General features: G+C 32.0%; 11 protein-coding genes across 23 annotated transcripts; 5 read left to right on the top strand and 6 right to left on the bottom strand.

The window, feature by feature from the left end:
• The first annotated feature begins 2,770 nt into the window (after positions 1–2,770).
• LOC117932932 lies at positions 2,771–10,526 on the top strand. 3 transcript variants are annotated; one of them, XM_034854255.1, is made up of 9 exons: positions 2,771–2,893; positions 4,941–5,013; positions 5,746–5,898; positions 6,006–6,111; positions 7,083–7,265; positions 7,467–7,623; positions 8,688–9,001; positions 9,243–9,326; positions 10,292–10,526. In XM_034854255.1, the coding sequence occupies exons 2-9, from the start codon at positions 4,999–5,001 to the stop codon at positions 10,357–10,359; spliced, it is 1,080 nt and encodes a 359-aa protein (XP_034710146.1). In that variant the 5' UTR covers positions 2,771–2,893; positions 4,941–4,998; the 3' UTR covers positions 10,360–10,526. The 3 variants fall into 3 exon arrangements, with proteins under 3 accessions (XP_034710146.1, XP_034710145.1, XP_034710147.1); XM_034854254.1 differs by having other exon boundaries at positions 4,861–5,013; XM_034854256.1 differs by having other exon boundaries at positions 2,772–2,893; positions 4,861–5,013; positions 8,703–9,001.
• Positions 10,527–16,693: 6,167 nt separating this feature from the next.
• LOC117933973 (probable protein phosphatase 2C 76) lies at positions 16,694–24,969 on the bottom strand. Its single transcript, XM_034855559.1, has 9 exons — positions 24,453–24,969; positions 23,665–23,942; positions 22,849–22,976; positions 22,092–22,190; positions 21,653–21,811; positions 20,558–20,644; positions 19,271–19,362; positions 17,797–17,871; positions 16,694–17,236 (listed from the first exon to the last, which is right to left on the bottom strand). Exons 2-9 carry the CDS (start codon positions 23,913–23,915, stop codon positions 17,072–17,074), a joined length of 1,056 nt encoding a protein of 351 aa, XP_034711450.1. The 5' UTR covers positions 23,916–23,942; positions 24,453–24,969; the 3' UTR covers positions 16,694–17,071.
• Positions 24,970–42,803: 17,834 nt separating this feature from the next.
• LOC117933551 (cyclic nucleotide-gated ion channel 1) lies at positions 42,804–52,895 on the top strand. 3 transcript variants are annotated; one of them, XM_034854970.1, is made up of 8 exons: positions 42,804–42,972; positions 44,814–44,935; positions 45,560–46,121; positions 46,861–47,073; positions 48,006–48,283; positions 50,084–50,195; positions 50,813–51,049; positions 51,910–52,895. In XM_034854970.1, the coding sequence occupies exons 2-8, from the start codon at positions 44,907–44,909 to the stop codon at positions 52,606–52,608; spliced, it is 2,130 nt and encodes a 709-aa protein (XP_034710861.1). In that variant the 5' UTR covers positions 42,804–42,972; positions 44,814–44,906; the 3' UTR covers positions 52,609–52,895. The 3 variants fall into 3 exon arrangements, with proteins under 3 accessions (XP_034710861.1, XP_034710859.1, XP_034710860.1); XM_034854968.1 differs by having other exon boundaries at positions 44,800–44,935; XM_034854969.1 differs by lacking the exon at positions 42,804–42,972 and adding an exon at positions 43,025–43,128 and having other exon boundaries at positions 44,800–44,935.
• Positions 52,896–63,505: 10,610 nt separating this feature from the next.
• LOC117934211 (pentatricopeptide repeat-containing protein At1g28690, mitochondrial-like) lies at positions 63,506–70,467 on the top strand. Of its 2 annotated transcripts, XM_034855860.1 has the most exons (4): positions 63,506–66,150; positions 66,184–66,675; positions 67,933–68,126; positions 70,182–70,467. In XM_034855860.1, the coding sequence occupies exon 1, from the start codon at positions 63,563–63,565 to the stop codon at positions 65,750–65,752; it is 2,190 nt and encodes a 729-aa protein (XP_034711751.1). In that variant the 5' UTR covers positions 63,506–63,562; the 3' UTR covers positions 65,753–66,150; positions 66,184–66,675; positions 67,933–68,126; positions 70,182–70,467. The 2 variants fall into 2 exon arrangements, with proteins under 2 accessions (XP_034711751.1, XP_034711750.1); XM_034855859.1 differs by having other exon boundaries at positions 63,506–66,675.
• Positions 67,007–69,103, bottom strand: LOC117934216 (bidirectional sugar transporter SWEET3). Its single transcript, XM_034855871.1, has 7 exons — positions 68,876–69,103; positions 68,732–68,768; positions 68,400–68,622; positions 67,990–68,151; positions 67,599–67,718; positions 67,292–67,480; positions 67,007–67,141 (listed from the first exon to the last, which is right to left on the bottom strand). The coding sequence occupies exons 1-6, from the start codon at positions 68,910–68,912 to the stop codon at positions 67,310–67,312; spliced, it is 750 nt and encodes a 249-aa protein (XP_034711762.1). The 5' UTR covers positions 68,913–69,103; the 3' UTR covers positions 67,007–67,141; positions 67,292–67,309.
• A 15,740-nt stretch (positions 70,468–86,207) lies between the features above and the next one.
• Positions 86,208–89,319, top strand: LOC117934218 (transcription factor TRY). Its single transcript, XM_034855872.1, has 3 exons — positions 86,208–86,370; positions 86,503–86,590; positions 89,003–89,319. The coding sequence occupies exons 1-3, from the start codon at positions 86,316–86,318 to the stop codon at positions 89,124–89,126; spliced, it is 267 nt and encodes an 88-aa protein (XP_034711763.1). The 5' UTR covers positions 86,208–86,315; the 3' UTR covers positions 89,127–89,319.
• A 462-nt stretch (positions 89,320–89,781) lies between these two features.
• On the bottom strand, positions 89,782–93,325 carry LOC117934213 (RNA polymerase sigma factor sigE, chloroplastic/mitochondrial). Its single transcript, XM_034855868.1, has 6 exons — positions 93,164–93,325; positions 91,679–92,445; positions 91,417–91,563; positions 90,948–91,184; positions 90,383–90,646; positions 89,782–90,220 (listed from the first exon to the last, which is right to left on the bottom strand). Exons 2-6 carry the CDS (start codon positions 92,381–92,383, stop codon positions 90,023–90,025), a joined length of 1,551 nt encoding a protein of 516 aa, XP_034711759.1. The 5' UTR covers positions 92,384–92,445; positions 93,164–93,325; the 3' UTR covers positions 89,782–90,022.
• A 6,841-nt stretch (positions 93,326–100,166) lies between these two features.
• Positions 100,167–102,956, top strand: LOC117934214 (probable WRKY transcription factor 53). Its single transcript, XM_034855869.1, has 3 exons — positions 100,167–100,897; positions 101,016–101,144; positions 102,010–102,956. The coding sequence occupies exons 1-3, from the start codon at positions 100,566–100,568 to the stop codon at positions 102,641–102,643; spliced, it is 1,095 nt and encodes a 364-aa protein (XP_034711760.1). The 5' UTR covers positions 100,167–100,565; the 3' UTR covers positions 102,644–102,956.
• Positions 102,957–105,609: 2,653 nt separating this feature from the next.
• LOC117934215 (transcription factor SPEECHLESS) lies at positions 105,610–108,015 on the bottom strand. The gene is made up of 3 exons (XM_034855870.1): positions 107,145–108,015; positions 106,411–106,941; positions 105,610–105,933 (listed from the first exon to the last, which is right to left on the bottom strand). The coding sequence occupies exons 1-3, from the start codon at positions 107,562–107,564 to the stop codon at positions 105,868–105,870; spliced, it is 1,017 nt and encodes a 338-aa protein (XP_034711761.1). The 5' UTR covers positions 107,565–108,015; the 3' UTR covers positions 105,610–105,867.
• Positions 108,016–116,597: 8,582 nt separating this feature from the next.
• LOC117934212 (dihydrofolate synthetase) lies at positions 116,598–124,205 on the bottom strand. 6 transcript variants are annotated; one of them, XM_034855861.1, is made up of 11 exons: positions 123,941–124,203; positions 122,210–122,558; positions 121,542–121,639; positions 121,242–121,392; positions 120,512–120,574; positions 120,109–120,312; positions 119,275–119,466; positions 119,007–119,106; positions 118,414–118,545; positions 117,750–117,881; positions 116,598–117,268 (listed from the first exon to the last, which is right to left on the bottom strand). In XM_034855861.1, exons 2-11 carry the CDS (start codon positions 122,435–122,437, stop codon positions 116,916–116,918), a joined length of 1,653 nt encoding a protein of 550 aa, XP_034711752.1. In that variant the 5' UTR covers positions 122,438–122,558; positions 123,941–124,203; the 3' UTR covers positions 116,598–116,915. The 6 variants fall into 6 exon arrangements, with proteins under 6 accessions (XP_034711752.1, XP_034711755.1, XP_034711754.1 ...); XM_034855864.1 differs by having other exon boundaries at positions 120,151–120,312; positions 123,941–124,202; XM_034855863.1 differs by lacking the exon at positions 123,941–124,203 and adding an exon at positions 123,458–123,901.
• Positions 124,206–124,534: 329 nt separating this feature from the next.
• On the bottom strand, positions 124,535–132,244 carry LOC117934209 (ABC transporter C family member 10-like). Of its 3 annotated transcripts, XM_034855857.1 has the most exons (14): positions 132,117–132,244; positions 131,755–131,874; positions 131,066–131,144; positions 128,887–130,960; positions 128,330–128,650; positions 128,162–128,248; positions 127,202–127,786; positions 126,948–127,112; positions 126,569–126,863; positions 125,987–126,201; positions 125,607–125,912; positions 125,413–125,476; positions 125,095–125,334; positions 124,535–124,975 (listed from the first exon to the last, which is right to left on the bottom strand). In XM_034855857.1, the coding sequence occupies exons 4-14, from the start codon at positions 130,936–130,938 to the stop codon at positions 124,863–124,865; spliced, it is 4,443 nt and encodes a 1,480-aa protein (XP_034711748.1). In that variant the 5' UTR covers positions 130,939–130,960; positions 131,066–131,144; positions 131,755–131,874; positions 132,117–132,244; the 3' UTR covers positions 124,535–124,862. The 3 variants fall into 3 exon arrangements, with proteins under 3 accessions (XP_034711748.1, XP_034711747.1, XP_034711749.1); XM_034855856.1 differs by lacking the exon at positions 131,066–131,144; XM_034855858.1 differs by lacking the exons at positions 131,066–131,144; positions 131,755–131,874.
• Positions 132,245–143,884: the final 11,640 nt, after the last annotated feature.

Genomic DNA, 143,884 nt, shown 5'->3' with positions numbered 1-143,884 from the left:
AATATGACCCCTACATATGAGCTCATCATCCTCCCTCTTCTTCCTTGCCGCCACCACTTGAGGTGTGTCATTTTCCTTTGGTTCCGGTAACGGTGCCAAGGTAGGATCAAGGATGTAGAAAATCTTGAGTGCTGTGAGAAGGAATCTCACCTTGTCTTGCCACCTAGTGAAGTTGGAACCATCAAAACGATCCAACCTCACAAGGTCTTGGTTCATAATCTTGATAGTCTCTCCTTCCATTGTGGATAGAGTCTTTGATTGTTGACGAAAATTGGATACAATGGAGAAAAGAAACACTCTCACACACTCACTTTGATACAATGAAACTCTCAAAGATACAAAATAAGAACAACAAGAAGAAGAACACAAGAAAGGCTCAAACAAGTTCTTGGAACTTTGTCCAAAGACTCTATTTCCTCCCACCTCTAGAAATCTTTAGGGAACTAATGGAAATAGTCTTGGGATTGATCAAGCCTTTTCACTTTTCTGCATAAGATTTCAAAAGAAGAAAAGTCATATATATAGCACTCTTAGGGTTGAAAAAAGGTTACAAGGATGAGAAAAAACCCATTGTCTTCCTCAATCTCTTCATCTTTGTAACATTCAAAAATTAAATCATATGTTTAATTCACACATTAAACATGATTTAATCTCAAATGTGTAACTCTCTTACACTTAACCTCTTAAGCTTTGTAAAGTTACAAAGATGAGAAGACTCATTGTCTTCCTTAACCTTTCAAGTTTTGTAACATTTCAAAACTTAATCATATGTGTAAATACCTTTTAAGTTTTGTAAAGTTACAAAGATGAGAAGACTCATTGTCTTCCTTAACCTTTCAAGTTTTGTAACATTTCAAAACTTAATCATATGTGTAAATACCTTTTAAGTTTTGTAAAGTTACAAAGATGAGAAGACTCATTGTCTTCCTTAACCTTTCAAGTTTGTAACATTTCAAAACTTAATCATGTGTTTAATTCACACTTTAAAAGTGTAACCCTTTTTACACTTTATTTTCAAAGGTTATTTTTTCAAAAGTGTAACTCTTCTTACACTTTATTTTTTAACCAACAATAATATATTTATATAAATATAACAAAAATTATATAGAAGAGAAGTTTTTTCGAAGAGATTGATGAGGTCAACAACACAAGTAATATGCCTTGTATGAAAGCATATGGAGCTCCCATCACCGGTGATGCGAGTAAAGTTTTAACTTTTTTTATTTGTCCAATTGATTTATGCAAATTTTGATTATTGGTGAAATTTTAATATTTAATTCCTTCTTTTTTTTTCCTACTTTTTCTTAATATTTTATTTCTTTAACATTTTATAAGACTCATACATAATTTTTAAACGATGTTTATTTTTTGACTAACCAAAATATTTAACTTTTTCTATTCAACTTTATATCAATCAACAAAGTGAACTTTATATCAAATAGTTTTAGTTTAATTACGTAGATTGATATCAACAAGTTACATTTAATTGAATATAAATAATATTTTGATTTTTTTATTCAATCAAAAAACAAACAACACCTAAGTGATTTATCATCTACAAAATATAAATCTGCCAATAATTTTTTCAAAGTAATGAAATTGGTTGGATTGAGTTTTCATAATTACTTTATAACTTTAGAAATCATTATTTATTTTAGTTGACATTTGGTAAAACTTAATACCTAATAACTTGATATAATTAAAATTAAATTATATTTAAATTATTAAATTAAAATTAATCAATTAATTTTCACAAAAAAAAAAAATTAAAAGTTTTTCTAAACTATTAAATTGACATATATTTTCATGGAAATTGAATAATAGGATTATGACCATTCCAACTTAATATATTTTTAAAATAATATTTTTAATTAGAAGATAACTACTTTCATTCCATTTAAAATATTAAGGATAAATAAATTTTTAATCTTCTCAGGAGAATATAATAATCTTCATAACATTTAAAATTTTTAAACATTTTAAAACTTTAAAAATAAAACCATTCCATTGTGAAATTCATTTTATTCAAGTTATAAAAAAAAAAACCCGATAATTTATTCTTTATTTGATTTAAAGATCATTTTTTTCTTTTATTTTCAAGTTTATCTTTAAAAATAATAATAATCTATTTTTATAATTATTATATATTTTAATATTTGTAAAATAAAATAAATCTCTCACTCTAAAGGACGACTTTTGTGAAAAAATTGTTTGCTAAATTATATCGCATTCAAATTAATTTTTTTTTTTTTAAATCTTGGGAAAAATTAATTTGGATTGAAATATTTTCTTAGTGAAAATGTTTTTAGGATATGTTTGATTACCAAAAATTTGAAAAAAAATAAATTTAAAATCAATACATTATTCTTATATACTTCTTCTAACATATTTCACTTATGTTTTTTTATTATATAAAAATTAATTAATTTTAAAATATATAAATTTTTACTAAATTTAATTATATTTATTTTTTTTTCTTCATATTTTTCATATTAAAATCAAATACAAAAAAAATCATTTTTTAATATAAATTTTTTCTTTAATATTTTTGGAGAGCTAAACATAGCTTTAATGAAACTATTTTCTTTAAGAATATTTGTAAGAGAATCAACAAATATTTTTCTAAACGCATTATAAGTAATTTTTTAAAACGTCATATTTTTCTTCAATATATATATATAAATGATTTTATCCCACAAACCACGATAATTTTGAAAAATATTAGTATTTTGCAAAATTACATCTTTAAACTGCGGTACGATTAGAAAAAATCCACATTGATTTGAGATTCTCAGGTTCTGTATACATTACTTTCAGCTGCATTAAGCCCAGGCACAGCCCCAGCTTTTGCTCTGAAAACCCTGGAAACACCTTGAAATCATCTCAGTTCACGGTACAAAACCCTAATTTAACGCTCAATTTCTTGAATTTATCATTTGATTTCTTCACATTTATGAGATAATTATCACTTCAATGGAGTCGTAGTGAACCCTAATTTTCCTCCACCTTTGCTTCTTTATGTTTTTTTTTTCTCTATTTGCATTTTTTGTACAGTGCAGAAATAATGAACTTCGAGAGTAACGAGTTTAGCATTCCTGAGTTTTTTTTTTCTTTTTTTTTTTAATAAAAATACTATTTAATTTTCCATTGCTTTCTCGGCAACCAAACAGGACTTGAGTTTTGGCAGAAATGAAGGAAGATGCGATCGGAATGTGTTCTTTGTGAGCTTTTTGGTTCTTTGATCAGTTTGTGTCGTGTCGGTTGTTTGTGGATTGACTTTGTTTGGTTGCCGAGGAAGTGTAGAAGAGAAACGAAACTGAATGAAGCATAAAAATTCATTACATATGAACTGTGAAATCATCAAAGTCCACTGATGGAGCCTGATGCGCTATCATCATAATTAGATTCTCGCATTTCTGAGTTTTTTTTTTTTTTTTTTTTAAATTATGTTTAATTGTCCTCTCCGCAACCAAACGGGACTTGAGATTAGGTAAGGATTGAAGGAAAATGTGGTCGACATGTATATATAACTATGTAACTATAAATCTATAACTATAACTAAATATATGAATATATATAGAGAGAGTTTTTTTGTTTGTTGATCAGTTTGTCATATGTTGTTGGTAAATAAAGCGTGGAGAAGAAAAGAAAGTGAATTAAGCATTCAAAATTCAGTATTTAGAAACTGTGAAATCATCAAATTCCACAGGTGGAGCGTTATGTTTGGAGTTCATATTTCTGAGTTTTCTATTGTGTTGCATTGTTTTCTCTGCAACCATATGGGACAAGAGCTTTGGCTAGGGTGGCAGGAAAATAATGTTAGAATATGTTTTTCTGAGGAAGTCTAGTAAAGAAAGGAAAGTGAATGAGGCATACTAATTCTTTATTTGGGAACTGTGAAAACACCAAACTCTATTGATGGTGCCTAAATGGGAGTTCATCATTTTTAGAGTCTCATATTTCTAAGTTTTCTGTTGTCTTCTTTCATTTTTCTCACCACCCTTACAGAACTTAATTCTGGATACTCCTAGGAGGACGAAAGATAATGCTTATGAGGCTGTCTTTTTTATTTTCTGTTCACTTTGTGCTCTGCTGGTAGTTTGTATTGGCTCTGTTTGGTTGCGGAAAAAAATGTAGGAAAGAAAATAAAGTGAAATTATCAAGCGTGAAAACTCAGTACTTAGATTTTTGGAGTAATTGCAACAAGTTTATAACTTGTGGTGCATATTGTGCAACCAATGGACCTTTCACAGTCAGGTCTCCTCATCTATGCCCCAGCAAAACATATAACCTGGCAAAGACAATTTCAATTTTTGACCTATGAGCTGCTCCCACTAAATGAAACTCTTATGCTATCCCTTCATTTTGCATTTCTTAGGCCTACATTTTACTTATTGATGAACAGAAAACAAGGGAGAAATTATAAAATATTTCCTGTCTGGAGTGATTACTCTTACTGTGAAGGAGAAGGTGCTCAGCATATTTATTTGCTTGGCATTGGAATGAAAATGTTTTGTAAATGTATGGGTCATTGCTCTCCAAATCCATCATTAGATTTGCAATATATGGATGGATATTGAGAATAGTAATATCTTATATGCTTAGTATTTCTCTTGGTAACAAAGAAAAAAAATATACTGTATTTACCTATTAATTATTTGAGAAGGGAGGATTTGTGATTGAGAACTTTTTCTTTAGCATGCTGGTGTTTTCTTGGGGTTCTGATTTTTTTTCCTTAATCCCTAAATTTCACAATGCATTTGTTCCTACTTTGGGGCATCTACTGTCGAACAACATGCTAATCGAACTAGTTATCTTACCTTTGTAATGTATAAATTCTTGATCTGTCTTTTCTTTCAGGTGAGAACTTGCTCATTTTGGGGATTTTGGGTTTAGCTTTAAACAATTTTGGCCCTGCCTTACTCATATTTCCTGAGCAGCTGCAAGGAAGATCCCATAATCAAACAAACAGAAGCAAAAGACATGTATTGAAGTGAAATGAAGAAATTACAGGTGATGACCACCATATTAAATCGTGTCAGACTTTCTTTTATGCATTTCAGCATCCTTGATTTTTTTGGGTCTCACTGAGAAACGAAGTAAACAATCACTGAAAGTTGTAAGCAGTAATGGAACCACTATTGATCCTGAATAAATGGGGTTCTGGTTCTATTCCATATCCATGTTACCATCAAATTGTTTTATGAAAGGTTTCTCTCTGGGAACAAGTTTTGACTGATTTGTGTTGATGAAATCAGAATAAGTTCTATAGCATTCATGGATACAAAACCTGTGCTTATTTGTTACCATGTGAATCCTTAGGCTCTATACTTGGTTCTTGTAACGTTTGAAGGACAAAAATAAAGAGAAAAAAAAAGAAGGGAAAAAAGGGTAAGGAAAAATTATAAAATTATTTGTGTGTTTGGTTGTCTGTGAAAGAGTTGAGGAAAGAAAATTAAATTATTGAGGAATGTATCTTTCCCACCATTTTTTAAAGAGAGTGGTGAGATTTATTTTTTAGTATCTCCCCTTCTTTTTTCCGAGGTTTTTTTTTTTTAAATGATATCCAAATATGAGAAATCATTCTCCCGAACATTTTTCCCCTTCCTTGGTACTTTTGAGGAACCAGACAATAGTCTTAATTTTTGTTTCTTTTCCTTGGATTTATATCTCAAAAACTGCATTTTTTTTTTGGTCATTTGGTTTCATATAACTAAAGGAAGACAACCTTCACATGATTTACAGGGTTCAGCAGTAAAGCAAGCCTCAACACAAATATCACATGAGGCACAAAGTGATCAACAAAATAGCACATCTGAGGGTCCAGTAGTGGATTCAGGTTCAGTATCCAGTTCAAACAACGAGACCAGGAAAGTTTCACATCAAGATATTGAATTTGTAAGATAGTTTGTCTAATGTCTGTGCTTTGTTATATTTTCAAATAGAATTCAACTGAAATACTCCATATTTTTTTATTTTTTCCTAATACTGGGTGGCTACTCTAGGTCCAGAATTTGATAGAACGGTGTCTACAGTTGTACATGAACAGAGATGAGGTTGTAAAAACCCTTTCGACTCGGGCAAGAATAGAGCCTGGATTTACAACCTTGGGTGAGCGTTTTTCTTTCTTTTCTACAATTTCCTTTTGACCATCCAAATGTGGGAATTTTGTTGCTTATCATTAACCCTGAGTTTCATTTATTGTTTCCTTGTAAAGAAGTATTACAGATTGACAAGGGCAAAAAGGAATATGATGTGATAACCCCTAGTGCTACTATGTGCACATATATATGGTGCAAAAGATAATCAGCTTGATATCAGCCACCTTTCAAATTGTGGCATCATAATAAAAGTGTGACCATTGTTTGATTCTCAGATTAAAAAAATGAGTGCCTTTGGCCATTAATTTGACTAAAGATTGAATGGATGGCCTTTTTTTTCCTCAAAAACCAACATATGTGTGTGTGTGTTATGCTTTGAAGGTCTGGATTCATAGGAATGTGGACTGCATTATTGTTGGTGATTTCAGGTTGTTCTTTTTAGCTGCCTTACAGATGTCCTTCTAAATGTGTAAGAAACTTAGTGAATGCCATCATTTTCCACCTCTTCCTGGGAGCTAAAAGCACCTTGAATTTCAGATGAAAGATCATTGACTATAAGTAATGATGATTATTGGTGAATGCATGAATCTTTCATTGGGAGAGTGGGGAAGGGGTGGCTTCACAGTGAAGGTGGAGCAAGGGGGTGGGGGTTGGGCATTGGTTGGGTCTTGGAAAATATTTTTTTTTTAAATGTGGGGAAATCAAGTATTTTTAAGGGAGTAATGGAGACCTTGTAAGTGCACCTAATAGAAATTCATTTTAAGGGTTTATGCTTGCCCACCACCAAGGACCACAAGTGCCAAGTGGTGATCGTTCCAAACTATACTAAGAAAATTCATATAATCGTTCTGGTCAGCTTATTTTCCTCTATCTTTTGCTTAAAAACAGCAACACATTAGAAACTCTTGGAACTCACAACATACTACAACTTATTTTTTCCAATGCTTCTAATATCCGTCTTTATGTTCTTCTTTGACTTAGTATGGCATAAACTGGAAGAAGAAAATGCTGACTTTTTCAAGGCCTACAACATAAGGCTAGAGTTGAAGAGGCAAATTATTGTGTTCAATCAATTACTTGAACATCAGTACTATCTGATGAACCACCCAGTACCTCCAAATGTTCCACTGGCTCCCATACAGAATGGGATTCATCACATGCCTGGTAAGTTCCCCCTGCAAAACTGCTAAAACCAGGAAAAATTCAAAAACACAGGTGGCTTTCATGACCCTTTGATTTATATCTTTACTTTAATTATGAATTGCTCCAGTTTCTTTGAATTTCTAATAAGAGTATCAGTAGTGGTTTTATCGTCAACATATCATTATCATCATCTTAGTTCAATGCCATTTTGTTGTACTGCAGTTAACAATTTGCCTATGGGATACCCTGTTCTGCAGCAGCCTCCTCTTCCAGCTACACATATCAACTCCATGAGCTGCAGTATGTCTTCTTCCCGTGTGGTAAAGGGGATCCCTGCATCAGGAAATTTCCATCCTATTCAAATGAATGCTGCGAATGAGTGAGAAGTTCTCCTAATATCCATTTCTTCTTGGCTCAGTTTCCTTTTTTTTTTCTTTGTTCATATACCCCTTATTTTTTGAACATTTTTTGTCCCCAACTATGCATGCATATGTGACTTTGAATGTTGCATGTACATTTGTGTGACCGGTACCGATTCTTGTTCTTTGCCCAAACATGCTTGCATTGCAAAAAGAGCAATGCAACAAAAAATAGATGTGACTACCCCCTAGGGGTGTCACATGCTATATGCATGAGGGAGAGAACGGGTTATGAGGTGGTCATTTCCAAGAGTAGAGATAGGCAGATGAAAGGGGCAGGGGTTTGGTTGGATGAAATGTCATACAGTTGGATTAGGCGAACCTGGTCCCTTCTTCACTTGATATAATTGTGTTTGCACATGGGACGTTGTAGATGATCTTGAAGCTCCCTTGTCTTTTCAAATGTATTTTTTCTTTTTATTTGACCCTTAATTTACCATTCAAATTTGTGACAACCAGGCTATGTTTGGTTCCTAGAAAGTACTAAGGAAAGAAAAAAAAATATTAAGGAAAATAATATTTTCATGTTCGGTTTTGTCATGGAAAATATGAAAGAAAATTAAATATGATTAAAATTATTTAGAAACTTATAAATTTCCAAATTATTTAATCTTTATATAGAACAATTAAAACAAATAAAATGAATTTGAAGTAGCATATAAAAATATTTTATTAACTTTAAATTTATTTTTTTATTTTCCTTCACTTTTTCTTTTCTTTCATGTTTTGAGAACCAAACATTGCCTAAAATTTTTTCATGAACAGTTGAAAATAATGTCTAAAGCAACTGCCATATTGCACAATGTCTTGTGTTCTAGAAGCGTTTTCACATACCTCCTTTTAGATTGTATTTTTCATATTTGCTGAACTTAGGTATAAATATGGACAATGCAATTTATTGCATAACTGAACAGGACGAACAAAAAATTATTAGGATCATGTTAGAAGTACTCCATGTTTTCTTTCTCTGTTCATTTTTGGATGTTTAGCTGCTAGAAGCTTTCTGATTTTCTCCATTTTGGAGTGTGCTACTTGACAGAACTGCATCTGATCCGGTACCCGGTATTCCTACTGCTGGAGTTAAGTCAGAGGTGGCTTCGAGTCCTCCATCAGTGGCATCCAATGGCCATTTTTCTTTTGCTCCAGAGATATCAGGAATGAGTGTGGATGCATCCACCCTTCACTCAACATTTACATCTGATGTGTCAAGTTCAGAAGGACTGCAACTGGGGCCAGATGGTGGGACTGGAAATCCGAGGGAATCATTCTTGTCATTAGCTCATATTCCATGGAGTTTTAGCCTTACAGATCTAACTGTGGACTTGCCAAACTTGGAAGGTGAAATGCTTCATATCTCTATGTGAATCTATAAATACATTAGTTTCTAACTAATTTTAATTTTATATATATATATATATATATATATATTTTGTATTTTTCATGGTAAACCAAACATAACAAAAACATTTTCCTTAATATTTTTTTCTTTTTGTTTGGTACTTCCCTGAAACCTAACATTACCTTACTCTATCCACCTCTTGAAACTATCCAATCACTGATAGCTTTGTATTGATAACAGATATTGGAGCACTGGGAAACTATTCTGGTTCCCCCTTTCTACAATCAGATATTTTGCTTGATTCTCCTGAACAAAATGATATAGGTAAGCTTTTATGTCTCTTTCTCTGACTATTTAGATAACACTTTTCAGTAGGTGTATTTTTATGATGAATGCATTGCATAATGTAGAAACCTGAATAAGATTTGAATTTAATTATAGGCGGGAATGTATTAAATTAATACTATGACTGGGAGCCTGTTTGGGAACCGTTTTCTAGACTCAAAATACATTAGATCATTTTTATTTCTTTTTTGGCAAAAAGGCAGTATTTTGAGTACTTACTATGAAAAAAATGGTGTCTTAGGATAACATATTTGAATTGTTTTTAATTGCTTTGACCTGTTTTTTAGAAATTGTTTTAAAAAATAATTATACAAATATCGAAAATAATTGAAAATAAAGCACCCTATTTTTAAATAATGTGTGGAAACACAGAAAATATGTTTAATAAGATTCAAGTTTCCAAACAAACCTTTGTTATAAAAGACACAAATAACTGTTCTTAAAAACCGGTTGGGAAAATATTCCTAAACGGGCTAACCAGTGTCTAGGGTGATTTTCCTTAGTTTAATTGCTATCAACTGGGGAGGGTGACTGATTTAACTCAATGCCTCTGGTCTTTATATTCATATTAATACCTCCATATGCAAAGTAGCTACTTAACCTTCAAGCACAATATCGAATCTCCGCAATGTTGTCTGTTACATACTGTTAATGCAGCTAAAGATTTAAATCACAGAACAACATAAGAGTGGACATACTCTTTTTATCAGCTTCCAATAATTTTTTTAATTAAAAAGAAAAAACTGTAGTACTATACTAATTCACTGTCCCTATTTTCCTTTTTTTTTTCTTTGGATCACCGAGGAACCTGCAATACTAAGCCCTTAAGACTCTCCATGAATACCCAAACCTCGGCATTCAACCAGCATCAAGAATCAAACCCTGGACTAATCCTCTTTCACTATTGCCATTCTTGACTAACACCTACTTCTTCCTTGCTGCAGTTGAGGAGTTCTTCGTGGACAACGTCCCTGGTCCAGACTCTCAATCAGATGAAGAGAAAAAACCTTAACAAAGGTGTGGCCTTCCGTACTTATGCACCTTTTGGTTGTTAGGGGTGATAAGAGGCCAGTAAAGGTGTTACCACTGGAATGGTTTTTCAGGATTTTCGCCAAACGTACGATATTTATTAATGTGTTTTAATTTTTTATTTATATTTCATCTCAATCATCTTTTTATCTTTTTGTAGGATGGATTTTTTAGATTACAAATTTTAGGGTTTGATCTGTTTTCTGGTTTAGTTCCCTGGTGGACGGTAATAGGTAGATAAAAATGAAAGATGGTCATTGCTTACCCCAAAAATATTGAAAAATTAAGACACCTAGAGAAAAATGTATAACATCATCGTGTAGTCGACATTAGACTAGAGGTGTTTAAGTTCAAAATAATTCATTGGTAGAAAAAAATAGTAAGAATAGTACTAATCTCAAAATATTTGTCAATCTTTTTGCATCCACGTAAACATCTACATGGATTTTTTTTTTAAGTGTGTAAAACCACTGTTGGTGACTATGGTTTTAAAAGTTTTATAAATATCCTTAAAATCACAATCTATGACTGTGGTTTTACAATTTTCCTTAGAATCATAGTTGGTAACTGTGGTTTCAAAATTATTTTTAGTTCATCCATGTTTTGATTGTATTATGATTGTAATATTATTTTTAAAATATTTTTTTTATCATAATAACCATAAAACCACCCTTATTAATAAGGAGTAACCTAAAATCATAATTGTTAATATTAATTTTTATATGAAAATATAAAATTTTAAATTAATATAAATAATTTATTTAATTATTTTAAAATTAAAAAAAATAATTTTCTTTAATTCATATGTGATAAAATTCATAAAACAAATAAATATTTTATTTATAATAAATATATAACTTTTTATGGGAATGTCTGTATTAAGGATAATTTTAAAGATAATATATATATAATTTTAAAAGTTTAGAAAAAATTTATGAAGGATAATTTGTAAAAGAAAAGTAATTTTAAATTGACAATGGAAAATTGTAAGAAAATTTTAAAATATTCTTAAAAATCACTGTCATAGATTGTGGTTTTACAATTTTTTTTTTTTTTAAAACCACAGTTACTAACTGTGGGGTTTCACAAATATCTTTAAGGGGAACTCATGTAACCATACATCAACTAAAAAAATATGAGATTTTAAAACTTTGCCTTTTTATTTTTAATTTTAGTGTAAATTATGGATGTACCAAAATTTCTTAATGATGTACTAGATTTTCTTAAAATTCTTTTTGGAGTGGGAAAAATTTCTTACAATTTTTCATTGTCAGTTTAAAATTATTTTTATTTACAAATTATCCTTAATAATTTTTTTTTTTACAACTGCTTTAAAATTATATATATATTATCTTTATTTTTTCATATTTTCCTTAAAATTTTGAGAAAATAATTTCGTCTTCATTCCCATAAAAATTTATATATTTATGGTAAATAAAATATTTATTTGTTTTATAAATTTTATCACATATGAATTAAAGAAAATTATGTTTTCATATTATTTTTAAATTCTAAAATAACTAAATAAATTATTTATATTATTTTAAAATTTTATATTTTCATATAAAAATTAATGTCAATGATTATGATTTTAGGTTATTCCTTAATAAAAATGGTTTTATGGTTATTATGGTAAAAAATATTTTAAAAATAATATTAAAATCATAATATCATTAAAACATAGATGGATTAAAAATAATTTTTGAAACTTGTAAAACCATAGTCACCAACGATGGTTCTAAACCACAGTTACAAAATATGGTTTTAAGAATATTTTTGAAACTTTTAAAACCACAATCACCAACGATGGTTTTACACACTTAAAAAAAATCCATGTGAATGCTTACGTGGATAGAAAAGATTAGTTTGACAAATATTTTAAGATGGGTACTATTCTTATCATTTTTTTCTACCAATGGACTATATTGGACTTAAACTCAGACTAGAGGATGATATGTAAATAAAAAATAATTTTAGCTAAATTTTTTGTATTAACTAGTTTGTCTTCGTTGGTTCTTGAAAAATTCGAAGAAAGGCAAATATAGGGAAAAAAATTTAAAAATAAATAAGATTTATAAAAAAATTTCTTTTGTTTTGTTGTTTATAAAAAATAAAAAAAAATTAATCATTAAGTGTATTTTTGGATAGATTTTTTAGTAGAATATCTTGTATAAAAAGTACTCTTTGTACTTGAAAATATATTTTAAAATTTAAAGAAGTAAAAAAATTTTACTTCCACAAATTAAAAAAAAAAATTGTAAAGGATTTTTAAAAACAAAAGGTATTTTTTTAAAGAGTTTTCTAGGAGTTTTTATTTAAAAATAAAATAAAATAGGAAGTGTATCCTTGAAGAATACACTTTTACTAACTTTTCCCATTTCTTTAGGAAATTTTTTTTCGCATTTTCTCATTCATTTTCTTTAAGGGGAAAAGAAAAGAAAAGAAAGGGTAAAAATGATTATGCCTATGAAAACATCAAGGGAAATAAATTCAATTTATAAGTAATAGTGTGTAGAAAATCTTTTACCATTTGTTCAATCAAATGATATTACACATATATATCTTATGAATATATATAGATATATAATTCTAATGTTCAATCAAATATGGATATAAATAAATAAAATATACAATCCTAAATTAAAATGTTACACATATATCTCATGAATTATGAATTTAATTTTTATTATTATTTTTCAATTTTTCATATTAAAATTTTGTAAAACATAAAAAATTGAAAAAAAAATTAAAATTGTAATTCAAAAGAGATAATAATTAAATAAATGTATATAAAATACATGGTAAAATAATACTAATATAAATATTTAATATATACAAATGTTTTTATATATTTAATAGTGCAATATAATGTTTATATTTATAAATTTTAAATTGTTTAATCATTAATACTATTAATGAAAAAAAAAATGAAAAATGCTTATTAAATGATAAATTATTCAAAAAAAGATTCCATATTTCTTTTAATAACAAATATTAAGATGGCCTGTATTTTTTTTTTTTTAAATATTGTGGACCCCGCATTTCGGCTCAATGCGTTTCCCACTCGAATGGCGAGCTCGATTTTTATTTTGGAAAATTGATTTTATTTGATTAAGAAAACTGACTTGGAGTCGCCACTTATTTTTGTTTTTTTTTTAAAGGGTAAACAAAATAAAAAAGAAAAACCATAAGTGTGACTCCTTGTTTTGGAAAAGGTGGTTTGTGAAAAACCGGATCGGGTTCGAGAGTTAGGTTACTTATCGGAAAGGTACGATAAAAACCGTAGCACCCCTCTAAGCCCCTAAAGTCGGGTCTCTACTAATAAAGTGAAGCAATCATGGCAATGGACGAGTAAATCAATGAGTACCCAAAATAAATCATGCACACATGAGAATCAAAATATGCTTAGACAATGACCAGAGTGAAAGTAAGTGCGTACCTGGGCAACGAGCCACCATGCGCTAGCAAGAGAGAGGTTAATGCACAATTAAGGAATAATTTCGAGCATGTCATAGAGCAGAATAAGATCAACCATGCATGACAATTAAATTAATCAATTAATCAATTATAAAGTCATATATGTCGGGCCCCCACCAAAGCCCGTTTATTTTGCATGAATTAATTCCATAAACTCCATTACGGGATTGAATCTATGCTTATTTTAAAACACTTTAAAAAAACAGAAGAATTGTGAAAATTGCTTGCTAGAAAGAAAGATGACAACAAAATTTTACTGGAAATGAGACTCTTGGGTGATCTTAAAAATTCTAAGGATGAAAGATAGGATGCTTTGAAATGATTTAAAAAAAAAAAAAGTTATAAAACGAGGATCCGGACATGTTTGACAGGGGCAGTTGAATCGCCTTCTTCTCCCATCCGGCGTCAAGTGCCGAATGTGAGATATCCAGAGAAGGCGGAACCTCGGCCAGACAGAATTCCGGATGCGAGACATCCGGAGAAGGTGGAACATCGACGGATAGAATTTCGGATGTGAGGCATCCGGAGAAGGTGGAATGTTAGCCGGACAGAATTCCGGATGTGAGACATTCGGAGAAGGGGGAACGTCGGTCGGACAGAATTCCCGGATGTGAGACATCCGAAGAAGATGGAATGGCGGCGGATAGAATTCCGAATGTGAGACATCCGAAGAAGAGGGGGACGTCGGCGGACAAAATTCCGGATGTGAGACATCCGGAAAAAGGGGGGGGGGGACTGTCGGCCGGACAGAATTCTTCCCCGGGTGGAATGTTAATGGGTATGTGAAGGAGTGAAGGATAGCATGCGCCCGCGAGACTCCATGTAAGTGAGTGGGATGGAGAATGAATGAGAGGAAAATGGGTGTGGTGGAGGATGCTTGATTCCTGCAAGCTCGAGTGAGGAAATAGGTATGACGACCTAGAGAGAAAGGTGGATAGACGAACGATGGATATGGTGGATAAGGGAAAAAAAACATGGGGATGAGATGACGACACGCTCGCATGAGAATAAGGATAGGGGTCATGCAGAGTGAAGACATGTGCATGGACATAAACACAATGGGCAGGCCACCAGCAGATGTGCCTCCACGTCTAGCCGACGAATATGCCTGGTAGCATGCAACCTCGGGTGTTTGCCGACTGTGAAAGCTTGGAGAAAACTGAAAAGACCTGTTCTCATCATCACAGAAACCCAGATTCTAGCCACAAGGTTAAGAGCCTTGAAGCTTCACGGAAAGCAGTTGAGACTTTGGAGCCTTGAGTACGCACTCAGGGAGGAAAAAGAAAACAATGAGATAACAGGATAACAACAAAAAGAAGAACATGGAGACTTTAACCAGCATATCGGACCCATTTCATCATTTCATCCATGGGTCCAACATCCAATGAGTTAAGATGGAAAAATACTCGTCAAAATAGGGCATAAAACACAGCAAACTCTTCCAACATTTAATCAGTAATCACCAAAACAGAACAACCCAACAAGCAGAAATGAAAAATCACTGAGAACCAGACCTAGACAGTCTAAAAAAAAGGAAAATATACAAAAGAAACAAATGGTCATACCTGGAAATCTCCCTTCTCAGCTCTGTGTCCTGGACTCTTCCCAGCAACTCCACGCACTTTCGTTCTTAGCTTCCTTACTCCTTTTTTCCCACACTCCTTTTTGCTCCAAAAAAACTCTCAGAAAAACACCTCTCCCTTCCCCCCGAAAAAAAACTCCTCTGTCCTCCACCCTCATGTTGTCCCCTCACCCTTTTTCTCAAAACCTCTTCTCGTTTCCCGGATTTTGCCTTCCCAACGATCTCTGCAGCAACCACCTTTCCTTCTCTCTCATCCGCGCCCCCTAACGGCCTACGGGACCCCCTTTCAGAAAGTTCCTCCACGTGTCAAAGTCCTATTACAGCTTCAAAAAGCGAGGTTGATTCCTTATGGCCACTAAGGATGTGACACGTGGCCCACTGGGGTAGTGACACATGGCTAAAAATGTGATATGCAAAAACAAATAGAGAAAAAGTGACCCATGCCTAAATGGAGTCTACAAATATATATATATATATATATATATATATATATATATATATATATATTATATATATATATATATATATATATATATATATATATATATCTAACATTAAAATATAATATATATATTTTTATTCTTTATGCAAACTAAACATGACACATGCTACAGTGTACGTAATTTAACTCCTACCAATCAAATGTTGCCTCAAAACATGATTTAAGCAAAATTTGATTTGCATGGTAAGATGTGACACATAAGCAGTGACCGATCATTAACCCAAAAAGAGAGAAGAAAAAGGCAACATGGAACAGGGTCTACAGTATAATAACCTTTTGGGTAGTGGCCAATCCTTTTACCACTTTGCTTATCTGGCAAATAGCTTTTACATGGTATATTTAATTAAAATATATAGCATTATTTCTACCTTTTACGACGTGGCCTTAAAAAAGATGGTTCAAGCATCATCATCCATAGCATTATTTCCATTCAAATTTAGATACGCGCTCTACTGTTTCATTGAACATACGTCAAAGCTTCAGATACAGCAAGGGACAGCGACTGGGCCCATAGTGGGCCTAATTTGGACCTGGCATTGATACTCTGCAATTCTGGCACAGAGAAGCTCGGGTCAAACCAGCCCCAGAAGAAGAATTCCGGGACTGTAGCCCATAATACAGACATGATTCAATCTGCAGTTTCCAACAAAGAAAGAAATATCCACATTTTCTCAAAATTTTCTAAAAAAACTATTTCCAAATTTCACTTCCAACAAGTTCTTCAAGGCAACCCATTTTCCGGGAAAATGCAAAACATTAGAAATAACAGCTGCTAGCTCCTCGGTTGTGGAGGCTAAGCATGAATTATTTATTCTATTGGAAACTAGAAAATGCCCGATGAGACCTCTACTGCCAAACAGACAATCAGATATACAGACAAGATGTACTTATAAATAAGAAAAAGAAATGAAAAGAAGGAAAAAAAGAAAAAAAGAAAAAAGACGATCAGAGGTTCATAGTCTCTCCATAATACAAAGAGCAAAACGGAAAAACAAACCAATGAATAAACAAATTACCTCCCTTTGTTCATATACACATTCATCATCCAAAGTCATATGCATGTGCAGGCGCTGCCCACCCTCTTTAATTTACCTAGACTTTTAGAAATCCTACCCCACGCATATTCTAAAGTTTCTAAGCCTGCTCCATGTTAGGTGGATCGGGATCAACCTTCTCATGGTGGAACCTGACCACGATGCAGGTTATGTTGTCGGCACTCCCCCGGGTAAAAGCAGTCTCCGTCAACTTCCGGGCCCCTGCCTCGGGTTCTTCTTCTGTTCGAGCAAGTGCAATGGCATCCTGAAAAGAGTGTGTACAAGATAAAAAGGGTAAGTTGAGTCTAGTACTACCAGAAACCCTAAAATTTATGCTAATGCCAACCATGGTGCAGCATCAACAAACCCCAGTTCCAATGGGATTTTTATTGGTCAACTATTTCCTGGATGAACTCATTGGTATGTATATTTATGTCCTTGGTGGAGAACCACAAGCACGTTTTCAATACAAAAATTTTGGATGAACTGCTAGTTTGACTGCCTGCTTATGTGGTAGGTGGTAATTGGGTAAAAAGAACTTCTGCAATAATGCTTCTAACCACTGTTTTTTCAGATCCGATCACCACCTAGCATGTATGGCATGCATGCAGTAAAGGATACTGTAAAATTAGTAGTACATGTAGCCCCATCCTTTTAATAAGATGTTCAAGCCGTAGATCAATTCAATGTATCAACCGTAGAATTGACAGAGCTCTTTCCTCCTGATGAGTTGAGAAGAATGTGATGATGGCGAGTATGGTGGTGCACATGCGGGGGTGTGTGTGTGTGTGTGAGAGAGAGAGAGAGAGATGGAGAGAAATCAACCTCGTTAGGTACAACGTCCCAGAGTCCATCACTAGCAAGCACAAGCAATTCAAGTTCTTCATCAACCTCTTGATCCTGAAAATCCACAAAAATTTGAAGCAAATATATACTTCATAAGTTGCAATTCGTGAAAAGAATCGGAAAAAAAAAAACATGAAAATAATCTCCACTGCAACCAATGTCATAAGGACTCTTGTTCACATGTTAGATTTGGTCTATGTCCATCTATCACTCATCTAACCACCCTACCTTTGGAAGGGAATCGTTTGGATATGCAGGATCATTTTACTGAATATATTAATAAGATGGTTTTAATAGAAATGAAATTGCTATATATATATACATATATTTCCCATTAAAAAACCTTCTAAGTTTGTCATGCAAATAAGCAAGTTCACAAAAGATAATATTACACAATTAAGAGAACTCCAACGGAAGCCATGAAAGAAGCTCATTCCCATGGTAGAACTACAGTTTCTAGATATATGAACGTGTTCTGGGAAGCTGGCAAACTTTTGGTATAAATAGGATCTTTTCCATTTGGACATTATTTTGATCACATTCAACTCTACCTACATGTATTATAGATCCTTTTATTATGTTGTATTTTGTTGTAGCTTACTTGGAAATAATGGACCACTAAAAAAATTTAATCAGGAGAACACTAGTTTCAACCATTTGAAATAATAGCTTTCACTTGCAGCTTATGCCTAGAATTGTGAACACATCCAATTAACAAAATTTCCATAAAAAATGGGGACAACGTATTTCGGTATTTGAAGCTTAAGACGCATATCCCACACTCATAATCATCTATCATGTCAAAAGTTGCTAAGCTGAAGATTTCAGGAAGTGCAGACCCCCAGAAGCCATGTCAACCCCTTCACAAATATCAATAGCAAACTAATTTAAACAGACTATGAAAGTGACAAATCATTTCTAGATTTTCTTGCAACACTGCCAAATTAAAGCTTTGAGCTCAGTCTTTTAGTAACCCTTCACTACTGAAGGGTACACATGAAGTCGACACCAGCAGTAGGTTACAGATAAGGTGATGTTTAACTCAAACTCCGTAACCTACTGCCAACTGTCGATCCTGTCCAGCTCTGTTTTGTAGACCTTCTCCATATTACTCATGAAACAGCTCTATTATATCCATTTGTTTACTAAAGATATGAGATGCAATCAAACCCAAAGAAAGATGCCAGCTTAGATAATTTTAACAGGTACAATCAATCAATGGAGCAGGATAATTTCCCTTTACAGGATATTTACACATGGAACTAGAAAATCGGTATAATTTTCTGCATTATTTATAATTTGCATCCAGTTTTCCTTAAATTCCATTAGAATTCATAGCTAGGCACCCCAAAAATAAAAGCATAAATATAAATGACTAAAAACACATCCATAGTGAGAAGATGAATTAGCATGGCACCCATCTATATAGCATATACTAAGTTTCAAGAATTACCTGGATCTCGGGTTCTGCCACAACATATTGCTTCAGCATGCGGTTACCAAAAGCACGAGACATTGCTAAGACTCCTCCCACCCTCCAAGTTCCTGAAAGACAAGGAATACTAATGTACTTTCAGCCATTTGGGCTTCATGTTTGCATACTATCCAAATCAACATATAATATGCCAATCACCAAAATATGACCAGGTGCACATAGTATTCAGTGTTCACAATCCAATTCATTGCATCCCTTTGGGTGACTTAACGTTCTTGGGTAGACAATTAAAAAGAAGCCCAAAGATCATACCTCACTGAACCACAGACTAACAAATTGGTGGGGCACAAACACAACGGTTTTCCTTGATTTGTGACAGATCATTACTAACACTAACAACCTTTTATGGGTTTGTGGATCTAGAAGATAAGCTCAGTTGTTCAGGTGAAATCACAGTTCAATGGAGCTATGCACATTCCTTTCTGTCTGTAGGGATTTTACTGACCCAAACCATCATAGCATATCATCCATCTAGGGATGACATTGAGGTGGGTTAACTGGGTAACTGGGTAACCGGGGCATGCCTAATGGGATATGTTGGCAATTTTGTGGATTTCAAACCCTTAATTTCAAGTATAGGCAGTGCAAGATGGCCACATACAGAAATTTAATTTAATTAGCTCAGTCACCCAACAGAGTAAACCTGGCCCTTGGAACAGATAAAATTGGGTTTGAGACAGATTTGAATGGGATCCTCAAACCCAAATCTAGCTTGAGAAAAGACTGCCAAGGTTTATTAGCTAACACCATTCCTAGCTCAGACTCTTGATTATGCTTTTAAAGTTCTTGTGTGCAAATAACAGAGCATGAAATTTATCAGCACCTATCAGCCAGGGCATAAGAATGACAAAGAAAGAGCATTAGAATATGGGTTCTGAAGAGGTTCATAATTCATTTAGACTGTACCCACTTCTAAAATGCCAAAATTTGAGTTAATGAGATGATCCTGGTTACTTGGTACATGAGAAGACTCCAATTTTGAAAACTCACTTTTTTCCACCATCCAAAAGGATGTAATAAGCCAAAATGTCCAATGTAGTACAGAGACATTGAGGTAAGACCCAAACCATTAACAACACCAACCTAAAACCCCCACACCCCAAAGAAAAAACACACAAAAGCCACCACATGAACATTTATGCTAAATTGCAAGCCATAAGGAAATTATCATGGCAGTTGATTATCAGACAACCAACAGTTCTCTGCTATAACAACATCATGGTTATATGCATAATTAAGTTTTACCTGCCCACATCACAACACCTCCAGCATTTTCAATTCTTTTTCGCTCGTCACTTCTATTTGGTTTATGATCCTCAGAAAGAGGGATTGCTGTCCAGCAGGAAAAAGAAACTACTTTTAGGAATTCCAGGCATGATTCAACAATTCTCAATAATATGTGGTAGAACAGATATAAAAATTCAAGTGGACAAGTACCAGAAACATACACCTTTGTTTTTTTTTTTTTTTCTGATCAGACCGGAAACTTAAACATTGACGTCATATAAAATAGCCACCATAAAGAGCAATATATATTGGAACATGCATTTAGTATCAGATAGTACATCTAGGCAGTTTTCTGTTTTAATTAACCAACGCCAAGTTTTCCATATATTTAGGGCAGTGGTAAATAGAACAGTAAATTTGGCCCAAAAGGTTAGTTGAATTGGTTGTACTGAAAACTTTTAAGCTACTGCATTTGCAAAAATAAAAAAAAACCCCTGATACCATTTAACTATAAAATTTTAAAGCCCCAAGCAACAGGAGCTCTTTGCATTCAGCAGAGTGTCTCAGATTTAAATTTCCAAGTTTTTTTTTTTTTTCCAATAGTTTTTTTTTTTTTCATTTTAAGTGCTAAGTAATTGTGCGTTCTCACTGAAATTTTGATTTTTCACCACTGAACATGGTTATTGCCTAGGATCTTATATTCCTGAAATTTTTAGTATATCATGTCTTAAGAATATCTGTGAATTATTTTATGTGAAGTTCATAGGGACACATTAATGCAGCAATGTTGATATTGAATGTCACAACTAATTGTGATTATAAAAAAATATGGAAATGCAGCATTAATGAGCTTTTCATTGGACTAACTTGAAGTCTGCATTGAAATGTAGCACTTATGTCATTTTCTGCACACAGGCCAAGACATATCATGCCATGCATTTCTTGTCCACTGCAGTTTTTGCATAGTTCCTCCATATATGATAAGTTAAATCTAATTACGTTTACAAGCTATCCCAAATGCTAACAAATAATGCAATTGCATGCCATAACAATATCTGGGAACTTCATTCAAAGACTTATAAAACTAAAAGACAACATATGACTTAAGTATACCTTTTCCAGCTTTTGATATCACAGCCCTTGAATCTCCAACATTGGCAACATAGAGATGGTTACCAACAAGCACTGCTGTGGAAGCAGTAGAACCATCATCTCGGTATGTATCTCTTTCAGCATCCAGAAAATTCATGTCAGTTTGTTGATATGTTTCACCTGCAAGTTTATGGAAATTATCATACACGCATAAGCTGATAGGTGGAAAAATGTTCCATGCAGAACCCACTAAATGTAAGAAGAAAATGACACAAATCCCGAGTGTCATTTCATCTGTTTCAGCCTATCCTAAAAAACTTTAGGTGTAATTATATCATACCAACCTATGGAATACTGCACAAAACTGTGACACCAAAAGGATACGCTACAAAAACACAATCCTGATAATGCACAGAAAAAATCATGCATAACAATTGAGAGTTAGAAAACTTAAACTCACTTATAGCCAATTTGGTATTTGTCATGAACTCTGGATGCTTCATCAAATTCTCAAAGAGATGCTCCTTCAAAAACTCCGCAGCACGAGAACCACCATGACCTGTTAGGACATCTCATAATTGTAAACACTTGAATCCTTTTCATTCTTTTCATAAGGAAAGGAAGGAAAAAAGAAGCTTAAAATCATGGATTTAGTGTTTGGGTGGTTATTACAATCTATAACTGAAACATCAGGTCAAACAGACCATGTGGAGAGGGTTAAAACTCAAATCATTTACTGGGTGACACCTCTGAGATCTTAAATCAGATGCGGATCAAACCTATTGATTTTTGTTTTTTGTGAAAGATATTTTCTAAACAAAACTGCATACAGTAGATCACATAGTAATTCTATAAGAATTGCTTGATCTTTTATTTCGGCAGCCTCCTGGTAAAAACCATTGAGTGTAACATGTCACAAAACCCTAGGTTTGCTCCATGCATTGGTATATCATGTGCATGTATAATGATTACCATAAATTAAGAAAAATAGACATAATAGGGCACTCCAATTTTAGCATTTATTTCGACAAGTCAGACACATGTATGCTGAAAACCATTTCAACAACTGGCGCTGTTTAGTAATTCACTTTGTCGTGTTATTGCCGTCTCTGACACTTTCCGGGCCATGTCAAAAACTGAAATAATGTCGGTATCCTTATTATTTAATAGAAAAGATAGCTCAAAAATCAAAGCCCTATCCAAGGCAAGGGACCAACCATCAAATATTCCAAAAAGGCAAACTGTTTGCCCATCAATCTTGGACATTTTAACATCATAGAAATCCTCCATGCTAGCTCTCTTTCCCCTGAAACTTGAATACCCACAGCTCAGTTTTCCGTCTTCACTGTCAATCAGACAAGAAACCAAAGATAAGAGTGATGCTGACCACAGTTCATACTAATACAGGTAGTCACTAGTATCAAACATATACATTCTCAGCAACAAAGAAAATATCAAAATCTCAACAGACTCAGATCATCCAACAGTGTTTATGGAAGATTCCAAAACATAACACACAGCCAACAGAAACTTCACATCCATTTGTAACCCAAAAAAAAGTAGATAATTTTGGAGGGAGGATATGAGGAAAGAGAAAAACATATTTCAATTCACTTTCATATTTTGGAGAGAACTAAAAATATGATATCACACGTTTGTAAATGAGAAGTTATGAACATCCAATTCCAACCAGCCATAATAACAAATTCTACAAAAAGTGAAAAAATCTGAAATTGTTCTATAGATAGTTCCATCCATAACTCACCCTATGATGAATCTACTTTGAAACTTTAACACCAAAACAAATGAAAATATTAGAAAAATCAATAGAATATCAGTTCAAAAGCAGTCATGCTATTGATAATTTAACCTAACACAATGCATGTTCAATCAACTAGCAATTAAAACACATGCTATGAAGGTGAAAAAACAATGAGATAGTTCTATATATTGCTTCATTCATGCATTGACCCTACAATAAAGCTTTCTACCACACAGGCAAATAATCTGAAATTGAAAGAAGCATTTATCACCTTTTCCATCCTCCACTGGCATAGCCACCATCGTCCTCTTTCTCTGGCAACACATTGATAATAGGTTCCCCCTTCGCCATATCAACCATCATCTTTACACTGCTCCTAAACTGTCGATTCCAGGTATACCTCAATCCAATATTTGCATTCAAACTTCTATAGATTGCTCTTAATCGAACGCTTCTCACAGCTGATTGTCCAATGTGGCCAGCTTGAACAATCACATTCCTTATGCAGCCGCTGCATACCATCTATATGGCCTTTATTAACCAAAATAACTGCCAAATAGTATAAAGAAACCACAGAATTAGGTTGAATCGTATTATAATGAGTCATTTTTTTATACATATGCTACCTTCGTTAGCTGAGAAAATGAAGAAAACAAAAGCAAATTTTCAACTTTGAACTTCAGGTTCTTCAACCATCTGCCTTAGTTTAGCTGGGTTCTTTTTTTTCAGCTTTTGAAAACCAAAAACAGAAGACGAGCTGGACGCAGAAAACCCTTTTCACTTTGCTCCTCAGCTCATGCTCTCCCTTGGTGAGCGGCGAAAATGTAGGAAAACCAAGGAAAATTTGAACTCTTGAATCACAGATTCCTCACTTATCTGGCCTGTTTTAACTTGTTTTCCATCTTTTGGAAATCAAAACAATAAAAACTTTAGATTCACAATTTTTTTCCATTTCTCTTCTTCAATTTTCTCAGCTACCAAACCAAAAGCAAAAAAGTAAACAACAGTACAAACTTAAATAAACAAAATATATTAAGCAAAAACGGATCGAAATCATACATTCAAACCACTTGATTAATCAAACGCCGAAAACACATGTTCAAATACGGATCCGGTAAAACCGAATTAGATCCCTATCCAAGAAAAATAGAGAAAAGAAAATTCAAACAGTCACAGATCTCTCCTCAGAATCTTCGAATTTTAGGTCCGAAGGTGATCGGATCGGATCGCAGAATCCGACCTGTGACAACCTTGTTCAGATTCAAACCAGTGGAGGATCCGAATCTGAGATAACAGGAGCGAGAATCAGTAAACTTTCTCTCGCTTTCTTGCTTTCTCTCTCTCTATGAAAAGCGAGAGAAAACACGAAACCCTAACAATGTGAGAGAGCGCATCGAAGAAGAGAGAGATTCTCAAACGCAAGAGACGCCTGGCTCTTGTAGCTTGGCACCGAAGAGAAGGTGCAACGTGGCACCTCCATGCATCCACCTTCAGCCATTATCCTCTACACCCGTTACTTTCTGCCCTTGAAAATCCAACCAACCACCTCATCACACGTGTCCATCCCAAATAATTGCACCAGCGTGGCACTCCATGATTGAACATCGACAAGATCCCCAAGTCGTAATCTGTACTTATCACCTATGTTCGAACACCAAATTTCCGAAAATTACCAATAATAAAATGACACCATCAATATTTAAATAATTGCTATCATCGTGGCGCCATTTGATTGGAGGAATAATAGCGCTCCTGCTGCTGCGTTGTAGTGGATTAGAGTAGTAGACTTGCATTTCTCTTAGCATAGCATCCGAAGCAGACTGATGAAATTTCTTCACTGATAGGTTGATACTTTACCCTGTCATTTAATATTAAATAATAATTTCCATACAGAATCTGAAAGAAAGATACAGATTGTTCTCTGGATTTCGATCACGTGTTGGTTGGTGTAGTCATTTTTTTAATATCAAAGGCAAACGGTAAATCATCATTTGTAAAATGTCAAACGGATTATTATTATTATTATTATCATCAAAATTATGATATGATCACCGTGACAATTCCCATATAGAAAATTAAAAAACATATGACAAGGGCATATAAACATTTAAGCGTATTTATGTAGTGGTAATTTCGGGTCAAAATTTTCACCGTCTCTCTAAATTTATGTATTGGATGATGACAAACATTAATCAACTGTGTTTTAAACTCTTTATCATTTTATTAACAAATAGAGCGAGTATTTAAATGAGAGTAAAATATATTGTTTAAATCATTTAGATCGATTTTTGATCTATCAAACTTAAGGGTAATAGTTTTTATTGTATTCTATTCTTTTTTATTCTTGTCTTAGAGATCAAATTTTGATTATATCTGCATTCCTTCAACTTTTTCCAAATGAATCTTGACTATTTGATAAGTTTTAAAATCCTAATATTTAAGTCTTATTTCCAAACGAAGAAAGACGACTGTGAAAGTTGAAAAACACCATTTTTGAGCTTCTTGTTTTTTTTACGTAATTCGAGAGAGTGTTTGCCTTAAAAGAACATCACATGGATTTGAGCTGAAAATAAATTTTTAAATGATAAATTTTCATTCAAAATTTGTTGATTTATCGTGCTATTCATCATTACTCTCATATTCAACATATTTGTTTCCTTTTGAGTTGATTCAATAAAAGGCATAGATTAAAGTTTAAAGTGGATTTAAAGTATTATTTAGCACAAGAAAATGTGACAACTGACATTTGAAGGTTTTAGGCAAGTTGTATAGGATATGATGAAAGCTTGGATTAGGTAAATCTTTGTACTCAATTAATTTTCTTCATGGTGGATACTTTGATCGTTTGAGACTCGCAAATTTTTATCTATTCAAAGTATCAACCGTTATAAATTTAAAATACTTCTATCATCAGAGTGCAAAATTGACATTAAAAGGCAAAAAATTAGTCTCAATAGTATCACTAAAATTTATTTTTAGTTGTAATAATACATCGCCATTATAATTGTGTTTTTAGTCACAATTACCATTAAAGTCATGTTTTTTTAGTTGAGATTTAATGTTGTGATTGATAAAATATAACTATGTATTTATTAGCAATATTTTGACAACAAATTTATAGTTTTAGTTACATTCGATGTTGCTATTACATTTTGTGAGTGATTCATCGTCACCTTTGAAAGTCCAAAATAAAATAATATTATATTTTATGATTTTTTTTAAAAATTTCTTATACTTGCTTTTCAAGAATATAACTACATACCAATAGTTATAAAAAACATATTTTAATATTCAGCTCATATGATCTACGTAAATATGCTTTTGAACGTCATTATATTGAATTTTTAAGTGATGTTACAATAAATAAATAAATAAATAAAATAAACTATAAAGTTATAAGTAAATTATTGTAAAAATATTATGTATTATATGTATTCAAAATTAAATAAAATTATATTTGAAATTAAAAATTAATTTAATATGCAACAGTATTAAAATGTAAGAAAAAGAGAAAACATAATATACTTGATATTCACTTTTATTCAAACGCCTAATTGTTCTTTCCATGTAATGCTCCAAAGACAATATATGTGTTGCCTTAACATTAAGCCTATATTTTGTTAGCAAAAAGCACTAAGAAAATAAATAAATAAAATAGTTAAGGAAAATCATTTTCTTTTGTTTAATCATTTATAAAAAAATACGAAGAAAAAAAAATCAAATACAGTTCATGCACGCAATAATTAATTGTCTAATGAACTCCAAGCATAAAAACAGAAATATTTAATGTCTAATTCTGTCTAATTTATTGTAGAAATTTAAATATAAAAACACAAATATGAAAATATGAAAATATTGTTTATTGAAAATATACCTTGATTACAGAGAGTTGTTGAATATAAACTTGTTGACAGCAGAGGGATGACTCAGTGTGATGAATACAAAAGACTGGAGGAGGAAAATTACAAGAGAGAATTTTAAAACTCTCAATTTCTCACTATCTCAAGCTATCAAGCTCTCTTGCCAAGCTCTTTCCAAACTCTGCCTGTTGATGAATTTTGCAGCTCTATTTATAGGCGAGGATTCGGACTTGAAAAGAAGTTTTGAGTCTTCAATTTTGAAAATTTTTGAATCCACTTCCACGTGCAGGAGCATGAATGAAGTTCGTAGAAATTTTATTCTTCTTGTCTCATTTCTTTCTTTCTTTTCTTTTCCATCATGTTGCTTTTGAGTCATGGTGAAAGACAAAAAAACACTATTCATTAAAAAAAAAAAAAAAAAACTTTACATATTTGTCACACTTTCAGACTTTACATACTTGACTTTTTTTTTTTTACTGGATAAATACAAATGTACAAAAAATGTTTGATATCTCTCAACTAAGCATTTCTAAGAGATATTTTTCAAAAGTTTGTCGGGGGGCTTCTTTCTCAAGAACATATTTTTTTTTGTACTTATCAACAAGATAAGTAAATTGAGTCTGGAAAAGAAGAGGGACTTCTGGAAAATTAGTTAAAGAAATGATTTTTTGAATGTTGTCTTCGGCAATAAGATTATAGTTAGAAGAACTATAAATCTCAGAATCAAGATTTCTTGAAATCATTATTGACCTTCAATGTCTGATTTGTTTTTTGAGACTGAATTTAGTTTAGGGTCAAGGGCTCTCTATACCAAACAATTGATATTTTCTTTGATTGGCTTTGAGAAGGATGGGGTGTTGAGCAGGGTAAACTCTTCCATCATTCAACCATTTAGGTTGTTTGCTTTCTATAATGAGTTCAACTGATTTGAATTATCTAATGAAGACATTTAAAAACAGATTGCTAATTTTCTTCCAAATCCATCGGTTTGATCAGGATGTGAGAAAATTAGTTGATAAAAAACTCCATAATCCATGAAAAGAGAAGGAGTTAGTTCTATTGACTCATTGTTGAACTTAATGATTATTAGTTTATAGCTGTTTAGGTCAATATTGGCTTTGCAAATACTGTAAGTAAGAGCACACTTACAGTCATACCTTTCTAATGGAATTTCCTTACACAAGGGATCGATCTTTGGACAATCATTGTAAGTGTTGTCATAATGAGAAATCCAAGTAAAGCTCATCCCTTGAATAGTAATTCTAAAAGTGCTACAGTCAGCAAGAAATTACATGATATGCTCTTGCTTTGCTTCCCCTGTAGCTTGATCATTTTCACTGATCATCTGTCTAAGGTTTTGAGGAAGATCCAAAACCTTTTGCTTGAAAAATGAAGATCTAGAAGTTTGAAATTCTTAGCTTTCAACATAAAGTTTTAGAACTTCATTTTGATTTGGAAATTCATTTTGCAAAGATTTTGAAAATGTAGCTTTAGATTTTTTTTGTTTTTTCCCTGCAAATGAAATTTTCAAGATCTGTATCCATTAGGATGCAATGTATATCCGAATTTGAAGTGTTAGAAAAACTTTCTAATTTATCGTTTAGCTGTTTAAAATGAAAAGATAAGACATTTAAAGCTTCCAACTTTTGAATATCACTTTTTGCATTCTAGAGGTTGTTTAAAATGTATTTTTGTGATCTGCTTACTCCTTCTATATCTTTATGAATCCTGAACGACATATTACTTTTAGGAATTATTGGAAGAGTAAATTTCCCAAATGTAATTGATATTGCTCCATCTGTAGAGGAAATTCAAATTTTAGTATCTCTTTTGAAGAATAAAACAAATATCTAATGTTTTTCTCTTTATCATACCAAAATTGAAAATATATTGAGTTTATGAGAAACACATAATTTCGAATAATAAGATTAAAATGAGGTTTTGAATATTTTGAAATCACATTTATTGATTTATATGAGCATGCACAAATATCATCACAATCTTTTTTATTATCTGATTCTTCTTCTAGACTTGATTCTTCACTTGATATTTCTTGTGTTATCAGTATTTGATTATCTTCTTCTGAGTCATAATTTTCACTTGATTCTTCAATTTCTTTATCAATCATTAATCCTATCATTAAATTTTTAAGTTTATCACTTATTTCTAATGAATTGATCTTGTTTTCTAATTGACAATCTCTTGAGTAATGTCCTACCTTTCCACATTTATAACATGTTGGTGTTTTCTTTTTAAAGTTGTTTTTTTTTAAGATTTTGATTTATTAGGAGTAGATTTTACAAACTCTTTTGAAATTTTGACTATGTGTATGGTTTTTTACCTTTTATTTTATTTTGTTTATTTTTTCTTTTTGAAGGGGCAACTATTGTATCATAACCATAATATGAACAAAATTTTCCTAATTCCTTTTTACTGTCTTATTTTTCTTTTTTCATTTGACTCTTTAATTTGAGATCTGTACAAATAGCTAAACCTTCATTATTGACAAAAGTAATTAGTTTTCCATATGTTAATGACTCATAAAGAATTCTACCATTATGAATATTTTTTATTCTTTGTCTAACCTTTTCTACAAATAAAGTGGGTAAACCAGATATAAATTTTTCTTTCTAATAATGACTTCCACAATCATGTCTTGTCATAACTTTGACCAAAAACATATCTCTATACCACTTGAAATCTTGAAGTGTTGGGCATATAAGATTATTAAGGATTTCAGAAGTTCTTTCTTGAAAATAAACTGGATCTCCTATAAAATGTTTTGTTATTGCAAATATTAATGTATTGACAACATCTTCTTCATAAGATTGGATTGATGTTCCTTTTTCTTTGACTATTGTCTTTTTTGCATTTAATATGTATTCTCTGTCATTTTGACTCAAATAATGATCCCACCAATCTTTAAGTAAACCAGTGAATCCTATTACTAAGGCGCCAACAACATGAAAGTCAGAATTACTAGTCTTGATTCTATAAGCATTAGCAGTCATCATCATTTCATGAAGTGAATTAATTATTTGATGTTCACTCATTTCATCTATATTTCATTCATAAAAACTACTACCATCATAACTAGCAGCTAATTGATAATTTCTTTCTTCTAATTGAACATTCGGAAAAGAGGGTTTTGAATAATAATTTTTTCTACTTACACAATTATTAGAAATTGCATTGACTGTTGCAGGGGGTTTTTCTATTGAATCAGGAGACATTTTAAATTGTTCTTCTATTTTATTGATTTTTTTATTTTCCTTTTGTTATAGTTTGAATTTGGTTCTTATTTTAATTAATATCATTAATATTGAGTTTATCTAATCTAATTTGTATTTCTTTTAACATTGTTTCTGTTGGTGTGGCTAATTGTATATTTGATTTTGCAGCATTTATATGAATAATAAAAGGTTGTTCTAAAGATTTGGAAGATGATGATGATGATGATAAAGTTGAGGAGTTTTTTGAAGATTTTGATGTTAATGTTTCTGTTTCTCTTATCTTCCCTCTTGGGGCAGAAGAAAACAAAAATTTAGAAATTTTTGTTGTTTGTTGACTTAAATGTTGAATATAATGATTTGTATAATTTAATTGTTGTTGAATTTGTCTAATATCCTTGTAAATTATGAGACTTTGTTCATCTTTGGTTCTTAGAATTTTGAAGGGTGATGTAGAAATTGAATTATTGTCAAAATTAAATTGATGATTATTTAAGGGTGGTTGTGAACTTAATTTTGAAGTTATTGTTAAAATTCTTTTTTGAACATTTTTTGAGTGTTTTATTGCTAATTGGTGTCCTTCTTTATCTCTTAATGTTATAATTTGTTTTTTTTTTTTTTTTAAGTTTGAAAACCCAATAGAAAAAAGGAATAGTAATTTTCTTTTGATTCATATATTTTTCATATTGTTTTCTTAATTCATTTCTAGTTTGAGGAGAAAATGTTTGAAAATAAGCTCATTTAGTATTATTATAAGGGGCAGAATAATATGATTTTATCCATTATACATTAGGAGTAAAAGAAGTTTTTTTATAATTTTTCTTATGAATGATATTGACTTGATTAGGATACATATCCGAATGAGTAGGTGACACAGGAAGGGATTCTTGTTGCTGATATACAGGAATAGGAATTTTTGGAGTAAAATCAACACCGTTTAGACTATGATTTGAAGTAGAAGGTCTTGCAAACATAAAATCTTGATTAAATGAATATCTAGAAGCTGAACTAAATTCTACTTGAATAGTACCATCTGTATGTTGTATAATTTTTGAAGAAGTTGTTAAAGATTTAATTGGTTTTGGAAGAGTTAAATATTTTAATTCTCATTGACCTCCTTGAGTAATTTCATTCTATTTTAATTTTTTAAGAACAAAAGCTTGAGTATTATTAGGATTATATTGTAATAATAATGTTTCATCTTTGACATATTGACATATAGCTCTAGGATTTAATTGGATTGTCATGACTTTATAATATATCCTATAAATTATTGCTATAGTTTGAGCTTCTTCTACAAAATTCATATTTTTTGTTTTAATGTTTAAAGTTAAACTTGAAAGAATACTTGGGTCATTTATATTCATGGAAAAGTTTGGAAAATAATTAAAATAAACGGGACCATTGGCAAGGTTTGAATCAATCATGCTAAAAATGGAATCAGTAAATCTTGTTGACCTAGTGTCTCTCAAACAAACAAAAACAGGAATATCTAGACCTAAACGAAACAAAGGTTTTATAGCAACTTGAACTAATCCAATATGAATATAATTAAATTTCTTTCTATGATGATTAATAGTGTTTTGACTCAATAATTGAAGACTTTCTAAATTTTGATTAAGAGATATAGTTTTTTCTTCTATTTTAATTGAATAATTTTGACTAATTTCGAAATTTCCTTGTTGATATATTGTATTAATTTTCATGTGAGGAATTGACCAATTATGTAATTGATTTTCTATTTGTGCTATATTTATTTCTTGACTATTAACAATATTTTGTGTAAGTGATGTGTATACAAAATTATCTGATGAAGATGCAGAGTTATCATTAGACCTAAAAGATCTGGAAGAACTAGCTCTACTTAACATCCTTATAATATTGCTCATTATAACATAAAATTATCACAATTTTATCCTTAATCAATTCAGATAATTTCCTAAACAGGGACCACCACAAGCGAATCAACACGGGACTTACGCTCCTTCTACCTTTAAACACCGCTATTACAGGCTGACCAATCTGTTCACAGGAAATTCAACCCGAACTAAGTTATGACTAAATCTGTGATAATTTTGTTGAATACTACCTCTAATGGACATAATATCCCAATATAGTATGTCCAATGAATATGTTATGTCATGCTTAGTTTGTAAAATAAGTGAAAAAAAAATTATTTTCAATATTCAATATTTTTTAAATAAAAATTATATTGCATTCTATTATTGGCTCAAAAAAACATGAAATTTCTTTGAGGTTTGCTAATATTTAGAAGTTGTTTAGCAATTTAAAAATTGGTAAATATTTATTTAATTATTTATAATATTTATAATTAAATTATTTAAAATTCATAAATAAGAATTTTTATATGATATTATTCAATATATATATATATATATATATATATATATATATATATATATATATATATATATATATAAAATAATACACATATTAATATTATTTTATAATTATTTTTTAGTTCTTCTTTTTTAACTACAAATTTAGTTTTTAATCAAAATTTTTTATTTTGAAAAATTAGTAATTAAAAAAAAAACTTATAAAGATGATTTTTTTTTTTTTTTGTTTAAAATTGTAGAAGGAAATAATAATTTTTTTTTTTTATAAAATCATTAAATCTAAAAATATATTTAAAGAAAGTGTTTTTTGCTTGCTTTTGAATGGCTAAACTCCTAAAATGGGAAAAAAATGGCAAAATCTTTTAATGAAATAAAGTTTATTTATTTATTTACTGTTGACATTGGACTTAGCTAGAGCATAACTTGTATATTTCCACTTATGAATGTGATAATATCTTCCTATATTTAAATTGCATAATGATTTTATCCTTAATCTAAATAAAAATTAATTTTTTTAACTTGATAAAAATATGACACTTATTCTTGTTTCAATCTTAGTCAAGATATCTAGAAATAAATTTGAGAGATTAAAAATTAAAATTAAAAAATTTATAACTACAAATTAAATGTAAAATTTATTTAATATATCACTCTATAAGCTTCAAGGAAATGTAAAAAAAAAAAAAATTGTAGATGTAAAAAAAAATCTTATTTCAATTTTTATACTATTGACTTTAAAATTAATTTTTAAAATATTAAAAATTAACTTAATATTTAAAAATAATTGTTCAAAATTTTTAGTGGTGATATTGTATTTTTGTGCCCACAAATAAAAGAATTCCCCTATGTTTACTCTTAGACATATATATATATATATATATATATATATATTATTATTATTATTATAAGATATAAGTGTTGAATGGTGTTCTAAAGTTGTCAATGAGCATGCTTTTAGTGATCTTGGAATCTTGGCTATAAGTCATTCTTACAACTTACAAAGATTGTGACTAAAAATGTGATAAATTGCAAAGAATGTAAATAATGTACCATGTAAATAATTTCAAGTTGCATGGAGTCTAATTCTATTGTACATTTTTTCTTGAGATGATAAGGTCGGTTAGGAATTACCCAGGATGAAATTTATTTAAGGGATATTTTAGGTATATTACACATGTATTAATTTTTATTTTTTTATTATATAAGTTTTATTATGGTATAAATTTGCATTGACAAATGATACTTGCATGCTCTATCTAATTTTTATTTATTTATTTTATATCATAGCTTTCGTAAATAGGGATATGCCCCATAAAGATAACGATGACCGTTCATTAATGATATATAAAGTTTGACTCAATCATGACTGGTTTGGAGAAGTCGACAATGATGTTGCAACCAATATTGTAAAGAGCTCGACTAAGTTATAGTTAGTTGATGATACGATATTAATAAATAAAAAAATTATCATTTGTCTGTCTTAATTTAAATATATTTGAGTCGATTTTTGCATACGTGCCAATAAAATTTATTTGACTTATTGACACTTTGATTAATGTCAATAATTAAAATACCAAATTATTTGCAAGAACTTTATCTTCAACAAATGAAACATAAAGCATATTTCAATAAATATACTCAATATTATGTTTACTTGATATTGAAAATGATAGGAGACAAATGAAATTCACTCATTGATGGGTCTATTTGAACTTTCAAGCATCAATAAGAGCTGAGTCAAAATGGAATTGAGGCATGGTCATACTGCCATACAGTCCTATGAAATGTAAATCATGATTGCTCCCATGACTCTGAATATGGTGGGAAAGTTCAAGCTAGGAATGATTGTATATTTTTTTCTTTGTGGTCAAATTCTCTCTCTCTCTCTTTTATTTTTATTTTAAATTTTTATTTTAATGGGAACTCATACAAAAACAATCTATTTTGACCCAAGTCTTTAGATATTTTATTATAGTTTATTTTAAACTTTTTTAGATAATTTATTTGGGTGTGAGAAAAAAAAAACTTTTATTTGGAATTTATGATTTATTTGGAAATATTTTTTTAAACATTTCTCAGTTATTGAAAATTTTTCGATAATGTTTAAAATAAAAATTTGTTTGAAAATTTCAATGTCTTCAACTTATTTTCTATATTTTTATAATTATTTTTAAAAATAGTCTTATAAAACACGTGAAAACAATTAAAAATAATTCAAAGTAAACAATTTGGTTTCATATTAAATCTAAAAAGTTTATTTTAAAAATAATTGAATATTTTCATGCATTTTTGTTTTCAAACATAAAAAATTATTTTTAAGAACATATGCCAAATATATCCTTAAGATTTAAATGACCTTTTTTTTGTTACAATTTTTAAAAATTATTTCACATTGGACAAAGAAGAAAATTCTCGTTGTTAAAATTGTGATGACCGTTTTAAGCTAAAAATGGATAATATCTATATAATTAGGTGACAGATATATCATCTTATAACTTAAGTAGTATTTATTTTTAAAATGTTTTTATATAATTAGTTATATATATATATATATATATATATATATATATATATATATATATAAAAGTGCTTTTGCCCATGTATAATTGTTTGTTATATAAGAACAAAAGTGTCTTGAAATTGATAAATTATTAGGGTAAACGACAACTTTTTATAACCAAAAAAAAATCTGATTACACTTTTGTCCAATTTGTTACAAGAATATACGATGAGAAAACACCCATAGTATATATATATATATATATAAAATTCAATGTTAAAACAAATGTTAGAGACAAAAAAAAATTATTTTTTTTATGTATTTATATTTTAACTGAAAATTCATATTTTTTTACTTTTGATTTATGATGTCTTGAAAATGAGCAACTAGGTTACATTTGCAAAGTGTTTTCGAAAATAATTTTTTTAAAATTGTTTTTCAATGTTTTATAGAATAAAAATTTATTTAATAATAACTTATTTTAAATGCTTTTAAACATTTAAAAAAAAATAATTTTATTTGTAATGTTATATTTATAATAATTATTTTTTAAAATAACTTTAAAAAAGGAACAAAAATAATTTAAAAATATTTTCAAAAAACAACATATTTTTTGTTTTTAAGAATAAAAAACTGTTTTTTAGTGGTTAAACATGTTTTTTTTTTTTTTTATTTAAAATAAAAAATAATTTTTGTTAATAATTAACAAAAAAACCCTTAAGGCTATTTGACAATTGTTTTTTAGAATAATTTTATATTCTCTATAACAAAAAATTATGAAAATATATTTGATAATAAAAAAATGTTTTCAATTTTTTGTTCTTAATCTATTTTATATTTTTAATAATAAAAAATATAGTATTTTAAAAAAATATTTTTTAGTTATTTTATATAGTTAAACTTATTTTAAATAATAATTATACAAATATATAGAATGATTAAAAATAAAGCATCAGAGATAAAAATTATTTTAAAAATATATTTTAAATTATTAAAAATATGTTTAAAATATTTTAAATTTTTAAATAGGCTTTTATTATACAAAACATAAAATAATAGTATTAAAAAACTGTATTTTATAACCGTTTTCAAAAACAATTACCAAACAAACACTTAATTTTTAGTTTATAAAATACTTCAATACCTTTCTAATTTTTTGAGAGTATTTTAATTTTTTTTAACCAAATATCTAATATATATATATATATATATATATATATATATATATATTTCCAGGACCATCACTTGATGTGTTTTCAAACATTACGACATCTAAATTTAAAAAAATCTTGCCAGACAGATTTCTTTGATTCCTTGATTAGGAGTTTTCCGTGAGTTCACTTTCATAGGTATTGCCATCACTTTTGTCCTTTTCAATGGCAATAATGTATAGGTTAGGATCTTTCTATGCCCAATACGGATATGATACTCTTATTTCTCCTTCTAGACAAAGAAAATTTAAAAAGTCAAAAGGAAGAAATCCAAATAAAAAATATACAAAACAAAAAGAAGAACCCTATTATGAGAAACCTAAACAAAAGAAGAATTCAAATAAAAAATATCAAAAACATCCTTCTAAAAAGAAGAATAAAGATGATGTCAAATGTTTCAAATGTGGCAAGAAATCATAGCTGATTTAGATATAGGAAAATGTTTTAAGAAACAAATGATAAATCTTATCAAATCAGAATCTGATTCATCTAGTCAGTCTAGTGATGGTCAGATCCTCCTCCTTGAAGATAGTTCATCCAGTGATTCAAACAGTTCGTCCTCCCATTCCTCATGCGATTGTGTAGGAAACTGCCTTTGTCAAATACATCAGGTCAATATGATATCTAGTGAAAACAACTTTCTCATATAAATCATAGAAAACATTCCTGATCCAAATCTTCAAAAAGAATAGTTCAAAAAATTCTTAGAAATTCAAAAACAAAGTAGTCAGAATAAATTAGAAAATAATAATGACTACAACCTAAAAATTGTGTTAAACAAATTTTCTAATAAACCAAAGCCTGTAGGAATACAAGATCTCCAGCATGAGATAAGTGAAATCAAACTTCAAATTAATTCAATGCTTAACCAAAATGAAGATTTAGATTCAAGACTAAAAGTCTTAGAAAAAGGAAAAAGTCAAATTGAGGAACCTAAAGAAGAAGAACAATTAGAAGAAGGAGAATCTTCCCAATTGTTTGTAAATGATTAGACAAAAATGGCATATTAAAATAAGAATTTTTATCAAACCCAATTTTTCAAAGAATTTAATAGCATTAGTTGATTCTGGTGCTGATATTAATTGTATTCAGGAAGGATTGATTCCCTCTAAATATTTTGAAAAAACCCTCCACAGAGTTGTTGGAGCTAACAAGCAAGCTCTTGGTGTAAAATTCAAAATTTCAAATATTCATGTTTGTAATAAAAATGTTTGTTACAAAATTTCCCTTCTCCTTGTAAAAGACATGAACAAAGAGATGATTTTAGGAACACATTTCTTGAGTCTTCTCTATCATTTTACACTCGATGAAGAAGGAATTAAAACAGTTTATGAAAACCAAGAAATTTGTTTCTATTTTCTTAACACTCCTGAAATAAAAGAATTAAATTCTGTTGATAAACAGGTAAATTTAATTCAAAAGAAAAAACAACAAATCAAATTTCTAGGAAAAGAAATACATCATAAAAGAATAGAAGAAAATCTTCTAAACAAAGATGTTCAAATTAAGATTGAAAAGATTAAAAAACAAATTGAACAGGATTTATGTTCCACTATCCCAAATGCTTTTTGGAATAGAAAGAAACATAAAGTTTTTTTGCCTTATGTGGAAGGATTTGATGAAAATCAAATTCCTATCAAGGCAATACCTATTCAAATGAATACTCAATTACTTGAGTATTGTAAAAAAGAAATAAAAGATTTATTAGATAAGAGTCTAATTAGAAAGAGTCACTCTCCTTGGAGCTGTGCTGCTTTCTATGTTCAAAAACCTTCGGAAATTGAAAGAGGTGCCCCTAGACTTGTTATTAATTACAAGCCTTTGAATAAGGTTCTCAAATGGATAAGGTATCCAATACCTAACAAAAGAGATCTTATTGGTCGCCTTCATAATGCTTCAATTATCTCAAAATTTGATATGAAGTCTGGATTCTGGCAAATACAACTTCATGAAAAAGACAAATACAAAACTGCATTCACTGTTCCATTTGGGCATTATGAATGGAATGTGATGTCTTTTGGTTTAAAAAATGCTCCTTCAGAATTTCAAAATATAATGAATGACATTTTCAATCCCTATACTAATTTCTCCTTAGTATACATTGATGATGTTCTTATATTTTCAAATTCTTTGGAACAACATTTCAAACACTTAGAAACTTTTCAAAAAATTGTGAAAGAAAATGGTCTTGTTATTTCTGCCCCTAAGATCAAACTGTTCCAAACTAAGATTAGATTTCTAGGATTTGAAATCTATCTAGGTACTATCAAACCTATTCAAAGATCAATTGAGTTTGGAAGTAAATTTCCCGATGAGATTAAGGATAAAACCCAACTTCAAAGGTTCTTAGGAAGTCTAAACTATGTGTCAGATTTTTTCCCCAACCTTAGAACCACAATCAAACCTTTGTTTGCTAGGCTTAAGAAAACCCCAAAGCCTTGGACATAGGAACATACATACATAGTCAAACTGGTCAAAATTCAGGTTAAGAGTCTTCCTTGTTTAGGAATCCTCCACCCTGATGTCTTTCCTATTATAGAGACAGATGCCTCTAACCTAGGATATGGTGGTATATTCAAACAAGATTTTCAAAACAAGATCTCCATTATTCGATTTCATTCTGGGATATGGAGTGGACCTCAAGAAAACTATTCAACCATCAAAAAAGAAATTTTAGCCATTGTTCTATGCATACAAAAATTTCAAGAAGATGTTTTCAACAAGAAATTTATTCTTCGTGTGGATTGCAAAAGTGCAAAAGAAATTCTTCAAAAGGATGTTAAAAATATTGTTTCAAAACAAATATTTGCAAGATGACAAGCTATCTTGTCAGTTTTTGATTTTGAAATCGAATTTTTCAAAGGTGATTCAAATTCTCTCCCTGATTTTCTTTCGCGTGAGTTTTTATAGGAAAAATGAGTAATCAAAAGCCCAAAGCCTCAAAATCGTCAAAATCCTCATATGCAATGCCTCAAGCCCAGTCAGAAAAGCCCCTTTCTCAAAGTCAAAATAGGTTCCAAGTCCTTAGAACTTTTCCTCCTTTACAGCCCAAAGAAACTTTTGCTCAAAAGGCCTCTTCAAGTCAAGCCCAGCCTTATGTTGATAAGGCCCATACCATGAAGGTACAAGTTCTTGAACCCTTTCAAATCACAAACTCTGGGAAACCAGATCTTTCAAAAGTTTTTGCAAAAAACAAATATTTTCTTCAAAATCATCTGGATAAAACTAGAAAGTTTTATGAGTTCATTCTAGTCGACATAGATTTCATAGAGATTTCTCACTTTCAGAATGAGAGTTCTACATATATTTGTTATTCAAAATGCAAAATTTTCAAAGTACTTATTCATAAAATGTGGGGTCAGTCTCCTGATACTCACAAAATGTTTTCAGAAAACTTCAAACCGAAGTCATATGATTATAATGATTATATGGATGCTTGGTACTTTACCTTTTATTTTCGTCCATTTGATTACTCTTGGTTCTTCCATTAGGGGGATGAAATTAAAAGTCAAAATGATTTTCCAAATTGGTTTCAAGAATGGTGGTTATTCTTTGGAGCCACTCAGGACATCCTTTGTCCACAAATCAATGAAGGTTTTAACTACTTTGTTGAACATTACAGTCATCTTCTTCCGACTTCATGTTCCAGAGTATTGTTCTTCCTTTCAAAATTTCAAATCCCATGGATCCTTTGTTGGGACTTTGTTCTCCTACAAATGATTCCTGCTCCTTTTCCTGCTCATTTAGCCAGGAAATTCAAAATCAAATGGTGGTCAAGCTTTACCGCCTCAAATTCTCTGCAAATTCCCGCTATCCGTCAGTGGATTTCAGGGAAAAATGTTTCTTCAAAGCCCTCTAGTTCAAAAGTTCTTACTCTAGTCTCAATGGATGCTTTACTTCAGACATAAAAATTATTTTTAAAATATATTTTAAATTATTAAAAATATATTTAAAATATTTTAAAATTTTAAATAGACTTTTATTATACAAAACATGAAATAATAGTATTCAAAAACTGTATTTTATAACTATTTTCAAAAGCAATTACCAAACAAACACTTAATTTTTAGTTTATAAAATACTTCAATACCTTTCTAATTTTTTGAGAGTATTTTAATTTTTTTTAACCAAATATCTAATTTTTATTAGTAATATATATATATATATATATATATATATATATATATATATATATATATATATATATATATATATATATATATATATATATTTCCAGGACCATCACTTGATGTGTTTTCAAACATTGCAGCAGATTTCTTTGATTCCTTGATTAGGAGTTTTCCGTGAGTTCACTTTCATAGGTATTGCCATCCCTTTTGTCCTTTTCAATTGGCAATAATGTATAGTGGATGAATTCGACTTAGCTTTCAAGAAAACAAAACAATTATTAATATCTTATATATATATATAAAAAGGGGGAAAAACTACTTACAAAAAAGGTCATAAATTTCTACAAACTATTTTATTCCAAAATTAATAAAAAAGTTATTTAATTCGTGTACTATGTTTTTATATTTTAAGGCTATGTTTGATTTCTGAAAAATGTAAGAAAAACAAAAAAAAAAGAGAAAAATTAAAAAGAAAGGAAAAATGAAGAAAAATGAAAAATAGATTTAAAATTAATAAAATATTTTTATGTATTGGTTCAAACTTATTTTAATTCTTAAATACAAATATTAGATAATTTGAAAATATATAAATTTTAATTATTTTTAATTTTTTATAGTACAATTAAGTACGATAAAATTATTTTTTAATATTTTTTTTCTTTTCTTAATATTTTACAAAAAATATATTAAAATTCATATATATTCGTAAGAAGAATTTCAACATAACATGAATTTAAAGAAAAAGAAGACATTTGTATAAAAATAAAAGAGTATATTATTTTTGAAAGCATCAAATTAAGAATATATTTTCAAATTGGCTTCTCAAAAAGCAAAAAGTTATTTTTGAGTTCAATAAGATTTTCTTTAAATTTATTATTTTATGAATTAAAAAATAATTTTGTTATAGAATTAGACGATATTAATTTTAAATTCTCCACAAAACAGACTAAACGACAAACTAAAAAAAGAAAAAAAGAAAAAAAGAAAAAAAAATTTGTTAGAATGTCTTTTTCCACATTGAACAAAGGAGGCTGGTGGTAGTTTCGCTTCGCTTGTTGATTATTACTAATATTTAAATACATGGGTAACCAAATTGATTTAACGTGAGGCCGCTCTTGCTGACCGTACATGTGTCCGCAAGTGGAAGAGCGGATGGATTACGATAAGGCGATAGTCGATTATCAAGTCAACGCCGATGGCGTTTTGACTTCTGCAGTTTTGCCGGCTGTTCGCCGGTTGTATTCGGTTTCTTCCATGACCAATCACAGCCAGCCACGTCATAGATATATAGACTTCTAAATATCTCGTCTTGTCGTAAGGTGTTTTTTTTTTTTTTTTAAATATTCGTTTTAAATTTTAAATTTGAAAATTACATTTTATTTCATTTTTTCAAGATGGGAATAATTTTTAATTATTTTAAAAAACCAAATTATATTTAAAAACTCAAATATCAAAAACTAATATTATTTATTTAGTTAGGATGATTTTTTTTTTTAAATTTTCTCAAATCCTTTTAATTATTATTTAAATTATTTTATAAAAAAAATAATTAAAAACACTTCAAATTTATTATATAAATCAATCCAATTTTAGAATGAATTTTTTAAAAATATTTTTTTATAAAAAAATTATTACTATGTGTTTTTAAAAGTAAAAAAATATATTTATATTCTTTTAGAAATAGAGTTATTTTCAAGCCAAACACATCCTTATCTTTATTTTTAAAAATATATATTTTTTTCTATCAAAAGTCAAATAAATCCTAACGTTTTTAAAAAGTGTGTTAAATATTATCAAGTTATTGTCAATTGTATATTCTTTGTTTGGCTGTCTTATAAAAATGATTTTTAATTATGATATAATTTTTAATTTTTATGTATTAATTTCATAAATTTATATTAAAAATAAAATTATTATTCTTCTTTTTAAATTTGCTTTTCATACTTTTTTTTTCTGTTGACAATTTTACAATTTCAAATTTGCCACTTCAAAATCATCGAATCCCCAAAACGCCCCTGAAGTACCGTAGAGAGCGGACAGAAGGCAACCGCAGAGAACCCGAGGCCCCCACTACCCTCGTCTGTGTTGTCCCTTCTTGACTCCTCTGTACCCAACTCATCTCTCTCTAAACTTTCTCTCTCTACACAAAACGACTCTCAGACCGTGACCACAGCGGAAGTCTCCACGAAGCTTCCCCAAACCCTCATTTCAAATCTCCGAATTCACTTCCAAGAAACTCTCTCTTTCTCTCTCTTCATCAATAACACCTGCCTTGTCTCTCGTCCGCGGTACGCTCTCATCGCTTCTGCAGAAATCGATTAATTTTTGCATATTTCTTTTTATTTATCGTTACTGCTGAATTACTAGTCAATCTCTCGTAATCTCCGTTTGATTATGTGGAAATGACTATTTTGTCGATTTTTAGTTTGTCTTCTTTGTTTCGGGTGAGTTTTTCGTGTTTAATCGATTCATTTTTTGTGCTTTTGGTTATCGGTCCTGGACCGCTGGTTAGCGTTTCGCTATCGCCCGTTGATTTTGTTCAATCAGTGAAGTGATTGCTTTTTTTCGATTTTTAGTTGTATATTTTGGTTTGTGCAAGTTTTGGTTGAAGTTTCTCCTTTTTTTCTTCCCTGGATTTGGGTTTTGGGTCTTTTTTCCATCTTTCATGGGAGTTTTTGTCGGAATTTGCGTTGACTTAAGTTATGAAACGGTAGTCTTTCAGCTTTCGAGAATTTAGGATTTGCAGTTTCTTTTTCCGCTCTCATTTTTGGTTCAAATTATTGATCTTTTATAGTCTGTGTACCTTTTTTTTTCTGCTCTCTCTCTCTCTCTCTCAATTTTAACTTTTTCATTTTCTAAAAAAAATCGAACTTTGTAAATTGTTGTGTGAGACTTGGAGATTGGTTCTATACTGCAATTCATCTCTAGTTGTAAGGGGTAATCTAGATAACGCATATTTAATATTTAATGAAATTATGAAAGAAATAATACATATACCCAATCTGGATTTTTTCATTCTAATCAACACATAACTCTTTATAGTATGGCTTGGATGTCTTTGATCATTATTATTGCTACTTTCTTGCTGCTACGAGTTATTTTGGTGGTATGGTAATGGCGCACACTAATGTTTGGGACCTTTATGGAATCATGTTCAATGAATTTCAAGGTTGCATGAGTTGCAGCACTTATGTGTGTTGTCATGTTCTTGGGTTTACTTGTATTTTCATCTTCTCTTTAAGTAAAAGTTTTGTCATAGTATATCAAATATATGATAAATCGCACTAGTAAAATTTGTCATCCAATAAAATGGTTCAGTTGTTTTTGTAATTTCCCATGTCTTAAATCTTGTTTGTTTCTTTGAAAGAATAAGGCAAGGGAAAGGAGAATGCTTAATTCATTATCTCTGAAAATCGAAAAAATGGTCAGGAAAATTCTATTCTTTATGACTTAAGCCTCATTTGGGATAGTTTTTTGTTTTTGACTTTAGTTAGAAGTTGAAGTAACTTTTTGCATAATGTTAAACATGAAATAACTTCATGCACATGTGAAAATGGGACTTCTAATTCCATATTAAGCTCTTTTAACAAAATTATGCAAACTGGTATATGAGTTCTTATTGAGCTTAAAGAGGAGCTTTTGGCTTCTTAGACTTCAATCCAAATTGGCCTTATCTCGATTCCTATAATGACTGATGTGGTGTACATATTTTTTAAATTATTGGGTTGATTGGAGTCATTTTATTTTTTAATAAAAGGAAGTGATGACTGCAACAATCAACTAAGGAATCATGATATATGGTTCTTTCCCCCTAAATTTTATTGTATCGTTAATTATCAGTTTCTATTGGAGGCAAAATTGATATGATCTTTCATATGGCATTTTTAAAATAAAGGAAATTTTTGTCAACCTGTTTATTGTTTCTTGGTGATGATAGAGGAATAATTAGTATTAGAACTAAACTTCTCTTTGGCAGCTCTGAATTTTTTACCTCCTAGATCACAACTTAAGAGTTGCACAATCTGCAGAGTTTGTACTCATAATTGGTGAAAATGGATATAAATCTGATATGAGTTTTTTTTTCTCTTTTCCATTTCTTTGGGTGTTGATATCAGCACTTTGTCTTCAGAAATTCTTCTACATGAAGCATTCGCCCAGGTTTGTTGAGTGTGCAGAGGGTGATTCTCCATGTTTTACATTGTCTCATAACTAAACCAACACTATGAACTACCGACAAGAGAAGTTTGTGAGGTCAGTTCTTTTAACTCTGCGTACTCTTAACTCAGAATGTTCAGTAGCTTCTATTTTAGTCAGAATCATTACTTAACTTCTTAACATTTTGCAGCATACTGTAGTCCTATCCCTCCATTGCTGTGCTAAATTTTGAAAAATCCTGCACTAGACGAGGGCTCCCTATCTGTTTTAGATTTAAAAAGAACTCTCAGTTGCAACTATATTTTTAAGGGTTTCCTAGCTTATCTATCAATATCTCTCTTCTCCCTTTTCAATGCTATTTTTTCTTTCATTTGAAAAACCCCAAATTTTGCTTAATATAGGATTATAGCATCAGAGGTTATAGTTCTAATCATGCAGAAGATGACTCTGGCTAATTCAATTTACAATACATGGTTCCTCTGCATTGCTGCCATGGTTTCAGAATCTCAAAGTACTCACATGGACATTAGTTAGTGGTGGGTGTACTTTTGGCATAGTAGGACTCCTAGGTTTTGCCTGCTCCTGTTCAACTGAGCAATTGATATAATTGTTTACATTTGATGTTTAAGATGTTCTTCTATTCAGTGGCACGTTTAATTATTCCTTTGCATTGGATATTGTGTCATGGACTGATTTTTATATTGGTTATATTTTATTCAGGTTCCAGGATTGGAGTTCAGAGAGAAGTAGTGAAGGGAAAATTCCCATAAACAATGGAGTAAGATCTGGGAGAATCAGACTAGCAATAGACTCAGTTTCAGGGAAGTTCCAGAGAGGTTTGGAATGTGGTTCTGAACGGATTAACAGCATTAGAAGGTCATTGAAATCCTTTTCTTTCAGAAGAAATCTGGAAAAGGGTTCCGGAAAGAAAATTCTTGATCCACAGGGGCCATTCCTCCAAAAGTGGAATAAGATATTCGTTCTATCATGCATTATTGCAGTCTCCCTAGATCCTTTGTTCTTTTACATCCCAGTGATTGATAAATTAAAGAAATGCCTTTCGTTGGACGAACCATTGCAGATTGCAGCCAGTGTTTTGCGTTCCTTCACCGATATCTTTTATCTACTCCATATTATTTTTCAATTTCGAACTGGTTTTATTGCTCCTTCTTCTCGAGTATTTGGAAGAGGTGTTCTAGTAGAAGATTCTTGGGCAATAGCAAGGAGATATTTGTCCTCGTACTTCCTAATCGACATCCTCGCTGTTCTTCCCCTCCCACAGGTAAGGAAAACTTTTCTGCAGCCAGAATGTTCTTCCCATAGTATTTTAAGGTTTGGTTGCAAGGCTGCCAAGGCATAAAGTGTCCACTGTTAGGCCAATAGGCCCTAGTTTGTTCATTGGAACATTTGTTTGGGATAGTGGGATGAGAAGAAATCAGATCTTGTGTGTGCTTGGGATTTATATTCATGGCATTAGATTTTCTTGCGGTGATCTTATTGACTTGTTGACAATTTCTTATTTGGGTTCACAAGGAGGCATATTTGGGCCTATGGGCTACACAATAGGGGATGGTTCTTCCCTCCCCCATACCCCCTAAATCCCCCCACTACTGATGAAGGCGGGATTGGATCCTAAGGTTTCCTGCACAACAACTTAAGAGACTTGAATAGATTAGCTAGCCAGCACCTCCACCTTACTGTACTTTTCACTTCACTCTTTTGGTCATTTTAAAATTCTCTGCTTGTCCACCTGTGTGGTTCATTAAATATACGAGTTTTTTGAAGCTGGAGGAACCAATTATTGGTCATGCCTTTGTGATCCTCACTGTTATTTGTGTGACTGAAGGTGGGTGGATGATCAACTGCCCTAATGTTTATCTTGTATCTCCTAGAAAGGCTCTTATGACAGTAAATTGTCTGAAATCGAAACCCAAGCAAGTTAATATCTTGTTTTTTACTAGCATTAAGTTGCATTAATTTGATATTAGGTGTGAACTTTAATCTTATTGCAATATGTTCAGGTGGTAATTTGGATTATCATTCCCAAACTAGGAGGCTCAAAATACGTGAATACAAAGAGGCTGTTGAAATTTGTTGTCTTCTTCCAATACATACCACGGGTGCTCCGAGTTCGTCCGTTATACAAAGAAGTCACAAGAACTTCTGGCATACTCACTGAAACTGCATGGGCTGGAGCTGCATTCAATCTCTTTCTTTACATGCTTGCGAGTCATGTGAGTTTGATTACCTGCCATTACATTTTTTTTGCAAACATATTTGGCAAATGCCATGTTATGAAGGCTTAAATGTCATTTTTATATATAGACATGTATGTAGATATGGCGCGTATATTTACTGCCTTTATGTTTTATACATATTAAAATTCTTTTTGACCTTGAAATTTTGGAACAATTCATTTTTTTAAACACATATTGGATGTTTGGCTTTTGACTTCTCACAGATCTGAAACTGACTTTTTCAAATGAATAAGAACTCTTTGTTTCTTTTTTGGACATAAAAAAGGAAGCAATTCAAGATATAAGATCTAACAACTTACAAAAAAGAAATGAGAAAGATATTTGCTTTGCATGGATCTGGGTGTGTGTTTTAGGTGTTTGCATGTCTAGGAGTGAGATTCATCCCCATATGTTAAGATTTAGGCCCTCTGCTACTAAATGTTTGCCTACCATGATATATACTAGGATTCTTCATATATCAAACAATAGATGCATCGTATGTACTTTGGGGCACACTGTTGGCATTTCTTTTTATGATATTCTCTTGCTTTACCCAAAAAAAAAAAAAAAAAAATCAAACAATAGATGTATGGTTTCCATGTTTGTAGCCAAATTTTACCTGTACCCATAATTAGATTAATAAACATGTTGGATGGTTAAATTATAACTCCAGTTGTCAGTGAGGATACCTTGTAGGTTCTAATGGGCACCAATGTTTGCAAATGGAATAATATCCAAGGGTAAAGCAGGAGAAAAATGTGTTTTGGATCTCTCTCTCTCCTCCTGGAGAGATGTGGCATGGACAGAATATAGGAGTAAAATGTGAAAAGCTTTCATTTTTTAGTTTTCCCTGTTAAATTATTTTTCAAATAGAAGTGAAATTATTCTCTTTTACAGATCTTTCTGATCATTACTTTAAGATGTTGTAGGTACTTGGAGCTTTTTGGTACTTGTTTGCTATAGATCGCGAAACTACATGCTGGAAAAAAGCTTGTGGAAATGATACTTCATGCATTGATAGTTCTCTATATTGTAAAGGAACAGTGAATACAACACTTTTTAACGCTTCATGTCCTGTAATAGAACCAAATACAACGGTTTTTGATTTTGGAATATTACTTGACGCCCTTCAGTCTGGTGTTGTGGAGTCAACAGATTTTCCACAGAAGTTCTTTTACTGTTTTTGGTGGGGCCTGCAAAATCTGAGGTATGCCCATGTCAAATCTTTTATTCTTTCATATCAATCTATTTTTGAACACTTAATGTCATTGTGTTCCATAAATAAGCATTTTGTATCATACATGTGTTTTTTGGAGTTCTAATCATGTTCCTTTCACATTCATAGAGTATGCGAACAAGAAAGCAGTCTGTGCTTCAGACTTCAGAAATAATGGTTGTGCTGTGTCCACCACTATGCTTCTCATTCACTGCCCTTAAATTCTTAGTTTATGTAGATATGCAGACTTGCTATGATGTTGCATTATACATAGCATGCTATATTAATCACGTGTGATGCCCATGCTCCTCATCTTATATTATCTTCCCTTTTTCATCTTTAGTTACTTTTTAGTTACCTACCTCATGTTGAGAATTTAAATGTAGTGAGAGTTTTCTAGGGAAGGGCTGAACGGGTAGCCAAATATGAGCTTTGGTAATTCAAATATTTCATCTATATTCCAACATTTTGGGTTCATTAAGTGAGTTCTTGCTTGCCTTTGAGCTCTATTTAGGACCGTGTCCAATGTTGTATTAAAGACATAATTGCTTTTTTACTGCCTCAGTTAGACTTCTTTTTGATCTTTCTCTTGTCCCTTGAGCAGCTTCAAGTTAAAAGTAAAATAGTGCTCTAAACACATTTATTGGTCTCTGTGGCAGCTAGTCAAGCTATCTTAAATGAGTTTCCCTCTCCTTTTTCTCAGTTGGTACTACTTTGATCCCAAATGGATACACTCATTTCTTATTCTATCTTTTCTTGCTTTGCCACTGGTCCATCATCCTCATTTCAGACATGCTCATGTTGCATGTGTTTCTTGATTTTCCAACATTTAACCATAAAGCAACATAGGTCTTATAGCAGAATTGTAATTTTTGCCTTCAAATAGAAGAATGGTATTTGCATCCTCACAACACTGCAGAAACACTCTAATTCTATGTGCAACATCTGTATCAATTCCCACTGTTGAATGATCAACCTAGATGATAAATTCAATCAATTATAGGTGTCTCATATCCATCTATTTTAACTATTCCCTCTGCACCTAATTTTATTATTGTTGTATTCTTTAATCCATTTTAGTCCTACTTAACCTAAAACCTTCATATTCTGGACTTTTTCTCTGTGGATCTACTTTGAATGGATCTTTGCTCTAGGCTCGTAATCTAAAGTAATGTTATCACGAAACCATGGGGCCACTGGCTGACTTCGCTGCATCCCATCACATAATGTGTGAGAAAGGCATAGGCCACTGCAAAAAATTCATGGAAATTTAAATTGCTTTTAGCTAATAAATTTGGTACTGCCTACCACATAATGCAAGAGAAAATTTTAGGTGGATGCCAAACAGATGATGATTATTAGTTTAAAATGATTTAAGCTCATGTAGTGGAAATTCAAATTGCTTTTAGCTCATAAATTTGGTACTGCTTACTGCATAATTCAAGAGAAAATTTTAGGTGGATGCCAGACAAATGATGATTATTGGTTTAAAATGATTTAAGCTCATGTAGTTCTCAGGAGTCGATTGTTGTAAATGGTTGAAAATTTTTTATGCAGCATGGCAGCTGTAATCTCCTGTCTTATGAATTTTCACTTGTCAAAATTTGGGTTGGTTTCCCTTATTTGCATTTCCAATTATATAGATGGTCTTACCATAAAATATATGACATATCTCTACCTTGTTCAAACCCTCTCTTTGTAATGACAAATGCATACACTTTTGGTTTTCTTACTTTGAGCATCATTTGTGTTTATTATTGTGGTATTTTATACTTGGTACATTTTTTGCAGTTCTCTTGGTCAAAACCTCAAAACAAGCACCTATGTCTGGGAAATTTGCTTTGCAGTGTTCATTTCCATCTCTGGCTTGGTTTTATTTTCATTTCTTATTGGAAATATGCAGGTTAGTGCTGAATATTTCTATTTATTAGTTCTTAGTTATTTGATACTATGTGTAAGCATGAGAGATGCTGTGTAAATCATAAGTAGGATGTATCACACACCTACTTCTTTCTTTTGGACTCCTCAATCAATGGGCATGGTTTGAGAATTTTTTAGTGTGTAATTATTGCTTCAATATAGTAAATGCATGTTCATTTTGTCCTTCAGTGCTCTGGAAACATAACATCCATAGAAGTTGTATTTCAACACGATGGGAGATTATGGAAATGGTTCCAGAGATCTTCCATTGATACTGTGTTTGCAGTACTAAATGACTGATGTTTTGTAGATCAAAGTTCTAGAGTTTTTAGAATCAAGTAAAATGGCTTCTGATATCTTTTTTTGGGAATTGAGCGATTGGCTGGTTAAAAATGTCTTGGTAGCATCAATGACATGCATCTTTTAAAGACATTTTTTTCCCTTATGAAAAATGGAGCTATGTCAATATCTGGATGATATGAAAAACATCTATACATTTTATGACTGAATTGTTTTGATTATGAAACCAAGCCAAGTTTAAGAATTAAAGAGTGATCTCATTTAGTCTTGAATTGATGTACTGAATTTGTGGTGTAACAGACATATCTGCAGTCCACAACCATAAGATTGGAGGAGATGAGAGTGAAAAGGCGAGATGCAGAACAGTGGATGTCTCATCGCCTGCTTCCTGAGAGTCTGAGGGAGCGAATCAGGAGGTATGAACAGTACAAGTGGCAAGAAACCAGAGGTGTTGATGAACAGAATCTACTCATTAATCTTCCCAAGGACCTTAGAAGGGACATAAAACGCCATCTCTGCTTGGCTCTGCTCAGAAGAGTGAGTTCACCTACCCTTTTCTAGAATTGCTCTTACTATTATTTGCCCTTCAAGTGAATGAGAATATCTATATAATTTCTGAATTAGCGAGATATGCATTAAGGCTGATCTGTTATTTCAATATGTCATAACCTTCCCTTTAATATAAATATACCCCATGGATGGTATACATTCAATTGTATTTCTCCTTTTTGTTTGCGTGGGGACAGACAAGTAGCTTATGTCAGTTGTTAGCATTGACATGAAGACAATGTTCATGTCAGTGCTTAAGATAGTTACTCTGCTGATTATACAGATCAGTGGTTTTAGGTTTTTGATCTGAGCATTATTTAAACTATATTTGGTTCCCTAGAAAATCTGAGAGAAGATACCAGGGAAAGAAAATTGAGAGGAAAAGTAGAAGGAAAAAAAAGTGAAGGAAAATAAAAAATAGATTTAAAGTCAATAAGTTATTTATATATACTACTTCAAACTTATTTAACTTATTTTATATAAATATTAAATAATATAAAATATATAAATTTCTAACCAATTTTAATTGCATTTGATTTTCTATAATATAACCAAACAAGAGAAAATTATTTTCTTTGATATTTTTTTTCTTTTTTAGTACTTTCTAGGAACTAAACATAATCTTAATATATATATTTTATCCTCAGTACTTTCCTGAAACCAAACAGTCTTAGAAAAAAACTGTCCTATGGGCACATACTTTGTATAATTTGAGTGTATACCTCTTTTCTAATCTTCATTTACTTCTTTGGTTTTCAGCATTGTGTGTTGTCTTCAAGTTGATTAGTAATGCACCATTAATTATTACTAAACCACGGATTTACATCTTTTTCTTAAACATTGTTAAGGTGCCAATGTTCGAAAAGATGGATGAGCAACTGATGGATGCAATGTGTGACCGTCTCAAGCCAGCACTGTACACAGAAGATAGCTACATCGTCCGGGAGGGGGACCCAGTCGATGAGATGCTCTTTGTCATGCGAGGCAAGCTATCCACCATGACAACCAATGGTGGAAGGACTGGCTTCTTGAACTCTGATTATCTGAAAGCCGGTGACTTCTGTGGAGAAGAACTTCTCACATGGGCACTGGACCCCCACTCAACATCAAACCTTCCCATTTCAACCAGAACCGTCCTAGCCCTCTCCGAAGTTGAAGCCTTTGCTCTAATGGCTGACGACCTGAAGTTTGTTGCCTCCCAATTCCGAAGACTCCACAGCAAGCAGCTCCGCCACACCTTCAGGTTCTACTCCCACCAGTGGAGGACTTGGGCTGCCTGTTTCATACAAGCCGCCTGGCGCCGCTACTGGAGGAAGAAGCTGGAAGAGTCCCTTCGGGAAGAGGAGGATAGGTTGCAGGACGCATTGGCCAAGGCAGGTGGGAGCTCACCTAGTCTAGGTGCCACCATTTATGCATCCCGATTCGCAGCCAATGCTCTCCGTGCTTTGCGGCGTAATGTGACACGAAAAGCGAGGTTGCCAGAGAGAATATCACCGATACTGCTTCAGAAACCGGCGGAGCCGGATTTTACTGCTGTAGATCAATAGGTAGGTTATATATTTCTGTTTGTGCTAGGTGATGGTGTTATGTAGAATGTTGAAAATGGAGGTTAAATGGTTATATAAGCAAAGCCAGAGAGTGTGTCAAGAGTGTCAACTGTATGAGGTCGTTGTGTATATTATGTTGTATATGGATTTCCTTGATTATATTTTTTTTTTCCTTTGAATCAATGATCATCAGATTAGTGATTTGAGAATGAGAGACACCATACTGTGAATGTATAGTTGGCGGTCTTTCACCTCTCTTTTCAAAGTTGGTGATCTGTCTCTCATGGTGAGTGGAGTAGTGAATTTTTGAGGGTGAATCAATTTAATTATTTTATATGTTTGATAAAATATAAAATTAACTTAAAATAACAAGTTAGGAAGAAATTAGTTCGTCATAATCATGGGATATATATATATTTTTCTTAATCATAAATTTACTTGTTATCTTTGGTCAAGGGAAGAGAAAATGAAAATAAATTCAATAGATCATTTTCATATGTTATATTAAATTTATTTATTTATTTTATTTTATATTTTTTTTCTTATAAAAATTAAATAATTTAAAAATACATAAAATTTTAATTTATTTAAGTTATATTTGATTTTTTTTTTCATATTTTATATAGTAAAATAAAAAAATCATTTTTTTAAAGAATTTTTTTTCAATATTTTTCTATAATTTTTTTTCTCAATGCTTACAATCAAGTAAATTTGGATTAAATTACTTTATATTATTCAGTTTTAATGGTCAAGGGAATGATTTTGAGAAGGTTAGAAATATATTTTAATTTTTGGACGGTTTGTTTTTAAGGAATTAAGTGTTTAATAAAAAATTTTAAAACCCATATTTAAAAATCTAAATAATTACTTAAAGTAATTAAAGAATAATCATTGGTTTTTTCCAAAAAAAAATATATATTTTTTACCAAATGACATGTGTGGACCCCGTATTTCGGCTCATGCGTTTCCCACTCGATGGCGAACTCGATTTTTATTTTGAAAATGATTTTATTTATTCAAAAAATGACTTGGAGTCGTCATTTATTTTTGTTTTATTTTTAAAGGGTAAACAAAATAAGAAATAAAAACCCTAAGTGTGACTCCTTATTTTGGAAAAGGTGGTCTGCGAAAAACCGGATCGGGTTCGGGAGTCAGGTTACTTATCGGGAAGGTACGGTAAAGACCGTAGCACCCCTCTAAGTCCCTAAAGTCGGGTCTCTACTAATGAGATGAAGTTGACATGACAATCAATGTGAAAATCAATGAATACTCGAATCAATCATGCATATATGAGTATCAGAATATGCAATAGAGGACAACCGAAGAGGAAGTGGATGCGTACCTGATCAGCAAACGGCAACGCGCTATCACAAAATGGGATTAGTGCATCGTAATGAACACAAAGTATATCACTCATATCACCCAACCAGATAAAGGAGCACCAATATCATGCATGGTATTATTTCAATTCCATTCTTATTTTAAAGGAAATTTATTGGATGTAGGGCCCCCACCAAAGCCCGTTTATTTTTGTATGAATTAATTTTGTAAATTCTATCACCAAGAATTACGAAAAATAAATTCACACTTATTTTAAAACATTTTGAAAATCAAAGAAGATTCAAAAGTGGCTCGCCAAAAAAGAAAAAAGAAGACCAAATTTTATTAAAAATGAGATGTTGGTATCTAAAAACCCTAAGGATGGAAAATTTGATGGCTTGAAAACATTCTAAAAACCAAAAGTTGGAAAATCATTTCAAAACGGGGTTAGGAAATTATTTTTGAAATCAAAGGAAAAGAATTTTGAGGGGGTGACACGTGGCTCAAAAAGTGGCCATGCTAGAGGTGACCATCCAGTCCATGCATAAGTGGAAGGAGGTGAGGAATGACAACCACGGAGATTAGGGGCAGAGAAGGTGTTGGCAGCATTCCATGAGCTTGTTGAAGCTACTTTGCTAAGCACAAAATTGACTAAAGTGACATCCGAAGGTATCCAACCATAGTGCCCAAATCCATGCCTAAAAGGTTCCATGCTACTCCCTAATGTTTTCCTTTCTCTTGCTTTAACATGCATTTCCCTATTTTCAAACCTCAATTTCCTCCCACTTGAATATTGACCATCTCAATCTGCAACACCCCTATCATATGAATCTACTTCTGCAGGATCACTGTATTCCTTCACCATGGCTAACTTGTCCAGGCCACTGTTCACTGGTCCACATATTCTAAAATCCAAATTCAAATATAGTAAGACTGGATCCCATTTTTCTTAGAGCCTAAACATACAGTTCAACTCATGAGAGGAGAAAACATTGCTTGAATGGGAGGAAAAGATGCGGCTTTCTCAGCAAAAACACAGACTTGGAGTTGATTCTTCATTTAACTCACATCTCAGAGCATTATGCTTGAGAGTAGTGAAACCATCTGGGTACACTGCCACAACTGCCATTTCCGCGCCAAATTATCATGTGGGTGATTGAGAATTTTTGTATAGGACTTTCATAAGGGAAAGGTTTCAGTCAACAATGCTGAAGCAAGGCATGCGAGAAGAGAGGCTTGATAAGAAACTGGATCACCTCGAACCAAAGCTAATGAAACACACTGTAGGAGAAAACCAACTTTTGGATCATTAACCAAATTAGTAAAACAACCTGTTTTAGATATTAAATCTTTTGTCACTGCTTTAATTCTTTCCTCTGCAGAAATCCTTAGACTCAAAGCAGTACCCAGTCTTACACCCCTCGGTATAGTTTTACTGGCAGCCCTCAGTATCCCAGCTGTTGCCATGACCACAGCAAATGGAAGGTAGCTTACCTTTGGAATCTCTAGAATCTCCCATGGCTGTGAGACTCCAGAGGAGGAAGAGGAGGTGATCATCTCGGTTACGCGCCTTGGTTCGTCATCGGATCGCTCAACCACGTCAGCTAGTCATACATTAATGTTGCAACATCAGAGTACATACCTTGCACCAACTAAGCCGCTGGTCCCAATGGGCAATGGAGGAGCCAAAGCTATTATAGTGGCTAACCACTATGTAATATGAAGCAATGAAGGACTTTTGAGTTCAAACACAGGCCAATCACATCAACTTATTGATCATTTTTCTGACTCATCTTCCAAATTATGTCTCTCCTCTCATCAGAGTGGTCCATGCCATGTTAACAACCAAAGACAGGAAGAACGAGATCCCATGTATGAGGTCTGATGGATAATGAGTTTTGAAGCATATGAAAGTTGAGGTGACAACTTGGATGATGAAGGACAATGCGAAGGACGAGTTTAGCGGTGGAATGAAAAGAGAATGTGGAGAGTGAAGTAGGAATATGGGTAAAATAGAGTAGGAAAGGGGATTAAATGGATATGGAGTTTCAAACATATGAAAGATGAAGATTTTGAAGACTAAAATATGAAGAATTTGAAGACAAATTATGGAGGAACACAGACTCAATTCATTCTGTGATATTTTTACAATGAATGAAAGCATAAATAAATAGCCTACAGATATGAGACAATTCCGGAATGGTACACTATCACCGGACGGAATTTCCCTTACATGGAAAGTGAATAAACTCTTACATGGAAAGTGAATAAACTACCTTGCTAGAATTACTCCTAAATCAATTATAATAAAGGCTGTACATTACACTAATTCAGGGAAGTAAACAGAGGATGCTAAATATGGGGAGGAACGTGCACAGGCAGGAAGGCGACGTGGGCTTGATTTCCATCACTCCCCCTCAAGCCACGTTGTAGATGTTGATCATTCCAAGTTTTTCTGTCAGATCTTCGAAGTTAACTCGAGCAAGAGCTTTTGTGAGAATGTCAGCCGTTTGACAATTTGTCGGAGTGTAGCTGACTTTGAAAACTCCTTCTTCAATCTTTTCCTTGATAAAGTGTCGATCTATCTCCACGTGTTTTGTTCGATCATGATGAACCGGATTCTTAGCGATACTGATGGCAGCTTGATTGTCGCAGTATAACACCATGGGATGCTTCAATGGAACCCGTAATTCTTCTAACAGCCTGTTCAACCAGATTCCCTCGCAGATACCTTGTGCCATAGCACGAAATTCTGCCTCAGCATTGCTACGGGCTACCACTGACTGTTTCTTGCTTCGCCATGTAACCAAGTTCCCCCAGACAAATGAACAATAGCCTGAAGTTGATTTCCGATCAGTCACTAAATCTGCCCAATCTGCATCTGAAAAAATCTCAATATCTTTCTTTGTTGTTCTTTGAAAGAAGAGACCCTTTCCCGGTGTCATCTTGAGGTACCTCAATATTCTGATCACAGCAGTCATGTGTTTTTCAGTTGGATTATTCATGAATTGACTTACAACACTAACGGAGAAGCCGATGTCTGGCCTTGTATGAGAAAGATAGATGAGTTTCCCCACAAGACGTTGATATCTTCCTTTATCAACTGGCGCACTTCCATCACTTTCTTCCAGTTTGACAGTTGTATCCATAAGTGTTTCTGCCGGCTTGCATCCTAGCATTCCTGTTTCATTCAATAAGTCCAGAACGTATTTGCGTTGTGAGACTGCTATACCTTTCTTTGACCTAGCAATCTCCATTCCGAGAAAGTACTTGAGGTTTCCAAGATCCTTGATCTCAAATTCCTTTGTCAGTAATTTTTTAAGTAAGTTAATTTTCTCTTCATGATCACCTGTCAAAATTATGTCGTCCACATATACAATGATAATTGCCAGCTTCCCTTCTGGGAAGTGTTTCACAAATAATGTGTGATTGGATTGACATTGAACGAATCCGTACCCTTTCACTACCTTAGTGAACCGTTCAAACCAGGCCCTGGGAGATTGTTTGAGACCATACAAGGATTTTCGGAGTCTGCAAACCTTGTTGAAATTTGATGTCGTCTCAAGTCTAGCAGAAATGTCCATGTAAACTTCTTCCTCTAAGTCACCATTGAGGAAGGCATTCTTCACATCAAGTTGGTGAAGCGACCAATCGAGATTAGCTGCCAAGGATAAAAGTACACGAACAGTATTGAGCTTGGCAACTGGAGCAAAAGTTTCTTGATAGTCAATGCCATAGGATTGGGTGAATCCTTTGGCAACCAACCGAGCCTTATACCTGTCCACATTACCATATGCCTTGTACTTTACTGTGAAAATCCACTTACACCCAACTGGTTTCTTACCTCTTGGGAGGTCAGTAATTTCCCACGTACCATTCTTTTCCAGCGCCCGAACTTCCTCATCGACTGCCGCCTTCCATTTAGGATACTTGAAAGCTTCCTGAATATTCCGAGGAACTTATATCTCTGTGATGCTAGAAGTGAATGCACGAAATGTAGGTGATAGCTTATCATAAGAAATAAAATTTCCAATGGGATGCTGAGTGCATGATCTAACTCCTTTCCTCCAAGCTATGGGCATATTAAGAATATCATTTTCTAACTTGGAATCAACAGTACCATCAGGAGCGTTGTTACCTGGAAGTTTGCTTGGATTAGGACCCGGTTCAGCCTCATGGGTTTGTTGAGAAAGTGCTCCTTCCTCCGTTTCCTCTTGGATGTGCTCCTTATCCCACAAGTCAACAATGGACTCGGGCTGATTAAATGACTCTGGAGGAATGTGATTTTCAGTGGTGATGGGTGACTCACTGAATGACTCAAGATCCCAAAATTGATATTCCTGAGTTGAATTCTCCCCCTGAATATCGTTTTTGGGATAGTAAGGTTGGGTTTCAAAAAAGGTGACATCCATTGAATTGTAGAATTTTCTTGTGACCGGAGAGTAACACTTATACCCTTTTTGATTTGAAGAATACCCAAGAAAGATGCACTTGAGTGACCTAGGATCAAGTTTACTTCTATGTTGTTGATTGATATGAACAAAGATAGAGCACCCGAAAATTTTGGGTGGGACGGTGGAGATGAGACGAGTAGTCGGAAAGGATTTTAGGAGTGTTTGACAAGGTGTTTGGAATTTTAGTACCCTAGACGGCATCCTATTGATGAAGTAGGCTGCCGTAAGGACAACTTGCCCCCAGAATAATTTTGGAACATTCATGGAGAACATTAGTGATCTAGCCACCTCTAACAAATGCCTATTTTTCCTTTCAGCGATTCCGTTTTGTTGTGGGGTATCAACACATGAACTTAAGTGAACTATCCCTTCTTGTTCTAGAAATTCTCCTATAATGGAGTTGAAATAATACCTAGCATTATCAAACTTTAGAATTTGTATTTTTGACTGGAATTGGGTCTGAATCATATTTTTAAAATTTTTGAAAATTTGACTCGTTTCAGATTTTTCTTTCATGAGGAATACCCAAGTTAATCTAGTGTGATCATCTATGAATGAGACAAACCACCTAGTACCAGTTACATTTTTTATTCTTGACGGACCCCAGATATCGCTATGAATCAATGAGAATGGACTAGACTCTTTATAGGGTTGGATGGGAAAATGAGACCGGACTTGCTTTGATAATTGATAGATTTCACACTAAAAGGATTTTGGATTTTTATTAAATAATGAAGGAAATAAATGCTTGAGATACATAACATTTGGATGACCTAAGCGATAGTGCCACAACCTAATTGCACTATCGTTATTTTGACATGAAACCGAAAAAGAATTACTACCAACTGCCATTTGAGGTCGTTCTTGTGGATCGTGGTGCTCCTTAAGGATGTAGAGTCCAAAGCATTCCTCAGCATTGCCAATCGTCTTCCCCGAATCCAAATCCTGAAATTCACAGTGAGTGGAGGAAAAATTAGTAGTACACCTCTTTTCCTTAGTGAGTTTACTAATTGACAATAGATTACAGTCCAAGTTAGGAACAAGGAGAACAGAGTTGAGAGTAAGATCCCTTGATAGCACAACTGAACCTATTCCGGCAAACTTTGATAGTGAACCATCTGCTATTTGGACTGTTAAATTATTTGGACATGAGCTATATGTATCAAAAATTGTCACATCTCCCATCATATGATCAGATGCTCCTGAGTCCACGATCCAAGGTTTTTTACGTTTCTTACCAGCAGTGAAGGCACTCAAAAAATTACCTTTGTGAGCCAAGGTTCCGGAACCAATGACCTGATTGGAAGATGAGCCAGTTTGTGACTATACTGACAAAAGAGGAGACAGTAGTTTCTGAAGCATCTCCATTTGCTCCTTATTAAAAGGGCTAGCTTCAGGTTGTGACGATTGTTCATCGGTAGCCACATGATTGCCTCGTCATTCTTTCTCAAGTGGTTGACGTGGCTTCCAATCTACTGGCTTTCCATGAATCTTCCAGCAAGTTTCTCTTGAGTGTCCCGGCTTTCTGCAATGATCACACCAAGGTCTACCCCCTTTAATTTTTTTACGGTTGTCAAAAGGAGCGAATTGAGTCTTAAGAGCCGAGCTTTCTGCCATATTCAATTGTTGATGGGATCCCATCATGAGATTTTTCCGACTTTCTTCGCGATGGACTTCAGAGAATGCCTCTTTGAGGCTAGGTAAAGGTTTTACTCCCATGATTCTTCCTCTGATTTCATCAAGATTTTTGTTCAAGCTTAACAAAAATTTAAACACACGTTTCCCTTCGACAATCTTTTTATACAACAAACCATCTGTAACACAATTCCAGTTATAAACCTCAAACGTATCAAGTTGACGCTATAGACGAGTAAGAGTATTGAAATATTCAGTTACCGTAAGGTTTCCTTGACGCAAATCGTGGATGATGCCTTCAATCTGGATGATTTCAGATGTGTTTTCCTTGTCTGAGAAAGTTTCTTTTGCAATGTCTCAGATTTCTTTGGCAGTATCAAATGACAGAAAATTTTCACCAATGTCAGTGGTCATAGAGTTGACTAGCCAGGACATGACCATATTATTTTCTGATATCCACTTTTTGTAGGTTGATGTTGTGGTTTCTGGTGCCGCCGAAGCTCCGATGATGTAGTCATCTTTCTCCTTTCCCCGTATAAACATTAATATGGACTGAGACCATTGCAAATAATTTTGCCCATTCAGTTTATGGGCTGTGATTGGAAGATGAGAGGTTTCCGTCTGATGAGAGGATGAAGACGATGAGATGATGATATCAGAAGTAGAGGATGATGAGTTGGTAGTCATTCCAAAGGTTGGACCGTATTTAGGCATAAACTAGAAGAATAGAATTGAGTAGGAAAAAAAAATACTGACTAAAGATGAAGACGATGAGACAGGATTAAACCTGCTCTGATACCATGAAGATTTTGAAGACTAAAATATGAAGAATTTGAAGACAAATTATGGAGGAACACAGACTCAATTCATTCTGTGATATTTTTACAATGAATGAAAGCATAAATAAATAGCCTACAGATATGAGACAATTCCGGAATGGTACACTATCACCGGACGGAATTTCCCTTACATGGAAAGTGAATAAACTCTTACATGGAAAGTGAATAAACTACCTTGCTAGAATTACTCCCAAATCAATTATAATAAAGGTTGTACATTACACTAATTCAGGGAAGTAAACAGAGGATGCTAAATATGGGGAGGAACATGCACAGGCAGGAAGGCGACGTGGGCTTGATTTCCAACAAAAGATGCCGAGTATGATGGGCGTATTCGGATGAGGATGATCACATGTAGGGAAGCGAAGGAAGTGGATTCGTGGGTGACGAATGGTGATGAGAAAAACGGACTTAAACAGTGAGTGAGATGGCTGAAAAGTGATTTAGTAAATGAATGGGTATCGATTAGTGGGATGAGTGGCAGAATGTAGGGATATAACGGGTATGAGGGGTATGGCAGTATATATGTAGGAGTTGGGGATATGCATGGGTATGGAAGGGTAATGGGCATGAGGAGAGGAATTATGAAATGGGTGTGAGGAGGTGGGCAGTGGGTAAGGAAGTACTATGAGAGGAAAATGTATGCATTGCATGCATATGAGAACCATTACGACACCATCCTTAGGTGGTGGGAACCCACAGACCAGGTTTGCAATATCAACTGTGCCCTTGACCTCACCTGGTGGATAATTAGGTGGAGCTCAACATCTTCAAAATCAGCCTGTGAACGTCCTTTTCTGTTTGACTTACAACCATTTTTTTCTTCAAGCATCTAGTCACAAGGATCACCATCTCCCACGATATTTCTCCCCGGCGTATATTCTCATGTAAACGCTTTCAGATTCAGATTCCATGGTTGCCCATCTTCTCTGCATATCATTATCCTACTCCGTCAACCAAAGTTCCCCAGGTAAAACATGACAGTCTCATTTGAAACTCACTGATGAACTTCACCCTCAGTCACAATCCCTTTTCTCCATGTCAAATCTTTGAAGGAACACACATTTCAAGTCTAGATCCACTTTCCCACAGCTCTTGCATTGATCAAGACCCAGAAACAGAGCCAAATGGATGGAGTATGAAGCATAAAAGAAAACGAGTGGAAGTGATTCTCAGAGGTTTCATTTCATGAGTCATCCATGAACCCTCTGATTAGGTGAGAAAATCCATTTTAAACACAACATTGAGGCACATTCATAATAGAAGCAGAGTATACCAAAATCAACAATGGCAATCGTGAAAGCAAGATTTCATCCCACCAAACTAAACAACATTCAAAATATCAACAACAACTATGGAGGAGCAATAAGAATCAAAAACTAACAATAAACCTTTTGCTTTCATACCTGAGAGTGCCGATGTTCTGTTCAGCTTCAAACGTTCCTCAAACACTACTCCAAAATACCTCTGTAAAACGGTCTCCCCAGCACCTCTTCTCCACTCTCTAATCTCTCCCTCTATCCTCTTCCCCCAGGCAAAAATCCCTCATGCTCACCCCCTACCAATAGCAAAAAAAAAATCCCCCTCATACGCTCTTCCTCCCTTTGGCCTCTAGCCTCCGTCTCAACGAATACCCTCCTTTTCAAAATATCTCCAACGGCCAGGCAAGGGACCAAGCAGCTGGCCACCCCGCTCCTCTAACCTTCTGCAGCTTTTTGCAAATTCTTTGGACACATGTCGACCTTTAGTTGGCCATCAAAAACACCACTCTGGTGCCCCAACAACCAACCAGAGATTGACACGTGGCCACCCTAGATGGCCACACCTGTAAAAAATGGCTACATAAGAGTAAGCCCAGAATGGGGGTCTACAACATGTTATAAAAAAACTTTAAAATAAATATTTTTTTATTTATCACTAAGAATGTGTTTGATAATGATTTTAAAAAGTGTTTAATATCTTTCTAATACTTAAAAACTTTCATTTTTTAAATATTAAAAAGACTATAAATGTTTTTTAGAATTACTCTTTGAATCACCATGAGAAAACAAACTATGACATCATTTATGAACATATTAAATTAAGATATAAAATAATGATACACCTATAAGATGCAAAGTAATAAAATTCTACCGCACATTATTAATTGATAAGTTTTTTTTTCTATTTTTTTAAATATTGTTTTAAAAAAAATATTATTAAAAAGATTATTTTAAAAATAAATAAAAATGAAGTACTTGTAATAGTATTGAATGTTATTTTATTTTACTATATAGATATTGAATTGTCAAAAAATAAGTCCATTTTTTATATGAAACTCGTAACTATTTTAAAAAAATGTGAATTTACTTTGAAAATTAACTCACTTTCTTAATTAAATATTTTTATATTGAATTTATTTTTTGGAAATTCAAGATGAATTTTAATTTTACACAATCTTCTGAAAATTTTAGAATTATGAATTATTTTTTATATAAAGTTTTTATTTTTTATTTTTTATTTTAAATGGCCTCATCCTCCCGAACATCAATATAGAATTGAGGAGGATCATCAAAACGGTGTCGTTTTGTAAGAGGGTGAAAATATTGGATAAGGCGTGTCATCGGGAAAACTGTACTTCCGCGCAGAGCTATTACAGAAAAAAAAAAGGGTGAGAAAGTAGGCGCCAAGTTCAACTGCCAAATCGGAAAGCTCAGAAGCATTTCAATGATGTTGATCAAAGCTTCCGTTTCCAAAGCTTGGAAACACCAAAGGCTAAAGGAGTTCAAATTATACACAGCACATCAATCCAATCTCAGTGAAATTATATCCACAAACATTGCTATAAGCAATTATGCAAAACAATCAAAACTGGATGTTGCCCGCCAACTGTTCGACCAGATGCCTCAGCGAACTGTCGTGTCGTGGAACACTATGATATCTAGCTACTCAAAGCATGGACGATTCAGTGAAGCTCTATTTCTAGTTTACTCCATGCACCGCAGCCATATGAAGCTCAGTGAATCCACGTTCTCGTCGGTTTTGAGTGTTTGTGCTCGTTTGAGGTGTTTGCGCGACGGGAAGTTGATCCATTGTCTTGTTCTAAAATCTGGGTCGGAGAGTTTTGAGCTTGTGGGGAGTGCTTTGCTGTATTTTTATGCAAGTTGCTTTGAAATTGGGGAGGCACGGCGGGTTTTTGATGTGTTGGTTCGGAGGAATGAGGTGTTGTGGAGTTTGATGCTTGTGGGGTATGTGACTTGTAATGTGATGGATGATGCTTTGAGTGTGTTTGTGAAGATGCCGAGGAGAGATGTTGTTGCCTGGACGACTTTGATTTCTGGGTTTTCTAAGAATGGGGATGGTTGTGGGAAGGCCTTGGAGATGTTTAGGTTGATGATGAGGAGTGGTGAAACGACTCCAAATGAGTTTACTTTTGATTGTGTGGTGAGGGCTTGTGGTAGACTCGGGATTTTGAGTGTAGGGAGGACTGTTCATGGGCTTTTGATGAAATGTGGGTTGGAATATGATCCCTCAATTGGAGGGGCTCTTGTTGAGTTCTATTGTGAATGCGAAGCTATTGATGATGCCTTGAGAGTGTGTAAAGGTGTTGTTAACCCGTGTTTAAATGCTTTGAATTCCTTAATTGAAGGGCTTATATCGATGGGCAGAATTGAGGATGCTGAGCTGGTTTTTAACGGAATGACAGAGATGAATCCAGTTTCATATAACTTAATGATTAAAGGGTATGCAGTTGGTGGTCAAATGGATGATTCTAAGAGATTGTTTGAGAAAATGCCTTGCAGAACTATATTTTCTTCAAATACTATGATTTCGGTGTACTCTAGGAATGGAGAAATTGATAAAGCTTTGGAGCTTTTTGAAGAAACTAAGAATGAAAAAGATCCTGTGACATGGAATTCAATGATATCGGGTTATATTCATAGTGGTCAACCTGAAGAGGCTTTGAAACTATATATAACAATGCACAGATTATCAATACAACAAACTCGATCTACATTCTCTGCTCTGTTCCATGCATGTTCATGTCTTGGATCCCTTCAGCAAGGACAATTACTGCATGCCCATCTGATTAAAACACCATTTGAATCAAATGTTTATGTTGGAACATCCCTCATAGATATGTACTCCAAATGTGGGAGCATCATGGAGGCTCAAACATCTTTTGTGAGCATCTTTTCACCCAACGTGGCAGCTTGGACGGCTCTGATCAATGGTCATGCATATCATGGGCTCGGGTCTGAGGCAATTTCACTCTTTGATCATATGATAGAGCAAGGATTAGCCCCAAATGGAGCTACTTTTGTTGGAGTTCTGTCTGCTTGTAGTCGTGCAGGTCTGGTCAATGAAGGAATGAAATTTTTCCACTCAATGGAGAGATGTTATAGTGTAACCCCAACATTAGAACACTATGCATGTGTGGTTGATCTTCTGGGCCGATCAGGCCATATACGAGAAGCAGAGGAGTTTATCAAGAAGATGCCACTTGAAGCAGATGGGGTTGTCTGGGGAGCATTGCTTAGTGCTTGTTGGTTCTGGATGGACCTGGAAGTGGGTGAGAGAGTGGCTGAGAAGATGTTTAGTTTTGATCCCAAGCCAATCTCTTCTTATGTTATTTTGTCCAACATATATGCAGGGCTAGGGAGGTGGAGGGAGAAGATGATGGTAAGGAAGATATTGAGGGGTTTCAAAGTGAAGAAGGATCCTGGATGTAGTTGGATTGAGCTTAACAATAAAATTCATGTGTTCTCTATAGAAGATAGATCCCATCCATATTGTAATATGATTTATGCAACTTTGGTGCACCTAACAGCAAATATAAACTCAGTTGTTCATTTTGATCATGTTTCTATACCAATAACACAGGCTGTTAATTTCAGCACACCATCCTTTAATTAGCACATTTTCAGATTTCTAGTCTTCTGCTGGTGGCTGATCTATCTGATTTAAAATAATCTCTTAAGATTCATCTTCTTCCTTCATACTTCTGTGATTTCATTGCCTTATTGTGCTGTTATTGCACATTTTTATGTTTGTAATGTCTCAACTGCACTTCATGGATGGTGTTTTGATTTTATACTTTTATTCACTCAAAGTTTTGTTTGTTTTTGTTTTTATTTTTGATCATTGAGCTCATTTCTTTCCTCAATCTTCTCCTTTTCTTGGAATACCCGAGTTTATTAGCAAGTTCACATCTTGTATCATTGAATTTGTAGTTTGTAGACAGTGCCCCATCAGATGTAGTTTGTAGACATTCCTGGTTTTCCATATGAAATAACTAGAATAGCCCTGAAAAGGTGCCTATCAAAAAAAAAAATAGCCCTGAAAAGGCACTGAGAATTTTTTTACTTCCACATGGCCTGTCAACTACTTGGTGAAATCTATGACTCCGAATGGTTTATCACACTTTATGGTCAGTGGGATGACCATAAAGGAGGTATAAGTGATACTCCACTGTTCATGATTACAATAGGCATTCTTCTTCAAGGCATCTTTTAGTTGTTTCAGTGATTTGTAAATGGGTTGGTTTCATGGCAGGTCCTCGAATCTGACGGCTTACAATTGTGAAACAAAATATTCCTCAGCCTTGACTTGTGGTTTTGTCAAATTGAAAGATTGTTGTGCTGTCAAATCAAGTAATGATGGCTGACAAGGATTTGCTATTGCTGAATGGGTTCTCAGCACATATTCTTTATGCACAGCTAAAGTGGATTCACAAATCTTTCTTCTCGTGTCTGCTGGCAACAGTGACGTTGATTAGTGAGATGCTGCTTTTGCCTTTTGGGCACCTAAAACTCTGATCATTGTTTAGCATTTAAGAGGTAATAACGGTTCCACTCTACCTTTTTTTCAACTAGTGGCTACTGATTTTTCCTTTTTGTAAGAATTCTCATAAGTTCGATTGGCTTTTTATTTGTGCTGAATTTCGAATAAGCCCTTCTTATTTTCTGAAGCATCTGAATCGATGCATGCATAGCTTCTGTTTTAGAATTCTTGAATCGATGGCTCTACCCTTTTTTCAAACTCTCTTTAAGGATGGCTCCAGTTTACAGGATTGAGAAGAAAAGTTGAATCACTTGCTTTTTTGGGATGCCCAAATGCACCCTTAATGTGTAATGAAGTTCTGAGTGGGCACATTAGTTGAATCTGATGTTTGATTTGGTTAGAAATCCCTTATTGGTTTCTCTTTTCTTTATTTATTGTAGGAAGCGTGTTACAGAATAAATGCACTTTCTCAACTTCAATTGGTTGCTCTTACTATTTATTACCCCATGAGATGAATTTCCCCTGTGAAAAAACAAAGAACTCAAGATTAAAGCAACTAACTACAAGTGTAGTAATCTATCAAAAAACCTGCATATGTGTAGTATATTTTGCATATGCATAACTAATAAATGCATTCATGATTGAATGAATAGTAGAGCACAAAATACAGACCTTCAGGTAAATAATTCTTCAAATCTTGCCATTACTGTCATTGTTTATCACAGGCTGCAACTGTTTGGATTTCTCATCATTTCCTTCCAAATCCCATTTGTTTGGTTCTTCCATTATTCCCCTTTTCCTGTACTTGCAGTAGAGCACAAGCTGGAGGATGCCAAGGGGGCTACCCACCAGATTAGGAGACTGCCAGGAGTTCAATGATAAAGTTAGATAACCCAAGCTTATGCAGAGTATTACGAAGAGGATTTTTTTCGGGCTTATGCTATGTAACAGAGTTAGTAGGTTTAATCATTATACAAACCGCTAGAAGGAGATCATGACCCAGTAGTCCATAAGCCATCCAAAGAAAACTAGTGAGGAATGAGAAAAAAGATAAGTAGAATGGCATGAATTCAACACTCTTTGTGAGTATCACCTGCCTCTGCAATTATAGATCAAAGTAGCTAATTAGCATACAGCAGTTGCAGCAGCAGCAATGACAATAACATCCTTTTATATAAATATAGCTGTAAAAAATTAAATGTCTTCGTAGAATACATAAGCATAGAGTGAGATGCATCCATATTTGAAATATTGTGCATAGATGTATGACAAACTTCTCCATGGAGCTGACTAATGCTATTCCCTAATGCCAGATTGGGTTATTTAGAAGAACAGAGTTATGAAATTAAGTATGAGAAAAGTTGGCTCACCACTACCACCAGGGGAGAACCATACATTGCTACAGAGGCAACTAGTCCAACGCTGCCAACAAACATCTTGCGGTGATGGTGATCATGGAGCACAAAAGATGAGATAATAGCGGTGATGCAGAACACTGTGACAACAGGTACTACTGTCCCAACTACCTTGATCTGCACCTTGACATATAAATATTAGTATCCTATTCATACCACATATTTTTCCTTGTTTCTTCAACTAGCATTTGTGCATAAACTGACATCCAAACACATGCTGTATGCACCGATATCCTGAGCACATGTTAGTTCTTCATGCCCACATATTCAAACAAAAACTCGAATAAAAACTCTCTTTCATGTATTCTAATGATCTGCACACATCAATATATAATAAAATGTGAAATCAAGTGAAGATAGCTTGCCTTTCCCCTAGGTGAAGTGAACCAAAAGTATATAAGAATGAAGGAGAATTCGAGAAGAATTCCTAAGCCATTGATGGTGACCACTGGGAAATTTTCCCACCTGTAGCTTACAACAGGTAGGCCATACCAAGTATATAGGAGACAGTTCAACAGTGCAATGATGTAAGGAATGCATGAGAACTCCTCAGTGCTTTTCTTCCTCATAACCCTTGCAAAAGTTAATCTGAAGAATGTATAAATACACAGTCAAAAAGTTCAAATTCATCAAGTATGTTGTCTCCAAAATAAAATAAAACAAAACAAATCAGGAGTGCAGTAGAATAAGGTCTTACATGGGTGCAGTGTAAAGTAACAGAGAAGCTGCATTCCCTGCAGGGAAAACCATGCATGTGTTATATGTTAGGTGATGTTTTCGTTGAGTCTGGTCAAGAATAATAATGGTGAGTTTGGAAATAAACATATATAGTAGAAAGTACCCATTACTCCAATTGCCAAATGCAACCTATCACCCATGTTTTTGGCACTGAAAGATATGGACACAAGAAGAATGGTCCCAAGAAGAAGAGCTTGTAAAGAACCAATGAAGAATGCTGCCTGGACTGTTACTCTCTTAAGGGATATAAATAGTGGGGAGCCGGATAGGAAAAGAATAATAGAAAATTGAAAGAAGGATGAAGTGCTGTCTACGTCTTGATTAACTTGTGGAGGGAAATAAATTGGCTCTAGGATGGAGCCTTTGTTTGAATTTGTTTAATCCACCAAAGTGTTAGGTTTTAATAACAAGACAGAAGGAGATGAAAGGGGAACAACACAAAGAATTATTGGATATTGGTTCTTTTGTCAGTGGAAGATGTCACAAGACTTCCACTACCTGATAGACACAAATCCCTTAGGTGTTGTTTGGATTTTCTCAAAACATGTGTTTCATTTTTCTTTCTCTCTTTTTTTTTTTAATGATTGCTATGTTCAAGTTATTGAAAACATGCATGGTCTCCACCATGATTGTGTACTTGTAACTTTCAAACTATGCTTTCTCCCAATTTTATTGTTTTCCTCTTTACATCAAGAGAAAAGGCACCTTGTTTTTTGAGAGGAAAAAAAAAAATGAGCAACATTCTATGGATGCAGCTCATGACAAGGAAAATTTGTTCAAAACTAAGCATGTCTCATTGATATATTATAAATTGGTCTGCAAGAACAACATTTTTCCAAAAATTATGTGCTCCCATACACACTGAAAAATATTAAGCTTTTTTTCCCTTCCACTCATTACATGGGTCTGTAGAATATTCCACTTATGGAATCAAAATTGATCAGACAAAAACAGTTTCAGTGGTCTGCTTTTAACAGAAAACAAAGAAAATCTATTCCATTTGGGGTTGGGTGGCTATTGATTTTGGCTTCTATTTGAAGGAAATAAGTCACATGAAAAATTCCTGTTTCAGGAAAGTTCTTTCTGGTCAAATATTTCAAGTATAAAGGTGGAATTTTGTAGAAGAGGTATTCTCTTTTTTCTTCTTCTTCTTCTTTCTTTCTTTCTTTCTTTTTGGTTTATGGAAAAAGTGTCAAGCCCATTTGCTATGATGGTCATCTCAGCATTTTTTTTTCTTTAGCCTGTCTCCCATTTGTGCACTCTCATCCTTCAACTAATCTTCAAAATTCTATATCCTCAACCAACCTTATGGTTTCTGATGCTTTATTCATTGTTCTGGTACTTGAACGTTGTCCAAATTATAAAAATCTACTTTCTAACAGTACTTATACCGATATCTCTGGTTGCAGCTGATGAAGCTTTACGACCACTAAATTCCCTTAATCAGATGCATCAAACCACGGCCATCAGCTTACAGACTCATGGAAGGAATCCCATCGTTTTGCACAGGTTGTTTCCTCGCTCGGCCACTTGCTGATGGGAAATGTTCTTTGGATTGCAGGTATGTCTAATGGGGGATGAACTCAAGCAACCATGTGGGAGGTTGATGGGAAATCTTTTATGTATTGTCAACATTGATGCTGGGTTTTGAACCAAATGATAGATGAGAAATGGGAATATATTCCTCTGCTAAAATTACATTGCATATATCAATGTTTGTCACATAGTCCTCTTGATATTGATGTTTGAACTTTGCATTTCTCAAAAGAAGAAACTGGAGAGGGTTGATGGATTAGCATAGAATTCAATGTGGTTTTGTATAGGCATAAGAGAAGTTCCAGAATAAAATGATCTAGTCAGTCACTGATAAAACCAGATATGTCTCAAACCTTACCTCATATTATTTTTATTTCAGTGTCAAATTCTTGCTTTGATGTTCTACTTTTCCTCCTCTTTTTATTTTTATTTTTTTGTATTTTTGTTTTACTTTTTAATGGGAATTGCAGTGCTTTGGATGGACTTCTTGGGGCCAAAGCAGTAAAGCCCTGTTTAGATTGGGTTTTGAAAAGAGAAAATCTCTATTTTTAAAGTCTAATAATAGGCTAATAGCTCAAGCCCCTCAAGTACCCAGTTGGATAATTTTGTTAAAAGGAGTGGATGTGTTTGAAATTCTAAGATAATATTCATTATCGTGTTTGGATTATAATTAGAAATAGGAATAGGGATCTAAATTTCATTTTCATGAAATCAAATTCACTCTTGTAAGGATTTTGATTCCTTGATTCATTTCTCACATGTGATATTGTGATTTTAAGTTATTTTCTGTTCTTTTTAGATCTTATCTCTTGTGTACCAAACAAGGTTATAAGTTATTTCATATTCAATAAAAGTTTTATAATATCAATATTATCTATTAGAAGTTCGATTTCAATATCTATTTCTGACTAATATAAAACAAAAAAATTATTCTAAACGAGGCCGTAAATTAAATGAATCCAAATTGAAAAAAATAAATATATATATATAATGAAAATGATTTAAAATTTTATATATTCTAAATTTTTTATTTATAAACATAAATAAATTTGAAAATTATGGGAGAAAATTTTGTGATGTATAAATTTGTACTTTTTTTTTTCCACTTCATTTGGCTGCTAATATTTTTAAAATTCTTAGGAGAATTTGTTCCTTCCAAAATGAATAAAGTTAATTATGCCATTTTTATCTAGTGGAAAGATATATAGATTTATATGTACATTGCCTCTTCTTTCTAAGGTCTACATTTTTTTTCCACTGCACCCAACCAATCACAATCTGCCACATCATTGCATGAAGGGCATTATTGTCATTTGACAAACAAAAAAATATAACACAATCCTTGGAAAATTTCTCCTTAATTATCCTGATAAATTTTGTATATTTTTAAATTATTTAATTTTTATGTAAAAAAGTTAAGAGCTTATTTGGTAACAGTTTTCGATAATATTTTTCTATTTTCTAGAAAAAAATAAGAAAACACATTGAGCAATTAGAAACTGCTTTCTGATTTTTGTTCTTAAAAACAAAAAACAAGATGTTTTAAGAAAAAAAAATTTAGTTGTTTTTTTTATTATTTTCACTTGTTTTCTAGGAATTGTTCTAGAAAATGTAAGCATGTAAAATGATTAAAAATAAAACATGAGATATAAAAATTATTTTTAAAAATATAAAAAACAAGTTAAAAATATTTTATATTCTCAAACAGACTTCTATTTTACAAAATATAAAAGAACAGTTTTTAAAAACTATTTTCGAAAACAATTATCAAACAATATCTAAATAAGAGAAAATAAAGTGAAGTAATATATAAAAATAATTTATTAATTTTTTTTATTTTTTATTTTTTAACTTTTTTCTTCTAATTTTTTTTTGTATATTTTCTTTTCCTCTCATTTTCTTTTAAACTTTCAAAAAAACCAAATATAACCTTAGTAAAATTTTGCATTAATGCTTATTTTTTAAGTAAAAAATAAATAAATAAAATTGTTATTTGATTAAAACTACAACATAATGTCAAATTTAAAAAATAACCTTCAATTTTTAGAAAAACTTTATTAAGAAAGATATTCGTTATTAATTTATTTATACCCACTTCCAAATAAAGAAAGAAACCGAAAACAAAAAAAAAAAATTAAAAAAAATTAAAAAAAAAAAAAAAAAAAAAAAGGAGGCAAAGTGAAATGGCAAGAGGAAGGAGGAGGAGAGAGAGGATTGACAAATTTAAAAATGTTTGAAAAGACATTTCGCGAGATAAGAATGAAAACGGAGCAAAGGATAGTACAAAGCAAAAAAGTTCCGTTACAAAAGGACTGGTAGGTGTAAAGAAAAAAAAAGTAGGAATAAGACTTATCATAATATCCAAATTATTGTTTTGTATTTTATTTATATTTTATTCATTTGTCTTTTTAATCACACACTTTTAAGCAATGTTTGGTATAAAGAAAGTAACAAAAAAATATTAATAAAATAAATAAAAAGTCATGAAAGGACAGATTTTTTTTTTTTTTTTTAATAATGATTTGGCAATTCATCGACATTCACTCTCCTTTTGTTTTAATTAAGAATTCCATTATTTTCAAGACTTTAAGGTAAAAGTCTTTAACTCTCTTACACTTAGATTGCAATATTCTAATGTACCTTCGCACTTCCTTCAAATCTACGTACACTTGAAATTTCTTAAGATAAAATATATAAACAAGAATTCAATGCTTCCGATCTTAGAAAGAATTTGACTCACGTACCAGAAAAACTATGGTGGATTTTATGGTGCATTAAATGAATAAAAGAAGTTGGAATTCAATGCACTTAAGGGAAGAACTTCAAAAGCGAGAGGGAGGTGTTTATCAATTCAATGCAAATGCTTTTTTTATCGATAAATGCAATAAGGTTCTTTAATTTATAGAAAACAACCTTGGAAACTAGAAACAACAAATAGTAGTATCTGTCGGTCAAGTTTCAATTCAATCAATTGACTAATCATTGGTATATTTAATGTTTTGTAGATGACTATTGGTGTTTTAGAAGTTCGATTGACCATTGACTAAGCGAGTCAAAACTCCAATTGATAACACATAAGTTATTTGAAGAAAGATAAAATTTATGCACCCTTAACTAATCTTCATCTGAGCGAGTCTAATATGTTCAATTGTTTCTCCAATTGACTAAACCCACTTAGGTCACCTTTAATTGATTACACCTAAAAGTGCATAAAAGCTTTTGGGTTTTTGTTCCAACCTTTTGTGTAACCTTTTAAAAAGCCTTTGTAAGTTAGTTTAGAAAAAAAAAAAAAATTAAACTTAGGGTTTTGGATTAAAACAAATATTCATCCAATTTCATGATAAAACTTCATTTTTAAGCTTAAATAAGGATGAAGAAAATAGCTTTGAAGCGAATGAAAAAGATTTTAGACTGAAGTGCACCATGGAATACCATCTTACAAATTTCCTAGACACTTTAAGTCTTTAAGGGATTCACATTTTTCATGTCATTTGATTTTCCGTCAACATTGTTTGAGCTTTCTTTAAAAATTTTCATTGAAATTTGAAAACTTTACTTAATTTAAAATATTAATGAACTTAATCTTGTTTTATAACCATTAAAACTTTGTTAGAAGAACCCTTCGAGTAAACATTTTATGTCTTAGAATAGTTTCTTTATAAATGATATAACAACTCTATATATTAAGAGAACCCATGCTCAAATTCTAACTGGTTTTGACAAACTAACAACTTATTGTTTCTCGAAAGCCATTAAGAGTTGAATAGATGATTAGTTTCTATATTTTTTCTTACATTTTCCTTCAAAATTTTTCTAGAACCAAACATACTCTTAATCAAATTGTTCAAATATCTCTTTGAAAAGAGCTAACATGATACAATTAAACATGTGTAAGACCTTTTAAAGATTGATTTCACTCGCTTCTCCTTAGGTTCTGGCTAAATATACTTACTCCCCACTAATTTATATATATATATATATATAAGTGAAAAAGAAGATGAGTGAAATAACAAACAAAAAAAATTAAAAGAGTTAATAGATGAAATTTCAAAACCGTTGGGAATTGTTCCAATTTCCTAATTAGTAAAGATTCTTTTTTGTAAAAAATATTGTATATTTTCTAAGTTAATATATTATTGTAATATTAGATTTTCTTATAAAATAAGGAAAGTTATTAGAAATATCTTTATAAATATTCTAGATCATAAGGGTAAAAAATTATGAGATGAAGATGAGTATATAAAAACCATACAAGGTAAATAAAGTTGTGAGGAAGAACGAGTGGTAGGTATAAATATAAGGAGTGGAAAAATATGAGATGTTTTGAAAACCCAATAGTTATATATGGTTCCATCCTCTGTAATATTTTATATTATATAGTGAAATGATTCTCTTTCATCCCTAGACGTAGGCATGGTTGACCGAAGTACGTTAAAACCTCGTGTATCGTTTGCATGATTGTTTCATCTTTATGTTCTTAAATTAACCTTATTTGCATAAAAGCTTTCGTTGTCACAACAAAAACAATAAAAACTAAATGTATATAACTAAAACTTTAGGAAATGTGAATGTTTTGGAGTTGGGTTTGGGTGCTCAAGTGAGTTGACACGATCGACCCAATAAATGATAGAAATAAGGGTAGTAGTTTCTAAGAGTTTTAAAACTACCCAAAGACTGCCACTATTAAATAAATAAATAAGTTTATTTACTCTCTACTATCTCTCCTTAGAAAACATCGGAAAGAGAGAAATACATTTTTTTTTTTCTCTTTGAATACAAAAGAAATGCATATTTTTCTTTTTTTACAAAAAAAAAAAATCATTTCTCAAAGTTTTTCCTATTTTTCTCCATGAAAACGAAGATTAAAACTCTTGTACTATGAGAAAATAATGATTATTGTCTTTGTAGTTTCATTCATGACATGAAACGAGAAACTTGATCAATGGAATAATCAATCGAGATTCTTGATGTAACCTAGAATAAAATTACCCCAAAGTTTTAATACAAGTAATGTTTCGCTATCAATCGAATATATGTGTACATGTAGTGTGGAACTCACCCAGTGGTTCATGGGATTCTACCACTAGGTCCATAAAACCCATTTCATATTTTTAACAACACACCAACTTCAAGCTAAAAGTTAGAGAATTATTTTCTTTCGGCTGTCCGCTAAGTGGAAGCGTGACTACAACCTTATCCACAGGGTACGCACCTTCGAAGAAAATCCCATTAAAAAAATTAATAAATAAATAAAAAGACGGAAAGTGTGAAGCATGGTTCTACTACAAGCAAATTGCCTTACAATATCTGCAATTTGGAAGGTGTCCAAAAGAAAAAATATGGGTCACATCTCATTCCAGACTGTCATGCTTGTCGTTTGGCCCAAAAAGCAAGGTACATTTTGAACACAATTGCTTTGAATAATACATATTTTGATGTGAAGTGGCATAATATTTGGAAATATTATATTAAAAAAGAAAATTATTTACTTTGTAGATGTGTCATGTATCATTAATTTCATATAAATTTTATTTCTTACATGGGGAGGAGAGTTATCGGTAGTTTCAGGCATGGGGCTCATAGGAGCTTGAATCCCATTAAACAAAACAAAAAAACAAAAAAAGATTTTGATATTTTTAAAACTATCTTATCTTATGCCGAGTGGAATCCATGTCAAACTTAATTTAAATGCTAGTAGTGATTTTAGAAAATAATTTTAGTATTTTTAATATTTAAAAATTTTTATCATTTAAATATTAAAAATATTAAAAATATTTCTTAAAATTACTATCAAACACACTCTTAAAACAAAAAAGACGAATTTAACTTTTTTAGGTTAAACTTATTTTTTAAAATACTAATTTAAAATGTGTTTGATAGTATTTTTACTCAAATTATTTTTAGTAGAGTTCTCTCTGGAAGTATTTTTTTAAAGAATCATCTATTAAGTGTATTTTTTTTTTTAAAAATACTATAAGTTATTTTTCAGTTTTTAAAAATGTTTCCTAAAATTTATCAAACACAAGTGAAACCATTTGACATGATTTTATATGAAATGTTTTAAAAAATTTTAACACTTAATTTTTTTTATTTATCATTCAAGTGTTAAATAGATTAAAAATACGTTTGAGAGTGATTATAAGAAGTGTTTATATCATTTTTAATACTTAAATTTTTTTATTTTTCAAGTATTAGAAATATTAGAAACAGTTCCTAAAATCACTACCAAACGCACTCTAAAAATGTTTTCAAGAATCACTATAAAACATACTTTTTAGACTCTATTTGATAATAATTCTATAAAATGCTTTTAATTTAAAAAGTGTTTTTGAAAAATCATTAAAAATATTTAATAAAATTTATGAAACACTTTCCAAAATTTGAAAAATTTACTTATAATATTGAAAGATCACTTATAATATTTTTTGAAAAACACTTTATACTCAATTCTTCTAAGAATATTTTTTAAGAAAACACTTTCACTAAAAATACAACAAGTAAAAACACTTTTTAAGTTAAAAACGCTTTTAAAATTATTGTTAAACATGTTATTGAACTCAGTTTTTAAAATATAAAATTATTATTTTTATTTTTAATAATATAGTCAACTTTAGCATATTTGAATTATTGTGACATAGAACTTGTCTTTTCAAAAAGATAATTTTACAAAATAGTTTTTATCATACAATTCTTAATATTCTTCAAGCTATTATATATATATATATATATATATATATATATATATATATATATTAGGTATATACCTCCTCTCATCACCATGACCCTCTCATTGAATTTGGTTACTATTATATTTTGGGATGTAAGGACATTATTAATTAATATTTGAATATGAACCAAAAATATATATTTTTAGTAATATTTTTTATGAAATTGTTATCTGTGAAGAAGAAAAATTGAAATAAACATTTATAAATAGTTTCTAAAATCTTATCAATGGTTAAATTTTTTTAAGAAAAACGTTTTTAATACTTTCAAAATCACTTACCTTTCTAATATTTTCGAAATCACTTTCTAAATAAAATATAGAGTGCGTTTGACAATAATTATAAGAAGTGATTTTGAGTTTTATAATACTTGAAGGATGAAAATTTTCAAATATTATAAAGCCCAAAAATACTTCCTAAAATCACTATCAAATATATTTTAAGGGTGCGTTTGTGAGTGATTTTAGAAATCGTTTTTAGTATTTCTTAAAAAATTTCAAGTATTAGAAATATTAAAAATGTTTATCAAAATTACTATTAAACGAGCTCTAAGAGTCTATTTGACAGTGATTTTAAAAAACACTTTTAATATTTTTAATACTTAAAAAAAAATTTATTATTCAAATGTTAAAAAATATTAAAAATGTTTTCTAGAATCATTATTGAACGCACTCTAAAATAATTATACTTTAAATTATTGCACTTCAAAATCCACTTAATTTTTTGTTTCAAATATAATAAAGAAAAATATATTTTCATTAATTAAAAATGTAAAAAATCTTATAATTTTTTTATTTTTAATAAAAATATTTGTAATTTTGATGCAACAAACAATACAAGTAAAAAAATTAATAAATTTATATTAAATATAAGCCTAAATAATACTTAATTATTAAATAAGTAATATATCATGGAATGTATTTAATTCATTTAATAATCAAGTTCTTTTATTTAACAATGAGGTCCAATTAGATCTTGTATATATCTATATGATTAATGTCTCAATTAACCATGTTTTATAATGAATTAACATATTTATTTAAAACATAATTTAAAATGAGTTAAATGGTTTTAAAAAATAATTAGGTTAATGACAAAATTATTAAATGAGTCAGTTCCAATCAAACTTGTGTTATATAAATTGATAAAAAAAATTATCAATTTATTAATCAAGTTATGTAAGTTGACACGAATTTATTGACACGAATTTAAAGAAAACTCATTTATATTCAATCCAAACTCACGAAATACATATTCGATTGGTATCATATCATACCAACAAATGATATCAAACTTTATTTTATTGAACACCTTGATAACTTACACGAATGGTAGAGTGAATAGTAAAAATAAAGAGTTATGATAAATTCACCTATCATTTTAAAGAGTATTGTTTGAATCCATCATGCCTATTTAATAATTAGGTTGAGTTAGATGTTATATATATTTATATGATTAATATCTTAATTAAATATTTTTATAACTAAATTAACTTATTTATTTAAAATCGAGTTTAAAATAAGTTAAATATGAATTAAATAATTTTAAAATATAATTAGATTAATGACATAATTATTAAATGAGTCGGATCAAATTTATGTTATATGAATTGATTCAAAAATTATTTATTTATTAAATGAGTTATATCGAGACAAGTTTAATTAAAACTCATTTATCCTTCGTCGAGACCCACGAAAAACATGTTCGATTGATATCATGTCACGTGTACAAATGGTTGGAAACTTCCCCCTCTTTTATTAAACGCCCTTGATAACTTAACGAATGGTAGAGAATAAATAGTACAAAGAAGAGCCATGATAAATTCACCTACGGGTTTGAAGAGTATTGCTGAGGTCAGATGCGTGGCACTTGCACTGGGGATAGTAATAATGTGTAGTAAGACTTTTGATCTTATTTTGGACTCGCGCACGGCATCTCTGGCAGAATTTATGGAACTGTCCTTTTCTCTGGGTGAGTTTCACAATAAATATTAATATTTTCCTTTATAAAAAATATAAATAATAAGGGATTTCCGATTTTGTGTATATTTATTGTATTTTAACTATTAAAAAAAGTTTATTTGGGAATTATTTTGAACAGTGAATTAAAATGTTTTTAATTTATTTTTTAAATATTTAAATATATTTTAAAAATAAATTTTATTTGTGATGTTTTATTTTTAATTATTATTCATATTATATAATTATTTTTTAAAATAATCCTTAAAAATAAATAAAAATGAATTAAAATATTTAAAGTATGTTTTTAAAAATATCATCTTTTTCTATTTTTATTTAAAAAAAATAAAAAACTGTTTTTAAAAATAATTATAAAACAAGATTTTAATTTAATTATCCGAAAATATTTTGTAATAATAATAATAATAATTTAGATAAAAGTGGAATTTGAAATTGGAGAAGAAAAGAAATCATATTTATGTCTTCATAATTATTAGACTCATCTTTCTTTTTTTCTTTTTTCTTTTTTGTTTTGCTTGATTTTTTTTTAATATTGAATAAAATAACATTTTTTTGTTTTTTTTTTTTGGTGCTTTAGTATTAAAAAAAAATTAAATTGAAGGGAAAGAAAAGAAAAAATAAATAAAAAAGGACGATTTTTCAAATATTTTTATCCAATTATAATCTTCTTTTTTTTTCTAAAAAGAATTAAAAATCAATTTTTTTTCACCCCTCCTTACTTTCTTGCTCAATATCTTTACAATTCAAATAATTTTCATAATTTATTTTATTCTTTTAATAATTTCGAATTAAGTTAGTTGTATTTTTGTTAGTTTAAATTAAAAGAATCTTAAAAGATACTTTTTGAAATTATTTTTGTTAACCTATTTTTATTTTTTTATTTTAAAATTTTGATAAAAAAAATTTTAAAATAAAGATATTATCAACCAAATTTTTTTTTTTCAAAATGAGATTTATTAATATTCACAATTCCCCCACATTTTTTTGTCCTTTCCAAATATTGAAAATGATAAAATGATTTAAAAAATGAGTGAAAAGCTTGCTTTTATATCCCATCGCATAATTAGCGAGGATCTCGTTGTAGAGTCCAATCGATACGTATCAAAAGGGTACGACCGATCACATTATGCCACGTGTATATCTTAATATTGTTTTATACCACGCATGTCCCATTATAATTTGTCCGGGGGCTACTCAACTTCGTCGCGTTTTACTCTTTTGCCCCTCACATTCAAAATTCAACATCTTACCCATCTTTGTCGTGCTTTACGCTTTTGCCCCTCACATTCAAAATTCAACATTTTACTCCTCAAATTTGTTAAAATCCAACCCTCTACCTTTTTAAACTTATTAAAACGTCAATTAATAATTTTTAAAGCAAAGAAATAAGGCTAAAATACTAAGAAAAATAGCTGAAATATATATATAAAAAATTTATTATTCAAGTTCGAAGTCATCATACTTCATAACTATATGTAAAAAATTACAAATGGTCATCTGAATATTTCTCTAAAATAAAAAATTAAAATTAATAATTAACATATTTTTAAAAAATTTTAGAAATTTCATTTCAAGACTATTAATTTAAAGATAACTTTTCTTAATTTCATATTAGGTAAAATATTGGTATTTAATAAGTTTAAAGGGAACACGTGAGAAGTCAAGGGGTAAAGTATATTTAACCTTTTACCTTATTTTCATTCATTTTATGTAACTTATATTTATTTATAGAATTAATTGGTTGAAAATGATGAAATAATCTTCATATTTGAAAATTTCACCTTTATCGTATTTTTGTTTAAAGAGTAATTCATTTATGACACAAATGCCCTTGATTATTTCAAATATTTATATGTAGTTTTTTAAAAGATAATGTTATTTTTACAAGAAAAAAATAAGAGTATTTTTGTTAAAACGCAGCCTAAAAAAAGGATGGAAGGTTAAATTTTTAAAATTGAGTTTTCATCGACAATTTTAATCAAATAATCCTTTTATATCTTTATTTAATAATCTAAATTTTCTCATACATATTTTATTTTCAAGATAAGAAATTGGGTATATATATATATATTTAATTTTCATAAAATATTAGACATGTTTGTTAGTCCTCATTCTCTCTCTCTCTCTCTCTCTCTCTCTCTCTCTCTCTCTTTTCTTTTTTCAACTTTAAAAAAAATAAAATATTTTTACATTTTCTATTTTAAAAATAAAAAATAAAAATAGAGGTATATCCTAAACCAAAATGTTGTGTTCTATGGGAAACCTAGTCTGGGAATAAATCTGAAACTGAAAGCAATGGCAGCATGCAGCATTCTATTTCTCATTTGATGCTGACATTACACTTTGCATATGCCCCAAAAACACCCACTAAATTTCCTTGTGTTATACAATGTTACAAAGCTGCGTCAGTCTTGAAGTTGATGGCACATTAATAAACTCTTGTTTTGTTTTATTTATTTATTTTTAATTTTTTTTCCTTCAATATTTTGTTAACTTTAGAGTAATTTACAAAAAACCATCATATATTTTGTACGAATTTCAATTTAGCCTATAAACATAAAGAAAGAATAAAAAAATACTTTTTTGTAATTTAACATTTTTTTTAAAAAAAATTCCTATATATATAAAAGAGTATAAATAAATGTTGGGATAAGAATATTTTAGTCAAAGAAGATAGCTTAAGATAAGATAAGGAGACTATTAACTTTTTTTAATTCGCTTGTTTTGTCTCTTAGTTTTGGACACAAGTCACACAACACCGCAAAAAACAAATTAGGATTGATATTGTAACACTCTCGTCTGAAGTCTGAACAGACCATCTGGCCTCTGAATGTAACAGAACGGCAGATACCTATTTATTAATAGGAGAAAATCCTCTTATTCTTCCAAACCATTCTTGTGATCACGTGTGCACTACTGTTATTCTGTACTCTGAATTCTGAAATCTGAATAATGAGACAAATTTTAAAATTATGAAAATTTTGAATATTAATTTTAACAGCTGTGGTAAAAATAATGTTTGTGTTTTTTTTTGGGAATAGTACTAAGTACTTTTTTATGTCAAATTATTAAGATGGAGATAAAAATCATAAACTTGAAGGCCCTAACCCATGGCCTGTTTGGCTACTAGGAAACCCAATGGAAAGTTTGCAGGAATTTTATATTTGGGAGGCTTCCCATGATTTTATGATTTGATTGTTCACAGAGTGAAAGGTAGAGAGAAAATAGTTGTTTCTACTTGCCATTCAAACCTGTCCACTTTCCAAAGTGGTCATTATTTGCATGAAATAGTATAAAACATAAAAGTAAGGTCACACTTGCTTAAATTATTTAAGTGGATTTGAGGTAGTTTTTTTTTTTTTTTTTTTACTTTTTTGATATTTTGATAAATTTTAATTAAATAAATATACTTTTTGACTTTTTTTATCTTAATTTTTCTAAGATAAACATAAATCACATTTATAAATTTTGGAATGCAGAAATAAAATAAAGTCGGAGTAGAAAATTCATTCAATTTCCCATTCATTGAAATTAGGGTTTTGTTTATAAGATTCAATGATCAATATTGCTTATGGAGGTGTACTCTGTAGAGATAATAACTTTAAAATTTTTGTTCTTCCAAAAATTCGAGAAAAGAGAAAGAAAATAAACACAAAGATAGGATGAAGGAAACTTGAACTATAACTCTATTTGTAAGCTCTCTTGTAAAGAAGTGAATAAGAGAGGTAGCCTATAGACTCAAGCGAGCAGCTCAATGAAAACTCACCCTGTATTCCATGTGAGTTAGTTGACTTCAATTAAACCAAACCAACCCAGATAAGAACATGCCCACGAGGCACCACAAAATGTTGTAGATGAACCTATGAAAGAGGAAGTTGAGTATATTATAATTGACTACACCATGGGCTAGCCCATACACACATTGCACAAGTGGAACTTAGTCAAGTGGAAGGGCCAACCTTAGAGCGAGGCAAGGGAGTAACTTAAATAGATAGAAAGATTTATTAAATGTGATTGTTGCAATCAGTTTATTAACGATCAGTCAATCAAAAAGGGAATCACTAATTTGTGTTTATTCATCAAAATTTGTTAATTGATTTTAATCCATGTGTAATTGAGCTCACTAAGAAAATGTTAACCACCTAATAGACTTATAGGAGTACGCTCCAACAATTTTCATGAAAACTAGAAGGGTACCAAGATTTAGATTATTTTTTTCCACTTGGTATTCTAATTTATCTCGGATTTCATCTTATTTTTGTCATCATTCCCATGTACCCCAAGCTACCATAAAAAAACAAAAATAAAAATTAATGATTCAAAAGGATTGCAAATTGGTCCTTGATACACTTGAAAGAAACGTATTTATTCTTCATTCAATCTAAAAATAAGAATAAAAAAATCAAAAACAAAAAATCATTCTCAAGGAAACCAAAATCCTTAATATTATGATGTTGATTCCTTTTTTCCCAATGGTTATTTTTTTATTGGATAAAGCATGTAAAAATAATTACAAAATAAGAATTCCTTAAAACTAATTCAAGTTTCGTGTCCAATCAAAGTAATATCTATATCATTAAAAAGTAACTCCTTAATAGTAAAAAATAATACATTTGATCAAAAAGTGCATGAAATACTAATTATTTTTAGATAACTACTTCCTATTTTGGGATTTTTTTTTCATAAGTCTACGAAAATTACTAAGTACTGACCGTAACTATGAAAAAAAATGCTAATAATGAAAGAAAACTACAAATTATTGTGTTTATATGAATTATTATATACGGTTTTAAAAAAAAAATCACTTGAGCCAATTTTGTATTGATTTTGAAAGAGCTAATTACTTGTAAAAAATAAGCATTTGATAAAATTTTTAAAAATCTTGAAATTCACGTGAAGTTATTTCAAAAGACTCATTTTGATAGATGATTGTTTTAAAAATTACGTTTGAAAGACAATACAAATTTAAATAGCTTTAATGAAAATATTCTTAAAAGAGTTTTTAATATTTGAATATATATATTAACCAAAAATAAATACTTTGACGATATTTTTTATAAAACATTAGATAATAAAAAATGATTTTTGGAAGAACCATGTATCAAAGTCATTAAAAACAGATAATTTCATGAGTATTCTTTTACTAAATATCTCATTCCATTGAAAAGCATGCTCAAATATAAATGACTTTTACCCTTCTTATAATCACTCTTAAAACATACTCTTATTTCAAAGTAGTATGATATTTTTAAGTTTTCAGCAAAAATAATTTATTTTTAAAATACTTCACAAAATAAATCTCCTAATAAAATAAATTTCATTTAGTGTTTTTGGTCCAGGTGGGTATCTATATCATGAAATTGTAGTTGATAATTATATTTACAGTATTATGTTTAAAAAAAAAGTTAGAACCATAGTTACTAATTATAATTTTATGATATGAAAAAAATAAAATAAAAAAAATTTAGACCACGATAATATCCAAACAGGTCATATGCACCACTAGTTTAGAAATTATTTAGACAAGGAATTTACTTTGTGAATTTTTTTTTTCTTTTCAAAATGAATTATTTTTGCCCAAAACTCAGATGTCTTTACTAGTCTCATCTCTTTCATAAACCATATGAAAACCAGTTATAACTTACAAACAAATACTTTATGAAGGAAATGAATGAATTAAACCAAAGTTGATATCAAGATTTGGAGACAGAATTTGTGAATGATGTTTAAGGCAAGATGCCAAAAACTTATCTACATTTTTCGAAGCCATATGCAACTCACTGTTCACCACCCCCAATTCTATTAGTGATTTGCTGACTTAGGATTCTGTTTTATCATCAATTCAATCACCATGTATTGTAGATAATAAATATTGGTTTAAAAAAATAAATCAAACAAAAAAGGTAGGGTAAGGCCCAGCTGAGATAGCATTTGGCTGTCGGTTTTAGCTTTTAGGAAATGTCCAAAGATAATGTGGCACTCATAATGTGGAATCTTTATCAAATATAACAGAACTTCGTATAAAAGCTTAAAAAACCTTATAAGATGAATGGGCTATCATTGTAGGTTATGAATTCCCTTGATGAGTATCTTTATAAATATATTTTATATATAAAAAATAAATAAATTTTATAAATGAAAAAAAAAATGATTTGATTTTGGTAACAATTTTTTGAAAACGGTTTTGTGTTCTCTAAAACAAAAAGACGTGTTCAACAATAAAAATGTAGAAAATATAATGTTCTTAGAAACGGTTTTTTAATTGTTTTTTGTTATTTTCTTGTGATTATTTTAAACAATAATTATGTAAATATAAAAAATAATTAAAAATAAATCAAGCATCGCCTATGGGTCGTCGACTTATTCTTCAACAGGCACGTGATCAGAGCCCCTGTCTCCTCCCATTGCTTGGGAACGGTTTTATGTTCTATTTCACTCCCCGATGGAGGTTCTTTTCACCCTTCCCTCACAGTACTACTTTGTTATCAGTCACCCAAGAGTATTTAGCCTTGCAAGGTGGTCATTGTTGATTCACACGGGATTCCATATGCCTCATGCTACTCAGGTCAGAGCGTAAGTCAGTGATGCTTTCGGCTACTGGACTCTCGCCATCTAGGGCTTCGCCTAGCAACATAATTTTAAAAATATAAAAATCAAATTAAAAATATTTTAGATTTCTAAGCTGACATTGGTTTTATAAAATTAAAAGAAAAATTAGTTTTGAAAACAATTTTTTAAAATGTTATGATTATATAGCCATTTTGGTAATTTCAGCCCATAAAATTTACCCTTCAAATTTCTAGGAAATTTCCCAAAAGTAAAATCACACCATCATCACCACTTCCCAAGCATCAACAAGACAAAACTTAAAATAAATAAAAAATCAAGGGGAAGCCCTACAAGATAATAATAGTGATGATAAATTTTTAAAAGTGAAGAAAAGGTTAAATTGGCCTTTTTGGTTCATTTAACGGTGAATCATATAAGAAGCCAAAATCACCCCATATCACTTTCAATTTAAGTAGAGTGAACCAAATTACCAAAATACCCCAAAATTTGGAGGCTAAAGCTGTGCCCGTTTTCTCTGAAGGTTGTCAACTACAAGTCTACAAGTCAACAGAACTCACGAATTTTCTGGGTTGGTTGGCTCTCACCCTCACCCCTCAACCTCATTATATGTAGTTGCATCTGCATTATTCATTCCGACACAATATTCTCTCTCATTAAAAATTCATTCCCTTCCCTTTCCTCTTCATTCAATTTCTTTCTTCTCTTCCTCTCCTCCCTCTCCTTCATTAAAACCATGGACCGACGCCGCCGGAAACTCCCCAAAATCGCCGCCCCCTCGCAGTCTGAAGGTAACTTTCCTAATCTTAAATGGGTTCTTCTTCTTCTTGTTCTTCCCTTTCTTTCTTTCCTTTTCCTTTCTTCTTCGAGTCACTGGTAGAGACTGAGCCACCCTTTTTTCTTTTTGGATTTGTTTTCTGAAGAGGTGAGTAGTATTGAATGGGAATTCATAAACATGAGCGAACAAGAAGAAGATCTCATTTACAGAATGTACAGACTCGTCGGAGATAGGTGAGTATTATTCTATATTCAACCGGAAGACAACCGTTGTATTGTTATTATTTTCAGAGCTATTTAATTGCTTTTTAAATGTTAGAAATAAAAACTGTTATCTAAAGTGTTAAATTTTTTTTAAAATTTTTTATTTATTTTAAGGCACAGGGGAGTTGTAGTTGTGGTGATGATAACTGATACCATTGTTTGATTTTTCTTTTTCTAATTTTTTTTTAAATAAATTTTATTTCTATGTAAATATTATTAAATAAATAAAAAAGGGGTTTAAACTTGAAACTTGAGAGTATAGCGTTGGCCACAGCTCATGTGTTAGGGAAGTTGTTGCAGTCCTATTTTCTGCTCTGCTACAATCAATGCTTGTGATGATTGTACTCCCTAAAATGTAATTATTAATTACCTCCTCTATCGGGTTGTACACTTGTACTTCGAGATTAACCATCCTCTTGTTGTCTCATTTCTTCTGTAAATTCCTCGTCCATGAATCCCTAAAATTAAGGCCTCTCATGATTGTACTTTGTGAAGCCTCTGGTTCTTTGAAGCCAAATCAAGGGAAAATTGTGTTTTGATGGGCCATTTGGAAAATATCATTTTCGGAATCAGCTTTATAAAATCAGATTTTAATATGAATAGTAATATTGCTTTAGTTCACTTTAAGTTTGCTCCATTTTTTGTGTCAAGATTGCCCTCCGACAGTAATGACTTTTAGCTTAGGTTTTTCGATGCCCAAGGGGGCTTCCTTTTCGGTTTTTTTTCTTCATGCTAGAGTGAGGAAGATGAAAATGTCCTTGTCGTTGTTGTTGCTCCGGTGGAGGAAGTCGCGGAACTTCCACCATTTCGATGATCCCATAGAGTTGTTTTTCTTGCACCTTCCCGATGGAAACTCCGCCACCTTAGGTTTCCACATGCAGTACATCCCCGACGGCACTCCCTCGAGCTTGTCGGCCTCCGATGACAAGTACACTCCGGGTCCATTACAGATAAAAAAAAAAAAGGTTACAATGGTGGTGGCGGCAATAACCTTGACACCTCCAGATTTTTCTCAAATATGAAATAGAATTTCAATTGAAAAATATGCTTTTGATAGAGGAGAGAGGAACGGCTTCGGAGGCCAACGAGCTCAAGGGAGTGCCGCTGGGGACGTATTGCATGTGGAAACCCAAGGCGGCGAAGTCTCCACCTGGAAGGTGCAAGAAAAACAACTCCACGAGATCATCGAAATGGTGGAAGTTCCGCGACTTCCTCCACCGGAGCAACAATGACGGCAAAGACACTTTCGCCTTCCTCACTCCAGCATGAAGAAAAAAGCCAAAAAGAAAGCCTCCTTCGGCGCCAAAAAACCTAAGCCAAAAGCCATCGCCCCCAAGGTCATTGTCGTCGGAGGGTAATCTTGGCAAAAAAAATGGAGCCAACTGAGAGTGCATGAAATAAGTATTACTTTCCATATTAAAATTTGGTTCTCATATTTTATAAAGTTGGGTTCTGAAAATTAGATATTTTCTAAATGGCCCCATCAAAACACAAGTTCCCCCAAATCAAACTTACCCGGTTACCCAACTTAGAAAAATTGTTTTCAATGACAGCTATATGAAGGTCCCTAAGGTCTAACCACATAAAGCAAGGATTGGAGGGATTGTCGTTGAGAGAGCAAGTCTCTTCATGTTGCCAAGTTGCATTCGAGTGGTCTCTAGATTTCTCTATCAATAAATTATATTTTTATAAATTTTTATATCTAGCAATGAAATAATTTTGAAGTATTTTTCTCCAAGGGGCCATGATCGAACAGTGAAAATGCCATTTAGAATAAAATTTTGATATGTTTAGAATTAAAAAATAAAAATAGAAAATTCTTATCAAACAAATATTTAGAGTGTTTTAATTCGTGATTTGATTAAACAATATTTAAAAAAAAAACTAAATATTAAAAGGGACTTAAATTAATAACATGGGCTTGTTTGATAACTATTTTTTAAAATAGTTTTTTAAAATATTTTTTAAAAACTGTTATTTGATATTTTATAAAACATAAAATCGATTTGAAAACTTTAAATAATTTTTATATCTAATATTTTATTTTTAATCATTTTATATGTTTTATATACTTATTTTTTTAAAACAACTCTTGAAAATAAATAAAAATAATTTAAAAATATTATATGAAAACACTTTATTATTTTTAAAAAATAATTTTTTTTTTAAAGAACGATTATCAAATATACTTATATTTTTCTTTTCTTTTTTATTATGATTTTTTTTAATAGAATAATGTTTAAATTTTAATTCCATGTCGGTATATGCTATTGGCTTGTCATTTAATGATATATTAATTTTTTTATTAGGTTGGTAGTTTAATATGGTATCAAAACTCTTAAGCCAATTATCAAAGTTTGAGTCTTTGACGCAATTTTTCAGGTGGGATTTGATAGCAGGTCGAATTCCGGGGCGAAAACCTGAAGAAATAGAGAGGTTTTGGATAATGAGAAATCGCCAAGGGTATGCTGAGAGGGGAAAAGAGGCTAGTCAAAAGAAGCAATAGACCTCATACTTACTTGGCCATGCCCAATGATTCTTTTTTTGTCTTCTTCTTCCTCTTGGCTCCTTTAGAAAGGTTGTTCTTTCAGTGGTAGCTTCTTGGCTTTTATATTGGTGTAAAGAGTGTTTTGAATACTCAAAAATTTGTGTTAAGGTAGCCATTACTCACCATTTCTCATTTGCCCTGGTGCTCTTCACCCATCCTCTGCTCTCTCTTTTATTGTTTTCGGTAATTGTAGGCATGATTCTGCTTTCATTTCAAAACAAAAACAACTCACTTACTCGAAAATATTAGAGCGTGTTTGTTAGTGTTTTTATTTGAAGCACTTTTTGTATAAGCATTTTCGAGAAAATCATATTTCCATACTTTTCTATGAAGCACTATAAGTGTTTTTTAAGTCTTATCCAATGTTAGACTTTTAGTTAAAAACGCTTTTTATGTTAAAAGTGTTTTCTAAAATCAAACGGACTCGTAGTTAATATGATTGATTCTTAAAAACATTTCCATACACCTTAAGCTTTTGGGTCAATGGATAGCTTAACCAGACAGATTATTGAACTGTCATTTCCTGGATGCATTTATGTTTCTATAAGCAACCAAAAGACATGTTTGAAGGTTTAGGCACGTATAATCAACCAGTATATATAACATCATCGTCTCCTTAATACTGAGAAAATAAGATTTAAGATGTGATATATACTTGGAGATTTGCAATCTCTGAGTCTCCAAATAAAGATTACACTGTATGAATTTATGAAACTTGTATATTCTGGTAGTTAAAAGACTATGGTGCAGATCAATTAGTATACAACCATGGCTGATGAATAGAGATGATTGGGAGGAAGCAGAGGAGTATATGAAGACGTATTGATAAGCAAGGCAGATGAAGTTCGATTATTTTAGAATATGTATTGGCGAAGATAATCCACTCGTGCCGGATGCTTGAGCTTCATGAGAGCCTTCACCTCATGCTTTCGAACCATTTCTCTTGAGATGCTTAGGTTTCCTGCAATCTCCCCCAGTGTCCGATCACCCTTACCATCAAGACCATATCTCTGTCTCATCACCAAGCTCTCCTTTGGCTTCAGAGAATCGAGCTGCATAAAAGAGTTTTAAGAAATAGTTCATTAGCTAATTTGTTTGAATAAAGATGGAATTCAGACAAACAAAAGGGTAAGTTTTTTAGTAGAATTCGAATGGAAACCCATCATTATAGGGACTATATGGTTCGACTCTAGTTGAAGGAGGCGAAGAATTACCACATCATCAAGAGCAAGTCTGAGAAGAGCAAGTTGCCGCCCCCTATCACCCCCAACACCTTCAACATCTGTAATTCCATTGATGTACTCTTCTTGTGTGGTTGCATGCCTTGCATGGAGAGAGAGAACGGATTTTGAGGCCCTCATCACTTCATGGTACCTCTCAGGGGAGATTCCGACCTTTTCTATTATCTCTTCCACTGTTGGTAATCTTTGGAGCTTGAACAACAACTCTAGTTTTGCTCTTTGGATTTCTACCCTAACCTGCAGAAATGAAAAGATCGATCTTCTTACAAACTGCATAGTTCTCCTACACAATTCTATAACCAAGAAAATTGCTAATGCTTCTGCAAAACTCCCAAATATCACATTCATTTCTGTTTATCCAGATTCTTTTGGAGCTTCACCAAGTTCTTTCAGAATTTCAATGCTACTAACAGTGTCCATTTTTGTTTCTTTCTCAATTAATCAGACAATTCAAAATTATTTCCAGCATTGCACAAGTTGAAAAATGATGAAACCCCATAATTCCAAGATAATCAAATTGAGAAGGGAGAAAGCATACCGACTCAAGGCCAAAGGAGACGCGTGTAAAGCTTGAGAGTGTCATGGAGCGCATGATGGCATGCCTAATCCAAAACAGACCATAGGTTGAGAGCCGGAAACTCCTTTTTGGTTCAAAGCGATCGATGGCTGTGATAAGGCCCTTCACTCCTGCTTGACACAGGTCTTGAAACTTTGGGCCATTGGCAAACTCTTGAAAGTACTTGTTGATTACAAACAAAACCAGTCGAAGATTGTGCTGCATCAACAGCATGATCTGTTAATATTCATTTCACATAATACATGCCTAAAGAACTCAGGAGAGAAAATGGTATGAAAATCTGAAATAAATTTCGATTTTCAATAAAAGCAGAGGATGGTATTTATGACCACAAATTAAAATATGAAAATCAAAGAAAAATCTGCAGTCTCATGTCATGTCTTTGGAAGTGTTACCAAAACTGTGAGGTCAAGGAGGGAGAAATAGTTACCTTAATCAGCTTGTTTCTTGCTGCTTGACCAACTTCCATGTGTCTTCTTACTTGAACTGCACTCATACTCATGGCCTCTGCTAATTCCCCATCAGTTGGTTCTCTCCCCAAATCCTTTTGTAAGTTTTCTTTCACTTCAAGGAGTCCCTAAACCAAAGTAAACATATTTAGCAGCAAGTAAATACTAATTCTTGAGAAAGAGAAAGCAAAAACCGATTCCCCAATTAAAGGCCGATATCTTAGTGAGAAATTAAATGCTCACCTTCATGGGCTGCATTAGCTTGAATAGCCATGCATGCTCTGAGGAAGGAAGCACGGGTGGTATCTTCATTTTCTTCCAGTCCAAGCTGACCAAGTCAGTAGAAGCTGAGTACTCCCTAACAAGCATATCAATATTTTCATCTTCATTTTTACTGTCCCTTTTCTTTTGAATTGAAGCAACCACTTTTTCTTGCTTCATCTTACTCAAAGCAATCCTCTTCTCAAGACTCAATCGTTTCGGTTTCTTATTATGGATCCTCACTACATTATCACTAATTTCCTTCTCTGCCTTGTCATCAGCCAAAGTAACTCTCTTCCTCCTCTGTCGCCCTCTCCTAACGACACGTTCTAAATCTTCTGCCTCTGAAACATCAGTTGCAGGGCTAAGCTTGTATATATTTTCAAGTTTGGCAGCAGCTTCATTGTAATCCAATTCTACACTACATGGCGATACTTCATCTGTACTGACCGCTTTTACTCTCTTTGAAGGCTTGGAAGCCCTACCAAGTCTCTTCTTATGATCTTTAGAAGTCTCTATAGGTAAAGGGATTGGCTCATGGGGAGTAACCAGAGCTATGTTCTTGGCTTTATCTGCTTTGAATGCCAAAACTAGGGGCCTCCTCGAAGGGGTTTGATGATTTGAAAATTTTGCGTTCAATCCAAATGGGGTTCGAGAAGCTGAGCTAGAAACAGTCACAACTCCCATGCCAAGTTATTTACAACAAAATTTCTAAGTGATGAATGAAAGCTTTCCAAACTGTACAATTCCTGCAAGAGCAAGAGGCACATATATGATTTAACATAGATTCTAGACCTGAAATTTTAAGGGAAAGGAATTACAAAAATTAAAAAAAGAAAAAGAAAAAAAGTTCACAAAAAAACCCCATAAAAATCAAAAAATAATAATAATAATAATAAAACTAGAAAACCCCATTGGAACACACTATATGCTCAAATCACTTTAATTCTTTCTCATCTCTTTCTATCTTTTTCTAGGATTTGACCCACATCAAATCTTTTAAATTTTTATGGCAAGTGGATTAAACCCATTTTTTTTTCCTCTCAAGCTGTTCACTCTTTCACATCATATACCACTACCAACCCAAAGAAGAAAGCGCCATTTCTTCAACATAATCAGATATATTCACTTCATCTGCAAAAGTAAACTAAAAATTGATTGAATCAAACCTATAATTTAAATGCATTTTAGCATTATAACCCATTTGATTGAAATTATAAAAATCCCCTTCCGCTAACCTTGATTATGGAATCATCATAAATTAAGCTCACAAGCAAATATTTCCATCAATAGAATTCAAATTCAAATAAACCCATCTCAAAAAGAGTTATGATGGATATTAAATCATTCTAAGCAAAGCTTTCAACTTCCAACCTAAACTACAAACACCACACTGAATTTTCCTTTCCTCCTTTCCCGAGAACCATACAGAAAAGCCAACATGGAAATCAATGCAGAGAATCATACCTCTACAGAAGCAAAAGAAAAGGAACTCAGATCCGCGTCACCGAGTTAACACAGAATTCACAGCGATTTGGAGAGAATCTCTGCTGTTAAAAGTACCGGAGTTTAAATACCAAAATAAAAAATCCTCAAATTAAGGCGTCCACGAGCTCTACTCCAGAAAATTAACGGTAGAGAGTTGCGTGAAGTGAAGGAAAATAATTTTGGTGACGTGGCCAATGTTGCAGCAGAGAATAATCTCGGAGAGGGCTTACGTGGTTGGCGGGGACTGGATGGAAGATATTTTCTGAGGCTTGTGGATGAGAAAACTGAAACGTGGAAAGTTTTGATTGGGTGATGAATATTACAACGAGGTTGTGGGACCCAGTGTTGTTTGGTGGTGTGAGGATGAGTACGTAGTTTGATATCAGCCATTTGTGACACGTAGCTTTATACTAGTTGGAATACAATTTTTATGGAGGACATAGGTTGATGAGAGGCTTATTTACAGAAATTTACACCTAAATTTTAATTTTATGGCAAATGAAAAAAATTGACTCTAAAACTAAAATATGTGAAATGGGCTTGCTGTCTAACTGAGTGTGACTTGAGAGATGGTCTTCGTGTCCAAATCGGATCTAATCTAACTGGGCCTAAGGCTCAGTAGGAAATGGGTCATGCTTTAATAAATAGGCCCAACTGATGGTATCTTTGGGCTTTGGGCTTTGTGTTCGGAGCCATATCCATAACTTGGGCCCAATTGATAATGGATCTCCAGTCATTTAACATTGTATTTTTGTGAGTGGTGTTTTTATTGAAACCGTTTACAAGGAAAATCACTCAATGTTTGGAAATAAATAAAAATATATATTTTAATTGTGTTTTTAGTAATGTGTTATAAATTAAAATTGATTTTTATTTTAAGAATTATTTACCAAATGATTTCCCATAAATTATGTCATCTAATTTTTTAGAATTACAAAAATCATTTAAAAAATTGTCAAACACACTATTTTTGTAAGGAGCGGCTTCTCACATCTCTCAAAATCACTTTTAAAACATGTTTGATAATGATTTTAAAAAACCTTATCTAAACAGACTCTTAAAATACGTTTAATAGTGATTTTAGAATACGTTTATAATTTTTATAATATTTAAATGATAAAAAAAAATTTAATATTAAAAACACCTTTTAAAATTATTGTCTAGACTTTTAGTTAGGTTATATAGAATATTATTATTTTTTTTAATTGAAACCTCATTTTCAAAATGCATTTTTAATCAAATTAAAAAATATGTATAAAGTAGGAACCGAGGAAAAAAAATCATTTTGACCAAATTTTTTTTTATCATTTAAATATTATAAAAATTATAAACGTTTTCTGAAATCACTATCAAACGTATTGTCTAGACTTTTAGTTAGGTTATATAGAATATTATTATTATTTTTAATTGAAACCTCATTTTCAAAATGCATTTTTAATCAAATTAAAAAATATGCATAAAGTAGGAAACCAGGGAAAAAAAATCATTTAGACCAAAAATTTCAAAGAAAAGGCAAAATGAATAATTATTTGATTGGAGGGGCTTCTTCTCACATGTTGAATCAATCAAACTTTAGCTTAAAAAAAAAACCGAGCACTGGACCGGGTAAATCCCTAAAAATTTGCCCTTGAAAAATGGTATTGAATCCACCAAAAGTCCTTTGTGAAGGTACCTAACATGACGAAAAATAAAGGGGGTTTGACCCGATTCAAAAGGGCTGGGAAAGGCAGGGTCCAAGGCGAGGACCGTGGGTGGAGAAGTCCTAAGCGCGTTGGTCCACAACTTGGTCGTATGAACAACGTCTAGAAGACCCAGATTGCGGCCACCGATTCATCAATCTTGGTGCCCTTTTCTAGCCAACCCATTTGCCTTTTCAAACATTCCAATCATTGAATGGGTCTAAATTCATCTATTTGAATCTTTCAACCGTTATTAGTGCAGTTCTTGTTTAGTATGAACCCATGATTTTTTTTCTTTTTTTCTTTTTTTTTTTGTAATATATTTAATTATTTAATTAAAAGTGAAAGCGATTTGGGATTTCAAAGGACTTTTGTTAATGATAGAATAAGACTTTTCGTAGAAAGTTATATTAAACAATAAATTACAAATTCCTCCCAAGTATGAACTCCATGTCTATATATAGATGCGACACGTGTAACTTATTTATTTATTTTTAAATGGTTACTTTATTAAAAGAATTATTTGGAATTTGGGTGTTTTAATTCCTTTCAAATAATTAACTTATTTCATAGTATGAATTTCTTATTTAATAATTATGTTAATTAATTTTATTATAATAATAATTTATTTAATTATATTTAACTTGTTTAAGGTTTGATTTTGAATAAATAAATCAAAATATATTGTAAACATGTCAGACTTGAAGGTTAATCATATTGATTCAAATATGATTAATGAACTTAAAATTAAAAAATAAATAAAATTGTTGGAATGTCTTAAATATATCACATGTCCAAATCCTAGAGGCTTAACTTTTAGAAAAATTAATTATCTAAAAGTGCTTGATAAATAAAATAGGTGAATTTAAATTCCTTTTCTTATAGAATTCGAATCTTGGCTAATTCAACCAAGGTTTATACCTAAGAAAGTAGGTAAATTGAGTGTTGGTCCATTATAACAAATTTTATCAAGTAATCAACGCAAATGATATAATAAGTAGTAAGGTAATAAAACAGAAAGAGCGAAAGAAAGAGAGATGTAAATTAAGATTTTATAATCATTTATTTCAATCCTCCTTTACGTGTACTCTCCTCTAACTCCTAATATAAGTCGAGATTCCACTAAACTTTCAATGCTTCAATCAAGTGTAGTCTTCTCTACACTGGACTCTTAATTTCAAGAAATCTTCCACAATTTTTACTTAAAAGATGTTTCACTCTTAAACTTTTTCACAATTTACAACTTAAAAGGATAGTAATAGGACCAATAAGAAACAAGTTTTGATTCAAATGAATGTTGTGGGAAGTTTGGATTGAAATAAATACACATGCAAATTTTGGTTTAATGCACTCCAAAATCAAGGAAAAAGCTCTTAGAAATTATGAATAGTGATTTCAAGGTATTTTCTTAGTAATAATGGTAATTTTAAGCTCTTATATACGAGTAATATAAGTAAATTTGCCCTTAGATAGATTATATTGATGAATCAACTTAGATCATCAATTATTCGACTTGGGTTGTCAACCAATTATATAGTTGTTGATGACAAAATAATGCAAGTAACTATTCAGAAGTAGAAACCTCAACCAATTGACTTGGACCATTAACAAGTAATTCAATCAATTGAGTTTCTAGTTCAAGTATTGGTCACCATCGCCAAAATATGACCATTGACAGGTAATTCAATCAATTGAGTTTATAGCTCAAGTATTGATGACCATCGCCAAAATATGTAAGATAAGCCCAAAGGTCACCTTGATTAATCAACTTAAGCGGTCGATTGTAGAGCTATCAAGTGGACTAAGCCGCCTAGTTTGGCCCTTGGCCTAGTACACTAAAATGTCGAGTTGGACCAACACAACCTAATTACTATAGCGAGTCGTGCTAAGATTAAGGAAATGACTAATTGCACTATCGTGTCAACTTCCTATGTCGACCCATTTGGCCCATTCAAATATTAGTTTTTGTTTTTTCTTCTTACATTTTGTTCTCCATCTTTTTTCATGTAATTTGATAAAATATTGAATAAAATAATTGAATTTTTATATTTCATTTTCTTTTATATTCCAATATTTTAAATTTATTATTATTTTGATAAATTAAAAAAAAAATTCAAATATGATTTTTTTTCCTATTTTTAAAAACAAAAATTTTAAATTTCTAGAACTTACAATTTCAAACTTGAAACTTTTTTCCTCTTTCTTTTATTCAATTCTTGATTGAAAACAAGACTAGAAAATTATTCTATTCTGTGCATGCGTTCTCCGCATTCTAGTGTTACCTAACATTCGGAGTCAAAAGATATACAGGGGTATCACTAATTATCTAGAAAGCCATTTTTTTTTGTACAGAAGAATATTTAAGAAATGATTTCCTCCACCGCCGTGAAGAAAACTGATTCCCTTCCTCATGGAATCAAATTTTAGGCTTTTGGTTTCCTAATCTACTCTGATAAAAAAAGCTATAGTAAAATTATTGTAGATTTTGAACTATCTTCAATATACAAACAACTATATATTTTAAAATAATTATTATTTTTTTAAATATATGCAAAGTTCAAGAAACAATTACTTTATTCTTTTGCATATCTATTTAAAAATATTTTTTCTCCACAATTAGAAATATAAAAAATTTCAAATTATACCCTTTATTTCGTTTCTTGCATAAATGTTAGTTTCATTTCTATTTGGATTTATGATAATTTTGTAAATATTTTAATGAAATCTCTAATTTTGATTATTTTCATTACCTTTTTATATCAGTTTGATTCTCATAATCTAAATAAATAAATAAAAATCTATAAATTATCATTTCTTTTAAACTGTGTTTTTCTAAAAGATTTGAAGGAAAATATAAGAAAAAATATATATATAAAATAAAATAAAAAATAGATTCAAAATCATTAAATTATTTTTATATATTTTTTCAAACCTATTTAATTTATTTTTCTCTTTTATATCAAAATTAAATAATTCAATAATATGTAAATTTTTAACTAATTTTAATTATATTAAATTTTCTTTCGTATTTTCTATAATACACCAAATAAATAAAAGATCATTTTTCTTAATTTTTTTTTTCTTATTACTTTCCTGAAATCAACCTAACGTTACTTTTAAAATCATCCTTCAAATCTATCATTTAATACATAAGGAAAAATCAGAAAAAAAAAATTAAAAAGAAGGACGAAAACTAAAATTTGGCATTGTTTATTGAGTAGTTGAGCATTGAAGTGAAGAAGACAAATACTCCTTAAAACTTTCAAAGTATTTTCTAATCAAAACCAGGGGATAACGGAAGTGTTTTTAAGAGGAATATATATGAATAAAGAAAAGTCTAAGTGCATGTAACATGCCAACAAACCATCAAGATCTCACGTGGAAGTTTAATATTAAATCCACTTGCCCTATATTTTTATTTTTAAAAAACAAAAATATAATTTTCAACTCCATCTTCTATGCTTCTTCTCATCCTTCACAATTCTCAAAATTAAAAACAATAAAACATGTCCACAACATTAAGGAAACAAAAAATTTAGTAATGCTCAAGTGTGAATGCACTAAATGTTTTTCAAATCATTTGAGAAAACAATTGAAAATTAACACAAGTACTTGTGAAGGTGATGGTGATTTCCCAACACTCTCCTTCAAGTGCGTGATCAAAGTAATCGAGGTTACATGAATTTTTAGTTAAAATTTTAATTTTTTAAAAAATTTAAAAATGATTTTTCTACCTTTAAAAAATTCAATCCAAACCGACACGGAGAATCAAATACTTTTCAATATTAATTATTATTAAGTGTTAATTTATAATTATTCACTTTTTTCTTAATAAATATTATTCGTTTTAAGCATAATGAGTTCCTACAACTTAAAATGTCAGTTAAAAAAAGTCTTACATTCAATGTGAATATCACAATCATCTTCTTTCTTTTTATTCAAATACAAAATTCTTATTATGTCTTGTGAGATTATGAATCTAACAAAAAGACATATGTTTGATCCCTTACAAATATTCACCAATTTTGATCCAATAAGCTCACATGATTTGAAATATATGTAAGTTTATTATATAGATAGTATAAGTAACATACATGAAACATCATCCACTTGTTCTAATAAGGAAATATCATCTTTTTTCGTTGCTTTCTTAACTTTTCAAATGCAACAAAAAAACTTTTAATTAAAACATTATGTCGACATCTACTAGAAGGAAGGATGGACTATTCATAAAAATAGGATAGTGATATTCTTTATGTTCGTATTTTCTATTCATTTCATTTTGACTTCAAAGTAGCTTAGCATGTGAAATATTATATAACTTTTTGAAAAAATACTTCAACAACTTTTTCTACCTTTAGTTTTATGATAGTAAATTCAAAAGAAAAAAGGGGGAGGGATAGAAGAAGGAAAATAAAGTAAGAAAAGTGGAAAATAAATAGTAAAAAGTAAACCAACACAAATTTTAAGGTATAAGAATTTTTAAAGTTAATTTATGATATATTTTTTTAATACTTTGTACAATAAATCTAATAAAAAAATTGGTGACTTTTTTTTATTATTTTTCTTTTCCATTTTCAAAGGTTACAAAAATAAATTTTATTTTTTAAATACGAAAAATCACTTAAAATATTATTTTTAAGTAATTAAAATATTAATTGATTTTTTTGTAAAATGGTTTATGTTTGAAATATGATAATACTAATTAAAAGCACTTTTACATAAGGATCACTCCCAACTCCCAAGCCAGCCCCCGGTGAGAAGTGCTTTTGGGTGGCGAGGAAAAGGTCAAAAACCCAAAATTTTAAGGTCGAGAATCGGGATGAGTGGGCGCGTGCCGGATTGATGTGGTGAAGGCAGCGTATGGCACAAAATGCGCTTACCATTTCGCTGGATTTCATGGTAAGAAACTTGGATGGTTGGATCCCATCTATCAACTTCGACGTAATCCTTAGATTAAACCCAAACGTCACTCCCATATCAGCACTCTCTCTCTCTCAACCTTTTCTTTATTTTACGTTTGGGTTCGAATCAACGTGGATTGCGAACAGAAGAGGAAAGTTATTGTGAATAGCGGACCAGGAATCTTCAAGCCTGGTTCCGCGTTGGTACTAAGTAGAGGAGGGAGGGAGAGAGAGAGAGAAAGAGGAAACAAGATCCGGGAAGGGTTCTTTGAGGAGAAACGGTCAGCAATTGGACTTCCCTCACTTCCCTATTACCATTCCGATGACCAAAGACTGGTCTTTGCAGAAAATACCATTCCAAACCCGCCTCCCTCTTTTCTCAGTCAAACTTCTCTCTCTTTCCCTCAATTTTCTTCATTCAAAAATACCCATTATTTAAATGCAAAACCCCCACCCCCACCCCCCTCTAACCATTCCAAATCACAACAAACTCAGAAACCCGCTTAACAATTCTCTTCCTTTTCCAGATTTAATTTCGCCTCCAAACCCACTTTTGATGTCTCAGTTTCTTACTTGCCTTTTTCTCTTGCTAGTATTATCTTGAAGCCGAGTTTGATTGCAACTAAGCTAAATTTCCATGCTTTTAGCTTCTTATTCTTTCTTCTCTTCGGCTCTTCTTATATCTAGTTGCTTTAACTGCAGTGAAGTAGCATTCATGCGAGTCTACTATTAGTGATCCTTTGCTGGTTATTGGCGCAGTCAAGTACAGTTTGTTCTTCTTCTTTGGGTGGTTTAAAAATGGAGAACATGGGAAGTTGGGAACAAAAGAATCTGATAAATGAGCTTACGAATGGGAGAGAGCTAGCCAAACAGCTACAAATCCATCTCAGCGTGTCGTCTTCTTCTCATGACGCCCGTGAATCCTTGGTCCAAAAGATCCTAACTTCATACGAGAAGGCCCTTTCATTGCTGAGGTGTAGCGGCCCAGTGGGCGAGCCACATGCCGCCGCAGCAGGCGGAGGAGGAGCAGTTGGAATAGGGATGTCTGAGTCTCCACGCTCGCTCAGTGGGAGTCCTAGGAGCGAAGATTCTGATAAGGATCAGGAGCACAAAGATGGGTCTAGGAAGAGGTGATCAATTAAAATTCTTATATACCACCATTGTTCTTCCCTACCATCCATCCGTTCATATGATTCAATCCATTTACCTTCATTTTTTGAGCTGAATAATTTTAGAATTTTGTTGCAGAAAGACATTGCCAAGGTGGACAAAGCAAGTGCAGATGTCTCTAGGGCCAGGGCCAGAAGGCCCTCTTGATGATGGGTTTAGTTGGAGGAAGTATGGGCAGAAGGACATTCTCGGAGCCAAATATCCAAGGTAGGAAAGTTCTACATCAATATACATAAATTCTAGTGGTGATAACTGATAACTGATAAGTGAGATTGGATCCATCTGAAATTTAGAAGAAATTAAAGTCATGTTCTCATCAACAAGTAGACACCCTTGTTGTCTCTGAATCTTAGGGTGTTGCCTCTAACCTCACCAATTCATGCCTGCATTATAGCCTTTAGTAGATGACATGTCGGACTCAGTTCCTAAGTGTTCTTTATTTTGCCAAAAAAAAAAAAATCACATGCATGTCTCTTAGAAATTGAAATAATTTGAGAATAAAAATAAAAAGATTTTTTTATTTATGAAAATGAGTATGACACCGCTAATCAGAGCTGACAGGGGCATTATGGTCATTTTCAAATATCGAGTTATAATCATTTAACAGAAACAGTTACAGCCCCTTTTTAGGTGTTTTTTTTTTGAAGTATTGAATCTTTAAGCTGATATATGAAAGGATTTGAAGTGTCCTTGACCTATTGGTTCCAAGTGTGAAAGTAGTCATTTTGGGCGACCACCCATAAGCATAAAACACACGAAGGCCGCGTACAAATGGGAAATGAGAAAAGTCCACCCCAAAACTGAGTCAACTTGGTAGGCAGCCTTAGAACATGTTCTTAGGCACATTAATATAAAGCAAATTCCTTGTCCACTAGCCTCAAATGTTGGCTTTAACCAAACCAACTGGCTCATTCTTAATACCAAGTGTTGGGTCTACACCATTTGAATCTATCCACCCACTTTTTTCCACTTGATACTTAATTGCTTAAGATAAAAGAATTAAGAAATGAAAAAGTGAATTTACTTTCGTTTTTCTTTGAACTTACTATAGAAGATTGAATTTTACTTTCAGGAGCTATTACAAATGCACTCATAGAAATGCCCAAGGCTGTCTGGCTACAAAGCAAGTTCAAAGATCAGACGATGACCCAACCATCTTTGAAATCACCTACCGTGGAAGACACACTTGCACCCAAGTCTCCCACCAAATTCCACCGCCGGCAGCACTGCCGGAAAACCAAGGACTGATGGACACCAAAGATCATCAACAATTCAACCTCCAACCCCAACAAAACCAGCTACAACCACAAGACATGCTCTTGAGCTTCCAAACTGGCCTCAGAGTCGTAACAGAAGGCTTGGACACACCAAGCGACCAAGCATTTCCCCCCTTTTGCTTCACTTCAACGTCTAATATGAAGGTCGAAGAACCCGGTTTCTCGCCTTCCATGATAGACAACAATATCGTTGGTAATTTTCCTACCTCATTTGTATCTCCTGCAGCATCTGGATCAAACTATTTCTCCATGTCGTCTGATGAAATGAACAGCCTTGGAGGAAACCAAAACCTGCAGGCCCCCGAAGCCAATCTCAATGAGATAATCTCAGCTGTTGCTTCAACCACAAACCCTCAGTTTGAGCAGTTCCCGTTTGGTTCCATGGAATTCGATCCGAACTTTAACTTCGACCACCCGGGATTCTTTTAATTCTTATCATCCACTTCAATAGGAAACAATAGAAAGCTTTAAGATAATAACAATAAAGTCATAGGCTTAGCGGCAAATCCTAGCTTGCAAGAATTGGAGATAAAGAGAAGCATATCCATGTATGCAGCAGCACTAGTTGTCTGTATTCAACTGCTGATAGCTTAGCCTCTGGAGTTTTGTTTTAGGTACTAGAGATCATTTCTGTAACATTTTTCCTCTTCATCTGCCAATTTTGGTCCTCTTTTTGTCTTGTAATAGTTCTTGTAACGTGCTGTCAATTTTCATATAAGAGGTTTATTAATCTCTTTTTTTTAATTGAATCTCTCCACTTGATCCATCGTTTAGTATTGTTTTTTTTTTTTTTGTTTTTTCTATTAAATTAAAAATAATATGTTAATACCAACTAATAATTAACGTAAATTTATTATCAATATATTAAATTTAGTTATATTGGTTGACATCAATAGACTATTTTTAACTAAATAAAAAAAGTCAATATTTTATTTTTTTTTTATTTAGCTAAAAAAACAATAATCGATTTGGGTTTTTTTGTTTGTATTAAACAAAAAAAAACTTCGATTTTGAGATATTTACATATTTTGCAATACTAGAAATAAAACTAGAGATACCAATGATACGAGGTTTTTTAAGACATGTTCTACAAATAAACAATATTAATTGTTTTATTAATTTTTGAAATTTTTTTTCGATATTTTTATTGGTTTTCACGGAATTTCGTTTCATTAATATATTTTTTTTTTGTCCTATATTTCTATAAATTCAAACATAGTATCCAATATTTGATCTTTGATAGCATCTTATGATTTGCTCTCTCATCATCTTCTAACATCCGGACATTTTCCTCCTCATTCATCTTCTACACATGGACGTAAACGTCTGGCGGGCAGCCTTCAGTCCACGTCGTTTCACGCCTGGCAATAGTTGTCGCCAACATGGGTAACACCCCATTAGGGCCAAACAAGAAAAACCACGAGGTTAGAGCCCAAAATGTTAAGGGTCAGGCCCATCGTTTAACCCAGGAAAAAAACTAGCTCCAAATTTTTTTTCAGGCCCACATATGAACCTCTTGGTTTATGAGAGCAAAACTGGCTACATGCCCATGAATGCCAAGCCCAAGGTGGAGAGGGCGATGGCCCAGCCCCTGAGAAACCATTATATGAGCCCAAAATAAAACTCCAAATATATTCTAGATCCACTATAAATATTTTCAGCTCCACCAAAGATTTACTGGGCCCAAAATATTTATTCTCGCTCAGCTAGATGGACCCACCTGTTCTTTACCGGGCCTCATGGCCCATTACCACTTTCTGGTTCATATTTCCTACTCAAATGAAAAAATGTTGCTCATTACAAATATGGGTCAATTTTTTTCGTTAAATTTTCGCATAAATTGATCAAATTGGAAAAAAAATTTCTCAAATTTAAATTAAACGAATCTCGTAGTTGATCAAATTGGAAAATTTTACAAGTTTGATTGCCAAAGTTTCATGATAGTGGCATAATATATGTTTCCATTTCCCCACAACCCTAAAGTTCTTTCACATCAATAATTTAGCAGGAAATTTTGAATGATTTGGCCCACTCTATGGATGTTCAAGTAGTCTGTCTGCTTTAGGGTTTGTCTTGAAGACAGTAAGAAACTAGCCCCCACTGATAAATTGCCTAGGAGTGAGGGATGTGGGCGCGGAGAGTCCCTTTATATGGAGACATCAAGGTCTTACTTTTTCACTGCATTTTCAACTACCCAAAATGTATCAATTGATGGTAGCCCACCTTTTCTGAGAGTTCCAAAACAATAAATTGGGCACACAATGGTACCATTATGTGTTTGTGTTTTCTTTATCGTTTTACCCCACCCTAGCCACCTCTGTCCTCTATGCCTCCACAAGGAAATCAGACCAAAAGGAAAGAAAAATGTCAATGATTTCGACCTTTATTTCTTTCTACTTATCTTATGTATGGTTCCATTTCACATGTGCGATCCTCAATTTGGTACTATTTCATTGGGATTTATCATTAGAATAATTGGTAAGTAATGCTGCCATTTAATTAATCAAAACCCATAATCATGAAAACAAGAGACACAAAATTGAGGTAGGGTTACCCCCATTATGAAAGTTTGAAACTAGGGTAGAGAAACAATGAGAATGTCGAGCCTAACGCTAACGCATGGTCCAGCGTTCACGTTCACATGTTGTTATCAAAAGATCTGTTCAATTTTCTTTAGATGGTGTTTGAGATTTTTCTTTTTCGGTTTATATATCTAGATGGGACCAGATCAATTGGTATTGAAGAAAATTTTGAACAAGTTGCACAAAACCTGATACTCCAAGTTGGCATACATTAATGACTCCCAATTTTCAGCATTGGTCGAAGTCTTGTTGTCTGAAGTTTTCCACGAACAAATGAAGAAGATTAAGAGTCGTTGTCAGTAATTTTAAGAAATGTTTTTAATCTTTCTAACGCTTGAAATCCCAAATAAACTTTAAGTTTCATGGAAATTAATTAAAAGTATATTTGATAGTGATTCTGAGAAGTATTTTTAACATTTCTAACCGTTAAAATTTTTTATTTTTCAAATATTAGAAATGTTAAGAACACTTCTCAAAATTATTGTCGGTTTGACTATTTTTCACAATACATCCCACCTCTCCACGAAATATATATTTGTAAAGGTTAGCCATTATTAAATTTTGGACAAGAATATTATCCATTGGGCCATACTCACCATGGAGAACTTAAAATTTTAAGGCTTCAAAGAATTCATCCATAATTTCAGCACAAGAATCCGTTTGTTCGGATTCATAGGAAACCGGATAATTACCTACTTTGTTGTTCAATTATTTTCTGCTAACATCAATTGCTTCGAACCCTATGTGAATACTACAAGAATATCTTAGTTTTTGCAAATGTGAATTGAATGAAGACAACTGTGATAGTAATTAGCATAAATTGAGAATGGAAATTAAATTCATAGATAGTAATAAAGCTTGAGAATAATGCTCAATTACAAGGGCTACACTAGGAAATTAGTACAAGTAATGCCTGATCTACAATTACATATGTTAAACAGAAACTAAGGTAAATGCCTCCCACACATTCTTCTTCATTATTGCAGCTGAGAGAAAAAAGAAAGAGAAAGTGATGAGGGAGGTTTTGTTAGGGTTTTGATTGATTCTGATGCAGCCCCTATCAGTAGAGATTTAGCAGAATGTCTGCTGGACTTGGTGAGCGAGTTCCTCGGCGCTAAGTTGGCATTCAATTCCAAACTATCAAATAGCATAAAATACCCAATCATCAGCTTCAATAATTCCAACTATAATCAACAGAGTGAAGACAAATTGCTCAATAAATTTTCAAAAAAAATAATAAAAATAATAAAATAATAAAATTACGGACAATTAATATGGATGGAACTGGAAATAGAACCCTAGTTTTCAGTGCATCTTGCTCCTGCCATCTCTCTGAGCATGCAATAAACCTAAGAATTTACCTCATGAGTGAGAGAAATTTACTGCAAACAATTATTGGTATCAATTTGTTGAGAGTGTCTGGGTCTTGAAAAGGACCACATACAGCTACAACAGCCCTAAAACTATCACCCAGTTTAGGGTTTTAGATTAGGGTTAATGGGTAATTCCCATATTTATTCATCTCTTTGTTTTGATATGAGAATTATGTAAAAGAACTTGGGTTTCTTTACTACTGAAAAAAAAAAAAAAAAAGTTCTTTGCATGTGATTTTACCTTGATAGTGAAGGAATTGAGCATGGTTTCATCGATTGAGCTGATGCTAACATGGAGAATTTCAAGCGAAAGGTCCTCTAGAGCGGAAATGATTTTCACTGCTTGGCCGGGAATCCGTGAAGATTTTGTCTTCAAAACAACGTTTGGGCAGGAGTACTTCACCTCTACGTCAGCAATGGCTGATTTTGAATTTACGATGAGCTCGTTGGCGTTGTCATTGGAGGAGGTTGAAGAAGAAGGAGATGGTTCGAGGGAAGGAGCTATGGTCGGGGAAAGGTAACCCTGCTGCAACCTAACAGGCTTGTAAGGGCTGGTTGGTTGCGGGGTTCTTGGGCTTATGGGTAAGCTTATTCTAGGGCTTAATGGTGGCTTTCTAGGGCTGATTGGCGGAGGCCTTGGACTTGAAACAACCCTAGGGCTTAGAACTTCACTGTAAACTTTTCGTTGCTTCTTGGCTTCAAGTGACCGTAGAACTTGCTGCAACTCCTTGATGTAATCCACCACCCCGCCTATTATGGATGCTTGATCTCCCTAATCCAAATCAAAATCAAAATATTAGACATAACCCATATAAATTAATTCAAAAGTTCTATAGGAAAATAATATATTTTCTTTTTTCATTTTTAATTTTTCTCTACATGCAGTTCAGTTAGAAGTCATACTCGATTGACGTTGAGAATCAAGAAAAGCTTCATGGTATTAAAGGAGAGAAATGATATAAAGGATAGACTTACTCTTTTGACATAGAAGCAAGGCATGAGGGACCTCAACACTGATAAATGCTCGTTCATTTGCTTTCTGCGGTTCCTCTCCACAGTTATATGCGACACCCTCTGTTGTCCATCTGGGTTCCCCTCTTCGGACGAAGTGGGTGCGGCGAGCCTGGGCCTCTTCCTCTTCGGGGAAGCTTCGAGCTCCGTCTCGGACTCCTGCAAAGCACTGGAAGAAGTAGATTTTTGAGAGACCAATCTTGCTGTTTCCTCACCTTCTTTGGAGCCCAACACAGTCTCCTCCAATGGAGGAACCTCGGAGACACCCTCCAGACTCTCGAAAATGCTGAAGAGATCGAGATCGTCGGGGGAAGCTACGCCAGTCAAGCTGGTTTCGCCACCAAACTCAGGCTCTTCAAAGAAGTCGGATAAACTATCGCCCATATCCGAAACAATCCCGGGAAACCCAGATGGAAAATAGCCGAAAGCGGAAGAAGACCCAGATGTGAATGAGAACGAGGTGGTGTGTAAGTTTGTTAAATCAAGAAAAGAAAGGCTAAAAGCGCTGTGAAAGTGACCACACTATCACCATCAGGTCACTTGATGGGCCTGCGGAAAAGCGGATTCGCCTTTAGATGCTTGGGCGAATCACAGGTGAAATTAGAAAGAGAAAGGAAAACATAGAATCCTAAGGAGAATGGAAACTGAGAGAGAGAAGCTCTAGGCCTTAGTATAGAAAAGAAGCCGTTAGAAGCTTGACAGAACAGGCGAAGCAGACACTGTGTGTGTCTGTGGTTACAGGGAACAAGACAACGGGAGAGAGAGAGAGAGAGAGAGAGAGAGATGGGGAGAGACAGAGGTGAGTATGGAGGAAAGGTTTATATAAAATGGCAGATATGTGAGAGAGAGGGGCGGAGATGTTCACCAAAAACCATGTATATATGGGAAGAGGAAAGCAGCGAGGTGATAGATTCTTGCTTTAATTCTCAGTGATGGCCATTACCCCCACTTGCTTCCATGGCATGTGCATGACACGCTCAGTCTCATCCTATTCTCTAATTGAAATGCCTTCTTTCCTCTTTCTAAGGCCTCATCACAATTTGTCTTACAAAAAAACAATAAAATTATTATAACCTCCAAATAGCATAATATTAACCCTAGATAATCAAATAAGCTCCTTCATCCTGCATCTTTGTCTTCATAAATCCTCATTTTGATGTTAAAGCTTTAATTACAAAACCCCTCAAAAATTCAAACACTCGATAATGAAATCACGATGAACAGAGAGAGAAAAAAAATCATATTTAAAATAAAATAAAAGTCTCCTTACAAAATATATAAAAGATTTAAAAAATATATAATTATGCTATTAAAAGGTTATAATTTCTTTTTACAATTAAATGTTACGTCTAATTCTAATTAACTTGTATTATAAATTTTTTGTATACACGCATATATCTACTTCTTATACATATTATCAACTAAATGATTTGATGCAAATTTAATGATTTCTCGTAAATTAGATTTCATACACTAAATTAAAACACAAATTATTTTATTTTATAAAAATATTTAATATAACTTCCTAAAATAATTTAGAGTTAAAATTCACATTATTATATATATTATTTAAAAAGTAAAACAACTAATGCCATGCATAACTCCTTTGATTGGGTTTTTCAGAATTGGGAAAGTCATTCACACGCGCTTGGGACACGCCTGGCTTGAAATAGTATGTCTTTGTGTGTGTTTTTTAGGTACAACCGAGAGGCTCGTCTATGGCTGGCTAAATATTTATTATTACTATTATGAAACAATATTAGGTTGGAAACATAAAGAAACTGCCGGGTATACGGAAAATGACCGACATACCCTTTGGAGGCCTGGTCGGTTTAAATGCCAAAACAAAAATTTGAATGAATGTTGGTGTTGTCAGCTTAATGTCCAGCCATTTGCTTTGTGACGTACGGATTAGGAAATAGTGCAGGCATTCCTTATTAATTCTCCTCTTCATTACCCTTCTCTTCCCTGGGCCCCATTCCCCTCCGTCTTCCCCATACTCCTTTCCCTTAATCATAGCCGTCCGATTGGTTGACTTTGGCACTCATTCCTTCCTCCACGTTGGCTTTTGATGTCAAGTTGACAATGGTAGATCAAGACAGTTTGAATTAATCACTTTTCTTTCAAGTTTAAGTTGGTTAGGCCCCCACTCGATATATCGGAATTAATCCATTTGTATAAATATTATCTATTTTAAACTTTAAAATGTGTTTATATAATTTAGAAGAAATCATATTTATATAATATTAAGAATTTTATCATTTATTCGATATAAGATATCACAAACACTTTCTTAAACAGACATAATATCTTTATTATATCTCACGAGATTATAAAGTCAAACTTATAACAACTCACATCCAATCGTATCGATATCGTCCATTTTAAATTCAAATGAACCATCATGACTTTAAAACGTATTTATATAGTTAAAAAAAACTCATATTTATATAAAGCCAAAAACTTTCTCTTATATCATGGTATTCGCTTTTATACTAGAAGCATTAAAAGCATTACCAAAGAGACTTTCACCTCATTTTGTTATGATTTTGATCTAAAACACTTTCAGAATATGTTTGATAGTCTTTCTTTTTGAATTAATGAAAATGTTTTTCTAAAAATATTTTTTTTAGATAATCACTTATCTTATGAAGTGTTTTTCAAATGATTTTTCTAGAAAGTATTATAACTATTTTCTAAATATTATTAACCATATAATAATTTTTCAAAAACAATTTTTAAATTAAAAACACTTTTTAAAAATATCATCAAAGAGAGTCTTAATTTACAATATTTTTTTGAACTTCTAAGGGAACTTCTTTCAAATTTTTAAAAAGGATTTCCAATGACTTATCATACACCTATTTTTCCTTTTTATTCAAAAGCATTTCTACACATTACAAAGTGCTTTTAACTTTACTTTTTTAAAAAAATCAATCTCAAATAGTTGGAAATAATTTCAGTAAAGAAAAAAAAAAGTACAGGCTTAGATACCATTAAAACACATAAATGACAATACAATAAAAGAGAGACAAGTACGTAAATAATAAATGTATAGGCAAAATTGGCATACGCAACCAGTTAAAGTAATAAAATGCTCTACTCATGTCCACCCGTGAATGCACCCATAGAGTAAAGTCCCTCGATTTCGTTAGAAGATGCCAAATATACAAAACATCAAGCAAAATTTATGGCCTCCTCTTCTCCAATTAATGTCACTTAAATCCTACTTTACATCACTCTTTGCTCTATCGCTATCATACCATAAAAATCAAAAGCGCTTATATATTTCAACCATAGTAAATTTATACTTCGCTTTTGTGTATAATAACAATCACTTGGTCATTCGGTTTAATGTCAATGTGTTATCCCTTTTGACTCAAAAGGTGAATTGGACCGACTTAGGATTAGATCGGTTGAATTGATTGATCCAATTCGATTTTTAAAACATTATATTATTATTATTATTATTTACAACCCAAACTTTTATTTCATGCATCATTCAGTTCAATGTCAATAAAGGTGAATTGAACCGACTTAGAATTTTGATAGACGATTTGATCGGTGGAACCGATTGATCAATTCGATTTTTAAAACACTATATATTATTATTATTATTATTTGCAACCCAAAATTTCATTTCATGCATAATTTGAGAAAAAAAAAATCAACCATGGGATATAAGTGAGTGAAAGAGTGAAAATGACAATGATAGTTAATTGATGAAAACAAGAAAAAGGGTGCAGAAAAGCATGATTGAATTTGAAAGTATAGAAAAAGGCGTAAAGAAAACAAAAGAAATTTTGAAAAACAGCAAGAAGTTAAATTAAAATGTGGGATTTCCGCGGATGGGTGGGCAGCAGAGAGAAATAAATGGGAGAGAAGAAGAGTACTGGGCAAAGTCTGCAAATATTGTCTCTGCTCCAGTTTCAATCCTTTGAATTAAGGTGGCTTTCAATGTGCAGACACGGCATCTCCGTGCCCTACTACCATACCAATAATATACACATTTTATACATATATATATATATATACACATAGAGAGAGAGAGAGAGAGAGAGAAAGAGAGAGAGAGAGAGAAGCCATTATTCATTAATAAAGTTGATGAGAGTGTGAATAGTGAATAGTGAATAGTAGGAAGAGGAGGGAGAGAAGCCATTATTAATTAATAAATATGATGAGAGTGTGAATAGTGAATAGTAGGAAGAGGAGGAGGAGGAGGAGGGGGGGGGGGGGGGGGGGGGCATGCAGTGGCAGTGTGGCTTGAGAGAAGAGAAGTAATGGCGACTTCTGCATGGGAGTGCGTTTCATTTAAGTGTGTGAAAGTCTACCATCTTTGGATTTAGCACAATTACTCTCTCTCTCTCTCTCCCCCTCTCATCAACTTTCACATTTACCACCCTCAACAACCCCTTTTTGTCGTCTCTTTTCTATCTGTCGTGTATGCAGAGAAAAAAATGTTTTGTCTGTGAATTGGATTATAATCTTTTTTGTCTACAAACCCACCACCTCCGACAACCTCCCTCCCTCCCCCTTTCATTCTCTCTTTCAAGGTTATCACCTTGGAGTAAATTCAACTTCACTTTGCCCACTAAACCCTCTCCTGGCATAAATATTTTAACCTACAAAAGCATTTATATTTGGTATAGTTTGAACTCCCTTTGCCTTTAAAAACATAGCCATGCCATTAATTTCCTTTGATTGGTATTAAAGAATTTATCATTATAGCCATATACAAATATACCTGTTTTACCCAACAGATCTCCTTAACCATCAACTAGATATGGGCAAAAGCAAATTAAGGAAAATTGAAGGTTACCCCTTGCTTTATCTGTTTGTTCTTCAAATGAGATGGGATGATTGTTTTTTTTTTTAATATATATTTTGTGTATATTAATTGTCAGCACATGATTGAGCAGAGGAGAAAAGGTCTTAAATTTCTGCTGGGTCTGAGATGCTTAGTGTGAACACATTAATTGGGTGGTTCTCCCTCCTAACTTCCTGTCTAGAATAAAAAATAATATAAAAATGGAGAATTAAAACAACTATATTTATTTGATATTTAATCATATCATAAACTCCAAACTCTTGAAGAAACAAATTTAAGCTCCAAACCCAACACAAAATTTCCCAAAAATTTGAAAAAAATGTAAGAAAAAAAAATAAATAAATAAAAAGAAAAAAAAAGTTAAAATCGATAAATTATCCTTATTTACCATTTCAAACTAAATTTATTTATTTTAACTCACTGATGTAAAAAATAAATAATTTAAAAATATATAAATTTATAATTAAATTTAATTATATTTGATTTTCTTTGAAATTTTTTATAAAACAATTAAACATAAAAATAAAAATAAAAACATTTTCCTTGGGTTTTTTTTTTCGTTAATGTTTTTTTATTCAGGATTATTATAGAGTTACGTTTAAATCATTACGCTAAAGAAAAAATAAAAGAATTTCTCATCTCTAACTTATATTATAAAAAAAATGATTTTAATAAATATAAATGATTATATTTATTGAAAGGAAATTGAAAAATAAATATAAATAATGGAAGCATAATTTTAAATTTGAAAATAAAAAAAATGGAGGCAACTCAAAGGGCATCCATCCTTTGTACGTAACCATATGAATTGAAGACCATATGAATTGAAGAAGCCATGCTCTGAAAAATGAATGTCGAATGTGAGACAAAATTTAAAAACAAAGAGAGAAAAATTAAGGAGGAGGGAGGATAGTGGAAGCGCTTCATTCATTTCTCAAAGTCTGAAACCTCATTCAATTCCACCACGAAATGTATGAGTGACACATTTACTCCTCCTTTAAAACCACATCCTTCGCTTCCTTTCTTGTTTTTTCTTCCTTCCATCTCCTTTTCTCCGTCCGGTTTACTCGGAATGCTGGAGCTTGATTTTCGGGAGATTTCGGGTGCATCGGAGGATGCCGGGGGGTTCGGGAGGTGGAACCCACGACCTTGATTACGTAATAGATTTGGGGTGGCCCAGTGGGATACTGAGATGTCCCCATCTGGAGCTGTAACCGTTGGAGGTTAAGTATGGAGCTTGGTGCGACCCCCCTTTTTCTTCTCAATTTAAGTCTGAGTTAGAGAATCTGTCCCTAGATACTACAGAGTAAATGATCACACTGTTGCATCACCATCAATTTCATCACAATGTTTTGTTTTATTCTTGTTTTCTTCAATTTTGGCTCCATTATTCAAATTTTCATATTTCAATTATTAACCAAGAAAATGCTAAAATAAAAAATATATATATATTTTTCCAAACTATTTATTTTTTTTAAGTTTTGGACATTACAAAAAACCACCAACATGATTGATTCCTAGAAAATACAAAGGAAAATACAAGGAATAGAAGAAAAAATTAAAAAATAAAAAAATAAAAAAAAATATATATATTTAAAAATATATTTTAATTTTTTTATATAGAAATAAGATAATTAAAAATATATAAAATTTTAATTAATTTCAGTTATATTTAATTTTTCTTTACATATTTTTAATATTCTTTTTTCTTTCTTTCTTTGGAAAAGGGTAAGAAGTGTATTTTTCAATAATTTAATTTCTTTGAATGTTTCTTACATAACCAAACAAAAAAATAGTTTTTTTATTTTCAATTTTTACTTTTATCTTTTTCCTTTCAATTTTCTCTTCTTTAAACTTTTCAAGAACTAAACAATAAATTTTTTAAAAATGTTTCTTCAAGTTAATCATTGAATTATTTTATAAAATCAAAGATACTTGTTGAATAAGCATTTTAAATGATGAATAATAAGCTATTGATTAAATGTTTAAATACAATTTTATTGTTATCATTTTCAGAAACAGAAAGCATCATGATTTTTTAATTATTTTTGTCCTATTTTTATCAAATATTAAATATATTTATTATTTCTAATTCTTTTATGGTTTCACACTTGAAAATATTTACAGAGTTTGAAGTAAATCAGAAAACTCAAATGAAACATATTTAGTACTTTTAAAGAAGTATTTGATACGTCATAATTTTCTCAAAAATATTTTTAAAAAAAATATTTTAACTAAAAACACTATCAAACATACTCCCGATTTTTTCTTATATTCCTTACAACATGGGTAGAAATAATGAAAGTGATAAAAAAAAAAAGTGGAATATTTATGAATAACCTTTCTAGAATGATCTTATATATTGATGTAAAGTAATGAACTTTGGACAAACCTTATTTATTAAGTCTTGTTGCAATTTCCAATATTCTATGCTTAAAAGAGTTCATTGTAAATTTGTAATCACTCTCTAAGGCCAGTGTAGGACCCCAGAGTAGCAATATGTGTTAAATAAATACTACTATAGAACCACATCACTCTTTGCAACAATCATGACGTTGGAGAAATAATTGCTTAAGAAATAAAATCTCTTAGTAGGCCTTGAAAAGGTGGCAGGCCGTAAGATGGATGTGTTATTAAAGCCTGGATACAACAAATGGTATCAGAGTTAGTTCATTAGATTTGAGTCACAAAAGTTAGCGAGGAATAATTAAATTTGTGTAAATATATCGTACATTGTGTTGTAAGTGTCATGTTGGGAAGGAAATTGTTAAATTGACAAAATTAATGCTTTACACTTGAAATAGTAAAAAGGACGGAATAGGTGCATCGTAGGCCTCGGGGTCGTAACCCCTAAAATAAATGTAGGGATGAAAAAATTCATCGACATTAAGTCTCATAAAGATCTAAAAACCCTAATGGGATCAAGACGAGGAGTAATAATCAAAATAAGGGTCGAGATTGGGTCGGACAAATTTTCATAAATATGATACAAAGATGGGATTCATCCCTACCTCGATTATTTTATATATATAATTTAAAATTAATATTAATATGTATAATTTTATATTTATAATATTAAAAAAATTAAATATTATATATATGATAATAAAGGACGGGTTCAACACTAATTACTTTTAAATAAATAAAATAAGATAAGAAAAGAGCTCCATTTTGCCAACCGGTACGACATAGAGATGCCTTAGCAGTTTCCACGAAGAATTCAAGTAAAGGAGACGACAGTAGTTGAGCTGAGCTCCTCTTTCTCTCTCTCTAACGTGTAATATGCTCTTTACATCACTACCCATCTCTGCAGATGTTGTAAATGTGGCATAGAGATGCCCACTTTGGTGTTTAGAAAAAAAATAGTACCCGCCATACAAAGCCTTAAATGCCCATGCCTTCCCCCTACAAAACAAGCCTCCCTGCATACATCTAAATTGATAGTTACCTTTCAATACACTGATGGTGACTAGAGGTGTTGGGCAAAACGCAAATACCACCATTTTTACAACCCCCTTCAGCCCACACCCATTTGCAGGAATGTCCCAAACATCCAACACCCTTACATGTAAACATGCATCATGCATGAACCCTAAAATGAAAAATAAATAAATAGTGGGTGTTTTTGTATTATTCATGAGGAGAGTCTGTCCTAAGATCACCATTATTAGGGGTTTTATAGAGAGGTTGTGGGGGAACCGATTCGAGTAATATATGGGTCAGGCTCCCGACACCTAAATGAGCGTGTACCCTAAAGTTGGTGGGTGTCCGGAGTGGACGATCAGGAGCTTGCAGGCGTGAAACAATGATCATTTAAAGGGCACAAACATGCTCCTCGTGACTTAAATACTCATGAAAAGCATGGGGCCCATGAGAGGGATCCTTCTTTCATCAAACACCTATCATTGTCTGACCTAGTGGGCTGCACCTCTAGAACAAGTATAGGCCCATTGGCCAGTTAATTAAATTTGGGCCCACGACTGTTCCATTTGTCACTGAAAATGTGGGCCTCAGCCCACCCAGACATTGCCCTTTGGGTACTTACCCGTACCCTATGCTGTGGGCCATTTTATGGTGCCTAGAGACATGTTAATGCCCTTCTGATGAATACAACTAGGTTACAGCCTACTCCAATGCTGTGTTTGATTCCGAAAGTGTAATAAAGAAAAAAAATCTATAAAAAAATAATTTTCTCGTATTTAATAAGAAACTTGTATATTTGTAAACCATTTAATCTTTATATGAAAAAGAAAAAATAAATAAAACAAATTTGAAAAATCATGTAAAAGTAATCTATTAACTTTATATCTCTGTTTTTTTTTTTTTTTTTTTTCTGTTTTTTCTTTCCTTCTAAATTTTCTTCCCCTTGAATTTTCCAAGAACCAAACAATTGGGTAAGGCTTCAAAATCAGGCCACTCAGGCCCACAAATTCTGAAAAATAAATAAAGGCTTGGAAACCTTTGTAGTAGCCATCTTCTGTAGTCAAAGATTGTCATACCGATCTCAATCAAATCACAAGAGGGAAGAAAGGAGGCCCAACATGTGATGCAGGCAGTATCACCACTACCTATAGCAACAAGCCAAATAATTCAATCCAATGAAATTGTGATGTTCATATCATTTCAAAAGTATTATTTCCATCGCTATGGGGATTCTGTAAGAACATGTACTAGTTTTTCTCAGAAGAAACCAAAAGGCAAAATCTATATAAGTTGTTCCAGTCTCAAAAGAGAAGCACAACATGAAGATATGGATACAAATAAATTCATGCACCCCATGAATGATCAAAGATGATCAGACTAGGACCCTTATGTGTAAAGCTCAAAATCTAATATTCCATGTTGCCAATGGATCAGATTGAATAGGAGAAGATGAATAGAAATCATTGCAGCAAGAAGGAAGCAACTTAACCATGGAGAGAGGATAATACCGTCGAAACAATATGCAGAGATCCTGTGATTACAATTATACCAGTTTGGTCTCTGGTCCTTGCTCTCAGAATCTGATTTCCAACCCTCAAGGAAACTGGTAATGAATTCTCAGCAGCCAGTATGGTTTTATGTTTTGATTCCCCTGCAGAGCAGAATGATTGATTCTCAAACAACTTCTGGTATTCTTCCATTCCATCATGAAGAGTATTGATGCCCAGTTCCTTGGAAGCTTGAATCCAACAATCTCTTAACATGGAAGCAGAAGTTGTTCGAGATTTTGCTCCAGCAATGTTAACCTCTGTTAGAAAGACAGCCTCTAATTGTCCACCTGAGGAGAATGTTGTGGGATCTAAATTAGACCTTTCTCAAGAACTACAATGTGTGTGGCACACATTTCATGAGAGGCCAATGGGAGCCAGATAAGAGACTTAAATTAACTAAGTGTTGCAAAACAATATACTCCACGCTAGCCTCCAAGTTCTATAAGTTATAATGCATAAACCTTTCTTTCTTTCCCAAACTTGATGGTAGAAAACACGAGTGTGTTTGACATTGTGTTTTTACTTTAAGTATCTTTAGCAAAAGTGTTTTCTCTAAAAGTGTTTTTAGCAGAATCACCTATCAAGTGTTCCTCCCAAAAACATTACAAATGATTTTTCAACTTTTTAAAATTGTTTTCTAAATTTTGTTAAACGCTTGATTTTTCTTCAAAAACACCTTTTAGTTAGAAGTACTTTTTAAAAACACTACCAAACAGAGTCTAAATAAAACATATGGCAAAAATAATGAAGGATAATGAAGGACTACACCTGAAAGAAATTCTCTTGCAAAAGCCATATGGTCTTTGTCACTTGCCATTGCAACAATAAGAGCCAATCGTGCCTCTGGAAATGTCATTTGAATAGTGTCCACCAAAGCTTTAGCAGATTCTTTGGTGTGAGCTGAAGAATATTAAGAGAAACCATTAGTAGTTCTGATTAACATTTAACCATTTATGATGATAACCAGCACCACTGCTGTCTATAGTCAGGTCTAAGCTTAGGATGGCTGGTAATATTTGGTTGTTAACTATGGATAATAATAACTGGGTTCCACTGAAGAAATAGGGTCAAAATAAGCTGAGTTTTAAAGACTACAAGTAACTAGGCTAAAGGAATATGTTGTTAGAATTTCTGGACAGCAGCTAGTCATGGTTTGGGCTGCTGGGTCATGTCTCTTAGAGGAGGATGAGGGCTATAACTCTCAAATCTACAATTATCTACCTGCAAAAAATTTTGCAAGTATTCAAAATTATAAAGAGACTGTAATGTGGCAATCAAGAGATGATATGATCTTGGGAAGGAAGATCTCTGATGGGCCACAGATTACCAATGCATGCAGAAAAATAGACCATCAGCCATAAGTAACAGCTATAAACACAGTTATTGCATTCCTACATAGGAACATGTAACAAAGCAAGTATCTGAATCAAACCTCCATCAAGCATTATGGTTGCTCCAGGTAGCCCTAATGTCTCAGCTTCTGTAGATGTTAGAAACTGGCTTCTCCCAAGCAAATAGGTATGCTCTAGACCAGCATGAATGGATTCATCTGAAATTCTCCATCCTGAGACATCCAGGAAACCGCCAAAATAAACAATGACAAAATATATAGGATGTACTAATGACCTGAACTTGACACAATAAAGCGTGTCCTGATTAGTTGGGATCGGATACTGATATCCATTTGGAAAAAGTTAATCCTATTTGTTTTGGAGGATTCCTCATTCTTCTATTGTACTTATTCATGCCTTAATATATTCTATTGTTGTTTCTCATCAAAAAAAGTTCATCCTATTTGGTGTTGGGCTGCAATGCCAAGTAGGAAAAATCATAATTCTTGTGATTTCAGAATGAGTGCAGAAAGTGAGGATGATGCATAGTTTGAAAGGAGAACAAAGCCACAAAGAAAGGGCAGGAAAAGGGAAAGCACTGAAAGTCATGAATGCCTAGAGGTGGAAAGCCTACCTACACAGTTCAAATATAAATTCAAATAGAAAATCTGAAAATAGATATATAAATTGTAACCTTTATCACGCAAGCACAGTGCCACACAAGTGGCAGTTGCAGCATTTTGAAGTTGGTGAATTCCAAGCATCTGTAGTTTCACGTCAAATAACTCGATGAACTGCATGAATTAATATAATTTAAGTTATGAGCATAATGACTTATATTATAAACAATGGACGATCAACAGCTTTAATTTAATAACAAAGCAAGGTATGTCAGAACAGCTGATCTTAATTGAAAAAGAAAAACTTCAAGACATTCAAGAACTAATTCTTAGAATGCTTACCAATTTAAAGTCCCTCTCAACTTCTATCACTATATCACAAGATTGGAAAGGTTTTCCATTGGATTTGCTAACTCCTTTTACAGCACTTCTATTGCCAGGTCCAGATGCTGATACTACAGGAGAACACATGGAGGATGCTTTGTCAAGAAAAATGTGTTCAATATGTGGAAGGAATGGGCCCCCCAGCACCAACTGAAAATTTCAACCACTTAACAGGGTCAAGATAAAATTCCAAATTTATTTAAGAAAAAAAAAAAAAGTGGGATTGGGGGGTGGAGAGAGAAGAGTAAACATAGTCCAGTATATCATTCATTGCTTTGTTAAAGAGAATGAAAAGGCCAACCATGAGCTATGGACCTTATTGTAACATAAAAAGCATGATAAAAGTGAAAGAGGGGGGGGGGGAAATCCCTGCTACCCTATCTGTAAAGTTACCAGTGATAATCACATGGGACCATTTGATCAGAACTATGGATGTAGCAGTTGCAGACAAAGATTAGCAGCTGGATGATAATAATGACCTTTGCTAAAGATATCTATTCAAACCCATTTTTTCCTCTGACCATCTAAAAGACAGGATATAAACCATGTGTTAAGAGCCCCTTATAAAAGGTTTTAGATTCTTTTGGTTGGGAATTGGTAACTAGTTATCAGTTATAGCTATTTTTAACTGACAATTTATTCAAATTTACCAAGGCAAGGCCCAAGGTGGGATTCATTGCATAATCCAGATCCAACTTTTTCAGAATTTATAACAAGTAGAAAGGGATATTGGAGTTGAAAAAGCTAGATGTAGAAGATTGAATGCAATTATAATTAATGTAAGATATTCACCCAAAGTGCAGTTATGTAAATATGCAGGGAGAACCACCTAACTGGGCAACCATGTTTGATTATTCCTGACTTTGCCATTGCAATGCTTTCCAGGGAACCCCCTAGTGCAGCCATATGTTCCTCCCCTATTGTTGTTATAACTGCTGCAGCTAGTCCAGAACTAGAAATTATGTTTGTCGCATCCCGTGCTCCCCCCAGTCCAGCCTGTTACTTGAAAATAAAGAGTACTCACTAAATACAGCCCTATTGCAATTCTTGTTAAGGAAAAGAAACTTAAAATACATATTTGAATTCATAACAAGAACTATACAATGAAAAGAAACATCATCATGGGATGGGAAATCATCCAACAAAGGATATAGCATGGAATTGCTCAGAAGAAGTTAAGGGAGAACTGATTAACCTCAATAACTGCAACATCAACATTCCCTTGATCAAAAAGCTTGAACGCCATTGCAGTAAGAATCTGAGAGCTCCATTCAAAAGTGCAAAACAAATTAAACAAAATCATAAAATATATGGTAATTGCAGCAATGCTGGACCTAAAACTAGAACACAACATTGTAAAAGCAGAGAATTCCAAATTACTGAATGCAAGATGCATGTGCAAGTTTCAAATATGCTATCCAGTCTCCTTTTGAAATAGCATGAACATGGTATAATTAAAATTCAAGACCAGAAAGCTCTTACTGCAAGAAAATTTATCCAGGAACTCAAAGAACAATCCAATTGATGGTTATGTTCCAACCACAAAGCATAGTATGAGATTTTGAGAGGAAACCCAAAATGTGTTAAAAATGCAAAAACAAAGCAACAGAAAAAAACAAAGAACAGAAATCAAAAACTACAATCAGGACAAGTCAACTAATTAATCAACAAATACACCCCAGAGACAGGCCTTGCAGTGGTAATAAATTACTGCTACTACTACTACTATTACTATTATAAGCTTAAAAAAGTAAAAGAAAATTGTAGAGGAGCAAGCAAGCACCAAGAAATTCATGCATAGATATGAAATCCCACGTTACTTCCTTGGTTTCTCTTCTAATTTGTGAAAAATTATCTATCTAAAGCAAATATTCAATTATAATCCAATAAAATGACAAGGCACAATGTTCTACACTTGTTGATACCTCAAAATGACTCAAACGCCCATTTTCAAGTGCCACTGCCTCGTCAAGGATTGGCTTAATCCTATGGAACAAACAATTCAATGCCTTTGCTGAGACCGGCTCACCTAATTTTCCCAGTGATATACGCTCTCTGATAGTCCGAACATGTGGGCTGCTTAAAGAAAATGATGCCTGTGGTCAGAAAAATATAAGATGAAAGGACATTGTTGCAACAATAATCTTTTGCACACATCTATATCTTTCAATAACAATTTACAAAATAAAATTAAAATAAAATAAACAAATAGTCCAAAATAATACCTAGTATAACAACCGACAGCATAACCTTCTGTCCGTAAAATATTGGCAAGAAATGCAGCAGTTGACCCTTTTCCTTTGGTCCCAGCAATGTGAACAGCCTATAATTGCTGTTACACTAATTAACTAAATTCATACTCAAATAAATATGAAAATTCAAATGTAGTGCATATTTGCAATGCAATGCAACCATTCACTGATCTGCAGACGAAAATTAATCAAGAAAAACCAATCATAACTAGCATTTTCTTGATCACATTTGAAATTCTTGCATGTACCAATATCAAAATTTGATCCAACTGCCTGGCTATACCAAACCAAACAGTGAAAGTTATAAAATATTTAAACTTAAAGCTCATTAAATTTTCCAGTTGTAATTATACAGATAAATAAAATTTCATGAATTTCACCTTGAAATATCCATTAAGATAAACCAAGCCTAAATGATCTACTTGTTTACAAGAAGATTTTTCTGACAGAAAAAAAAAACACACACACACACACACACAAATCTTGCCCTATTTGGGCCACAATCTTGCAAGCACACTTTTTGAGTCTTGTTTTTCCTTCTAGTTATAACTTTAGAATTATTTATACTAACACTAAAAAGCTCCATGAGAGAAAATTAATAGAATATTAGAATACAAATAACATTGGAAAAAAGCTCGAACCTTAAACCCTGTCTGAGGGTTACCAAGCCGATCCATCAACCGGTTCATGCGGCCCAGATCAAAGCCATGGCTTGAGTCTGTGCCTGCATCTTTGGGGACACCACATTTCTCATAGTTTTTGAGATTGTCCAAGTAGTTTAAAAAGTCCTTCAGTTCTGGTTCTCTACTGAAGCTTCTCTTAAACCCTAGCAAGGTTCTTTTGTGACTGACAACTCTGAAGATTTTCATTTGAGAGGAATGAATAATCTAATTTGTAACACAATCTGATTGTAATTAGTAGCTATCCATGTCTACTCTGGAATTCCATCACAGGCTCTCAATTTGAGTGACATTTATCTATGTCCTTGACCTGAACGATAAACAATTTCCCACAAAATGTTAAAAAATAATAATAATAAAAAATTAAAATTTTTAAAAATAAAAAAATAATAATAATAATAATAAAAAGAAAACCATGTTCATAAACTTCATCAAAATGGGTATTACACTAATGGCTTAAAATCTTTACAACTCCAACCAAATGTATATTTCAAATTACAAAAAAAAATATACAAATTTAAACAACAGAAAAATGGAAAATATCAAATTCATGTATAACATCAACATGTATATCATTTTCCAAATAATTACAAAGAAAATTGAATATGATATCAATTCTAAATGGGAAATGAATCCCAAATGACTGCCATTATAAGATCATTAATGGAAAACTTGGCAAATCCCAAATTTTATAATACAAAACAATATAACAAGGACACAAAAAAAAAAAATTAATTAAATATTAGATTTTCATATCATCTGATTTCATAAGAGTAAACCCATAATTCTCCATTTGGCCACTAAGAGGGAAGAAACATCACATCTTGCAGAAATAGAATCAACTCAAGTCATCTCGCTACCCATTCCCCTACTAAGGACAGCTGAAAATGAGAAAGCCAAAATCTTGAAAGTTTACTCTCCTTCATTTTACTCAATTTCCTAGGAAACTAAACAAAGCCCGGGAAATTGTTATGGATTATATCACAGATACTAAAAAACCTTAATCAAATGAAAAACCCCGAAACACAAAGACAACCAATAATCAGTCAGAAAACCCAACTGGCGAAAACATGACTAAAACAGACACTATCAGTTGAAATCCGGAAATTCAAATATCAAAATGGCGACTAAGAAAGGAAAACAAACGACACTCATCACATTTACATTTTCTTTCGGATACGAGGAAAGCAAGACCAAAGAGAAATTTACCATGCGGCTTTGTAGGCTATAGTGGTCTTCCCTAATTTCCGCTAATGTGTCGTGCCACTTGTTTGAGAGAAATGGGCCTCAAAGCTTTCTCTCGCATCCACCCTTTTTTCTTTTTTAAATAACCAAAACACCCTCGTCTTCATTCTCTCGGCACTCGCCAGCCGCCATCCGAAACCCTAACTCTATTTCTTCTCCATTTTCTCTTCCTTTCCATCCTTTTCTTCCTTCTTTTCCTTCTCTTCCCCTTCATCTTCTACTCAAATTTTCCCTTTTTTCTTTTTAACGCTGACAACCAAAAACAATTACGGGGTGCGCGGCCCACTTTATGAGCACTCAAATTTCAAAACATTTCTCCTTAGGAATCCCTATGGATAAGAAATCGGTGCAATAACCCTAATTTATTGTCATTGACGAAGGCCAATGTGGAAGGGCCAGAAAGGCAAAACTGGCGGTAAAAGATAAAATAAGAGAAGAAGTAATTACCAGTCGCTCAGAGCTCGTATCAGGCTGGAAAACCTCAAAAAAAATGAGGCCACTTGGAGTTCTTCATCTCTCGATGTCCTGAAAACACCTCCAACTCAAAAATTTTAGGCAATGGCCTAAACAAACAGCCAGAAAGTGAACATTTTCCTGCAAAATTACAAGAGCCGAGAAAAGAAAAGGTGGGGATGAACATTTTCCACGTAAGCGCATGGGTGTGGTCTCCCATTGTGGGGTAAAGGCAAGCTTCATGAGGATACTGTTAGGGAGAACTATTTTTAAGTCATATGTATCTAATAAATTTTAAAAAATTACTTTCAAAATTTTTAAAATCACTTCAAATACATCTTATTTAAAATCACTTTCAAATGGATCGGAGAAAGAGTTATTTAATTAAAAGGGTAATCGAAAACCAATTTTAAATATTTAATCCTTCATCTTTTTTTGACCTCATTTAGGGGAATATGCCTTTTTCATTTTTTTATAAATTTTTTTTTTAAAATCTATATATAAATACTTGAAATGATAAATGGTATTTATGTTAAAAATAAGTTACTTTTCAAATAAAAACACGAGAATTATAAATTACTCGAATCGAAAAGAAGCAAAACAATGTTACCATTTCTAAAAATTGGTTGGTTATACATCATATTGATTGTGAACAACAAAAGGATTGCATCTAAACAACTGTACATATTACACATCACAAGAGTAAGCCCTCACTTCATTTTTTCCCCTTATGGGTCAAGTGATTATTGTACCATACCCTTATAGCTCCACTTCACACCCCCATCTCCTTCCCCTCTATGCCTCAATCCCAGGATGAATCTAATGCCTATCTAAGCTACTACATCAAGCTACCTAAGAAAACACATCCAACAACACTTTTTTTTTTTATAGCCGCTACTAACAATTATAGTTAGCTTCAATGTGATTCCGCTGAGTGAAAATGGGACCAGTATTCCCTGACTAGCTGTCCAAATAATGAGCCTTCCCTCTTCATTAGCTTTGCTGGTTCATCATACTCAACTAGTTTTCCTGCAATGGATTGAAAATATTGTTTTCTTTAGATTTTTTTCTTCAACATGAAGGAATGGGGTACGAAGGCATGGAAGTACAACAATGGGGGAGGGTGAAGATATACGACCGAAACTCACCATCACTGATGGCAAGAACCATTGTGCAGTCCATCACAGTTGGTATTCTGTGAGCCACGGTGATCACAGTGCAGTCTGCAAACTCGGTCCTTATAGTTTTCTGCAGAATCAGGTCGGTTGCATTGTCGATCGATGCAGTTGCTTCATCAAGAACCAGTATCCGGCTTCTTCGCAAGAGGGCACGCCCCAAACAGAAGAGCTGCCTCTGCCCCATGCTCCAGTTTGATCCACCTTCCGCAACTGAAACAAACAGACCCTTATTAATGGCTACAATGGAAAAAAAGGGACACCCTGTGTACTAAGAGCTTGAAATCTTACCAATGGAGCCTAGACCCTCTTCCTTTTCCTGGACAGCCTCCCGAAGCTGACATTTTCCAAGAACCTGTCAAAATGTATAAGGTAGATTATCAGTTGAAACTTCAACACGGGTATTTCTTGTTATTCCACAGCTCTTCATGGTATTATCAGCAACTACCCAGAAAAAAAATTGAGAAAAAGAGTAGATATATTACCTCCCATATTTCATGGTCAGTGTGTTGGGACAAGGGATCCAAATTGTATCTCACGGTGCCATTGAAAAGAGTAGGATCTTGAGGAATAATCCCAAAATGTGACCTCAGATCATGAAGTCCAATTGTAGAGATGTCAATGCCATCTACTATAATCTTTCCTCCTGCTGGTTCTACCAACCGAAACAAGGCACCAATGAGAGTAGTCTTCCCACTGCCAGTTCGTCCAACGATGCCAATTTTATGTCCTCCTTCAAATGTGCAGTTGATCCCACGAAGAACAAGGGGTGTGTCGGGTCTATACCTAATCTGCTTTGACACAATTTTTATGAGTATATGTACTGATTTTGACTGGTTTTAGCATCAATATATGCAAAAACTACCTGTAAATCATGGATGTCCACTCTCCCCACAGCTGGCCAATTGGGTGGGGGACGACTCCCTTCGATCACTTCTGGGGCTTCGCTCGGTATATGCATGTATTGGTTTAGCCTTTCTACAGAAATGATGTAATTTGCTAGAATGCACTGATTTTGAATAGAAAAAACCAGGGACATGTTTAATGAGAGACCATAAGACATTGCCATTCCGATAAATCCTGCAATAACAGTAACCATGGTCATTAGAAATCTCATGTCAGAATTTCAGTAACTGAACAAGCAAATCAATTCAGGAAAATTAAAGGCATGTTTGGTTCCTAGAAAGTACCAAGGAAAAAAAAAACATGCTTAGAAAAACGATTTCTCACGTGCTTTCACTATAAAAAATGTGAAAGAAAATCAACCATAATTTAAATTATTCAGAAACTCATACATTTTTAAATTATTTAATTTTTACATAGTAGAAGAAAAATAAGTGAAATAAGTTTGAAGTAACATATTAAAATAATTATTGACTTTAAATATTTTTTTACTTTCTTTCCCTCACATTTTCAAGAACCAAATATAACCTAAATGCATACTCACCAGCGGTAAAAGTACCAGGAGGAAGCAAAATCATGCAGAGAGCCGACGAGGAGAGGACCATGGCACTAAGTGCTTCCAATCTTTGAATTAACCACTCATTTGCAGCAAAACTGTGGAAGAATGGGCTAGCATTTGTATCAATGAAGTCCATATTCTTTACAAAGAATCTTTCTTCCTCCTCGAAAGCTCTGATTGTCATGGCTCCTGCTATAGACTCAGCCAGATGGTTTGCCACCAAAGACTTGGTCGTACCATTGATCCGCATCAACTCTTTTGCAGAGGCAAAGTAGTATCTCTGTCCATCAGAGTATCAATTTTAATCAATTTCACAGTCAGAGATAAAAATTTTAAAAACGGAAAATCTATTGTAATACACTACCTGTAAGCGAATAGCCACATAGATCATCGGTATGGAGACAAACAGGACTTGCCAAGTCACAACAGCTAATACTCCAAGATTTGAATAGGCATTTGTGGTAGCCCCAAAAGCAAAGACAAAGCTGAATGGAACATCAAGATCGACAATACTTAAATCATTCGAGATCTACACGAGCAAAAGAAACAAAAGAATGATCAGTATCAAGAATTTCTGTAAATCAAAATTACAATCAAATCTTTGTTGGGCCTGCTTACCCTACTCAGTATCCTTCCTAGAGGTGTAGAGTCATAAAAAGCCATAGGTGCACGGAAAAGGGAGTTCAGCAATTGCGTAAATAAAGATTTTGATGATTGAAGACCCAAAGCAACCACAAAAAGAGCTCTAGAGAGCAAAAAAAGTGTTGAGGTTGCTCCGATCAACAAGTAAACCACAATCAACTGCAGTGTGCTGACGTTAGGATTGTCAACATTAGCAGCCATCCAAGAGTTCTGAGATATCTGACCGGCCACAAACAAAATGTGAGAGAGAGCAGCCAAGGAGAAGAATAAGTAGCCTTTGTTCTGACTCAAATACTGCATATAAGGCTTAAAACCCATATCTCCTATTTCTCTCTCTTCTTGCTTGATCAACTGATCACCGCTAGGTGCTTTGAATTGCTTCTCTGTATAAGTCTTGTTGATCTCTCTAACAGAATTTTCAAATTTCTCAGGTGTAACCTCTGCAAGCCTTTCAGAACCTGCAGTCTCTTTGTGTGCATTGACAAGATCCACAAATTCTTGGCTTGAAGCCAATAGCTGCTGATAAGGGGCCGCTTGTATGATTTCCCCATCTGACATCAACTGCCCACCAAAAAAGAAGATTAAACTTACTTCAATAATTCTGTAACTAGAAAACTACAGAAAATGAAAAATGAATTTCGATCAGCTAAGAAACCAATGGACTTCATTTTCTTGTGCAGTTCATAATATCTGATTAACAAACTTATCAAAGCTCAACTCACAGCTGCTTGAATTTTTACTCATGACAAGATTCATAGAAACAAGTTTAAGTCAAACTCAAAAAATCATCAATCTCCAAGCAGTATACTTTACCAAGTCTTGGAATCTAAGAAAGATGGCATACTAGCCAATAAGTACTAATAAATTGCAAGCCGTCACACACAAAAATGAAATAAAAGTGTTGAAGAATTTAGCTGGAGTATGAATGGAACTAACCAGAACAGAATCAAATGCAGGAAGGAAGTCAACTTGGTGGGTTACAAGTAGGACCGTCTTCCCAGAAAGTGCATCCATAACATATTCCTGTCAAGATTCAAGTTAGTTTTCAGTAAGAGTGAGTAATCTAAAATGAATAAATATTACAGTATTAGGAAATGAAGTTACATTAAAAAGACTTGTAGCAGTATGTGCATCAACAGCACTAAATGGGTCATCCAAGAGATATATATCAGCATCCTGATAAAGGGCACGGGCAAGTTGAATCCGCTGCTTCTGACCACCGCTCAGGTTAACTCCTCGTTCCCCTATTTCAGTGAGATCACCATAGGGCAGCAAGTCAAGGTCCTTTACTAATGAACACTTCGCAAGTGTTGCTTGGTATCTTTCAGGATCCATAGAGGACCCAAATAAAATATTCTCTTGTATACTGCCTGTCTGGATCCAAGCTGTCTGAGAAACATAGGCAATTCTTCCATAAACTCGAATCTGTAGGAAGCAGCAAACAAGACTGGATTATTAATCAAATAACAATCCTTCATTTCTTAAGCAAATTGCCAATAAAAAAAAACTGTTTCCAGGAATGTTCCTATTCATGTAACATAGAATCGGATTACCCTCATTCAGAAATATTTCTATGTTTATACAAGGAATTTTCTGTCAATTGGCAGTGTTGGGTATCACGCATAACCATAAGAGAATTGAAAGTAGCAACTAGAACTTACAGTTCCCTGAACATCTGGAATCTCTCCAAGAATTGCAGCCAGAAGAGTTGATTTCCCTGAGCCGACTTCACCACAAATAGCCACCTTTTCACCAGTTCTAACCTCTAAACTTATGTCTCTTAGTGTTGACTTTGATAATTTCTCTTCCCATGAAAAATTGGCTGACTTGATTGAAATGGCGTTGCTTATATTCTCTATGTTGGACTTCTGCCGCACATTTGAAGTCTGCAGCTCAGGCGCTTCAAGAAACTTCACAATTCGTGCAAATGCAACTTTTGCTTGAATCACCACACCAATAACATCAGGGATCGATCTAATAGGGTCCTGAACAAGGCGCAAAGCTGCAACAAAGGTGAAAACATTGCTAGCATTTAGAGGAATTCCAAGGAAAAAGCATGCCCCAAAAGTTGCAGCAGAGACCAATACAGGGGATGACCAAAAGAGAAATCCATTGTATCCTTTCCTCAACTGCACTCCTGATAACCATTTGTACTCTACATTCCTCAATTTTTCTATAACATTCTTGAAATGGTTTTCCCATGCATATAATTTCAACACCTTCATGTTCACAAGAGCCTCAGAACATGCCCTCAGTCTCTCATCTTGTGCCACCATTAGCTTACTCTGGAACTTATGCTGCAATTTTGCAAGTGGGGCATTGCAAAGCACAGTGAGAATTATTACCACCAGTGCTGCAAATGTTGCCAGCCCAAGAATGTTGAAAAGAATCACAAGCACAATGCAGAGCTGGAGGCTCGTTGTCCACGTCTGATGAAACCAGAAAGGGAATTCACCGATTCTATAAGCATCTACAGTAACATAGTTCGTTATCTCACCAGAAGAGTGTATCATTTTGGCAGCATTGGATAATCTCAATTGCTTCTTATAAATGGCTGCTGTGAGCAAAGACCTTACTCTCAAACCAATAAGCCTGCTTCGAAAGTACCATTGCCTTTGTGATAAGGATTCCACGTTCTTTGAAACAAACAATGCCATGGCAAGCACATAACCCTCATTTTTAAAAAGTTCTTTACCTTCAGCAACCTTAATGAAGGCATTAAGAAGCAGAGGACCAGTGGAGAGAGTGAGAATCTTTACTAGGGCAAAGAACCCAGAGATGAAAATATCTTTCCAGTAGCATAAGATGATTACCCTCAATATTGAGGGTTGGGATGATGGCTCTATTTGTTTCTGCTTGATCAATTCCTCCAAGAACTGCAAGTAACAGCTTTCTGCTCGATCTTCTTCACGCAACTTGGGTATATCTTCATTCTCAAGAGTTTTCTTTGTACCCCTTTTCATTAATGGATTCAACCACCAAAACGACATGCTACTGAAGAATCCAGCTTTGGCAAATGGAGTAACATCACCAACAGAATCAGTTTTAGCACTGCCATCAGCCTCACCATTCAGGGGAGTGTAAAGGCCACTTCCATTAACAATTTTATCAGTTTCTTCATATTTGTAGCCCTTGTAAGCACATAGAAGTAATAAGATTGCTCCAGGAAGAGACAGAACATTTAAAACTATCTCAACTGATGCTTCTTTGTAAACAATGGCAGAAAAAATGGATAAAACACCGGTAATGCCAGAAAACAAGAATGCCAGAATAGACAAAATCCGCAATGGAGACCTTGGGAGATATTGCCCCCGAAGGCTCACCATTAAACCAACTAACAACCATGTGAATCCCTGAAGCAATGGTAGAAGCCACCAATGAAGAGGTAAAACAATCTGGGTCTTCCTCAAATTTTCTTCTAAGATCCAAACACCCAAGCACAAGTACACCAATCCCAAACAGCCGTTAAAAATGGCTGAAGATATCTGCAGGGGCGAAAACCTTTGAAACTGACCTGGGACATGAACTGGCTTTGATGATGTCCTCTGAATCATAGTGAATAAGAACATGACAAAGAGCAGAATATCGAAACAAACTGTCAAGGCATGGTTCGCACAAGAAGATGGATGATTGAAAAAAATAAATTCAGAGGTGCAACCACCACTGTCCAAACAACTGGGCTCCCCACAAAACATAGTCCACAGATCCCCCATTTTACTCTTTCCTCTTCAAACTCTGCATCGGCAAAAGACAAGAAAAACATTGCGAAACCCTTTAATAGATTCATCAAAGCATCAACTTAATGATTTTTGAAGAAAAAAACAGTGTAAGCTAACTTACAACAGAATCAGTAAATCAAATTGGAAAAGCCATATATCATTGAATCAAGCTTCAACAAAGCAAATTCCCCACCAGTATGCTAGTTCAAACAACAGAAAACGACCATTAAAACAATTGTCCCAGTCAATGAATTTAGATTTATCTTGCCTCAAAAGAATACTATGATTCATTGGAGATCCACCCCTTCTTCTGCCATTTGGCTACTAATTAATATTTCTCTTGCTAATCGACAAAAGCGTCTAACCTGCTAAACTATAAAGTAATGGAGCACAGAGTCATACATTCACGGCGACAACTAACAAATAAATGCCTACTGCAGCCGCGGTCTTTTCGTGACCTTCCGCCAACTTTCCACTTCAAGCCGGAAGGTCAAAAATGGAGTACCGATTTTTGAATGTACAGAGGAAATCACATGCCCCAAATCCTATTTTCCGTGTCTGTCACCAGAAATTCACTATTGTCTGCTGGTAAACTCCATAACAGCAAATGGGTCATTGGCTATGGACTTTTTCCACTGATGTCAACTAAGAGAGACAACCAAACAGACAGAAATCAACTTGATCGCATCCCCACCGTCCGGCCGAGACGGAACGAATGGGAAAACCTTAAATGAAGATAGACTATAGAATGGCATCCCTCTCTTTTAAGAATCATAAAATGATGAAAGTTCATTATCTTGAATGGCATACCTCAACTGGCCCAAAGGTTTAACACCCTTTTCTGCTTCTCCAAAAACCAGAAACCTTCAAAGCATTCCCTCAAATGTTCGTCAATTCTCCGCCACCCACAACTGCAAAACCTCGCAATTTCTAGCAAAAAAGCAAAAACAACCGCCATTAACCAAAAAAAACCCAGCATCCTACCCAACCCAAACCCAAACTTCAAAAATACCCACTTCTTCCAACCAGAAAAGAAAAAAGAAACTAAACCCAGGAATCCACGAGAGAAATGAAACGCTTAGCCTTAAAATAGGGAAAAACGAAAAAGAAGAAAAAAAAAAAAAAAAAGAAAGAAAGAAAGAAAAAAAGAAAGAGAGAGAGATGAAACTCACCAAACAATCCAATGAAGCTTGAAACCTTGAGGAGCGGAATTGTTGTTCATGCAGGGATTGAGACCATAAAAAACACCAAGCAGAGTTTGGGAGATTCACGGCTCAAGGATTGAACCACATATTAAATGATGGAGAACTACATTTACATGTTATATAAAAGGCTGGGGTTTGCCTACGGTGCCGGGTGTTTCGTCATGGCTCACGTAGCCTGATGAATGGTGAAGTTTTGTCGCTTGTTGGACTGCCACTCACCAACACCTCCTTCCCCCCTTCATTTCACTAAAATGCAAAATGAAGCGATTCTATCTTTTTACATAAAAGCCTTTTAAAAAAAATGTTAAATAATTAAAATTTTGGAGTTTAAAAGTTTTTTCATATGAATTTTAGGGTTCCAATTCTTGTTTGATTCCCCCACCAATAAATAAAAAAAATGCCAAAAAATAATTAAGAAAAATATAATTGATAGGAGAAATAGAAATAAATGTAATTATTTTTATTTTAAAATTAGTTGTATATTTAAAAAATTTGTGTAAAAATAAAATGATTTAATATTTTTTAAAAATTTTATTTATATAAAATCATCCTCTTTAATTTTCCAAAAACTTTATAAATGACAAAAAGGAAATGTGTGGTGGGAAAGATTTTTATTTTCTTTATTTTACCTTTTAAAAAAACCCCTCTTAATTAAGCATCAAACAAACAATGAGAATGTAATAAATGTGTAATAAATGTTCATCGGTCTAACATTTTATAGTTTTTAAAACAAATTAAAATAAAAATTTTTTAAAATTTTGATAGATGTTTATATATATATATATATATATATATATATATATATATATATATATATATATATATATATATATCAAAACTTGATTTAATAAAAGCTTATAACTTTGAGCCCCAAGCCGATGATATATATATAAGAACTTGATTTAGTGAAAGGTCATAGGTTCGAGTTTCGAAGCATTAAATTTATGATATGTTTTAAAAAAATTTATTCATTACAATTTAATTAACTATTAATTATAGTACGGATGTTAGGGTTTAGTGCTTGAGCACGTGTTAATAATTAAATTATAATTTATGTACCAAATTTCTTCACGAGGTTTAATTTTAAAATAGGTATCTTTAAATTAAAATTTTCCAAGATTTTACAAATTTTGTTTTATTAAAAGAAGGTCAGTGGAAATTTTTTGAAGCAAATTGATTTTGAAAATAGAAGTGGATGAAAGTGATACTTTGTAAATATTGAATAATCAAATAATTATTATTATTGTAGAATATGTGACTCAAAAAAAAACCTAAATAAGGCTCCAAAAATATTATTTAAAGGACAACGTTAGGACCCTTTCCCCTATGATTGTTACATGAAAGCTAAATGTCATGCCCTTTTGAACATGGACACAAAGCGGGCCTAGCCAGGAAGCAAAAAGGACGGTGTAAGGTTGGAAAATGAAAAGAGAGTTGTGCTTCCAAATTTCGTGAAGCCATGTAGCCTAATTGAAAAATATGTGCAATAAAATTTTATTAAAATTAATAATTAAGGGATACAATTTTGGTGTTAATATTTTTTATAAAGAAATATATTTTTTTTTTCATAATTCAAAAAAATATAGATAAAAGTGTTTTTATATTTGTTTTGAAAATTAATCAAAGGCTTGTTTTGAAAATTAATCAAAGGCTTACTGTAAAAATTAAATCAAATTATCATTTTGTAACTGGATTATGAAGATATTATTTGTTCGAATAAAATTTATTACGCACATTATCATAGTGTAAAATGTTATTTGTGGCTCATGAGGACCTTTTAAGTTTAAAGTATAAAATATTTATCCAATTGGAAATTCAGATAATCTAAACTTAACCCAAACCAATTTAATGTTTTAATAATATATATATTATAATAATATTTATTTTCTTTTTTTATTTTTTAGAAAAATATAAATTTATATTTATTCTTTTGTTGTTCTCTTCAAATTTTGTTTCATTTATTACTTAAATTTTTATATAAATACATTTAAAAGGTTTTTAAAAAATATTATAGATAGATTTTGAATCATGCAACCTTATCAACACAATCTAACACAACCAACCCAATCAACAAGAGTCTAATTTGAAAACTCGAACTCAGCCTGACTTAGAAAAATTAAGTTAGATTGGATTTGAATTGAGTATCTTGGGTTAAAGTTCAAATTGGATTAAGTTTATATTAATTATTTTTTAATTCAGACTAGGCTTGGGTTACTCATGAACCTAACCAACCCGCCTTAGTTGCAACCCTAAATACACTGGTCGTTGATTTTAAATTTCATCGATTAACATCCTGATAAATACATTACATATATAATCATTTTTTAGAGAATAAATTTATTTTTATCAAAATTTTATATATATGTACTTTTTTTAACTTAAATTTGTTTGAAAAAATAAGTTGTATATATGCCATAAATTTATAAAGATGTTAATTGATAAAATTTTAAATCATAGGTGATGAGGTGGAAATGAAATTAATTCACATAAAAATGGTTATAGAACTATTTTGATGTGAAACTTATTGATGCTAAGCCAACTAAAGTCAAGTTCATCTAACTTCGCTGAAGTCAAAGAAACTCGTTTCCTACTTCATACCTCTTGAAGAGTCCGTTCAACTATACTAGAGCAAACAGGCTTATTTCCTATACAAAATGATGTCCGGACAGGTGGTCCAGGCATGTCCCTCCAAAGTTTAAGTCATACAAGAGTAACTCTAACTATTTTATGGGAGAGAGTGAGCATATGTGCCTGTGTACCTTATTCGTGTTTTCTTAAAGATTTATATAGAGCCAATGACACCGCCACTGTAGTGTTAACTATGCACTTTAACCCTTTCTATAATGATGATTATCCTCAGGGGCAATTGAGTGATCATCTCAGTTAGTTAAGGGCAGTTGGCAGGTGTCATCTATTGATGTGTTAAGATCTCAAACCGTGCAATTGTCTATTCATTTAACTTGTCAACGTATGAGATTATGTGCAACAATTAATTAACATAGACTTGTGGGCTAAATGGAGTCTCGTTGACCGCTCAGTTGTTAAGCGTGATTGATCACACATGCTAGAAGTCTTAAAAACTAAACTCGACAGATATTCCCATATAAGAGTCCAAGATGCCGATTTCATCCGGCCTTGTGGAGAAAGGAACCCTTTCACTTCTGGTACCAAACGGAACTTATCATGGTCTGGATAGAATGATCCCGAATGAGTTACATAATTGTCCTAAACAGTCAAGGGGTTTGAGCTGGAAATGGACACATAAAGGGAAATCTTCCACAAAAGTTTATTTAAATTTTTTTTTGGAAATTATCATACAAATGCAAAAAGACGGGCTAATACGTGATATAGAAGAATTTGACCCTAAATATTAAATTTAGATAGAATACAAACCAAAATTGGTGTTATGTGCCTACCATGATTCCATGACTATTAAACTGGGTCCGTGAAGTCCTTTTCATCTCCCATGTGATTGTATTTGTGGCCTCTATTATTCATTTGGAAACGTCGGCAAACGGGAGAATCCTTGCTAACATTTCAAAGAAAAGGTCAAATTAATTTGGAATGTGGACATAACCTTGTAGCTTATTTTTTACTTAATTAAGAATTTTTATCCTTTTTGTTTTTTTTGGGCTAATTTAAGTGAACTTGTCAACTACCCCATAACCAAAACAATAAAATAAAATGAAATAAAAAAAGGCTCCGATATTGTTTGTATTTTTTACACGAGACTTAAAACTAAATAGTATTTAAAAATGTTAAGTTTTAAGTAATTTATTTTTATAATATCTTACTTTGTATTAAAAAAAAATTAACACATTACTTTTTTTATTTAAAAGAAATCAAATATTTAACTTTTTTTATTTAATAAAAATTTATAATAAATTATGAAAAAGTATAAAAATAAATAATTCAAAGTCTTGAAACAAATTATTTTTAATAAAAAGCTAAAAAAATAAATGCCCTAATATCTCGTTTTATTATGAAAATAAAATGATTTTTTTTTTAAATAATGTTTTCTTCAAAAATAAAATAAGGAAAATGTTCATTTTTGGGGGGTTAATCCTAAAGAGATGTGTTGGAGTTGGGTTTGGCTTCCTAAGCACGTTGATCCCACCCGACCCAATAAATGCGAGAAATAAGAAGAGTAATTTATGAGAATTTTAAAACTAGAAGAAAAAAAAGAACTAATTGGTACTATTAAATAAAAATAAATTTATCTCTTAGTGAACTATTTTTTTTAGAAAACACCTTAAAGATAAATACTTTTTGTTTTCTTCTTTCTAAATATATGTATATTCTCAAAGTTTTTCATGTTTTTATCGGTGAAAATGAAGGTTAAGACTTTTGTGTTATAAGAAAAAAATGACTCTTATATATGTAGTTCAATTCATAACTTTAAACGAGAAGATTGATCAGTAAAATAACTAATCGAGATTCTTGAACATTTCAAAAAATAATTTCAAAGTTTTATTTTTCATCAAAATGAATAAAAAAAATAACTAAAACCCCATTATAAAAAAAATATATAAAATAAAAGCAAAAAGCCAAAGGTAAATACATATAAATAGAAAATAAATATTATAAGATACTTAGAAAAGCTGCTTTATGACATATTTAAGTGGATTTGATAGACATAAATAATTTAAAATTATTGTATGGTCATATATTAATATAATTGGTCCAATACCTTTGAAGAAGTACCTTTTCTTGGAACATAATTATTAGTTATTAAATGTTTTATATAACATTTCACATGTCTACTTTTTATTTCTCACGAAATAAATTTTTATTTAATTATTTAATTATTTAACAATGCATGTGGATTTATATTGACATGTGATAATTAATGAGTGGACAAAATTTGTCCCTCTATCCCCCAACATACCATAGTAGGCTCACCTTCACAATTTTGAAGTCACACCCTTTGCCTATTGTTGTGTTTGGTTTAGAAAATCATTGAGTTAAGAAAAAAATTGATTTTTTGCTATATTTAATTTTACTAAAAAATATGAAAAAAAATTAAATATAATTATATTTAATTTTAAAAATATTTTTAAATTACTCAAATGAGTTGAATGTAGTAAATAAAAAACAATTTATTAATTTTAATACGATCCCTCCTTTACTATAACGTTCTCGTAACACGAATCTATAACCACATAACTCTTATTTTTAATAGTAATTATTTATCATATTTTTTATTATCTTATTTAAAAATCAATTAATATTCAATAGGATGAATTAAACCTAGTATTTAATATCAATCATTCGAGCGAAATTATTACACCCACATAATTGAAATGATGTCTATTTTTCACTCATTCCGAAGAACCGAACAAGGCTTTACTGGCTGACAGCAGGGCATAAAAAACCACAAACACGTGGCATGCGTTAAAGCTATCTCTCACATAATATGAGCACGGGCCCTCATCAGTCGCGGTACCCTTCGGGTATTCCACAGCCATTCCAAAATCCAAATAACAAAAAAAAAAAAAAAAAAAAAAAAAAAAAAAAAACTATTTTCATAATGAGTGGAGACTGGAGAGTCTCAGATAGAACTGAATATGAAGGTAGAGAGAGAAGTGAGAACATCAGAGACTGACAGATATGAGGGTGAGTCCATGGAGAAGCGGACTAGAACTTGAAATTGAACTCGATTGAATAAGAAAGGGCGAGTGCTCTCCGCCACTGGCTTGGTTCGTGAGGCAGGATTCAGAAATGAGAATGAGACAGACAAGCCATCCTCGCCAATCTCTTTTATGACTATACATGAACAAGACCTGAATAACCTGTCAATACGATTTTAGTCTATTAAACTCATCAATACAATTCTAACATGTTAAACCCTTTAATATGATTATAAGCTGTTAAATTTATTAATATGGTCATAATATAATTAATTGATTTCAAATTTATAAAAATATTATTTTTAAAATATTTGTAATTACTTTCATTATTTAATTATAATTATAATATAGAAAATAAATTAAAATTTTAAATTTATACTTGTTTAGTATTTTATTTAATGTTTTTGATAGTTATTTAATTTTTTAATTATATGATATTTATAATTAAAAATTATTTTAATATTTTTATAAATTTTAAATATAAGATTAATAAAGTTATATGGGTCAAACATGATAAAATAGATCATTTTGATAAATAAATAAATTTAATTATGATGTCTCGTGAGAGAAAGCTCTTTGATATTATATATGTATAAACTTTTTTTAACCTTATAAATATATTTTAAAACTATAGGAAATTCTTTGGACTTACGATAAACAATATTTATATAATTGAGTGTAACTCATTGCAAATAGTATATCCTCAACCTCGATATATTTGATCCCACGATCCTGTGGGACTCGTTGGAGTAATCTTATAGGAATCGTTGTGTAATACTGCTAATTTATTAAATGGATTATATGATTAACACGACCATAAGCAAAAACATGAAAAACAACGCTAATTTATTTGAGTGAGAATTTTGCATCAATAGTGTAATTTTTAAAAATTCATTCCATAAATTTTATTTTTTTAAACTATTGGATTTATGGATTTTACGTGGAAAAGACGGGTCAACTCATCTTTTTAAAAAAATAAGTTTCATATTAAAAAATAATAAATTATATTTTTAAAACAAGATAAATGAGAAAAAAAATCTTATTTTTATATTTATTTTAAAATAATTATCTTTAAATAATATTTTTATAAAGAATCCAACAGGTACTCGGAACCAAAAAAAAAAACAAAAAAGACGAAAACAAAATGAATACACTTTGAAAGAAAACTCTGTCATTTCCAAAAAGCCAACCACCGGCTCGTGCTCTTCTAGTTTTGTTTTTCCGGCTTTCCTGTCCAAAACATTATCACTTTTGTGGTACAAAGAAAAAGTTCATGGATTTGGTCTGCTTCTAACGTTTTGGTGTTAAAGTCTCCATCCAAATTTAATCATGTGAACCAAAACAAAAGGCAACCACGACTTTTCCTCAAGCAGAAGGTGGTCTAATGAGTAACCAGGCATAATTAATCAAGTTGTATTATATCTATAACTCAATTTTATTATTTTATATTAAGTTAAATTTGATATATATATATATATATATATATATATATATATTCGGATAATTTTTTCCAACACACTTCTTCAAAAGTTTTTATAAGAGACATGCAATTATTTTTTAGGGAATTGTTTTCCGCATTTAAATTTGATATCAGATAAAATATTGTATGTCTCTTTAATATTTTAAATGTCAATAATTAATATCACAGTTTTTTGACTTAAAATAAGATGTTTATATTCGTGATGGACTCCTAATATAATGATTCGAAACATTTATTACTTGGACAATAAACATCAAGAATAGTCTTATATTAACTTTATACCTAAATTAGAGATAAATTTATATTTAAACGGATATGGATCCCACACTTATTACCTTATATTTGGTTTTATTATTTATACTTTTTTTTTTTTTACCTTAATTCAATTACTTTTATCCTCACTCCGTAATTTCAAATTTTATTATATATTTTTTAGCAATTAAAATGAAAGTTTATATTTATTATATATATATTAAAACATTATTTAAAAATATATATAAAGGAAGGGTAGGATTGGAAAGTGGATTAAAAAATCAAAATCGTTTTAGAAATATATTCCACCACGTATTAGCCCAGACGGGAGTCATGGGAACGGGCCTCACAGTGAGAAAAATAACAGTAAGGAACAAAACTTTCATTTCATGGACAGTTGGAGACTCCCATCATTTCGAAAAAGCCAACCACCGGGTTCTCCTTTTTCCAGCCTCCTTTCCAAAGAGCATTTATATCACTTTTTGTCGCACAAGGAAAACTCGATGGTCCACTAGCTTTTTAACTTTGAGTTAATTTCATTTATCTCTTGGTTAAATGCATATAGATATAGCCTTGATAGGGATGAATCAAAATAAAAAAGTCAAAATGATAGGGCATGTAGTTGATAGAATTTTAAACCAACAGAGATTATACGTGTTTAATCAAAACTTCTCAAGTTATTGAAAATTTAAAGCAATTTGTTTTAGTGGAAGAAAACGAGCCTTCGATGATGACAGATGAGCAAATCATTCTAATAAGAAGAATGAGATATTTTGAAGGTAGGATTTTTTATGAATGGAATGTAATACCTTTGATCTTAAAAATGCTCCCTAGAAATTTTATAATATATTTTGAATGAGATTTTTATTAAAAATATCTTAATAGTTTTTTATTATTTATAAAAAAACATTAGAAACATCTTAATAGATTTATCTAATACGGCATCAAAAATGGCTTAAGTTTATCGATCTTTAAAATTAATTTTTAGAATCATTATTAGTGGTTGATTTTATCTTTTTTATTTTATTTGAATTATTTGTATCCTTATTCAATAGTTTAAATTTATTGTACAATTTCAACATCTAATTTTTTTTTAATAAATAACTATCTCATTATTTTATTTTATAAAAATGATTTTTATATTTTTTTAAATTATAAATATAATGTAAAAATATATTTTATATTATTTTATAAAGAAAATGTTTTGATATAAAATATATTGTGCTTTGTTGTTAAGGCAATATAGACACAAGATATGAGACGATATGTACGAGCTAGGTAAAAAATGTTTTATCTTTGTGACAATAATGATGGGAGAGACTTATTTAGCAATTTCTATAAGCTTTATCCAAAAGAAGTCTACTAAACCACTAAAATTTATATAGCCAACTCATAGTCCACGGGAATTATAATTTCTAAAATATGATTAATGGTATTTGATAAAATTTAATATTTATTATTTAATGACTTAAGTTGAGTATAAGTTAAATTATACTTAAATTATTAACTTAAAACTTTTTATTTAATTTTTACTTTAAGTATTAAGGTTATTTGATAAAATTAACTTAAAACTTATTTTATATCATTAAATTAACATATTTATCCTCATAAATTATAATTAGAATAAAAAAAATCGAATAATAGTGAAAGTTATAGAACAGCAAAAGAGATCGTGGAGATAATTAAGACAAATGGGGTAAAAAAATAAAATAAATGTATGAAATTAAAAATAAATTAATTATTTTTTATTTTAAATTATATCATTAAATTATTTTACTAAATATATTTAATTTATTTAATGACTTAAATTAAGTTATTAAATCACTTTAAGTGATTAAGTTGGTTTCCTAAATACCTATTTAATTAACTAAATATATATATATATATAAAATTTTATCGATGGTTTTCTTTTTTTGTAAAATTTCATTTTTTTATATTTTTTAAAAAAAATAAAAATCATTTTTTCAAAAATAAGGATTGTTTTGATACTTTTAATACAATATCCCTTATCTTTATTAATCAAGTTCAAAGTTTAAATTTGTAAGGCAATATGTTAATAATCTATCTAACCAAGTATTCATTTTCTTTATATATATATAAAATATATATATAAAGACAGAGTAGGATGAAATTGTGGTTGGAATCGAACCAATTGCATGGGAGCTATAATCGAGGCTATTAATTTCTGTGGGCCCATGAAAGTAACGTGCCGTTCTTTGTCAATGGCAAAATCCAACCCCATCTCTTACACTGAATGTATAATTGCATGAGTCATGATTCAACGATCTTGATCTTTCATTTCAAAGAATGATTATCCCACGTTTTAATTCAATCGACAATTTTGTGGGAATCTTTTAGAGAAAGCGTCGAAAGTTGGTAGGAAAATTTATAAGCTCGGACTCAACCCATGTGATGGTATTGTTAGTTTTTGGTGGCTTCCAAGAATAATGAAAAAGAATACAAAAGCATTTAGTCATAAACATAATATTTATATATATATATATATATATTTTTTAAGTAAAACCTTAAAAAAATTATTTTCTAATTTTCATATAAAAATCTCTTTTAATTAAATAGACATAAATTTTTTTATTAAGTTTAAAAATAGAATTTTGGACTTAGAGTGGAACTAGATAATATATATGAAGTTTGTTTTAAAGATTTTACTTTAATTTTTAAAAAATTAATAAAAAAAATCAATAAAGAAAAAACATAAATATATATATATATATATATATATATATATATATATATATATATATATATATATATATATATATATATATATATATATATATTTTTGGTATGCATAGGTAATAAACCATCAATTAAATGGTATAATATATGCATTTTTAGGTTTCATAACTTGTACATTAGTCTCATTTATTTGTATTTTTATATTATAATATTATTTATTTATATTTTTATTTAACGGTTTAGATTTCATTATATAATAAATTGATCAAATCTTTTGTTTAATAGATACAATTATGATATCTTAGTATGTTCATTTTTTTTATTATATAAAATTTTTAAAAATCTTAAATCATCAAAATATAGGTTTTATTTGACAACTGTTTTTGAAATAGTTATGAAAAACAGTTTTTAAAATTTGTTTTTTAATGTTTTATATAACAAAAATTTGTTTGAACCTAAAATGTTTTTAATATTTTTAAATATATTTTAAAAATAATTTTTTAATCAAATACTTTATTTTTAATTATTTTATGTATTTATATAAAATATTTTAATTTCTAAAATAATCTTAAAAAAATAAATGAAGACAATATAAAATAATTAAAAGATGTTCTATAAATAAATATATATTTTTTTTCTTAAAACAGTTTATAGTTTTCAAATATTTATTTTTTTATTTTGAAGAACAAATAACTGTGGTAGGAAAATACCCGAAAAAAATCTGATTGAGAAAGACACGTGGAAACCCTTTTAAGAAAAGCATCCATTATTTTTATTAAAGAAACTCGTGAAGCAGTTAGACAACTTGGAGACTTAGGAAGCCACCAACAATAAAGGTTCCCTTTCTGATGTTGTAGGCTTGTAGCATGATGGGTAGCATCATGCTCATTCATCATGCGGAGAGCAGCTATAATTACCAACAGCTTTTCCTTTTTTCGTGGTCCAGTGGCTAAATGACTTTTCTTTTCGGGTCATCAACATGGTGCCTGGAGGGGAAAAGGGAGATAGCCGGAAAAGTTGCTACTTAAAAATCAATAATGTCACTTCCAACTTCCAAGTAGAATAATAATAATACTAATAAATTCACTTATTCAACCAATGGCGGGAAAAATTTTGAATTTTTGACTTTAATAAAACGTTATAATATGAAATGGGCCTTATCATGTCCAGCATCTGTCGATTGTATTTAGTGAGCTATTAAGTGGGCCCTTTTCTATTGAAGGGCCTTACTGTAGCCCAATATTTGTCAGACTTATCTTTTTTTTTGGGTTCTATGGGCATCTGATTCGTCCTTTTTGTGTGCAGACGGAGTGAAACGTCCTTTAACTGGTTACCAGCCCAATGGGCCAGGATCAGGCCAACAGGGAGATTTCGTTGAACAGACCGTGCTAGCCCATTTGGTAACAAAACGATTTTTTTTTTTTTCATATTTTTAAGAAAGAATTTTCAAATGCTCATTTAAGACTACTTAATATTAAAAAATGCATATTGTTATTCTTTAAACTTTAGATATACAATCGAAGTTATTGAAGCTTTTCATATCCAATCAAAATGCAATATAAGCATATATAGACCAAAATACGATACAAACACAAAGAGCATAATATGTACAAAATGTGACTTGGTCTTGTATACTCGACATGTTCCTTATATGTTTTTGGTAGCAAACCTTTTGC

Source organism: Vitis riparia, chromosome 16, assembly GCF_004353265.1.
Source record: "Vitis riparia cultivar Riparia Gloire de Montpellier isolate 1030 chromosome 16, EGFV_Vit.rip_1.0, whole genome shotgun sequence".
Lineage (NCBI taxonomy): Eukaryota > Viridiplantae > Streptophyta > Magnoliopsida > Vitales > Vitaceae > Vitis > Vitis riparia.
The sequence above is the reverse complement of the archived record's forward strand: the minus strand, read 5'-3'. Positions and strand labels throughout refer to the sequence as shown.

Excerpts from the sequence above, each read along its gene's own strand:
- LOC117934216 (XM_034855871.1), bottom strand. The coding sequence starts at position 68,912 with ATGGGTGATAGGTTGCATTTGGCAATTGGAGTAATGG. Across the intron at positions 68,623-68,731 it reads TTACTTTACACTGCACCCAT|ATTAACTTTTGCAAGGGTTA; the intron begins GTAAGACCTTAT and ends TACATTCTTCAG. Across the intron at positions 67,719-67,989 it reads GTTCTCCCCTGGTGGTAGTG|AGGCAGGTGATACTCACAAA; the intron begins GTGAGCCAACTT and ends CTATAATTGCAG.
- LOC117934218 (XM_034855872.1), top strand. The coding sequence starts at position 86,316 with ATGGACCGACGCCGCCGGAAACTCCCCAAAATCGCCGCCCCCTCGCAG. Across the intron at positions 86,371-86,502 it reads CGCCCCCTCGCAGTCTGAAG|AGGTGAGTAGTATTGAATGG; the intron begins GTAACTTTCCTA and ends TGTTTTCTGAAG. Across the intron at positions 86,591-89,002 it reads TACAGACTCGTCGGAGATAG|GTGGGATTTGATAGCAGGTC; the intron begins GTGAGTATTATT and ends GCAATTTTTCAG.
- LOC117933973 (XM_034855559.1), bottom strand. The coding sequence starts at position 23,915 with ATGGTATGCAGCGGCTGCATAAGGAATGTGATTGTTCAAGCTGGCCAC. Across the intron at positions 19,363-20,557 it reads AGGTGTTGTGATGTGGGCAG|GAACTTGGAGGGTGGGAGGA; the intron begins GTAAAACTTAAT and ends CTTGTCTTTCAG. Across the intron at positions 17,872-19,270 it reads TGGCAGAACCCGAGATCCAG|GATCAAGAGGTTGATGAAGA; the intron begins GTAATTCTTGAA and ends GTGGATTTTCAG.
- LOC117934215 (XM_034855870.1), bottom strand. The coding sequence starts at position 107,564 with ATGGGCGATAGTTTATCCGACTTCTTTGAAGAGCCTGAGTTTGGTGGC. Across the intron at positions 106,942-107,144 it reads CTTGCTTCTATGTCAAAAGA|GGAGATCAAGCATCCATAAT; the intron begins GTAAGTCTATCC and ends GATTTGGATTAG. Across the intron at positions 105,934-106,410 it reads TCAATTCCTTCACTATCAAG|TTTGGAATTGAATGCCAACT; the intron begins GTAAAATCACAT and ends GCTATTTGATAG.
- LOC117932932 (XM_034854255.1), top strand. Across the intron at positions 6,112-7,082 it reads GCCTGGATTTACAACCTTGG|TATGGCATAAACTGGAAGAA; the intron begins GTGAGCGTTTTT and ends TCTTTGACTTAG. Across the intron at positions 7,624-8,687 it reads CAAATGAATGCTGCGAATGA|TGTGCTACTTGACAGAACTG; the intron begins GTGAGAAGTTCT and ends TCCATTTTGGAG.
- LOC117934213 (XM_034855868.1), bottom strand. The coding sequence starts at position 92,383 with ATGGGAGTTGTGACTGTTTCTAGCTCAGCTTCTCGAACCCCATTTGGA. Across the intron at positions 91,185-91,416 it reads CAAGAAACAAGCTGATTAAG|CACAATCTTCGACTGGTTTT; the intron begins GTAACTATTTCT and ends CTGTTGATGCAG. Across the intron at positions 90,221-90,382 it reads GACTTGCTCTTGATGATGTG|CTCGATTCTCTGAAGCCAAA; the intron begins GTAATTCTTCGC and ends TCTTTTATGCAG.
- LOC117933551 (XM_034854970.1), top strand. The coding sequence starts at position 44,907 with ATGAACTACCGACAAGAGAAGTTTGTGAG. Across the intron at positions 44,936-45,559 it reads CGACAAGAGAAGTTTGTGAG|GTTCCAGGATTGGAGTTCAG; the intron begins GTCAGTTCTTTT and ends TATTTTATTCAG. Across the intron at positions 47,074-48,005 it reads TTTACATGCTTGCGAGTCAT|GTACTTGGAGCTTTTTGGTA; the intron begins GTGAGTTTGATT and ends AAGATGTTGTAG.
- LOC117934214 (XM_034855869.1), top strand. The coding sequence starts at position 100,566 with ATGGAGAACATGGGAAGTTGGGAACAAAAGAATCTGATAAATGAGCTT. Across the intron at positions 100,898-101,015 it reads AAAGATGGGTCTAGGAAGAG|AAAGACATTGCCAAGGTGGA; the intron begins GTGATCAATTAA and ends ATTTTGTTGCAG. Across the intron at positions 101,145-102,009 it reads CTCGGAGCCAAATATCCAAG|GAGCTATTACAAATGCACTC; the intron begins GTAGGAAAGTTC and ends TTTTACTTTCAG.
- LOC117934209 (XM_034855857.1), bottom strand. The coding sequence starts at position 130,938 with ATGGGGGATCTGTGGACTATGTTTTGTGGGGAGCCCAGTTGTTTGGAC. Across the intron at positions 125,913-125,986 it reads TGGACATCCATGATTTACAG|ATTAGGTATAGACCCGACAC; the intron begins GTAGTTTTTGCA and ends GTGTCAAAGCAG. Across the intron at positions 125,335-125,412 it reads AGAGGGTCTAGGCTCCATTG|TTGCGGAAGGTGGATCAAAC; the intron begins GTAAGATTTCAA and ends TGTTTGTTTCAG.
- LOC117934212 (XM_034855861.1), bottom strand. The coding sequence starts at position 122,437 with ATGAAAATCTTCAGAGTTGTCAGTCACAAAAGAACCTTGCTAGGGTTT. Across the intron at positions 121,640-122,209 it reads ACCCTCAGACAGGGTTTAAG|GCTGTTCACATTGCTGGGAC; the intron begins GTTCGAGCTTTT and ends CAGCAATTATAG. Across the intron at positions 120,575-121,241 it reads GGCGTTTGAGTCATTTTGAG|ATTCTTACTGCAATGGCGTT; the intron begins GTATCAACAAGT and ends TGGAGCTCTCAG.
- LOC117934211 (XM_034855860.1), top strand. The coding sequence starts at position 63,563 with ATGATGTTGATCAAAGCTTCCGTTTCCAAAGCTTGGAAACACCAAAGG.